Raw genomic sequence first — 114538 nt, 5'->3', positions numbered from 1 at the left:
TCCAATTCAAATATCTCTTTTTTGAGATGGATCGCCCAGAACTGCACACACTATTCAAGGAGTGGGCGTACCAGGGATTTAGATAGTGGCACTATGATATTTTCTGGTTTATGATCTATCCCTTTCCTAATGGTTCCTAACATTCTGTTCACTTTTTTGATTGGCACTACACACGGGGCAGATGTTTTCAGATAACTAGCCACTATGACTTTCTTGAGTGGTAACAGCTAATGTCAACCCCATCGTTGTGTATGTGTAGTTGGGATTATGTTTTCCAACGTGCATCACTTTGCACTGATCAACACTGAATTTCATCTGGCGTTTTGTTGCCCAGTCACTCAGTTTAGTGCGATCCCTTTGTAACTCTGCGCAGTCTACCTTGGACTTACCTATCTCGAGTAACTTTGTATTGTCTGCAAACTTTGCCACTTCATTGTTTGCTGTTCACCCCCTTTTCCAGAACATTACCCCTCTTCAGGTGGGTCTGCAAACAGATACAGATTTCAGCTGGTACCTGAGGACAGAAGTGACCCCTCCACACCAACATAATGCAATCCCAGGGGTAGGTCCGTTGTCACTTGGCGATTCTACAAAAGACGCCTGTTCCTACCCCTTCCCAGAGACAAGCAGCCCATAATTCTTCTGAATATCTACCCTCCTCCCCCAACACACAGACCTTTAACAAAAGAGGCCAGTAGCCCAGGTATTAGAGGCAAGAGTTCAGATCATGCTAAACACCTTTGCTGGGCTGTGTCAGCCTCAGAGGATTTGCGTGGGTGCCAGAGGTGTAGTGTGGGACTTGGAACAGATGCCGTCAGTAAGTCAAAAGAACAAGGCATACTTGTGGCACCTCCTCGGTTTTTTTGGTGATACAGACTATCACGGCTACCACCCTGAAACCTGTCAGTAAGTCAGACACACCACGTCAGAACTGGAGGGCCAGGCAGTCAACGGGGATAGTGGGAGCACAGGCGGGATGCACCATGAGAATCCTCATCCTCTTTGTTACTGATGATTCCTGCTAGAAAGGGGCCAGGGAGTAGTTAGGACCAGTCAGCATGGGCAGGTTCTAAGCTATATCATTGCCTCAATGGAGGACGCACCCCACCCAACGCAGCTGATGGTGTCACCTCTATAACCTAGAGCTAAGACCATGTGCGTGTCACATGTAGGATTAAAGTCTGCGTGCCCTCATCATATCCCTGAAGGGTAAGGCAGAACCACCCCCATGTTACAGATGAGTCACAGGGAGTAGAGCCCCTCACCGACCCCATATGCAGCTGGGCTGGGGTTGTTAGCACAGAGTCTGCCCCTGCAGGAGACTCAGATCCCCTAACCCACCCCCTGGGTGAAAGCAGCAAACATGGCCTATTCCTTGCTTTGGCTGTGGCAGAACATCTTCCTCTCCAACCCCATCTCCCTGGCATCTGGGCTCGTCGATCCTCCTCCTCGTGATGATTTTAACGGCACGCAGGAAAGGTAAATCCAACAGAGATGAAGCAGGGAAAGAGCAGCGATTGTGCCCTGCCGTTTCATTAATTATCTTCGGCTCTGCTCCAAAGCCCAGTGACAAGAAACCGGCTAATTCATTTCTGGCCTTTGTACGGCTCGAGTCTTAAAGCTTCAAAGAAGACAGGAAAACTGCCGAAGATCAGAGAGTGAAAAATGGAGACTTCTAGAAAGGGCTTCCACCCTGCAGTTGGAAGCTCACAAAAGGAGCTGAGGAGATGGCGACCACCCCACCGAGGACTTTGTATTATAAAATATGCATTCTAAACTCCGTGACTGTTCTCGGGATAAATTGCATTTGTCGTTTGCTAGCAAAAAAAAAAGTTTGACAGTAAATGTCTAGAAATAATATTAAGTCAGTGAGTGATTGAAACACGCTGAGATGGAATAACTTGCTATTCTGGTTCAGAATAGCATGATTCTAATAAGAAGTGCATTACAAAGATAACTCAAAGAAAGCTGTCTGCTTAATGGCTAAAGTAACCAGCCCCTAGACACATGATTTGTGAGCACCAGAAAGTGACAAGTCCCTTAAAACGTGAAATGATTTTTTAGATTAACGGGAAAACTATTGCTGAACTTTTACCCCTGTTATTTAAGTATTTGTAGCAAGTTAAAATGAGGATTCCAGATTTCTGCTATAAGACATAGCAAAATAAATGTAAACAATCAGCAGCCCATGGTTAAGTACATGTGATTTTAGTATTTTTAGGATGAAGATCTGATTTATTTTCACTGCCTGAAAAGGCCATTTTAAATTAACTTGATGCTTTTCTGTAATTAATTGTCTAAAACCTCAGACAGTAATTTTATCTCTACCGTTGGGCGTACTGTCCTATACAGTCCCACAAATTGCTGATTGGAATATAGCTCGATTGGTGTTTAACCCTAGGAGGCAGTGCTATAGTTGAGTGGCGCATAACTGGATTGCCAAGTGAAGGATCCATATTTAGGATCAATAGCCCATTCAGTGAATAGTGACTAAGCGTAATTTGATTATTATGTGATTAATTTAGGACGTAGCCATAGGATAAAGTTTAGCCCAGGGGTTAAATTTGGTGGTAATTTCACTACTGCATGATTAGATTCAAGGAATAAGAGAACAGCTCGCAATGACTGGATCATTCCTTCTTGAGAAGAGTTAACATTCTGTGTTACACTCAATCTTTTAAACTTCACGACAGTATCCTAAAAGCACCTCTGCTCTGGCTTCGCTAATTTCCCATTTTCTTTTTAAATTCTATTTTGATTAATAAAGTGGATCAAATTCCTAAGGAATCTCAAAGCCTGACTTTCGTTCCACAACCTGACGTCAAAAGAGCTCGTGACAGCCATCGTGAAGGGAGTTGGTTTATTTAATTGCTTGACTGAAATATCAAAATAGGCGGTGGGGAGAGGGAAAGCACAGAAAATGGGCGATGCAGAAGCAGAATCACAGAGATTGGGTGGAGGAATAGGGGGAAGAGGAATGACATGCGTTGGGCTGGAAGAAGGGAATGGAGGTGACTGGTGGGGAAGGGGCACTGAAGAAGGTAAAGACAATTTCAGAGCTACATACACAGTCAGATGTAATCAAACTCCTCGGCTACTGCCAGGTCTCTCGCTCTACATGACGAATTCTCTCTTCCCCAGGGCCGTGGACTGAGCAGCGAGCTCCCTCTCCTTCTGTGCTCTCCTCTTCCTCGTGTCCCTCTCCGCTCCCGGGAGAGGGGAAGCGACATGTCCAGCTCCTGGAGAGAACGGCTCTTCCCTGCTCCAGGACACCAGGAGGACGTGGAGCTGAGAGAAGGGAGCAGAGTGCGCTCGTGGGGTAGAGGCAGGTCCTTCCCAAAGGAGGCTTGGTGGGAGCCGCTCAGCTGCTGTCCTGCTTCAGTTGATGCGTCTAGGTGCTGTTGATGCAACTGGCCTTGTGTTTCCTGGGGCATGACAGTTCCCTAAAGACACCAAGTTTTAAATCCCTCCCAGCAGCACATGGTGGCTGAGAGGATGATTATTTTGGGACAGGAAGAGGCCACATCCCTCTCTCTCCAGAGTAACAGCCCTAATGTCAGCAGAGTCACTCCGGATTTACACTGGTGTGACAGAGCTGAATTGGGCTCCCCGTCTTTCACAGGGCACCAACAACTCCACTGCCGTCAGACAATGGTAGTGTCGGGGTGCATACAACTGGGAGAGGTCTTTTTGGGTTGCATTCTCTGCGGCAGGTCCATGTCGCAGCTCCCCTGAACACCGCCAGGGTCCCCTCTTGTGGGTCTTTCATGCAGCAATAAGCGCAAGGCTAAGGAGGAAATTGAGATTGTAAATGCAGACCTCAGGGGAATGAAAGGTGACTGTGGGGGAGGCCCTCTGGAACTATGTTAACTCGTTTATTTTTAAACCAATATCTTTCGGGTTGGCTGTCTCTCTTTAACGTGAGACCCAGAGCCTGCCCCGGGCTATTGCTGTCATCCCCCAAACCCACTTCCTTCACACACACACGTTCACGTATCTCAGAGTCCTGCACTTCGGACAGAAGAATCCCATGCACTGCTACAGACTAGAGACCGAGTGGCTGGGCAGCAGTGCTGCAGAAAAGGACCTAGGGGTTACAGTGGACGAGAAGCTGGATATGACTCAACAGTGTGCCCTTGTTGCCAAGAAGGCTAACGGCATTTTGGGCTGTATAGGTAGGAGCACTGCCAGCAGATCGAGGGATGTGATCATTCCCCTCTATTCAGCACTGGTGAGGCCTCAGCTGGAGTACTGTGTCCAGGTTTGGGCCCCACACTACAAGAAGGATGTGGAAAAATTGGAAAGTGTCCAGCGGAGGGCAACAAAAATGATTAGGGGGCTGGAGCACATGACTTACGAGGAGAGGCTGAGGGAACTGGGATTGTTTAGTCTGCAGAGGAGAAGAATGAGGGGGGATTTGATAGCTGCTTTCCACTACCTGAAAGGGGGTTCCAAAGAGGATGGATCTAGACTGTTCTCAGTGATAGATGATAGAACAAGGAGCAATGGTCTCAAGTTGCAGTGGGGGAGGTCTAGGTTGGATATTAGGAAACACTATTTCACTGGGAGGGTGGTGAAGCACTGGAATGGGTTCCCTAGGGAGGTGGTGGAATCTCCTTCCTTAGAGGTTTTTAAGGTCAGGCTTGACAAAGCCCTGGCTGGGATGATTTAGTTGGGGATTGGTCCTGCTTTGAGCAAGGAGTTAGACTAGATACCTCCTGAGGTCCCTTCCAACCCTGATATTCTATGATTCTATGACATGGCATCACCTTAGCTCTGCAGCCCTCAAGCTCCCTTCTCACATTCCCTGCCACTGTCTGTTGCCCTCAATTGTTCCATCTACCCCAGCTTGCCACCAGGCAGAACATTACTAATATTAGGGGGAAAGGAGTTCAGGAGAGCTGGCTGTATTTTAAAGAAGCCTTACTGAAGGTGCAGGAATGAACCATCCCGATGTGCAGAAATAATAGCAAGTATGGCAGGCGACCAGCTTGGCTTAACAGAGAAATCTTTGGTGAGCTTAAACACAAAAAGGAAGCTTACAAGAAGTGGAAACTTAGACAGATGACTAGGGAGGATATTGCTCGAGCATGCAGGGGTGTAATCAGGAAGGCCAAAGCACAATTGGAGTTGCAGCTAGCAAGGGATGTGAAGGGTAACAAGAAGGGTTTCTACAGGTATGTTAGAATGAGAAGGGATTTGATAGCTGCTTTCAACTACCTGAAGGGGGGTTCCAAAGAGGATGGAGCTCAGCTGTTCTCAGCGGTGGCAGATGACAGAACAAGGAGTAATAGTCTCAAGCTGCAGTGGGGGAGGTCTAGCTTGGATATTAGGAAAACATTTCACTAGGAGGGTGGTGAAGCACTGGAATGGGTTCCCTATGGAGGTGGTGGAATCTCCATCCTTAGAGGTTTTTAAGGCCCGGCTTGACAAAGCCCTGGCTGGGATGATTTAGCTGGTGTTGGTCCTGCCATGCGCAGGTGATTGGACTACATGACTTCCTGAGGTCTCTTCCAACCCTAATTTTCTATGAGACCTGCCCCAGCTCACCCCCTCCTGCCCTAGGACACCTTTCCCCAGCCAGACATCTGTGACCTCGAGGAAGGCTATAATGTGCATCTTTTAGCAGCTTTGGTTGTTGCAGAAGTAGAACCACAGGGATTTGGTGGGGGAAACGGGGGAAGAGGAATGACATGCATTGGGTTGGAAGAAGGGAATGGGAGGTAACTGGTGAGGAAAGGGCACTAATGAGAGTAGGGACACTTCCCTGTAACACTCATAGCCCAGGAAGTGTACTGTCTGCTCTGGAGAAGTTTTTTGTTTTGCTTCTGTGTTTATTGTGTGAATCATTTGTTCCAGATTTAGTGTTAGTAGGTTCATGAATTAACTTGTTTTAGGGGAAAGCAATGGCTTCTATGTGGTCTGTACAAACTGACATTTCAGCCTGTATACTTTTTCTTGGTATTCTGCTTGTAACTTATTGTCTTGGTAGTATTAAGCTTGGGCCACCGGATCATTTTAATTTGGCTTTGCTTGGTTGCAATTTCACTTTCTTCTTTGAACAATGCTGAAGAAGTCTTTGTAGCCTCCTACGTTCACTGATACTCCACTGTCTCTTTAGCATTCAGGTTCCTGTTTGTGTGCTGCTGCCTTTGTCTTTGCATTGGATGTTAGGCTGAGCTTTAAAAACCATTTACATTTGCTGTTTTGTACCTCATTAATGTCACAGACGTGCAAAATCTCATCTTCTGAGTCACTGCTTGCTTCCTTGATATGGTACATTTTTGTCTCTCCTCTTCTGGTCTGCAAGCTTTGGCATTATGATTTCTCTTGCCACAATTATTGCATATGACCCCACATGCTGCAGAGCCTTTTCCAGCATCATATTTCCCCTCCCCCCCCAGATTTTCCTTTGCGTTGTATCTCCTCTGCTTTGCGTTTATGCATTTGCTTTCATACGGATTTGGGGATATTTTCCCTTGTGTTTTCATGCTTTCTCTGTGCAGGTGAATTATCTCTGTGCCTGCTCCACTTATGCGCTGCATTTGGATGTGAGCTGGTTCACTAGCTTTGCACATGTCTACAGCTCTTGGTAGCATTAGCGTGGGCTCGCTGAGCATTCTCATTCAAACTCCTGCGTCTTTCGTCCCCATTACTAACCTATCACGAGTTTGTTCATCTTATGAGAGTCAATAATCACATGAGTCAGCCATTTGGCGCAGTTTGGCAATATACTCATCTATTGTTACTCCAGTTTCCTGATTACACTTGTTGAAAAGATCCCTTTCGTATCTGACATTTTCTGTGGGCTGAACACACTTTGGGCACAATTCTAGGATTGTACATGGGTCCTCCCGCTCTGCTGCTGCCATATCCAGGTGCTGTCGGCATATGCGGGGGCCTTTACCCATTGCAGCTATAGCGTGACTGCTCTTATTTTGTTTTCCTTTTCATTCAGCCCTGTTGCAATTTCATAGATTTCCTGTTGTGATCTAAAAAAGACTGTCCCATGGCTAAATGCCTCCCCGTTTGTGTCTGTCTGCTTGGGGACGGGAATCTGGGACAGCGCTGGGATTATTGTCTCTGGTTTTTTGTTTGTTTGCTTGATTTGCAATGTTCTTAGTTTCCGATTTCACATCCCTGCGGCTGCCGACTCACTTCTGATACCATGTCCTGTGCGCGAGTGCAATGTTCAGTTTGTATTCCTTCCGCCACATGCACTGTCCTCTCTCATCAAACACTTCCTGAAAGAGAAATTCCCTACCTTCCAAAACATGACATCAGGATGCCCCTAGTGGGAAGCTATGTACCGTAGCATCTCAGGTCTCTTCTCTTCAGCTATTGCTTTCCCCTATTCCTTACCTTGCCCCCACCTCCAGCTGCCACCTCTCAGGCCCCATATCTCTTCCCCGCCTTCCCAGGCCTTGCTCTTCAGCAGGGCCCTTTGAACGCTGGGAAGTAATTCCCAACTTGCCTGAAAATGCTCGGGCTGTGTCAACATGATGGGCTTGGGACCTTTAGATGTATGTGGATTTAGGGAGCTTCGCTTCCATTCTGTATGAATAGACTGAATCCAGGGATCTACAACAAATAAGTGTATTCCGTTGGAATGCAAGGATCTCGGCAGACGTGCCCTGGAAGAGAAGAGTTTGCTTCTGAGAGGCTACCTGTTTCCAGCTACATCAAGGTGTAGCAGTGTTTGCAAGGGTGGGGTATTGTCACAGCACTGGCATGGCGGCGGTTGTGTACGTGTTAGAACAGTAGCGTGGCTAGTCTGCGTGGTGCCCGTGCAGATGTTCTAGCCACTGGTAAATGGTGGCAGCCGCCTGCTCATTGGGAATGCCCTTGGGTTTGTGCTCGTGCAGAACGTTAGCAAGCCCAATGCTTCATTCACACATGTGCTGAGGAGGCAGCTGAGATCAGTGTTTCTGACGAGCAGGGTGTTAAGGGAGTGGCGGCGCATTGCCGTGGCATGGGGTACACATCCGCAGGCATGCGAGGGTGGAGAGGCTCATGTGCACAAGGAGCTCGCAGCATCACCGTGTGTTCATCTAATGCAAGAGTGCAGGAAGCATTCCAGTCACTCTGTGAGGTTTGAGTAGTTTGTGAGCACAGGGCGACATCATGTGGCCAGGCCAGGCAGTGGTTGGGAAGAAAACACAACGAAACATGTGAAGTGAGCAGATTATCTCGGTGCTTTTCTCTCATTAGGTTTTGCTGAGGTCACCTTCCACCCAGACTTGGCGTACGTGGAGAACATAGTCAGGAACAGGCTGGGTGGATGTAGCTGTTGCAGGGTGGTCGGGTTAAGAAAGCAGCATATAACACTATCTAGCTTTCATCTAGCACTTTGCCTCTCTAGATCTCAAAGCACTTTACAAAGGAGCTGTAATTATTGCTGTTGGGAAACCGAGACACGAAGAGGGGAAATGACTCGCCCGAGGTCACCCAACAGGCCTGTGACAGCGCACGTGTGGCCTTGATGCAGAGATTCTGAATAAAAGATCATCCCAAACAGAGCACTCCCCATCCACAACTGATCACGGTCAAAGGGGAAAGGACACTACTTCCTCTAACTCTCCAGATTTTGCCTGGTCATAGGGACAGGAGGCAGGGGAGGCCTTTGAATTCTGATTTGATACTAGGTTTTGTATGATCCTTTTGCTTACGCTTTCCACCTTTGCATTCCACCACTGCGGAAACATGGGGTAGAGATTGTTTCCTGCCCGCATCTCTGTGCGCGTCCTCACCAGTGTTCAGCACTGAACCATAAACTGAGGTTCAAACAACATCTATACGGTAGGAATCCCCCCAAGACAACTCCCAAAAGAGCCCGTTTCCAGCCCCGCACGGCATATTCATCTGTACAAAATGTGCAGCCTCTGGCATCTACCGTAACTGGTCAGGAAACTGTTTACCCAACTCATGAAAGTTCTCGCGATTCTGAAAATGTTTCCCATTCCACAATGGGACCAACCCAAGCTCTTTAGAAATTTTCACAAAGAAATCAGAGTGAGAGAGAGAGAGAGAGTGTGAGAGAGAGACCAGCCCTGAATAGCCAATAGCCCAATGGTTAGGGCCCTTAGCTGGGGAATGAGTGTTTCTACAAACTCTTGCTCACCAGCGTCACAACACACAAATTGTTTTCTCTGGTGTGGATCCCAGGCACGTTCCAGTTTGCAGGGCTCAATTGCATCTCCCACCCCAAATAACTATTATATCTTGTTTGGTCTACATGGCAGTGAGGGCTGCACACTAGCTGAGATCAAACCAGATCAGGTGATGTGTCAGTTTGGCAGGGGATCAGTGCTGTAGTTTGAGTCACAGGATTGCACACAAAAATATGGTTAGAATGGGAAAATTTTACCTACAGCCCCTTTTCTCCCTAGGCACAATATCTTGGGAGCCCACTGATCAAATCTGACACCAAATTTGCCATTTTCAAGACTATGCATGTGAATTTCAGAGGGCTTCGAAAATAAAAACCGGCTCTTAAACAGAAAGCTCAGTTCCACTTTAACTACAGGATGGCTAAAACACTTCCTTTCCCCCACCATTTGTCTGTCTTGCCTATTTAGATATCCAGCCCTTCAGAGCAGGAATGGCTTCTTACTGTGTGTGTACAGCCCCTAGCACCGTCATACTCAGACAGGCTCAGGAGCCGCAATGGGCTCTTTAATGTGTCTCCTGCCGTTCTTTGCAGCCAATGATATTAAAACACTGGGTGATTATTAACCAATCCACGTTATTAACCAATCAGGATGTTTTTACTATGTTATTAACCAACCACAATGGATAAAATAACACTACTTTGTCAGAATAACCGAGAAAATATATAACTAGTAAATGAAACAATGAAGTCACATGACTGTGGCTCTTTTGGGTGATGCTGATCACTAATTTGGCTCCTGAACCACTGAGCTCTGAGTATCACTGTCCTAGCACAATAAGTTGGGCCTATGGGGATACCATCAACCAGAATGTGCACGCCTGCTGCCCATGCTATCCCAGTTCTGAGGATTTCGGTCTCCAAGGCCAGGTATCTTTTATTAATTATTGAAATTCCCTTTTCAAGTATGGGATAGAAAGAGAATTTTCAGAAATGCTCAGCCTGGGCCTAATTCTTCACCGGGGCCAGTGCCTAGTACTTTTCAGCCCCCCTACCCTAATGTTATTGATAGGGAGAAAACGAAAACTCAGCAAAGAGCGACTGAGTCCTGGGGCTGTTTGCCATTCTTCCACTCTTATTGGAAGTGCTGTTTGCTGGAGATGGGTGAAGTTGTTTTGGATTTTGAAATAAAATTTTAAAAATGGGGAAAATCTTCAACAAGAATTTCACAATCTTTTTTCAACCAACCCTTGAGCTGCTGGGAAATTTAAACCAAGTAAGATGTGTGTGTGTGGGGGGGTGTTCCTATAAGATTCCACCCTCCCTTTTTTTTGACCAGCTCTATTATTTATACCCAGCACAGTGCAGCAGCTGCTGTGAGCACTGTAAACTGATTTATCAGTTTCAGAGAAACATCACTAGGTCGATTGCATGTGGGGGTGAGTATGGGTTGGAAGGGAACCTCCATGCCCAGAGCTCTCTGCAGAGCTTGTTCTGCACTGGCTGAGGTAGATTGCAAACTGTTTAGGCAGGGACCATCTTTTTGTCCTGTCTCTGTACAGTCCCTAGCACAATGAAGTCCTGTCATGACCGGGGCTCCTATGTGCTACCATAATACACCTAACAGATCATAATTGGCTTGGCTGAGGGGGAAGGTGCCGGGGCGTGAGCAATGTGTTTGGTCCACATCGGCCCCATTGCTTGGGTTTGTGTGTGTGCGGCTCCTGGCTGCTCTGCTTTATGCCAGGGGCCACAGCACAGCCATGGCATCCCAGAAACAGATGGGTGGGCAAAGGTGGCTTAAAGCCATTCCCCCGGACGGTGCCTTTCTGCGCTGCACCCCTGCGAGGCACGGCACACAATTCCAGCTCAGGATTCTTGCCCAAAGGGAATGAAAATAAACCAAGGTCTCAGGGCCCACGGGTGCCAAGGTGGCCATCGTTCCCAGATAACCGCCGTGCCCATCACTGCCTACAGGAGGGAGATCTCGCAAAGGCCCATAGACTCTCGGCTCGAGGGCTCCCCTTTTGTTTTCCTGCTGACTCGGTACTTGTAGGCGGTGGAAGGCCATTCCCTTTACAGGCTGTGTGAGTGGAGCGGGCATGTAAACGAACGCCAAGCCTGTCCTCAGAAAGCACGGAGACGAGGAAACGGTACGCCAGCGGTTTATTGGAAAGCGCCCAGCCCGTTACAATTAGTGTCCACGGCTCCAAGGTAGTGACACACGGAGAGAATCTGCATGCACCGCACTGCAGAGAGCCAGAGAGATGTCCAAGCCAAAGATATGAGACAACAGGCCTATGTGCTGTGCTAAAGAGGCACAAGGTTCAGCTGGAAAGGGCCCATTTAGGGATGGGGCCTCAGCAGAGTAGGAATACACTGGATTTCCATAAAGCACAAGGCGACTATGAAAGCAAACTACTTCCTCTGCCACTCAAGAGATGCATCCCCTAAGGAACATGCCCCGCACCCTGCAGGATCACAAAGTCTGGACCACTTTATCCCCCTGCCTGTGCTGCAAAGTGCATCTGTTACAATAAGCTGCTCGTTCTAACTGGCGTTTTCATAGAGCTCAGGCTAGCTGGGACCCCTCTCATCAGCCAGTGGACCTCTTACAGAACACTGGCCAGAGCCCCTCACCCGACCACGCCTGCAGCAGAGGGGACTATTCTTCCCTGCTGTGCTAACTTGGGGTTGAACTGCAGCCTAAGGCAGGTTCGGACCCTACCTGCTGCTCCAAGAGAGTAACACACCATGGAAGAACTTCCCCAGTGCAGCACTACCGTAAGCTGCTCCCTTCCCTAGCCTGTTGGGAACAGGGCTGGGGAGGAGAGGAAGATAGGTAGGTCTCCAACGCGACAGGATCTTGGGCTGCAAATGTGAGCTACTGCCGAGTGCTGTGACTTATGCAGAGACCGTTTTGGCCACTGGAGCAGTGCAGAACGGCAGAGCTGACACCGAGCTATCTCCCTCCCCCCACTCCACCCCGCCCCACCCCTGGGCTGTGCCTTCAGCCATGCACCTCCACCGCCCAGAATTGCACCCAGAAACTTTTAGGAAGACATAGGGTATCAGGGCCCCTGGGAAGCTGTTCCGCTGGTTAATCATTATCCATTTAATTGCCTCCACTGTTCTTAATCCACTGTTAAGAAATTACATTTTATTTCCAATTGGAACCGCACCTCCCAGACACCGGATCTTGTCATGCCTTTGTCTACGAGCTTAGAGAGACTTCTACTGTCAGAAATCTTCTCCCCACGTAGGTACTTACAGGCTGGTGATCACATCAAAACCCTGGACTCCCCTGAAACACTGGGCAAGTCTCCAAGGGCCTGATTTTTAAAAGGCCTAAAGTTCAGGTGCCTAAAGATGAAGATAGGAAGCTGGTGGGATTTTCAAAAGCACCTAGGCACCTAACTCCCCTTGACCTCCGTGCTGATCAGTTGAGATAGGGAAACACCAAATAGCACAAGACTCGCGATAAAAATCACCAGAGTTGGCAACACCGGCGTTTCTGTGGGGCAAGCGTTTTTGGGCAGGGACAAGCGTAAAGCTGAAAAATCTGTTTTCCGTCAATCATTCAAAAATGTCTGAACAGGAATTTCCTGGAACTTTCCAGCAAATATTCGCCTTTGAGCTGAGACCCAGCCAGGGGCCCAAAGAATTTCAGAAATTTCTGAGCCCAAACAATACAGGGAATTCTCTTGTGATCATAACTGTAGGGTTAGGGATCTCCCATGTGGTCCCCCCAGGGCTGCCTATGGGGACTGCTCTCCCTGCCCCAGCTCACCGCCCCATTCTGGCTTGCACGAGGGCCTGACTAGCCCTCAGCTGTCCTATGTAGTGCCTGTGCCGGGGGGGTTCTCTCCCAGGCAGCTAATAAGCTTTTATGACTCCTGCAGGCCACTACAGCTGAGTACAGAAGAGTTAGGGGACAATATTCCATACAGTCAAACACTTCACGTGATTCTGCTCCTCCCTGCCTTAACCTCTCGGGGTTTGTCTACACGACAAAAAACCACCTGCGGTTGGCCCACATCAGCTGGCTCGGGGACTCAGGCTGCGGAGCTACACATGTTCAGTGTAAACGTTCAGGCTTGGGCTGGACTCCAGTGCAAACGCCGACACGGCAATTTTATAAACCTGCAGCCCAAGTCAGCTGACGTGGGCCAAGTGCGGATGTTTTATTGCGGTGTATACCTCAGGCACGCTAAGCCCAAGCTCTAACTCTGGTTTGAGCCCCCTCTCCGTTCACACACAGATCAGTCGGACTCAGATCAGCAGGCACTCGGGCCCCAGGTCCTAGGACCCTACTAAGGGAGGTGGGTCAGAGCCCAATTCTGACGGTGACTCAGATCCAATCCCTGTCATCGTGCAGCGTGGACGCAGGTCAAGCCGCAGATCCAAGTCAGAAGGTCTGTGTTGTGCAGTATGGACGCATTGGCACGGTTGTGAGACTCAGGTCCAGCAACTGTAAACCCAGGTTTACAATGTAGTGTGGAAGCTCAAGCATGAGCTTAGAAAAACAGAGCCCAAAAGCCTGGCTACCAAAGACATACCCTCGTAGGCCAGAGCTCCCACCCGCAGCTATCCAGGTGGATGCCATGTACCTGAATGACCACGTCTCTCCTGAACTTTGCTCTAGAGTCAGGAGCATCTGAATTGATAGCGCGTGGCAATGCTGGAAGCCAGGGGTCTGTGTCTCACTACTGTTCCCTCAGGCCCTAATCCAGACAGATCTTGCCCAGTCCGAGTTTTAGTAAAGCTCTTCATTCTTTACTGAGACTCTGGATGAAGACTCCCAAGCAGATGCACAGAATGAGAAGCAGGGACGGTAAGAACGGCATTAACCTGGAGTAGGGAAGCCCAAGCCACACAAGTCTCTCTGGGCCTCAGGTCCCATCTGTAAGACAGGGACAACAGCACTGCCCAGACTGACGGGCGGGGGGGGTGAGCACAAATACATTAAATATCATGAGGTGCTCGGATGGTACAGCAATGGCAGCACTGAAGTGCCCATGAGAGACAGGCAGACCCCAATTCCAGCATGTCTAGTGCTTAACACCGATGATCGCATACAAATCATGAGCCACATTCTCAGTGGCTGCCCAATGGCTGGACTAAAACACCTCGCCAGCTTTGCATCTCCTACCCGCTTGCTAACTCCCCCAGGGAGAATCCTAGCTGAAGGGAATTCAGGCCTGCAGTTTGCTTCGATTGCTCACCTCCCTCAGGGCTCAGCAACAATAGCGTGGGCTTCTTAACACCTCTCAGGAACTGAAACCCTTGAGAACTGAAGCAGCTTTTTATTCTCAGTATGTACAAGGGCCTCCCAGTCAATCCACACTTCAGTGGATTCAGGATAAAAGCCTGCTACGGATGGGGACCGTTTGCTACCACCCATTACAGCATCTACAATGAAGCAGGGTGTCTAGGTCTCCATTGCAAACTCCACCAACTTCCCCCAGCGTGTCCCACTACATCTGCCTAGAGGCTCTGACGCTGCACTTACTCTAGAACCATCTCAGACCTCCCATCCCTTCACAAGTGACTGTGAACAGACCGGCAGGGGACTAGCAGACACTAATGAACCCTGCCAATGGGAGCGTCTGTCAGTGTCTTACAAGAATCTTCCCAGCCAGCGGTGTTGCCTTGGTTTCAGATCAGCCGGGCCTCTCCTTCCATCTCAACCTGTGGGTCGCACACTCCCGTGAAGTTTATCTCTTTGCTGCTGTTGCCGACGGCAGAGTTGAGGTCAGGACTGTGTACACCGGAGGAGGAAGAAGGGTGTTGAAAACCACCATCTATTACTGACACAGCTCTCCCACTCATGTAGATCTCCAAATATCTCAGAAGCTGCTTCGGTTTCTTTTTGGCAAATGCCTCCAGTTCTGGGAAGAGGAAGAGGGGGAAAAAATCTAGTATCATGAAAAGACATGACGCTGGGATGGAGGAGGGGCAGTCTGAGCCCCACATGTTTTCTGGGGTAACACTATTCTGGTATATTTTTAAGCTTTACCCCTAGAGTTTGGTCCAGTGTCTCCTTAGGCATGCGCTTCACTCTCAGGACAGAGCACGTAACCACAATGGCAATGAAGGGCTGGAACTTGTAGCTACAAAACCCCTTTGGAAAAATCATTTCCCCATTGTCCAAGTTTGGGGTCTCACCCAGAAACCAAATGTGATACACCCAGCTGATCATAACAGATGGGAATGCCCCGCAGCTCCAGGGAAGAGCATAGACCACATGGGTGGGGATGGGGGAGAAACCCCAATCTATTTGTGGTTACCTGAGCTTCACTTTTTGAAGATGCTTTTTCAGCCATAATAAACACATCCATTTCTCTGCTCACCAGGCAGGTTTTACCCTCTTTTTATTTTTTGCGTGCAGAGATAAATAACCCTGCTGTGCCTCTAATTTGGTTTTTACAGAAAGAAAATAGCATTGACTGTTGTGGCTAAGGCCCAATGCTACAAGTAACGCATACATAATTACATTAAAAATACATTAAAAGATTGTTATTAAGGTTGTAAAGTCAAGCACAGAAAAGTTAAGAGATGGTTGAATTATGGTTGCCCCACAACACCTTAATTCAGCCCCCTTGTGTTGTACACGCATTATGATACAATCTTTAATTACATGATCACATACTATTTCTTCCACAGGACCCTGGCCTGAATGGGTGGCTATTCAAGATTTCTTTTTAATCCCACTCAGTGAATGCCGCAGACCTAATTTGGTGCACACCATTCCAACCGTGCACGGAGCACACAATTGCTAATTTCCTCCTGGGTTTTCTTGGGTGCTCATTGCTGTAATATCTGAACATCTCACAAATATTCACCTCAGAAATGGTTGAACTATTCAAAAAAAAAATTCAGCCCAAGGCAGAAACCTAGTTTGGAAAATTTTAGCCCAAATGGTTAAAGCTTGGCAAAGTCTTAACCAAATGAAAACAGGGTCTTAGGATGGAAAGTGTTAAGCAACCTTAATAATAGGCCTCACTGCCAATTTGGCTTACAATTCAGGGTGAAACATTGAAATTTCACACTCACATAAACATATTTGGCAGAAAACCACACAAGCAAGGAAATGAGTTAACACCACACCTAAAATATATAACTTCTACTTCTTTCCCCACATATACCTTCCACTACAGCAGCCAGCTTACACCAACCTCTTAACTCTTCCCCTGGAGCTAGCAGCCAACCTCCATATTTTGCAATCATGTAACACACAGAGAGCCTTCCTTGTCTGAGCAGAGGCGCAGCATAAAGCAGGGTGCAGTGAAGTCTTAGCTTCCCTCCATAAGAAACACTACGTTTTCCAAAATGTATTCTTAAAAAGCCCTATCCCTAAAGAGCAGCCACTGTAATTACACCACACGATCAGAGGTGATTAGGTGGGGCTACAGACAATCCCATGTGGCTATTAAAATCCCAATTACCTTGGGTATAGTATCTTTTAAAGCCCAATGACTCTGAACCGAGTGTTAATGGAGACTCCATGGGTTTGAACATCATGTAAGCAATTACAATGTCAGGACACTGGTAGCTTAAGGCCCTCCCTCCTCTACCCCTAGCTTGGGTGCCGACAGGCCAGTCTCTCACAAATGGTGTATCATGGAACAAGCAGCGTTTGTCCTGCATACATTGAAGTTATTGTCCCTTGCTTAGAAAAGATGCAGGGAAACGCACCTTTCAGAACGAAGCCAGAGTCAGAAATTGTTTTCTGTTGTGTTTTCCAGATGACGTAGAGGCGCAGGGAGGTGGCCACATACAAATCATTCAGCACTGCAATGACCTGCTGTCTGCGGTTACACTCTCTGAAAGAGACAAGGACGGGAATGCTTATCTCTACCCTCTGCCTTCCCAGCAAATCCAGAGACACAAAGGGGCACGAGGTACAGAAACACCACCCCAGAGATCCACCCGACAGAGAGATTTACACCAGCCAGAGACACGTTCCTGTGAACACGGGGAGTTAACGGAGGAAACAAATTTCCTGGTACAGTGGTACAGTAGTTATGATGGCTATTGTTAAATCAGCCTAACATTTTCTGTTATAACCCCCCTTAGAACTGTTTATACCTTCAACAAAATTTCACCTTTCCAGCACAAGTTTCCCATGCTTGGACACTGCCACTGATTGATTTTTTTAAAGCTTAATTTTCAGCATCACAGGGACCACCAGACTGGATTAGACCCAAAGTCCATCTAGCCCAGTTTCCTGACATGGACAATGGCAGCACTGTGGATGCCTCGGAGGAAGGGGTAAGAACCCTGAAATAGTAGATGGGGGGATGACGTGCCCCCACATCAGGTCTCACCCTGATCTCTAACAGAGATTGGCTTAAACCCTGAAACATGAGTTTTTTTCTCCCTTCCAATACTCTTTTTGCTGCCATTAACTACTATAACTCTGAGCGCTACAGCTGTACGTGGACCACAGCTCTCTGTTGGCCTGTCCGCAATGATGCCCAGGTTCCTTTCCTTTCCAGTGAATTTAGAACTCTGCAAGGTGTCTGAATCATAGTAGAGCTGGAAGGGACCTCGAGAGGTCATCCAGCCCATCCCCCAACACTAAGGCAAGAGGAAATACATCCCTGACAGATGTTTGTCCCACCTGTTCTTAAAAATCTCCGATGACGGGGATTCTACAACGTCCCTTGATAACCTGTTCCAACGTTAACTACCCTCATAGTTAGACAGTTTTTCCTAACATCTCTCACCTAACTCTCCCTTGCTGCAGATTAAGCCCATTACTTTTTGTCCCACCTTCAGTGGACATGGAGAACAATTCAACACAGACCTCTTTATAACAGCCCTTCGTGTATTTGAAGTCTGTTCTCATGTCCCCATGCAGTTGTAGCTGGGATCATTTCACCTTGAACAGTCCCTTGAAATACGTGTTAACTACTATGCTAAACCATCTGTTCCACCTTGTATTTAGCTGTGACACTCTGAGTATATTTCCCAGACCTGAAGAAGAGCTCAAGAATGTCTCTCTCACCAACAGAAGCTGGTCCAATAAAAGGTATTACCTCACCTACCTTGTCTCTCTCATGTCCCCACTCAGTCTTCTTTTCTCAAGACTAAACAGGCAGGTTTTTAAACCTTTCCTCACAAGTCAGGGTTTCTAAACCTTTTACCATTTCTGCTGCCCTCTTCTGGACTTTCTCCAATTTGTCCACATCTTTCTTAAAGTGTGGCACCCAGAACTGGACCCAATACTCCAGCTGAGGTCTCACCAGAGCTGAGGAGACAATTACCTCCTGTTGATACACTCCAGAAGGGTATTAGCCTTTTTCACAACTCGATCACGGTGTTGGCTCATACTCAATTTGTGATCCATTACAATCCCCAGATCCTTTTCTATAGTACTCACCACCTAGCCAATTAGTCCCCATTTTGTAGCTGTGTATTTGATTTTTTCCTTCGTAAGTGCAGTACTTTCCACTTGTCTTTATTGAATTTCATCTTGTTGCTTTCAGACCAATTCCCCAATTTATTAAGGTCATTCTGTACTCTACTCCTGTCCTCCAAAGTACATGCAACCCCTCCCAACTTGATGGTGTCTGCAAATTTTAAAAGCATTTCTCTACTCCATTATCTAAGTCATTAATGAAAATGTTGAATATCGGACCCAGGACTGAACTGTGCAAAGACTCCAGTACACACGTCCTCCTAGTTTGATTGTGAACCCTTGATAACTACTCAGAGTACAGTTTTCCAACCAGTTTTGCCCCCACTGTATAGTAATTTCATTTAGATCACGTTTCCCTAGTTTGTTTACGAGAGTGTCAAGTAAGACTGTGTCAAAAGCCTTACTAAAATCAAGATACATCACATCTATTGCTTCCTCCCTATCCACTAGGCCTGTAACTCTGTCAAAGAAGGAAATCAGGTTGGTTTGGCATTATTTGTTCTTGACAAATCAACCCTGGCTACCCCTTATAACCCTATAATCCTCGAGGTGCATAACTGATAGCCTGACTTCTCTGGGACAAATAATGAAGCAGACTGGTCTGTAATTTCTCTTTGTTCCCCTTTTTAAAGACAGGTACTGTTTGCTCTTCTCCAGTCCTCTGTGACCTCACCCATTCTCCAAATGTTCTGCAAGGTAATTGCTAATGGTTCTGAGATTGCTCCAGCCAGTTCCTTATATACCCCAGGGTGAATTTCAAAGGGCCCAGCTGACTAGAATACATCTAATTTATCTGAATATTCTCTAATCCATTCTTTCCCTATTGTGGCTTGTGTTCCTTCCCCCGTGTGGTTAATATTAATTGTGTTAAGTATCTGGTCAACGACCTTTTCAGTGAAAACTGAAGCAAAATAGGCATTGAATAGCTCAGCCTTCCTGGTGTTGTCCATTATTAGCTCTCCTTCCCTGCTAAGTAGAGGGCCTACACTTTTCTTCAGCTTTCTCTTGCTCCTAAAGTATTTATAAAACTTCTTCTTATCGACTCCTATGTCCCTTGCTAGGTGTAACTCATTCTGTGGCTTAGCCTTTCTGATTTTATCCCTACCTCCAGGGTCAACTATTTCTTTGCATTTGTCAACATTGCAAATCATCTGCCATCACGGTGCCCACACACCCAACTTGGTTAAGTCCCACTGAAGTTCTCTGCAGTCCGCTCTGGACTTGACTAACCTAGATAACTAACTATACCCGAGCCTGGATATAACCCCTGTCCTGCAGTGCCCCAATTCTCCTCAGTATCAAGCCACACCAGATACTGGAACACACACTCATTTACGTAGCAGAGTGCTAAATACATATACAGCCCTACGCTAGCAACCTGTCTGAGACAGAGACATAACCAATCCTCCAGCACATATAGTACCCTTAGACATACAATCCCTTTACTTCCAGATGCACAGCTAAGTAGAAAGTCCCTGCCTGCTTTACTGGGGTACAACTCCTTCCTCTCTACCTGTGCTCACATTTCAGGCCGCCTGCACTACAAAGCAGCACGTCAAAACCAAGTGGTAATTGGGTCTCGTGGCATGGTGGTACATGAAGTGTAGATGAGCCTTTAGTAATACAGCCTGGGATCTACACACAGGGCTCTAGGGCAGAGGTGGGCAAACTACGGCCCGTGGGCCACGTCCAGCCTGCGGGACCATCCTGCCCGGCCACTGAGCTCCCGCCCGGGGAGCCTAGTCCCCGGCCCCTCCCCCGCTGTCCCTCCTCCCCCGCAGCCACGCCACCACGCAGGCCGCACTCTGGCCAGCCGCTCCTTCTGGGCAGCGTGGGGAGCGCAGCTGGCTCTGGCCGGGTGTCGCGGATGCGAGCTCCTGCTGCTGGTAAGGGGGCGGGGAGGTTGGGTAAGGGGGCAGAGGGTCCTGGGGGGCAGTCAAGGAGAAGGGAGTGGTTGGATGGGGCGGAGGTTCTGGCGGGGCGGTCAGGAGACAAGGAACAGGGAGGGTTGGGAGTGGGAGTCCCAGGGGCCTGTCAGGGGGCAGGGATGTGGATAGGGGTCGGGAGGGCAGTCAGGGGACAGGGAGCAGGGGGGTTGGATAAGGAGGTGGGATAAGGAGGGGGACAGTTGGGGCAGGGATTCCCGGGAGGAGGTGATCAGGGGACGAGGAGCAGAGGGTGGTTGGATGGGGGTGGGAATCCCGGGGGGGGGCTGTCAGGGGTCAGGGGTGTGGATAGGGGTCGGGGCAGTCAGGGGATAGGGAGGTTGGACAGGGGATGGGGGTCCCGGGAGGGGGCAGACAGGGGACAAGGAGCGAGGGGGGGCTGGGTCAGGGGTTCTGACGGGGGCAGTCAGGGGGCAGGAATTGGGAGGGGGCGAATAGGGGGCAGGGGCCAGGCTGTTTGGGGAGGCACAGCCTTCTCTATCCGGCCCACCATGCATTGCGCAACTCCAATGTGGCCCTTGGGCCAAAAAGTTTGCCCACCCCTGCTCTAGGGCCACGTTGGGCTGGGAACTCACCGAGAAAGATGTTCTTCCCTCAGGGCCTGGATCACGATGCGAGTGATATTTATAGACATGACACAGAAAGGGAAATTCTGGAAAAGAAACAGAATGAAACCAGCGATTCCACCCCCGTTCTCCCGGATAAGGCCCCTCTTCCCTCCAGCACCTGGACAATGTCCTTCCTTGGGTCTCTGTTCTAGTTAGAGATGGGCCCAGATCTAAACCCTGGATACTGTAAATTCATTGGGGCCGGGGCCACCTTTTTGTTCGGTTTGTACAGCATCTACTACAGTGGGACCCTGATCCATGACTGGGGCTCCTAGGCACTCTGGTGATATCAATAAATACAGATACAGACTCGGGTCAGAGTTTGCAGCTCAAACCCCTTTCTATTGGGCCAAACCCAATCAGCCCTGACCCTCAGTTTGGCTCCAGTTATTGAACCCACATTTTAATCTGAGGGTTTGGTTCCACCCATTCCCATTATGAAGATATCAAGTTTGGATCTGGATTAACAGATTCCTAGACCAGAAGGGACCATTGTGGTCTTCTAGACCGACCACCTGTATAATGCAGGCCATTGAATTCCCCCCCAAATAATTCCTGGAGCAGATCTTTTAGGAAAACATTCAATCCTGATTTTAAAATGGCACTGATGGAGAATCCACCACGGCCCTTGGTAAATTGTTCCAGTGGTTAGTTACTTTCCCTGTTAAAAATTAGTGCCTTATTTCCCGTCTGAATTTGTCTAGCTTCAACTTCCAGCCATTGGATCAGGTTATAGCTTTGTCTGCTTGACTGAAGAGCCTACGACCAAACAGAGCTGGGGTTTGGTTCTGGCATATGATTTGAGCCTGTCTTTGATTAAAACATCTTCTCCCTCACCAAAACAGAATAAGCAATGATGGGTGTAAAACAAGTGAATAAAATTAACACACACCATGGGGAACATTTTATAAGTGAGAATTGTTTGGCTAATGGGACTAAAGTTTGGCTAAAGGGAGGCTGTGGAATTGGCAACATCAGATTTATTCAAGGTGGAGAGTAGCCAACATCTCTCAGGGCTGTGGAAAGACAACACCATTGATCAGAAACTGGATGAAGCAGAGAATCTGGGACGTGAAAGAGTTTTCCTAGCAGCCAATTGAAGAGCAGGATTCCACGCTTACCTTTCCCTGAATTTAATAATAATAAATAAATACCAATCCAGAGTCAGAGTTGAAGGAAGGAAGGACATGCCTGTGATTCATGCTGGGACAGCTTGAAAACGTCTCGAGCTAGGGGTAATGTCCGAGAGTCCATTACAAAATACAGAATTTGCATTAACCCGAGCAATCCAGTCCCACGCAGGTCTGTCCCAGGATCCATACCTTTAATATAAAACCATACAGCCAGGTAAGCCGTGCATGTTCCTGTCCTGAATCACTCAGTATATGCTCTCCCTGTCTTATTACATGCCTGCTTTGGAGCACGATATATATTCTGACAAAACCTTTCCATTGCCAGTCCTTATGGTTGCTGAGAAAACCTCAAAAATATCAACCGAATGATGCAGTGATACCTGCCTGAATTTGCAGTCAGCCTGCAACAAGTGGTGTGAACTGTCCCATTCATCTCGTGGAATTGGCATTTTTCCCCAATCAGCCACTGAATTCTGCATTTCCACCATGGAATTCACTATTTTGCTGCAAATGGGAACCCAATATATTGTCTCCCTCATCTGCCAGGACCTGCCCGCAGCTGCTCTTGCTCTTTAGTTTTCACATCCAGGAGAAGTTAACTGGATGCCAGGGCAGGCTTCCCACACTGCTCCATGGAGCCAGGCAGTAAAGGAGTCACAACCTCCCTCCCTTTCTTACCTTTTCCCTCTCTCCTCTGTGGATCCACCATCTGCAGATCAACTTTCCCCGCCGGTGGGCTCAGGCCCAAGCATTCACCAGAATGCTTTTTAGCCACTTGATGCCTCAGAAGAGTTGCCACACCAGCTAGCAAAGGATTCTGGGACATGCCTACGGCCATTACAAGGAGGGAGTAGTGAGTCATTTGGAGACCAAATGGGGAAAAAAAGGGGTTGGTGCTTTGTTTGATTTGAGTTTTTATGATGACTAATGAGGTGATAGCAACCTACCTACCAAACAACAAAATGCAAAGAGTTTGTTTTTTAATGCTTATTTTTTAGATGATAGAATTCAGCTCTTCTCCATCCTATCTAGCCTGGAAGACTCTGGATAACTGGAGATCATTTTTTACAAAAGAATCCACTGAATTCTTCAAGCAAAAGCTTGTGAGTTTACAAATTCAGAGGACTGTTTTAGTAAACCGCAGAACGTTTGCGTGCCTGAATAAAACGTTTGGAACCTTAACTCAGCATCCACAACAGCTAAAGTCAGATTAATGCGGGTATAATAAGAGCTGAATGTTACTTTATAGTGGTGAAACGTAGGTACTGACAAAGTGTCTGGAGCAAAAGCTGCAAACATTGGAGATGAGGTGCCTGGGGCATATCCTAGGCATGGCAAGGATGGGTAGACTATGATATAATTACATCTGTAGAAGACCGAAAGTGACTACAATCATCAAAAGGTCCCAACTCCAACCAATGGGCCATCTTGCTAGAATGACCCTGTCCCAGCTGCCTAAAATTGTTCTCTTTGAAAGACTGCATGGAGAGAGTGTCATGGACATCCAAGAATATAGTCGTGCCCCAGCAGGCTCAAAACAGACACGGGCGAAAGCAGCTCATAACATCGGCCTACCCAACTGGGGCGTTGGAAAAAAGGAGACAATGATGGTCACGTAGCACTCCAAACATGACACAGAAGGGACTGGTGCTGGAGGTGAATTTTCCAGCTTGGGTAGACATGTGCACACTAGCGCTGACTGAGCTCGCACACTAAAAATAGCAGCGTAACCATGGCGGCGCAGGCAGCGAGACAGGCTAGCCGCCCTGAGTACAATCCTGAGATCCTAGGTATGTACGGGCTATCTTCCAGGCTAGATAGCCCGTCTCACTGCCCGCACTGCCACTTGTAGCATGTTAGCATGATCAACACTCGCATGCACACGTCCACCCCCGCAGGAAATTTCACCTCGAGCTGCTGTGCCGAAGACCCCTGTGTGTCACGGTGACTAGTAAAAGCTGCCAAGCCTCGTACAGACAGGGGGAGAACATTGAATGTACTCTGTCTCTCAGATGTCTTCGACATTAAGGTAGGATCTGCTGCTGACAGTCAAGTCGAAGTAACTCCATCAACCAACAAACGTGCGACATGGGAGGACAAGGTTTCAAGAAGTTTGAGGAAAACTTTCTCCTGGGAACTATGATTAGCATATGCAAATGGGCAGATATAACTACAGAAGAAACAGAAGCATCGATCCCTGTTTCTCGTCATCAATGTTCTACCTCTCTCCTGTCCACCGCTTTCCATCCTTCTTCCCAACCACAGAAAAGGACCATCTGTCATGGTCTTCCCTGCCTGTCACCCACTACCTATCTCTACTTTGGTTCAGCCAACCCTCCTTACGCTACCACCATGCTAGAGATGCAATGCTGCTTAGTCCCATCCTGTCCCATTCTCCCCTCATTCGTTCACCTACTTTCAGGTAATGGAAACTAGTCCAAGAGAACAGAAGCAGTACTGCCTAGTGGACAGAGCACTGGACAAACTCAGGAGACTTGGGTTCTAGTCCGAATTCTGCAAGTGGCCTGCAGGGTGACCATGGGCAAGTCACTGCACCAGTCTCTGCCTCAGTTTCCCCATCTGTAAAATGAGGCTAAAGATGACCTTCTTTGTAAAGCGCCTGGAGATCTCTGGATGAAAAACGCTATATGAGAGCATGCTATTATTATTGTTATGTAACCAAGGACACACAGACTGCAAGGAGTTTAAGTATAAAAACAAAAGCATATTTTATTGCAGGTGCACAAGACACAAGCTCATTTAGGGTACGCTGTATCTGCTACAACCTGTGCCAAACAACAGCATCTACACAGTACGAGGCAGCAAAGGAATTCGTGGCATCTTCTCCTTAAAACGAAAACCCCTTGGCATTTTCCCTGGTGTCACTTTATAGCACAGACTAGCAAGCAAATGTATTTACAGTATTGAACAGGCATCTGTGGCTCTGAAGGGACAACAGAATAAGCTGTCTCCATTCTCTCCTTAAACACACTTCAACCTCCACCCCCAAAAGCAGAGCACAGGGGCCAGAGGATGGATACCTCCCAAAGAATCTGAAAATTAAAAAACAAAAACAAAAAACAAGGAACATCCAAGAGCATTTTAGGCTCGTCGCATGAAAAGGAGTCCATGTCTGCCAGTAAGTCCTGGCTTGCAAAGCCAGGAAAGCAGACAAGACTAAAGAAAATTAACTGGCCACTCAAACCAATATCAGGGAGTTAATCTCTGAATACAAGACAGTGAGAATTAATTTGCTCTCAGCAAGTACAACCAATGGAATTGCTACATGCAAATTAGCTGTAGAGGAAATGTGAGGATTGGTGAGTTAGTTCTGATGTCACTTAACAGTTGCCCAAGTCATTTCCCTTAGGACACATCTACACCAAACACTTTGGCCAATGCAAGTTATGCTGGCATAAAGCTGCCAGAGTTAGTATGCTGCTTGTGCGCGTGTATACTTGACTCCTTGTGTCAGCGATGTGCGTATTCACCAGGAGTACTTGTGTCGATGCACCATGGGTAGGTATCTCAGTTTGCAAATCACCATCTTCCAGCGCACTGTCTTTTGGGGTGGCCAGGAGCAAAGAGTCAGCTTCCCAGCATGCAACATTCTTCATCCCAGAATGTCATCCATATCCCATCATTTTCATGCTTTTATAAAAAATCCCATGAACCCACATGTCTCTCCTCACTGTCTGCCATCTGTGACAGAAGCGTGGAGCCTGCACAGCTCTGCTTTATTGTCATGAGAGTTGCACGCACAGGGTACACGATCCTCTGGTATTTGCAGAGACGCAAGAACAACTGAATCAGCAGGGAATATGATGCTTTCATGGACGACAGATAGCTGTGGGACATAATGAAAGTCAGTTCAACGTGGTTCCTTTCATTCACAGAGCGGCTGTAGATGGTGGAGCGCCATTTCTGGGCTGAAAAAACGGGCACGGATTGGTGGGATCGCATCATAATGCAAGTTTTTTGATAGAATGAGTAAAGACTGCAGAACTTTTGGCTGCGAAAGGCCATATTCCTGGATCTGTGTGCCACGCTCACCCCCACCCTCCAGCACAGCGGCACCAGACTGAGCGCCGCACTGACAGCGGAGAAGCAAGTGGCAATAACACTGTGGAAACTTGCAATGCCGGATTTCCACAGGTCAGTGGGAAAATCATTCTGCAGTTGGAAAATCCACAGAGGGGCTGTTGTCATGCAACTGTGCAGGGCCATTAACTGTCTCCTGCTATGCAGGACTGTGACTCTCAGCAACATGCAGGACGTACTGGATGGATTTGTGGCAACTGAGTTCCTGAACTGCAGTGCAGCAATAGCTGGCATGCATATCCCTATTTTGGCACCAGCCCACCTTGCCACAGGGTATATCAACAGAAACGGATGGAAGGTGGATGCGGAGCAGCTGTCAGTTGAATTTCAACAGCCAGACACAAGGGCTATTAGAAGTGCTCAACGTGGAGCTATACAGATGAATAAGGCCTTGAAAGAACCCTTTGCCAGTAAGCCACAATACTGCATTGTGATGGACTGTGCTCTACTTGGCCCTGCAGTTTTGGGGCCTGTTAGGTGTACATCCATGACCAGAACACCGTTGAGGCACCCATTAATTTTGCAGTGCTTGCTATACATTTACGGTTGTTATACTGTGTGTGTCACTGATTCTATGAGTTGTGTCACACATACAAAGTAAGTGGGTGCTTTCAGTATCACTAGTCATTCTGCAGCTAATGTTGGGAATTAATAAAGATGAATTATTATCCAAAAAAAATGTAATTTTATTGAGTAACAAAACCTGTGCAAAAAAAATCTGTGCAATTTAAAAGCATGTACATTAAAACCCTAATAAATTAACAGAACAGAGCTTAACAAGGAGAAAGAACATTCCTGTCCATTTTGGCTACACATACAGCAACTGTGGCTCTCACAGGGCAGTGTATGTGAAGCTGTGGTTGTCCTTACTGTCCGTTGGCGTATAGGGGTAGGGATGCGGCCCCTGATGCCCAGTGGAACATTTTGGGGGGAGGAGAGGCCATAGGGACGTGCTAAAATGGAATTCTCCAAGGGCTGCAGAGGGAGGCGAACCCATTATTGTTGAACCTGTAGGCCCACAAGAGTCTGCAACATCTGTGTTTGCTGCCAGAGAAGCCCCATTATGTCCTGGTGCATCTCCCTCTCCTTTGCCTGCTGGGACTCCTGGACCTCTCTCCTGTCCACTTTTTCCCTCTCCTTACAGTCTGCAATATTCACCCTCCAGGCCCTCTGCTCACAGTCTGATGCAGCACTGGCTCGCAAGATCTCGCTGAACATATCATCCCGAGTCCTCTTCTTTCTCCTCATCTGCTTCAGGCGTCCTGCATGTGTGGAGGGGGAACCCCTCAAGGCCACGGCAGTGGCTATAGATAAAGCATACAGAGGTACCGTTGTTAGCATAGTCACAACGGAAAGCAAAAGTTCAGGTTCTGAACTCCTTTCCCTTGCTGCCCTAAAGTTTTAAACACAACCTGCTTATTGCAACTTCTGCTTTGGAATGCTTGTGCCCAGCGCCATTCACAGCACCAGCTGTGGTTACTATGGCCCACAAGGGGCAAGAGAAACGAGGTGAGGAGGGAATTGCTCAGTTGCATGAAACTAGGAGTACAGGGCACTGGTGCTGGATACTGGCAGCACTTTCCACAGGTGGTGATGATTGTAGCTGACATCTGACGCCTGAGGATAACAGAGGCACAGAAAACACAGCTGCTGCTGGTGTCCCAGAGCCGCCTGAGCCCATACGCCACTAGCTTGTTTACCGCAATGGTGCCTGCAGAAGTTATCGCCGATCGGCATGGGAAAGTATCCCCTGGCAGAGGAAAAAAGGCTGTCATCCTAGAAACCTTTGGGAAAGGATTGCAGATACCGCCATGAAAATGTCATCAAGATCTCTCAGGAAGATTCAACAGCCATCCCTGTGTACATGAAACAAACTGCTATGCATGGCACCCACTGCCTAACTCCACAGGGGACTGAAGAGCCGATAACGACCTCTCTCGGTTGTTCTGCTACCTCTTCTGGGATGAATAAATTAACAAAAAGTTGATAGCGATGTCCTGCTAAGTTGGGAGCACTATCGGTACATCATTGTAACGTGAAATACATTTACACACTGACCTGAAGTTCCTTCCCTGGCATTGGGTCACCCGTGCTCAAGTGCCAGGACTGACTGGACTGTGGGGGCATCTCAAAGAGGTCCTGGATTGTGGCATAGCTGGACCCTGCTGGTTGCATGTCTCCCATCCGCCTCCTCTTCTGTGCTGTTCATGGCAGGGGTCTGTGTCTCGGAATCCTCAGCGGTACCTACAGTGGTCTGTGAGGTGGTGGTGGGCTCTCCACCAAGCATGGCATGCAGCTGTTTGTAAGAGCAGCAGGTCTGTGGCTCAGCACTAGATTGACTGTTGGCCTCTCTGGCCTTCTGGTATGCCTGCCGCAGTTCCTTCACTTTCATATGGCACTGCTGCTGATCCCTGTCGTACCCCTTCTCCTGCATCCCCCGTGCAATCTGCTCGTAGATCTCCTCATTTCTACAGCTGGTCTGTAGCTGTGCTCACACAGCCTCTTCTTCCCACAGTCCCAGGAGATCCAATATCTCCTGTCTACTCCAGGCCAGAGTGTGTCTGGAGCGCATAGCCAGCATGGGTGGCTGGGCAGTTGCATACAACAATGGAGAGCTGCTAGGTGTGATTGTCACACTGGACAATCATAGAATCATAGAATATCAGGGTTGGAAGGGACCTCAGGAGGTCATCTAGTCCAACTGCCTGCTCAAAGCAGGACCAATCCCCAAACAGATTTTTGCCCCAAATCCCTAAATGGCCCCATCAAGGATTGCACTGACAACCCAGGGTTTAGCAGGCCAATGCTCCAACCACTGAGCTATCCCTTCCCGCGGAAAAAGGCATTTCAATTAAGGCGCTGGGGAAGCCAGCCCTCCGGTCTCTATGACCCCTGGCAGTTGAGTTCACAATTGTGACCAGAGCAGTGAGGGTCAAGAATTGTTGGACAGCTGCTAGAGGGTTGTTAGGTTTGACATAGGTAATGCCGTGTCTACACTCGCACTACATCGACCTCGGTTAATTGACCAGGGCTCAACACAGCTCAGGGAGGCGGTGTTACAATGGGGCGCTCGCCTCGATGGGAACCAAATTTAAGTGTAGACACATGCACAACTAGGTCGGTGCAAGGTGGCTTACATCAGCCTAACTTTGCAGCATAGACCAGCCCTCTGTCTGTCCATATTCCATATAATCATAGCAATTAGATACAACAATCATTAACAACTTTCCTTACTTACAACTTCATTTCTTCAAATGCAGGCTATGCACAAGAGTTCAACTAACTTTAACTATGTGGGGAGCTTGAAGAGTCGGTGTTATTCTGTTGTTAAACGCACTCCAGACAAAGAAAAGACTAACACATGCTACATTGCTTAAAGAATCCAGTTTTTAATAAAAGTGCAACTCTCATTAATGGATTTATTTGTAACATCTCAGAAAATCGTCTGTAGCTGAAGATAAGTGCTGTGTTTTTTAATACACAAAACAGAGGTAGAATCCTTGCTTTATATGCACACTGAAATGCAGCCTTAGCTATGGAGTTGCAACCAGTGCTAAATCAAACCTCCCGACTAAATCAAACCCTCAGAAAGGGCTTATTATTCAGAGATCACCAACAAACAAGCAGCAATGGCCAACCAGGAACACACGGTGAACCAGCAATGCCAGCAGCATCTCACTGGGCCAGCAGTCACCGGGAAATTACTAGCTATGCCAGTGGTGGCAGCAGAAACTGGTATATCAGCATCTGACTGTCCAGCTGGCTGAGACAGTGACAGATGCCAGATCAGCAGCTGCAATGAAAAGCACACAGCGTAGAGCAGCTGCAGGGGGATGGAGGTAACAAACCCAGAATCCTTTAAGTCAGTGTTGGGTCACTTCAGCCACAGGGCCGGAGTGACAGCTGGGGACCCCACCCTCAAAGTTCTGTACTACAGAGCCCACCCTCTCCTCACTGCCTCACCATACCTTGAAAGCCCAGCTCTTCCCAGTGGGTGCCGTAGCGGGGACAATCGAATCTGGAGCCTGTTAGTTTCTTGTAGATGGTCTGCAGGATCCTCATGTGCACTTTCTCATTATTATCCAAGCCACCTGTATGGAAAACACCGATCATCTCTCTGTGACACTGAACATCCCTCTTCTCTAACGCACCAACATGGAGACATGGCCAAAAAAAAAAAAAAAAAACCCTGCAGGTTAAATGGATTCACAGAAGAACTAGACATTTATGTGGCTAGCAGGAACATCCAGTTAGGAAAAAACCCAAGGAGTTCTGAAAGGGATGGAAACCTCCATGTTTTAGCGCACAAGCCAATCCTCATACTGCACAGCGTTAGAAAGAGTCTTTCCCTGTAGGTAGGTTAACAGCCTGGTGCAGGGGTTCTTTGCACCTTCCGATGACACAACTGATGCTGGACATTGAAAAAGAGAGACTGCACAATGGAGCTCCCCAGTAAGGGTAAAGAGCCTCTGTGCAGGAAACAGAACTTTCTCGGGGGCCAGCCCCAGAATTCTGCAAGAAACTAGAGACCATCCCAATCCTCCCTACCGCCCGCTCCCAGGACGAGGTGCTTTTCTTTGGCTATGCCCTCTCTAACAGGAATACAGAGCAATGTGTGTATTTAAACTAAACAAAAAAACCAACCAAAACAAGCCACTTCACTATGCACAATTCTTCCTCCCTGGGAGAGGATGAGAGAACAAAAACCGTGGGACAGATCAGTCAAGTCGCTTAATGCACTGCTGGAAGGTGCGCAGATACTTCGGTGGGGAGCGCAGTTCAAGGACCCGAATAGAATAGAATAGAATACTGGTTTGACCCAGTGAGACAGTGCTTATGGTTCTGTGACAACAGTTCATTTAACTTGATCACAGTTTGGATCATCTATGTCCCTCTATCTATGGTACTTATCTGGCCCTCACAGACGTAGTATCTGAAATCGTTATGTTCTTTAATAGCTCCATCCTCAAACAGCCCTGTGAGGTAGGGCAGTGCTATTATCCCTATTGTACAATAGGGAAGTGAGCACAGAGAGACGAAGTGACTCGCCTGAGGCCACATAGGAAGTCTGTGACGGAGCAGGGAAGTCCCAGGCTAGCACTCTAACCACTGGACCATCCTTCCTCTTAGCACATACCAGCTAGACGTATAAAGATCACAACATCTGACTTCCCTGATTCTTTTATGAAGAGAAGAGATTTCTAAACCTGCCAAGCCCCTTCAGAGACCACCCCAAATCTTCATGCAAACAATGATCTTGGGGACCCTAGTGGGGATTTGGTACCTGATAAGCCTGACATCTCCCAGCAGGAAGCAGGTGTTTCCAGGGGTCATAGTCAAACCCTATTCAATAAAGAGACCCCAATACAAACGCTGCCTCTTTTTGCAGACAGAATTTGTGACCCAGTGACTCAGAATGTCTGGTTTGATGGAGAGGGAGGATGCTAATGAGGTGTGTAAGGAACAGGGAGAGAGGGCACAAGATGGCTCCTGAAAGTCCTCAGTCCAAGGTACGCAGGCAGGAGTGCAGGGGAAGGCACTGCGCTCCAGGACACCAGCTGAGGGGAGGGGTGGATCACACTTATATTTTGATACATAATCAAAAACAATCACCCGAGAGAGGCTGATTAAACTGGCTGGGCAGAGCTCATCCTCCTCGTTAGACGGGAATACTCACACTGGGCTATCGCCAGGGCCAGATCCCGCTCGCCTTGCAGCTGCTGATGGAGCCGCGGGGGGCCGAAGAAGAAGTGAGCCATGGCAGACAGTCCTCGCCTTTGCACTGTTGGCTGGATCTTTTTCTAAGAAAAGGATGATACATAAAGAGAGGTGTCGGGGTATGTGGTGCAGTCTCCCTTGGAATCATCTGGGAGAAAACATGGCAGCAAATCTTGTTTCACAAGAGAATTTATGAATTAATTGGGTAGTGACACCAAGAGTTGAGGTTGCCTTACAGTTTCCATTACAAGACCCTGTTTTCAGTTGCCTCTGATTTTGCCAAACCTTAACCTCTCAAGATTAAATCTCCCATGCCTGGTCTTGACTTCAGACTGAAAATTTTTGCAAAGTTACAGCAAAAACATTTCAGCTGCTTCTGAAAACGAAGTTAGAAGAAAAATAGGTTGGTCAGCCAACATTAAAAAAATTCATACAACTGTTCCTTTTAGACGCTCTAGCATCTCTATGCTTCACTGGAAGGACTTGAAATTTGGCAGCATGGAAGATGTGGGGTCAGAGAGGTGCCTTTTGTCATCTCTATGAAAATTCACCAAGATTTAGGTGCATTACACACCTTTGTAAATCCCATTTGCACATGCTCAAAAGAGGTTTGTAAGACTGTCGCAGCTATGTTCTGTTGCACTGAGCATGCTCTAGCCCAGAAGTGAAGGGGCTGGACATCAATCTTCCTGGAATTGCTCCTCCCAGCTTACAGGAACTGGGGCACCAACCACCAGAAGTGAGTGAAAGGCTATTCTCTCCTGTGCTACCAGTGCTCTCCCTCTTAGCGCCCAAGCTACACAGAGGAGGAAGCAATCTGACTCGAATGCAGGGTGGTAAGGGGCAGAAATAGTAGCGGGAATAAGCTGGGAAGGATAGGACCAGAGAGAGAGAGACTGGAAGCGGAAAGGGGGGTGACTGGGTTTGGGCAGAAGACAGCATAACAGGAAACAGGAGCAAAATGGGGGAGGCTGCCTCTGGCCAGGAAACCCTGAGTTCTAACCTCAGCCCAGCCCACCCTACCCTCACTGTGTGGCCTTGCACAAGCCACTTCACCTCCCTGTGCCTCAGTAAAATACTCACCGCAGGGAAGCGTCCCAGGGACTAATGAGTTCCTGTCTGCACAGTGCTACGAACACGCATAACGCTACATTGTTCAATCCCAGTGGTTCGTACATACCCTGCACTCTGACAGGTCAGCTGTCTGGAAATACTGCAGTGCTTCATTGAAGGCAATCAGGGGCACATGACCTGCAGACGTCCCCACGAGCCCTGCAAATATGAAAGAAAATGGCCCTGCCTGGGATTCACGACAAGTCTTGTTATACTGAAAGAGGCACAGCCTGCTCCACAAAAAGCCCTGCACTCCGACCAGCTTCCCTCCCCCATCGGCGATGCTAAACTTTGCCTATTGGCCTTACAGAGATGCTGTGCTTGTGGCAGGCCAGGCCTCTTACTTTCCCACAAATTTCTCTTTTGTTTTAAGATCTTCTCCAGTCGATATTTTTTTCCACCTGCGTCCAAACTTAGACCTTCATGCGTAACAGCAGGCACACAGCTTGTAGGATGCGCTGGCCACCCCACTCAATTTGCCCACGCCACTTTGGACAAGAGATGGACACGGTCACAATTTCAGATTCTCTTTGCCAGGGCTCCTCCCCTGTTGGTTCATAAGAAGAGTGAGTGGGGAGAGTGGGAGCATGCTCAGAGCATCTGTGATATCCGTGGGACTTTGATCAGTGGTCACAGCCCGGAGTTTGGAAGATCATCGAGACACTGCTATTGGGAAACATTACACAGAAGGTGATCACATTTCGGAGGGGTGAGTTTCAGATGTTGGGCATGTCACCAAAACAGCCCCTCTCTCCTTGAGGAAAGTTTCGGCTACATGGAGGCACCTGTGCAGAGTCTGCATCAACCACACCGATTTGGTTCAAGGTCTACAGGCCGAATTCTCTGCTATGCCCAGTCAGTTATAAAATTATGTACCCCTGGATCTTTGCCCAGCCCTGGCATTGGCCCCTAAGAGACCGTCTACCAGCTGAGCATAGGCAGAACACAGCACACTCTGGCCATGCCTGCTGTCCACCTCTGTGCCAGGACTGCAAGGAGAGCGGCCTAGATCTCATGGCAAAAATAGTATGTGATCAGGTAATTGAAGTCTATGTCATCAGGCACACGCACAAGGTGGCAGAGGTAAGGTTGCATGGGCAATCTCAAATCTAGCATTTCCTAACTTTTGAGGCCTTTACTTTGCAACCTTAACATCCTTTGAATGTAGATGGTTATATGCAGTATTTATAGTGAGAAGCAAAATCCTTTAGATAACTCTGAAGTCTGAACCATCAGGTTTTGCACATTCCACACCTACGTAACAACACAATGTGACTACTGTGACCCCTGCCCTGCCGGGAGTGGGTTGCATCCCTTGTTCTGTCTGGTCTTAAATTAGACATAAAGCTCTTCAAGGCAGAGATTCTCTCTCCTACTGTGTGTGTTAGTATAGCACCTAGCACAATGCAGGGCCAAGAGAAGTGGGTCCCCACAACACCACACACTCTCCAGAGACTCTCATCCTTTTTCATCTCCCACAAACCCTCTCCAACAGACACACACCCCTGCCTTTCCCTTTCAGGCAAGCGACTATCCAAACACACGCAGGCACCTCCAGAATCCAGGCGTACACACAGACCCCTGCCCCCTCAATCCATACCCACGGAGCTTGGTACACAGGCTGCCCCTCGCACACATATGCAAGCACCCCTCCTGCCAGAGAAGGAAGAGCAGCTCCAAAGGCACCAGTGGAGTTGCACTAGCATAAAACTTGTATAAGCAAGAGGCGAATCAGGTCCTTCATCTTCACACCACACTGGGATCTTCAGAGCAAGTACAATCCGCAGTGAGTCTTCACCAGGCCAGACCTGGCAGGAAGCTGGATGGACACTGACTAGCTGCTTTACAAATGCTTCTTTGACACAGCCCTAGAGGCAGGCCTGCTAGTAGGGCTTGAGAGTAAGATTTGTGTCAGCATCAGCCAATGAGACACTCCATTGCCTAGGCCAGTCTCAGTCCCTGAGTCTCGCCGTGGTGCTTCACTGCCTCTGAAGACATCAATTCCCCAGCTCTGCAGCCTTACCACATGGCTAACACTGGCATCAGGACCCCAGACCAGTCACTATCTCTCTCTCTCTGCACTAAGATACCAAACCGTGTGCTGGTGACTGATTTAGAATAGGGGTACCATTAAAATAAACTGAAGAAAAAAAAACAAACCCAGGCCTAGAAACCAGAGCATCTAAAAATTTGTAACACGAAAAACTTTGGACTTTGAGTCAAATAAAAATCCCCCGACAAACCTGTGTTTGCACAAGATAAGAAATGTTAACATGAAAGAATCCTATTGTGCTTTCCAAGACCCGCCTCCTAAAATATTACGAGGAAGATAATAAACACACACTGATGTATAACTTCAAAATGAAGAATCGCTAATGATAAGATTAGAAAGCTTCGTTAGCTATATTTTTAGTAAACTGTAATTATAGATAGCGAATAAATATATAGATAATACACTGGCCAAGGCTCTGCCTGACATAAATGTATTTTTTGTCAATTTCTTTTTTATATAATTTGATTATTTGTTTGAAATGATATTGTTGGCAAGATAAGTAACGGTTTGTGTTGGAAGATATAAGTAAGTGATACAAACATGTACTGTTATGATAAACAAATCCTCTCTTTTCGGGAAACTTAAACAGGGGGGACCCAGGGCAAACCAACTCAGAAACTGCAAACTTAGCAGGAAAAACGTAGACATTAGGTGATTAAAGCTTGCGCATCTTGAATGTACAGGTTATGTAAAAATCAATGGGTAATGCATTGAATGCTGATTGGAGGAAAATTAGGTAATTGAGCATGTAAAAATGCGACAATACACGTGATACAAATACATGTGAAAATGGGACAAAATCTGAAGAAACGCCAGACCAGAAACTGAGGAACGAGACAGGACCAGACCAGGAGACCAGGGAATTTGATGACCATCATGGAGGAAAAGAGGACTTCTCAGTGTCCCGGAATGCGGTAACTTGAGCCCATTTACCTATATTCCGTCTTGTCTGTTATTACTTATCCGGCATAAATGTATGTCCAGACACTAAGTGACAACAATTCTATCTGAAATTGTATTAAACAAAGGCAAAACCGATTAAGCCTAAACTGGGTGGATGTGCGACTCAGTTTCCCATTCTATATTCCTGACAGTTCCCCAACTCCCTCATCATTGACAAACCATGCGTCTCCCTCTTCAGTGCCACTACGAGATTTAATTAGTACCAACTGGCAAGGATACCAGGTAAGCACCGCTGCAGTTATCTGTACCTGACTGGAGACTTTCCACGGCCTCCCATTCTTCCTGGGCTTGCAGCACCTCTGCGCTAGGATCTGGCAAAAGAGACAAGAAGAGGGTTAGCTACACTGGAACTATCAGGCCAGCTATTTGCTTTGTTTCTCCATCAGCCAGCAGATAAAAAGTGCAATAGTTCCTGTGACCTTACGCTTGGCCACCTTTGGGGTCTCATTTAATTTTCCGTTTTATCACAGACCAAGTTGGGTGCTCTCCGATATAAAGCTGAACAGCAGCAGATTCCTTGACAGCTCCCGTCCTGATTATCTGCTCCTGCCCAGAGGCCTGCAGCAAACTCACCCAGTTCCACTGAGAGGAGAGAATATCAGCAAGCATAGGAGGAGATTGTGATTAGCTCTCTCAGGGGTACTGCGGGTAAAGCCCTTTCTTCACTGCACACCTGCAAAAGGGCTAGGTACAATAGTCCGAGCCACCCCAAATGGGGCATGGAAGGAAGGGTCATGGCCCTACCAGGCAGTTCTTCTGGCCAGCCTCCACTACATCATCATGGGGGCAATGCAGTTCTGCCCCTGCCCCAACACAGGCCAGTGCCTAACAGACACAATCAGGCCCAAGGATAGTACAGGAAGTCAGGGGGAATTCCATAGAGCCTTTTCATGTCTCACTCAACAGCCTGACTTCCCCCACACCACCCCGGACACTGCAGAAGGGAAGGAAGTTCAGAGTATCACGTCTCTTCCATGAACAGGAAGAGGCCTGAACTGTGGCGGAAGAAAAACGAGAGCACAACCCCATTCACTTGATTGAGATTCCAGAGTTAAAAATGCCACTGACACAGCACCCCAGCAGAAAGGCTCGGAATCATGGCTCTGAGACATGTGCTTAGTTCATAGACAGAAAAACTGGATGTTGCTTTGGGGAGACAGGACAACAGCAGACCCACACGTTGGAGACAGAATCTCCAAGCAGGCGGACAGGACAGAAAGCCTGACCAAAGCCTTGGAGCAATGCCATGAAGGGTCCTGGACAGTCTAGCGACAATGAGGAGAAATACTTGGCCAAGAGTATCAGGATCATCACAATCCGAACTGGCTGAGTATAGCGAGATTCTGGCCAAGCCCGCCAGCAGAATAGACAGGATTCGCTCAGCAGGCAGAAAAAGCAGCGCCATGCCGTTACAGCCACTGTTGGAGCACGTCGGTCCAATCCAGAACTGGAAAGCAACAGGATATTAAGTGGAAACATTCAAATACAGCTCACCAGCTTCTGTGCGCCCATTGGGTCCCTCTGCCAGAGCCTGCAGGAGCCCATTCTGCTTCAGCACCGAGATCTACGCAGAGAGAGAATAGTCAGGGGGAACGATGCTCTTTACACCTCCTGTAGTTTTTAAAGGATTTTTTTCTAGCCCAATATGCTGAGTGGTCCCAAACAGTAGCAGCAGAGAAGTGGGGTCTTCAGCACAGAAGGGATCTTAAAGACCTATTTCCCTCCCCACACCTGAGGTCTCCCTGAAGCCATAATGACCTGTTCTCACTTTGGGAAATATCCCAGAACGCACTATTCTTGTTACGCCACAACACCACAGAAGATGTCCAAAGCCTGGAGACACACTATGTGCGGGGTGGTGTCCAGGAAAACGAGGGAACCCTTTGAAGGTTCTCTGTGGCTAGCACAGTGTGATACCCTCCCAGATCCTGCACGAGCCAAGAGACAAACTCGCAACAGCTACACAAACCCCCTGGATTGTTCCCCACGTAAAGAGCCCACAGCCACCACCCTGCTCACCCATCACAGGTTTCCCCAGCATTCCCACGCTGGAGCTGCTTGAGTTCACCCTTTCTCCTGCCATGAGACAAGCTGCACAGGGAATGGGGTAGCCAGTCAGGGAGAAATAGTCTGCCCCGCATCATAAGAAGTGTTTGTAGAGGAATGGTGTCACTGCTGGAGGAAACGGGTTAGCCCACCTAAGACAAGCTGGTAAAGGAACAGGGGAGCACCTTGGAGAGTTTGGATCTACCCCCCGTGAAAAGAGCTGTTTGAAGAACTAGGAAGGCCCTTGTTTAGGCCTCCAGAAAAGCTGACACAGAAGGGCAGGTAGGCCTATGCTAGCGTGCTTTCCGGTACAATAACTCCTCACTTAACATTGTAGTTCTGTTCCTGAAAAATGCCACTTTATGCAAAACGATGTTAAGCGAATCCAATTTACCCATAATGGGGGCGGGGGTTAGATTCCAGGGAAATTTTTTTCGCCATACAAAAGCCATTATATACATATACAGAATAAGTTTTAAACAATTATAAACAAACAGTTTAATATTGTCACAGCAATGAATGATTGCGAAGCTTGGTTGAGGTGCTGGAGTCAGAGGGAGGGATATTTCCCAGGGAATGCCTTCCTGCTAAATGATGAACTAGCACTCAGCTGAGCCCTCAACGGTTAATACGCTGTTGTTAATGTAGCCTCACACTCTACAAGGCAGCATGGACTGAGACAGGAGGGTGGAAACTCAAGAGATGCAGGGTGGTAACTGCAAACACTTTCCTGCATAAACTGAACATGATAATGAGCCCACATTACCCAGCTGGAGTGCAGCACTCCCGCCTCCTGACAGCACATGCACGGCTGCACAGGTACTGACTTTCCAAAGTGCTGGGGGGTGCATGCATCAGTGAGAGAGAGACGTGCACTGCCCCTTTAGTATGCTGATCCCACTTCCAGTATGTTGCCCTTTTAAGCAGATCAATCAGTTCAGACAGGAAGCAACAGCTTCCAGAAAGCTCCCTCCTTTCTGTCCCTGAGCTTTGTCCCCCTCCTCTGCTTTGTGGAGAGGGGGTACAAAGCGGGGCTGGGTGGCAGGAGCAGGAGGACAGCCTGATATCAGCACCCCTCTCCCCCCACATCCCCCAGCAAGCAGGAAGCTCCCAGGAGCAGCTCTAAGGGAGAGGGCAGGAGCAGCAGAGTAGTGGGGGGAGGGACAGCTGAACTGCTGCTGGGCAGCTGCCAAGCCACATACCTTACAGGGAATTTAGAGGAGCTGATGGTGGAGGCTGCCACCCCTACCCCCACCCCCGGTTCTAATCCCCACAAGGAGGGGCTGCTCTTCCAGAGAATCCTGCAAGCAGTGGACAAAGCAGGCCGCTGCCAAACAACGTTATAAGGAAGCATTGCGCAACTTTAAACAAGCTTGTTCCCTAATAGATCAGCAACCTAATGTTAACCAGGACAAGGTTAAGTGAGAAGTTAGTGTATCACATTCAAGCATGTACGCAAGAGGTTTGTGCTTTTTGACAACTGCGAGTCCCAGGCCTAACACCGGCACCATGTGCACCAGTATCATGTCACAATGAGCCACAGTATGATACTGCTGCTGGGGTTTTACCTGTGGCTATAATACATTGCAACCAAGCCTTTTACATACACTGAAAGTTAGGGAAGAGTACAGTCCATACCACTTTGTAAACGCATACACGGGGACAGTGGTGCCATGAAAGCCCCTGATGGAACACACACACACACACACACACACACAACTCTTTGTGCAATTACAATTAATTCCTAATGTTGCCCATCATGCAGATCTCTGCACATAATGTAGAGAGATGTGTCTAATGCTAGAGTTTAGTCTCATGCCGCTGAAAAGTATGAGAATATCTGAGATACGCACAGGTACGGATTTGACAGCTGGAGGAAGGAAGATACCTTGCTCTTCAGACTGGTGGGTGTCTGCGGTGCATCTGTTCATGCCCTAATGAAACAATGAAATCAAAGTCACCAGGAAACAAACCACCAGTCACTTCCTAACATAGCTCAGGTTCCTGTAATGCATGTATAATACTGACACAGTGCAAGCATCAAGTTTGGTGTTTTGGCAAATACAATCAAATGGAAAGGAAATAAGAAAAAAAACTGTTAACATGAAAAAGTCACCTCATTTTCAAAGTTTCAGTTGCTTTAACTGCTGTTTCTTCTGTTTGTGTGTTTAGTGAAAGAGTAAAAGCTAAGTAAGGAAAAGTTCAAACCACAAATAACTTTTTAAATCTGTGTTTCCCACAGTGTGGGGTGTGCATAAAGTGCAAAGGACTAGCCCAGTTTTGCTAACAGTCCTCTCATTTGTTCTTCAGAGTCTCAGCTTTCATTTAAAAAAAATATTAAGTCTCTAGTTGTTATGGTTGCAAAAAACAAAACAAAACAAAAACCTTCAAAACATGACCTATGTGTAAATAATGAGTGATACATGCCTGAGTTTGCAGAGAGAGTAAGTGTAGCTCTGAGGTGTGAATTGTCTCATTCATTCATAAAATTACTTCCAGAATTTTACTGGGCATCAGCAGGGAGTATTTTTCACTGAATTCCAAAGCAATGGATATGCTCTTATACGTTGCAATGCTCTGCCGCTGTGAGACAGGATTCTCTTTTGTAGCAGTCTTCAAGACCAAATATTTTACCCAAGTCAGCACCAGTGAATGGGAATTACATGGCACCCTCTCAAAAATAAAACCTAGGTTTACAAAACTGTGTGCTGAAGAATATGGTCATGCATCCTGGCAAATAGCTTCAGGGCTGCCTCAAGATGTTTTGTTAGAGAAAACATTAATGTTGTCACGTAGCAAATAACTTCTAAAAATCACTTAAGTAAGAACTAGTCTATGCTGCAAAAGTTTGGTAAACTGTGACTTAAATCAGCTTCCTGGGCCTATGATCTGTATTCCAGTTCACAAAACTGCCCCAACACAGGGGGGATTCCAGGACCCAGGCAAAAGACTGGGGGCACGTTAGGGGCTGGAGGAAACATGGCAGTGGCAGACCTGTAGCCAGCCAGTTCTGCAATGAGCCACTGGAGCGGCCCTCAGTGACTGCAAACCCTCAGTTTAACTGGGGAGGGGTTAGAGAGGAGCACCTGCCCCCTTAAACTTCAGCATCGCAACACAGAGCTTTACTACTTGAGCTAAGCACTAACTACTTTGGCTGGTAGCCGGACAAAGCTCTTACCCTATGTGAATCAGACATTAGAGGAGGATCCAGCATAACACACTGAAGCAATGGATTACCTATTCACACATCACCTCATTTTACAGACAACACAATCAAGGGCAAAGATATGGCAGGTGTTCTTTCTTTCTGAGGCAGTCCTGCTGAGTGAATGGGATTTGGAGCTGCCATATTTAGAGAACGAGGTTTTATTTCAAGCTTCTTCAGTCTCTCAGTAAGGTATGAGGCCACAATGAATAATAAGGATGGTGAAGGGTATACAATTATTAGCATCAGTCTGTGGAAGAAGTGAGTCTAGAACTCATGGTATCAGGTTCCCAATGCAATACACACTCTCTGGATCAGAATATTTTTGATGGGGAAAAAAGCAGCAGGTGGAAGAGCATTTTGCTTGTGTCCCCCCAGAACTTGAGCTATGTATCAACTGCAAATTCTGGGGTAGTGCATATGCAACAAGAGAGTCATAGTGCAAAAACAAGCTCTATCCACAAATGGGAAATAGTAAGTTTCAGCTAAATGAATGCACTTCTATTGGAACCACAAAGATACCTCCTCGACCCCAGTACTATCCCCAGGACAACATTCAAAGTCCAGCTGCAGAGAGCGTGAGAGCCTTCAAATAAAGGCTGTAAGAATTTGTTTTATAATGGGAAGTGTTAGACAATCTAATTACAAGGGTTGCTGCCAGCACTCCTTTTATCAAGCAAATAAAGCATCAATCCCTGCAGGTAAGATAAAGCATGTCTACACTTCAGCTGGAAGGTGCTACTCCCAGCTCAGGCAGAGGTACACGCACTAGCTAGGCTTGAGCACAGCAGCTGGCTCCAGTCACTTGCAGGGATGGGCCCTGGGCAGGAAATTCCTTTCTCCCTGGTTCGAACCCCTCAGATGGCTGGGCAGGGCCAGGGATGACGGTGAGCTTAGCCATGCTCCTCACTGCCTGAGTTCAGAGCTGCGTGTATGTCTGCCCAGGAGCTGGGAGGTGTAATTCTCAGCTCAGGTAGCCAGACACGCTAGCTGTGCTCAAGCTAGCACGCTAAAAATAGCAGTGGGGCTGCGATGTTTCAGGCTGAGTGCCTGAATACAATCCTGGCCACGGTCCTAGTTATGTACGGATGGTGGCTGGCTAGCCTGACCCCTGCATGTGCCACTGCAGGCCTGCTTCTACTTTTAGCACGCTAGCTCAAGCCCTTTGCAGCCCCAATCCCACCTCCCTTTGCAACCCCCCTTTCCCCAGCCCCTTCCCCCTTTGCAGACCCCCCCTCTCTTTGCAGACCCCCGCTCCCCCTTCGCAGACCCCTGTGACCTTTGAACCCCTCAGTCAGCCCCGCCCCCCTCCTCGCAGACCCAGGCGCTTCCCTCACCTCACTTTCTCCCCCACCTCGGCTCCTTCCACCACCAGGCGCCTGCGCGCGCTGCACGCTGGGAGTTGTGGTTCCAGGAGCCTCTCTCCCAGAAGGCCCCGCGGATCCCAGTCGAGGCGGCTGCCACCTCCCCTCCCCGACTACAATTCCCAGAAACCCCCTGCACGGCAACATCTACGGCGTCCCAGGAGGGACAATCATGGAAGAACGAAAAGGCGACGCTTCCGTCCGGAGAAGCTCTTAAAGGTACCTGCGCCCCAGCCAGGGGCCCATCTCCCGGCCACCCCCAGCCATCGAGTACAGGGGCCAGCTCGGTGCCCTGGCCCCACTGACACGTGGAGGGGGCTGCCAGGGCCCTTTGGGAGGGGGCCTTTCACCAGTTACAATCCATTTCACTCCAATGCCCTATTAACACTTGGGAGAAAGGGCTTCTTAGTGCATCGCCTTCCTTTCAACCACAATGATTTCACAAAGAAGGGACTCTTTTCTTAGCACCCTGCCCCAGCCCTCCTCCCCATGTTGTTATTTCCCTGTTATCATCGTTAATAACAACAAGCAGGACTCACCTACGTCTCCCAGGGGAACGCCAACCTTAAGCATATTCTTACCAGCAACCACACACTGCATCATAGCAACTCTAACTCAGGAACCGATCCATGCAACAAACCTCAATGCCAACTGTCCACATAGCTACACCAGCAACACCATCACAGGACCTAACCAGATCAGCTACAACACCATCGGTTCATTCACCTGCACATCCACCGATGTTATATATGCCATCATGTGCCAGCAATGCCCCTCTGCTATGTACATCGGCCAAACTGGACAGTCCCTACGTAAAAGGATAAATGGACACAAGTCAGATATTAGGAATGGCAATGTACAAAAACCTGTAGGAGAACACTTCAACCTTCCTGGCCACACAATAGCAGATTTTAAGGTAGCCATACTACAGCAAAAACACTTCAGGACCAGACTTCAAAGAGAAACTGCTGAGCTTCACTTCATTTGCAAATTTGACACCATCAGCTCAGGATTAAACAAAGACTGTGAATGGCTAGCCAGCTACAAAAGCAGTTTCTCCTCCCTTGGTGTTCACACCTCAACTGCTAGAAGAGGGCCTCACCCTCCCTGATTGAACTAACCTCGTTATCTCCAGACTGATTCTGCCCTGCATATTTACATCTGCCTCTGGACATTTCCATTACATGCGTCTGACAAAGTGGGTATTCACCCATGAAAGCTTATGCTCCAATACGTCTGTTAGTCTATAAGATGCCACAGGACTCCTTGTTGCTTTTTACAGATCCAGACTAACACAGCTACCCCTCTGATATGGGTATTTCCTCAGGGGTATTTCTTGCAGCACTCAGCAACTCCGGATCTTCTTGTACAGAGATGAAAAAATACAGGAGGTCCCTGGTAATACGGGACCGTTTGCGACCCTACTTTGAACCAAGGAGTACCGACAGATGTTTTTGATGTGGAGTCCCTTTAGCTCACATCTCTTTGGAAGTGGTTTAAACTAAACTGAAAAAAGGCACTCTTAACACCCAAAATCCACGTACACACTGGCCTAACTACACTGGTATAATTATACTGATAGACCAGGGGTCGGCAACCTTTGGGAAGTGGTATGCCAAGTCTTCACTAATTTAAGGTTTCATATGCCAGTAGAAGGTTTTGCATGCCAGACCGGGTTCCGTCCATCCAGGCTGGCAGTGGGCTGAGTGGGGCTGGTGGCCATAACCCCAGACCAGCTGCAGGCTGAGCAGCTCATCCCACTGCTAGTCTGAGATTCCATAATCCAGGCCGGCAGTGGTCTGAGCGGGGTCGGTGGCTGGGACCCCAGCTGGCAGCAGCGTGCCACTAAAAATCAGCCTGCATGCCGCCTTTGGCACACGTGCTGCAGGTTGCCAACCCCTGTGATAATACATCCATATGGAGAATTACACTGGTATAGCTACAGTGATATTATGCTGGTATCACTGTGCTGGTCAGTTTCCCCATGTAAACAAACCCTAAAAATTAACCCCAAGAGAGGGAAACTCAATAGGTGCTGAAATCTCTTTGGGGTTCTGACACAGATTCAGTTCTTGACTATGCCTTTAAGGGGAAGTTTCTGAACTAGAGTGAAGGACAGCCCACTGGAAGGAGGGGCAGGTGCTCTTATCAAAGGGCTGCCCAGCTTCCAGGGACAGTCCTGGGAGAGAAATCACAGCAGTTATGTGGCTATACTGGCTCCTGCTCGTCCTTCTGCTTCTCGTAGTACTCAGGAGGCTCCTCGGGGGCAGTAGCTCCCCCAACCCTTTCTCTGCTGACTGCAGGAGGCCACCTGCCCCCTTGGTGACTGACAAGGATGTTCGGAAAAAGGTTATCAAACAAGGTACCTGAAAGTGCTTGTGCTGGCAGCACCTGCTCCAGTCACAGCTGGAAGGGGGATGGGGGTGCTGGCATGGGTGGCAAGTTTGTAAAAAATTTGGTGGTGCCCAGAACCCGCCCCCCAACTCTGCCCCCACCTGCCTAAGGCTCTGGGAGGGGGCTCGGCGGGGGAGGTCTGGGGTGCAGATCCTGGGCTGGGGATTTGGGTGCAGGAGAGGTGCAGGCTTTGGGATGGAGTTTGGGTGCTGGGTGCAGGCTCTGGGCTGGGGCAGGGGGTGGGTGTGCAGGAGGGGGGCATAGGCAGCAGGTTATATATTTGTGCGGTGCCCGGGCTCCAGGAATATTCAGGGCCGGGTGCCCTGCTCCAGCAATAGTTGGAGCTGGGTCTCTCCCCCGGCCCTGCCTGGATCGGGCCCCGGCCCCCGCAGGTCTTCCCCCGCCGCCGCGTCCCTGCCTGGAGCAGGTCTCAGCCCCCGCCTGCCGCCGGGTCGCGTCGCGTCCCTGCCTGAGAGAAATAAGTGCGAGCCTCTCCTCTGCCTGCTCTGTGCTGCGGGAGGGCTCCCGGCAGAACCGCTGTCTGCGGCCGCAGGGTCCTAGTGCCTGCCATTCACTAATGTCAAGGCAGGCTGCCCTTACCCTGAGCCTCTCCAACACCCCACACCCTCACCCCCGGCCAGAGCCCTCATCCCCCCACATCCCAACCCTCTGCCCTAGCCCTGAGCCCCCCCACATCATGAACCCCTCATCCACAGCCCTCACCCCACAGCCCACCCCTCTTCCTTAGCCCTGAGCCCCCTCCTGCATCATGAACCCCTCATCCTCAGCCCCACAGCCCTCACCCTGCACTCCCTCCTATCCCCAAACTCCCTCCCCCTTCCCACACACTCCTTCCCAACCCCAAACTCCGTCCCAAAGCCTGCACCCTTTACCCCCTCCTGCACACCCACCCTCTGCCCCAGACCAGAGCCTGCACCCAGCACCCAAACTCCATCCCAAAGCCTGCACCCTGCACCTCTCCTGCACCCTAATCCCCAGCCCAGGATCTGCACCCCAGACCTCCCCCGCCGAGCCCCCTCCCAGAGCCTTAGGCAGGTGGGGGCGGAGTTTGGGGGGGCAGAGTTGGGGGCGGGTTCTGGGCACCACCAACATTTTTACAAACTTGCCACCCATGGGAGGGGGTGAAGGGTGCAGGCTTTGGGATGGAGTTTGGGGTTGGGAAGGGGTGTGTGGGAAGAGGGAGGGAGTTTGGGGATAGGAGGGAGTCCAGGGTGAGGGCTGTGGGGCTGAGGATGAGGGGTTCATGATGCAGGAGGGGGCTCAGGGCTAAGGAAGAGGGGTGGGCTGTGGGGTGAGGGCTGTGGATGAGGGGTTCATGATGCGGGGGGGCTCAGGGCTAGAGCAGAGGGTTGGGCTGTGGGGTTAGGGCTGTGGGGCTGGGGATGAGGGGTTCATGCTGCAGGGGGGCTCAGGGCTGGGCAGAGGATTAGGGTGTGGGGGGATGAGGGCTCTGGCCGGGGGTGAGGGTTTGGGGTATTGGAGAGGCTCAGGGTAAGGGCAACCTGCCTTGACATTAGTGAATGGCAGGCACTAGGACTCTGCAGCAGCAGACAGCAGTTCTGCCGGGAGCCCTCCGGCAGCACAGAGCAGGCAGAGGAGAGGCTCACACTTATTTCTGTCAGGCAGGGTTGGGACGCGACGCGACCCGGTGGCAGGCGGGGGCTGAGACCTGCTCCAGGCAGGGACGCGGCGGCGGGGGAAGACCTGCGGGGGCCGGGGCCCGATCCAGGCAGGGCCGGGGGAGAGACCCAGCTCCAACTATTGCTGGAGCAGGGCACCCGGCCCTGAATATTCCTGGAGCCCGGGCACTGCACACAGATATAGCCTGCTGCCTATGGGTGCTGGCAGGGCCGCCCAGAGGATTCCGGGGGCCCGGGGTCTTCGGCGGCGGGGGGCCCCGCTTCGGCGGTAAGTTGGCGGCGGGGGGTCCTTCCATTCCGGGACCCCCCGCTGCCAAATTACCGCCGAAGTGGGACCCGCCGCCGAAGTGCAGCCCCCACTGCAGGTCTTCGGGGCACTTCGGTGGCGGGTCCCGGAACGGAAGGATCCCCCCCCACCGCCAAATTACGGCCGAAGACCCGGCTGCACTCTGGCAGCGGGTCCCGCTTCGGCAGTAATTCGGCGGTGGGGGGTCCTTCTGTCCCGGAGAGGAAGGACCCCCGGCCAGCGAAGACCGGGAGCGAAGAAGCTCCGGGGGCCCGGGCCCCGCGAGAGTTTTCCGGGGCCCCCGGAGCGAGTGAAGGACCCTGCTCCAGGGGCCCCGAAAAACTCTCGTGGGGGCCCCTGCAGGGCCCAGGGCCTGGGGCAAATTGCCCCACTTGCCCCCCCTCTGGGCGGCCCTGGGTGCTGGGGAGTGTAGAGAGGGAAAGCAGCCCTTACCCTAGCAGGCAGAGGCAAGCCAAGAAAGATTGGAACTGGGATCTGTATCTTTCTGCACAGCTGGGCACTCATTAGCTGCTTTCCAGATCTCCTCCTCCACCTCCTGCACCTTTGTACACACACACGCAAACACTTCCTCCCTATACCTACTAGTGCCTGTCCACTCACACCCCTCCACTAGGGTGACCAGATGTCCCAATGTTATAGGGACAGTCCTGATTTTTGGGTCTTTTTCTTATATAGACTCCTGTTACCCCTCGCCCCCATCCCAATTTTTCACACTTGCTGTCTGGTCCCCCTACCCTCCACATCCATCAATATCTGAATGCCAGTGCCTGCATACACCCCATACCCACCAACACACACTCACCTGCCTGTACCCATATATATATGCGCACACATACACACCCTCTCTCTCTCCGTAGCCAGGAGTACTCCGTAGCCAGGCCTCCAGCCTTTCCTCTGCCTGTGGTGAAAGCACCCCCTACCCCTTTCTGCTGGCCTAATTCATCCCTTGATTGGGTAATTTGCCTGAAATTCTGGCTGCTGTTCCTCAAGTTAAGTGCATTCTCTCCCCTTTCTCTATAGTAGTCAAAGAGCTGTGACTCAGAGTTAAACCTCTATGATCCCATGCAGTGGTTCGTATAACCAACCCTCACTGCCCCCCAGGTAATGCCCATACCCTGTTAGTTACTGCTGAATCACTGGGCTGATGTGCAGCTTAATCATTCACATACATTTCACTCATGTTCCAAAGTCTCTGGAAATAAGTGTTCTGTTTGTGGAGGGTAGGCTGTAACTCTGCTCTTTGGGTCTCCCTTCACACCTGCCCACTTCCACCTTTGCCTCTGGGGCAGATTCTTAAAGCACCGAGGGGCATATTCCATCTCTGGGGGAATGCAGAGCTAGGAACAGAATCTTGCATGAACATTAACAGTGTATATTTTCACCTCTGGAAATTACACTTCTCTCTCCACATCATGGCGAAGGAAGAGATCCTGCCCCAAGCTTATCTGTTATCTTTCATCAGATCTACCAAGCATCATGTGTGCCAACATCCCAAAAAAATGTCAAGGGAGTCAGATTCCACTGCAAAATACCCCATGGCCTTGGAGATGTCCTAGGAGAAGTTGCACTGAGCTGCAACCCAAGACACCATGAGTTCTCTTCCCCTGGGTCTGCTGTTAATATTTCTTCCTAACCATTGCTATTAGTTCATAACCATTGCCAACCAAGACCTCAGACCACTACTTTAGGGGCAATAACTATCACTAATGCATCATACAGATGAGATAACTGAGAGGTTATGCAACGTCACATCAGACAGAGCTGCAACAGAACCCCCATCTCTAAAATAACAGACCCAAGTCCCCCCCCCCTCCACTTTGCCACGCTGCCTTTCAGAAGGAATGTGCCAAAGTATGTGCCTGGATGTGCGCTATCCAGCTACTGAGCACACTGCTCCCAGAGCCAGGAATCCTAATGCTCAACATTCCCTGGCTGTGTAACCCACTGACAGTGTATCAGGTCTTCCTCAGCAGCCTGCTCCACATGGAAGATACCAGCCTACTTCTGCCACCGGTTATTTGTGTAGATGACAGGTATAAATACCAAAGAGCTGGAGAAATAGTTGATTGTGTAGTATGAGGGTGGTAGGAGTATAAAGGTAAAACTGAGAAGAGAGAAAGGTCCTCCGGGAAAGGGTTTGTCAAGGGGAAATGTGAGACAAGGAGGGGGGCCAATTTTATTGGACCAATCGGACAATCCTATCGTATGGGACATTTACAGCTTGCCTGGAGAGTGTATTTAGATGATAAGCCCTTTGGCAAGGACTGTTTAGGCAGCACCCAGCACAGTGAGGACCTGAATTTCATCAGGCCTTGGGGTGCTATTGAAATATAATTATTAATGTCCTGTAGGGAACAATCCCTCACTGGTCCCTGGAGGATGGTCTGGATGCTCTTCTAGCTCTGATTCTGTCTCTGAAACTAACTGGTGAAACAGGAGGAATGTTGATCCTGAGCCTGGTTGTGAAAGGCTGATGTCACCCTGGCTTTTTCTGGGGGAAACTTGTAATGACCTTACCAGTGGGTGACAAAATTGAGCTTCTTTTGTAGCTCCACTCTCTGGAGGGTAATCTGCTGCCAGGATACATGATAGTGCCCCATCTTTTATAATGGGTTTGATCTTGCCAGCTTAGCCAGGACCATCACAAAACTATCTTACAGTCTTGCACTTTACACAGTGAATATGTAAACCAGCTCTTTTGCCAAGAGTCTCACACCCCTGTTACAAGAACACCCTTCCTCAAAACTAGAGAGTGCAGGACCTGCACAGCTGGGACTGGGCCTCCATCCTGAGAAGCAGCTTCCTTATGACCTGCCATGCACTTCCCAGTCCCAGCAGATTTGGAAAGAACAGCAGTTCCTGTACTATTTGTACTGCAGCCAGGGAATGCTAATGGGTCCGCATCGAACACGCAAGTCCTTTAGAACGTAAACAATGGCCCAATTTAGGTTTGGTCCTAGGAATGACCCGGGGAAGACAGCGGGAGAGTTCCTGACCCAGTTGTTGGAGGTGGCCACGTGTCGATGACAACTTCCTCTTTCTTCTTTAGCTTTCTCTGCTGCCAAGGTCCCCGAGAATCTGGATGCTGTTGTGATCGGAAGTGGCATTGGGGGGCTGGCCGCAGCCGTGCTCCTCTCCAAAGCTGGGAAGCGAGTGCTGGTGCTGGAGCAGCATGGGAAGGCGGGCGGCTGCTGCCACACCTTCAGCAAGAAGGGCTTTGAGTTTGATGTAGGTAAGTGTGCTCAGAAACCGGCCAGCAGGGAAATCAGATGGCACCAGTTGAGAAATGGGCCCCAGTGGAGGGGGCAGGCAGTGCCTTTCCTTGGTAGCGACCATGAATAAACAGGCCCAGGTCTTGAGAGAACTCTTCCTGAGCATTCCCAGAAGGAAGTGTGTGACAGAGCAGTCGGTCACACAGAGAGCTGGTTTGTGAAAGGGCAATATTTGATCTGTATTAAAATCCTCTCAAGCCCGAGGAGGAGTGGGAAAGGAGAAAGCAAGGAACGTGCCTATCTGCAAGAGCAGAGAGACCCACTTGGTCCAGATATGGTGCCAATAAACTTTGCAAGCTAAGAGCAGAGAATGTCTGCGCTGGGACTTCTGTGAGCATTTTGCGGCTGGAGGTCCTGCCTTGCAGAGTTTCTAAGTGCTGGACTCTTAACTTCAACTTCTATGCTCTTTGGCCCATCCATCCAGAAGTGAGTTCCCTGGCTCCCTCCTACTCACTCTAAACACGCTGTGCAAACCTGCCCTGCTAATAAGTAGGTCTGTGATTTTTAACAACCACCTCACTGGCCCCAGACTAGCATTGGCTTGTGTGTGAGTGCGTGGGATAAAGTAATCCTGCATTCTTTTTTTGCTACATAAGGGATATTAAACAGCTCAGGCCAACCAGTCGAAGGTGCTACAGAAACACTATAGGTGTTCTTACTGTTACTTTTCAAGCAAACATATTACAAATGGTGATGGGAGGAGGCAGAAACAGCACGTCGGCACTTTGGAAGGTTATTTTAATAGACGAAAACAGAGATTCTTGGACTATTCACAAATAGGTTGTAGGATTTCCCCTGCAGCGTGCCCAGAGCTATTTGAAATGTTCGCTGTTGGGGCTGACATTGTGTTGGTCAAAGGTGGCTTATATAAAGTTGGAGAAGTCTGGTGATGGGTGCGGTAGCAGCTCAGCTGGCTCTGAGCCAGAGGAGTGGCTGACAACCGGCTTCCCCGTTATAAAACTGTTCTTGACTCTTCCAAGGCTCCCTGTGGACGCATTGGCCGGTGTGCTGAAAGGTGAAGTCGGCATGAAGCTAGCCCTCCTCACAAACCAGCGCATAGCTGGACTCAGGAGGCAAATAGGTTTATGTTGCCTGGATTACACGCCTTTGAAAAATCACCCCGAGCACAGGAAGAGGCTTGTTTGCTGAGCTTCTAAAATGTTCCCTAAGGACTAGATTGAGATGGGTTGACAGGTGGCTTGTCGCTGTCCCGTCTCAAGGAGGAGCTCTGGGAAGGGATTGTGCTTTAGGGCACAATTCACCCTCCCTACTCCACTCTTACTTGTGGTGCTGGGGGGCGGGCAGGGTGGGAATACATTACTTCAGTCCAGATCCTCAAGGACTTCCAGCCGAGATCCTCTGGAGTTAGGCACCTAAATACTTTTGTGGTACCCCTTTCCAGAATGCTGCTTACTCTCTCCCGTCCCACCCTTCACCCCATTAGTCCAAGGGGGAACCAGACAGCAGCATCGGTAGGCTTCTGTTTTTCAGGGTTTATTTATAGCAATTTTTGAGTTGTGTGTGGATGCCCAAAACTCAGGGGGTTTCAGGACTTTCTCTTTGTATATACTGGGGTGGCCAAACTGAAGCTCGCAAGCCCCATGTGGCTGTTTTACAGTTAAAGTGCAGCTCGCGGAGGCCCCCTCACTGCATTCTCCACCTACCAGGCGGGTGGGGAGCTTGAGGCTTCTGCCCTGTGATGGGGCTAGGGGCTTCTGCTGAGCTGGGAGGAGTGGTCTCGGCACTTTAGCCCCACAGGACATACCTGCCACAGCTCCTATGGGGCAGAAGCCCTAAGCCCCAACAGACACCCCCAGCTCTTGAACTTCTGAAGATTATTGTATGTGGCTCAGAGGGTCAGTAGGTTTGGCCACTCCTGATAGATGCTGTAATGAGTAACGTGTATATATATTGTAATCACAGTTGCCAACTTTCACGCGGTAAATAAGCACCCCGACTTTCACAATAAGCCAAAAATCAAGCTAATCCCATTTCAAAACAAGCTGGTCCCTAAGAACCCCAACACTCTATGTGACTAGATTTCCCCCCAAACCCCCGCCGTGCAGCCTGGGACTGTGGTGGGCCTGCTGTGCACCCCTGACTCTCTCCTCCCCTTCCCCCTGCTTGCTGGGAGCCAATTTAAAAAAAAAAAGGCTACTGGCCAACAAGCAACTCACAAGCCAATTAAGCCAAAAAACAAGCCCAGTTTCTGTGGGGTTTTTCCCCGCGGGTTTGGCATGTCTGATTGTAATGAGTAATCTCTAATGTTCCCTAGTGCACTTTAATGTCGTACTCTTTCAAACAGTGGGCACCAGCAGGGTCTAGATGGTCCAATTAATTAATGCACGTTAGTGCCGTTTAGAAATCATATCCCTGTAGCCCACAGCACTGCTCTCGGTAGACCAGCCCTTAGATACTGAATGGCTCTTGGAGGTCATTGGCAACTAGTATAGCTCAGAGTAGCCCTCGTGCTGCTTAAAAAAATGCTGGGGACAGGGCTGGGGCCAAATCCCGTCCTGTGAGTGAGGAGATACAAATGGCTCTGTTGCAGCCCATTGCTCATTGGGTGCTGCTGAGAATCTGGCAGTAGGTCTACGGATTCAAGAATGAAACCGTATTCTCCGAAGCTACGTGTGTGTCTAAGGGTAAGTCTGCGCTGCAGCCGAGGGGTGTGATTGATGATACACCAACAGCTGTTGAAGCTGTGCAGCACAGACTACCTGTCCCCTCAGGCTCCTTCGCTGCTCTTAGTACGACACATGCTGCAGTCACATCTCTGGCTGGGGTTGTAGAAAAGCTTGTCTCGTATGTATTATTTGAGAACAAGTTCATGTACTTAAAAAGACTGAACTGTAGCGAATACACACATGGAGCAAGGGCAGGATCTAAATCCGCGGCCTTGCACCTGGTGTGTCATTTACACCTGCGTAGAGCAAGTGTCGAAATCTGATTTGGGGGCCTCGTACGCCCAGCTGGCACAGATGTAAATGACCTAAGGAGGTGCCCAGCAAGGATGATCAGCTTTGCAGCCTTGCTCATGGCATTTCCTTCCTTTTTAGGTGCTGACATTTGCAGTCTAAAAGGTCCTATTACCATTATATTTTTTTCCTGTGGAACTAATTGGTGTGCGCTTAAAAGGAATTGCAAATAACACGTCTCTAGTAATACCCTTTTCCATAAGGTTCCCACTGGTTTAAAATGAAAATTAGATTGGGCCCTATAACTATAAATATCTATGCTATGTAGCATGCCTTCCTGAACACACATTTTACCAGGAATTTAGGAAATAGTTTGAACTGTTTAAACAATATATATTCACCTGTCTAAACGCTACATATTTTATACGTATCCTGAAAACTATTCTTCAAAACCTAATTATATAAAGTAAGAAAGATTTCAAGATATGAACACCTGATGTTAAGGTACATTTTTATAATATGCTGGCCTTTTTTAAAATAGACAGGTATTGATGCTTGATTTCACATTCAAATTTAATTTTTTCCCGTCTAACCGTAGCTGTAGTAAGAGTATTGTTAAAATCCCTGTACAAGGTCTTCCTATTAGTTGTGAACATGCAAGTGTTTGACACGTGATTATTATGTAAGCGTTGCTTTAATACACTCCTAGATCTGGATTTTGAGAAGCCTGGATGCTCTGAGTATGGATTTTGCTGCTCTTCCTTTCCCCGCTGTTAGCTAGAAAATCGACTGACTGTGATTCAGATACTGACTTGTTTTCATGGGAGCAAACAGAATTGTGAGAAACGCAGGAAGTGCCAGAAATAATACCCAGCAGGGAATGTCTGTACTTGTCTTAGTCACACTAATGTTGGTGCTACACCTTTTTAATTCCTGGATTAAAAACATAGTTAATTGTTATTAAGGTTGAGAGTACATATAAGTCACTTAGAGGTAAAAAAACAGTAGAGATTTTGCATTTCTCTCCAAAGCTAGCATGTCAAACCCAGGGAATTCACAGGTAAGGTTAAACTTCAAAGAAATCCAGACATATTAAGGTAAGAAATGCACAGCTAAGTCACTCAAACAACCTTAACTCTGTCTTGCAGTGACGCTATGCAATAACCATACAATTGTAGATTCAGTTTCCAAGGCCAGAAGGGACCACTGTGATCATCTAGTCTGACTTCTTATATTGCGCAGGCCAGAGAATTTCCCCAAAACAATTCCAGTTTGGACTATTTTTAGAAAAATGTCCAATCTTGATTTTAAAATAGCCAGTGATGGAGAATCCAGCCCAGGCCTTAATTAGGGTTCCCAACTTTCTAAACCCACAAAACCAAACACCCCTGTCCTGCCCCTTCCTCAAGGCCCCACACTTTCCCTGAGGCCCCGGCACCCCCACTCACTCTATCCCCCCTCCCTCTGTCGCTCACTCACTCATGTTCACCAGGCTGGGTCAGGGGATTGGGGTGGTGTATTGGGGGGGGGGAAGAGGGCTTTGGCTGTGGGCTCTGGGGTGGGGCTCGGGATGAGGGGTTTGGGTGCAGGAGCGGCCTCTGGGCTGGGGAGTAGGGCTGAGGGGTTCGGAGTGTGGGAGCGGCTCTGGGCTGAGGCAGGGGCTACAGGCTCTGGGCTGGGAATGTGGGCTCTGAGGTGGGGTCAGAAATGAGGGGTTCAGGATGCAGGAGAGGGATCTAGGCTTGTGCAGGAGATTGGGTGTGGGGGTGAGGGCTCTGGGGAGGGGCCAGGGATGAGGGGTTTGGTATGTAGGAGCGGACTCTGAACTGGGGCTGGGGGTTGGGGTGCAGAGAGGGTGCAGGTTCCAGGAGGGAGTTTGGGTGTGGGACAGAGGGGCTCGGGGAGTGGGACAGGAAGGAGCTCAGGGCTGGGACAGAGATTGGGGTGTGGGCTCTGGGAGTAAGTATGGGCAGTGGTGAGCTGCAGCCGGTTCGCACCAGTTCGCGGGAACCGGTTGTTAAATTTAGAAGCCCTTTTAGAACCGGTTGTCCCGCGTCGGACAACTGGTTCTAAAAGGGCATTTAAATTTAACAAGCACTCTCTGCTGCGGCCCCAGCTTACCTCAGCTCTGCCTCCACCTCCTCCCATGAATGCTCCGCCCTGCTTCCCCTCCCCCCTGCTTCCCGCGAATCAGCTGTTCGCGCGGGAAGCCTGGGAGGACTGAGAAGCAAGCAGGCTTCCCGCTCAGGAACAGGAAGACGACGCTGAGGTAGGGGTAGAGGGAACGAGAAGGGCTGTGCTTCCCTCCCCGGCCCTGTGTCCCCGGCCGCGTCCCTCCCCGGCCCCGCGTCCCCGGCCGCGTCCGGCCCCGGCCCTCCCCAGCCGCCCGGCTCCGGCCGCGGCCCTCCCCGGCCCTGGCCGCCCAGCTCCGGCTGCACAACTCCTGCCCCGGCCCCGCATCCCCGGGCTCCCGGCTCCAGCCGCGGCCGGACTGTAGTGCCGCCAGCCACGTCCAGGCAGCGCGGTAAGGGGGCAGGGAGGGGGTGTTGGAGAGAGGGCAGGGGAGTTCGGGGGTGGGGGGGTGGATAGGGGTTGGGGTGGTCAGAGGGCAGGGAACAGGGGGATTGAATAGGGGTAAGGGTCCTGGTGGGGCAGTCAGAAAGGATCAGGGGTTGGATGGGGCAGTGGGAGGGAGGCAGGCAGGCAGGGGCAAGGATTCCAGGGACTGTCAGGGGACAGAGAGAAGGGGTGGTTGGATGGGGCAGGGGTCCTGGGGGGCCATCAGGAATGAGAGGAGGGGTTGGATGGGGTGGCAGGGGGCAGTCAGGGTACAGGGAAGGGGGTGGATGGGGCAGGGGTCCCTGGGGTGGGGAGGCATCAAGGAGCGGGGGTTGGATGGGGCAGGAGTCCCGGGGGGGGGGGCATGATTCCTCCTGTGGTGAGGAGGGAACCGGTTGTTATGATTTTGGCAGCTCATCACTGAGTATGGGTGCGGGAGGGGGCTCAGGGCTGGGGGTTGGGGCATGGGAGGGGTGAAGGGTGCGGGCTCTGGGAGGGAATCATAGAATATCAGAGTTGGAAGGGATCTCAGGTGGTCATCTAGTCCAACCTCCTGCTCAAAGCAAGACCAGTCCCCAGACAGAAGGAGTTTGGGTGCGGGAGGAGGCTCAGGGCTGGGGGTTGGGGCGTGGGAGGGGGTGAGGGGTGCTGGCTCTGCGAGGGGGATCAGGCCTGGGGCAGAGGGTTGGGGAGGGGTGCAGGCTCCAGGCCGTACTCATCTCATCCCTGCAAGCGGTGACATGTCTCTCTGGCTCCTAGGCGGAGGCACGGGCTGGCGGCTCCGCGTGCTACCTCCACCCGCAGGCACCACTCCTGCAGCTCCCATTGGCTGCAGTTCCTGGCAATTGGGAGCTGCAGAGCCAGGGCTCAGGGAGGGGCAAGGGCAGTGCATGGAGCCCCCTTGGACATCCCTTGATCTAAGAGCTGAGGGACATGTCGCCGCTTGTGGGGAACTGTGCAGAGCCAGGTAGGGAGCCTACCAGCCCTGCACCAACTGGATTCTTAACAGCCCAGTCAGCAGTGCTGACCAGAGCCACCAGGGTCCCTTTTCAACCGGGCGTTCCGGTCAAAAACCAGATGCCTGGCAACCCTACCCTTAATCAGGTTGTGTTCCTAGATTCAATTCAGCTGACACTTATTTTTTTTTAAAGACACATTAGACTTACGATTTTAACAGAGACCTCAGCAATGTGAAAGCAGAATAATTTTCCAAAGGTACGGGCTCTGATGTTGTCAGGTGTGTTGATTTATTGAGATACATGAGTATGAGGTCACCCTTCAGGTTCTGTGTGAGAGTGAGTGGGATGAAGGTGGGGTATATGCTGCTTTTAAGTAGGTGTTAGAGGTGGAAGTGGAGTGTTTATCAACAGAGTCGTAGGAGGTGTGGGGCAAGAAAAACTGGAAATCTTACCCGTACCTTCTTATTTTCATGCTTTTGAGAATTTGACTGGGTGGAGTGTGTCCTGTTGCAGCCTTCCATGTCACAAATGTATTTATTAAAAAGCCCCTCTAGCCTTTTGCATGTGGAGTAGAACCTCAGAGTTACGAACACCAGAGTTATGAACTGACTGGTGAACCACACACCTTATTAGGAACCAGAAGTACACAATCAGGCAGCAGGGACCAAAAACATAAAAAAGCAAATACAGTAGAGTAGTGTGTTAAATGGAAACTATTAAAAACTAAAAGGGAAAATTTAAAAAAAAGATTTTTCTTTTGCACAGTAAAGTTTCAAAGCTGTATTCAGTCAATGTTCAGTTGTAAACTTTTGAAAGAACAACCGTGATGTTTTGTGCAGAGTCACGAACATTTCAGAGTTCTGAACAACCTCCATTCTCAAGGTGTTCATAACTCTGAGGTTCTGCTGTATCCAGCATGTCACATAGCCACATCCCATTGCAGTCTAATCTCTGAGCCGCGGCTTTCTTGTGTAACCATTTGCTGTTGCCTTCCAGGTATTCATTACATAGGGCAGATAGGAGAGAGGTCCCTCATGCGTTTCCTTGTGGACCAGCTCACGGAAGGGCAGCTGCAGTGGTCCAAGATGCCATCTGTCTTTGATGCAGTAGTTCTGGGGGAGCCTGGAAACGGCAAAACGTATCGCCTGTACAGCGGGAAGAAGGAGTATGTCGAAGGGCTAAAGAAACAGTTTCCAGATGAAGCCGTGGCTATTGAGAAATTTGTGAGACTTGCACAGGTAACAGTGGCTTTGTCTTTACGACATTAACTCCTCCTCTCTGAGTCTCAATGGGCATCCAGCTAGAACACCACCCTGCACTTCAAACACAGGGCTACATGATTGTCCTGCTCTTCCCACTGGCATGCCGTGGTTTAGCAAGGATTGAATTTTTGGGTGTAAGACGATGACTGTCCTCAAGCTGGTACGGCCACCAGGGCTGCCTAAGGGCAAGCATGTCCAGTCGGAGGAAATGACCTCTGGGCCAAGGTGTTATCAGAGATCCCTGGGGTGTCCTGTATGTCAGAGCTGCTGGGTAACTGAGCAGCACTCCTGGCCTCTTAGTACTTTATCAGGTGACTGGCAACAGGCAGCTTGTGGGCACTCTGGGAGCACTGTGTGATCAATGTCTCTCTCCATGACGCCAAGTTCTCTGGCCCTTTGCCTTGCGATGGCAAAACTTCACTGAGCTTCTCCTCCAGCTCAGTCCCCGAAGCCATCTGTGTTTCTTCACAGCCGTTGCATTTTTCCCTTTCAGAGAGTTGCCCGAGGAAGAATGCACATGGCTATTGTGAAAATGGTACCTGTGCCCCTGGTCAAGTTCCTGAGCCGCACCGGCCTGCTGGCATGGTTCTCCCCGTTCTTGAAGATGACATCCCGAAGCTTGACAGATGTGGTCAGTGAACTCACCACAAACGAAGAGCTCAGAGCGGTATTTAGCTATATCTTTCCCACTTATGGTAGGTGACTTGTTTTTAGCAGACAGATCAGTTTTCTGGTATAAACCCTCTTCTCCGAAAATATCCTGCATGGACTGCCCTGTGGTGCATGGGAAACCTGGATCTTGTCCATTCCTTGTCCCCTTTCGCAGAAGTCCATGTTTTAGCTCTGGGGTGCTGGTCAGAGTCCAGTTCAGACCTTTACTTTCTGCAGCCCTGAGTTTTCCTTGCAGTTTCCATCAGGCACAATTTTCTTCACATCCTGTTCTGAATGCCTGTTTTTGCTTTGAGCTGCTAACCCCCGAGATGGCTGCATTTAGGTGAGTGGAACAGTTAGCTTGTATGGGGAGCTAGTAGTGAGCTTTATATTTAGGTTGCCTAACACTTTCCAGAATAAAAGACTCTTGTAAGCTCTCTTAAAGAAGTTCTGACATCTCCATTGTCTATAGCAGGCCCCTGAAATTCAGCAGGGAAAGCCCTCAGGTGAGAGAAGTGCCTTTTCTTTGTCTGGTGCAATTCCATGCAGGTTAAACTTCTGAATGCCACCATTTCCCTTCTGTCACATGTGCTCCCAAGGTAAAGTGGGCAGCCTGTCAAAATAATCAAACGTGAGCATACAGAGTTGGGCTCCTGCTCTCCCCCACACTGCACTGGGAATGTCTGGAAGCTATCACAGCAGCTGGGACAGGGCGAGGGGAGACCCTGGCTTGGTTTCCCCTTCAACCACACACATGGAACTTGTCTTCAGTGTCCCATCCTGCCTCTAGGTGCCTCACATGGGGCAGGAACTTACCCCCAACACCAGGGGAGGGGATGCCAGATTCCCCACAACCACTCCCCAGCTCCAGCTTTTGGCCCCATCAGACCATCCTCTTGTCTGGAATAACAGCTTTCTCCAGCTGTCAGTGAAGGTAGCTGAGTGGAAGCCATCCATGCTGCAGGGTTAAAGGTTCAGGGTTCAGACTCTCCTGATGATTCAGGGGTTGTCATAGTTGTACATACCAGAATTTGTATTTACTCTTTTTCCCCCCTGCTCTAAAGAAACCTAGGAAATCAAAATCTCCATCAAAATGATGTTGTTTAGTTTGCAAAGTCAAGCACTCAAAAACGCTAAAATTGAGGTTGCTGTGCAACCTTTATTCTGATCCTCATGTGTACAATCATAAGCACCAACTCCATGGGTGCTCTGAGGCTGGAGCACCCACAGGTAAAAATTGGTGGGTGTGGAGCACCTACCGGCAGCTCCCCACCCCACCCCCCCTGCCCCAGCTCACCTCCACCTCCTCCCGAGGGTGTCGCCGCGTCCTGCTTCTCCCCCCTCACTCCCTGCGCTTGGGCCACGAAACAGCTGTTTTGCGTGGCAAGCCTGGGAGGGAGATGGGAGGAGGAGGAACACAGCACGCTTGGGGAAGAGGTGGGGCCGGGATGGGGATTTGGGGAGGGATCCAATGGGGCAGGGAGGGGGCGGAATTGGGGCAGGGCCGGGAGGGCACGAGTACCCACTGGCGCCAACAAAAGTTGGCCCTTGTGCGTACAATAGATGAGACAGTCTTTAATTACATGATTAAATACTATGTTTTTCCCCCAGGATCCCTGCCTCATTCAGTGAGCAGGATAGACACACAAGGGAGCAGAATTAAGGTGGGATGGGCAACTGTAATTCTGGCATTTCCTAACACTGTAGGGCTTGACTTTGCAACCTAAACAATGCTCTTGTTTAAGGTTAGTACCAATGTGGACACAAGAACAAATGGATATAAACTGGACACTAGGAAGTTTAGACTTGAAATTGGACAAAGGTTTCTAACCATTAGAGGAGTGAAGTTCTGGAACAGCCTTCCAAGGGGAGTAGTGAGGGCAAAAGACATATCTGGCTTTAAGACTAAGCTTGATAAATTTATGGAGGGGATGGTATGATGGGATTGCCAAAATTAGGCTATTAATTTGGCAACTGATCTTTGATTATCAGCAGGTAAGTATGCCCAGTGGTCTGTGATGGGATGTTAGATGGGGTGGGATCTGAGTTACTACAGAGAATTCTCTCCCGGGTGCTGGCTGGTGAGTCTTGCCCACATGCTCAGGGTTTAACTGATCGCCATATTTGGGGTCGGGAAGGAATTTTCCTCCAGGGCAGATTGGCAGAGGGCCTGGAGGTTTTTCGCCTTCCTCTGCAGCATGGGGCACGGGTCACTTGCTGGAGGATTCTCTGCAGCTTGAGGTCTTCAAACTGAGGATTTCAATAAGTCAGACATAGGTTAGGGGTTTGTTATAGAGGTGGATGGGTGAGATTTTGTGGCCTGCGTTGTGCAGGAGGTCAGACTAGATGATCATAATGGTCCCTTCTGACCTTAAAGTCTATGAGTCTTTGAGTGTAGCATTTTAAAACATGTTTTATACCAGAGAGTTTGTAATAAGTTTTTCAGATCTACCAAGCACACGGGATTTCCAGATGAAAGGTGCTATATACACACACGTCAGAGTGCATTATCAACTACTAAAAAGTCACGTTCATTTCCAACTCCATTCAACAACAGAATCAGGACCCTATTGCGTGGGAAAAGATCAATGGAGACTAAAAACCATGTGAAACCCTATTTTTAAAGAAAAGGCAAAGACTGAGCATGTTAGGTTCCACTCCACCTCCAGCAGGGGTTGGAGAAGAGACAATGACAGCAATATACAAGTTAATGGTCGGGGTGACTCCCATACCCATGCTGGCATTTGCTGGGCTGGGTCAGACAAAAAATGTGCTAGCATGCAAATTTCCAGATGACTGCAGAATTAAAATCAGGAGAGAGCCAACTGTCAGTTCGAGTTGTGCAAGTTCCTATCCCCAGCTGCCGGCAAAATCGGTGCTCTCCAGGCATGAGTCAGGACGACCCAGCCTGACAGAAAGAGAAGCAGACCCAGCTGCCATCTGTGCACATAGATTTCTACTACCAGAGGAGCTGTGGAAATTATTAAAACTTCCGGCTCAGTATGCAAATCTGCTCTCAGACACTGGCATCCTTTAGTCAGGGATTTACAGATTTTAAAAAAATGAAAAAAACTAACAGCATTGTGATCGTCTTGTCTGATCACCTGCATATCACAGACCATAGAATTTCACCCAGTTAACTCCTGTCTTGAGCCCCATAACTCAACTACATAAGAATATCTGCCAGAAAAGCTTCCAGTCTTGATCTGAAGACTTAGAGGTGGAGAAGCCAGCATTTCCCTAGGAAATCTGTTCCACTGACTAATCACCCTCACTGTTAAAAATGTGTGTCTTCTCTCTCATTTGAATTTGTCTGGCTTTAAGTTCCAGACAAAGTTAGTCCTAGGACTCTCTCTCTCATTTCTCCAGATTTTTCTATAAAGGTTTAATTGTGTATTAGTTATAACTAGTAAAGGACAGTGTTGCCAAGTCTTGCACTGTTATCCGGAATCTTGTGATATCTGGTGGCGGTCTTAAAGCCCCAGCTCCTGGAGTCAGGTTATTAGGTAACTTAAAACATCTTAAGCCTAGCTTTCACTTAACAAAAATTGTGGGCCCCCAGTTGGGGAGAAAAACTTGAAAACATGAACCGTCTTATGGTGGCTGTGCTCTGGCTGATCAAACTGCTTGCTTTCTGATGGAGGCTATTCCTTTGTCTGGCCCTCTGTTCTCTGGAGTGCCGCAGTTCTTGACCCTCTGCTCTTCTCTGCCTAACTTTTTGACCTATTATCTCTACTCTTAGCAAGTTTACTCTGCTGGTATTAATGGGCCACACCTTTCACCCCGTCTTCCATCCCTGTCCACTCTCTGTGTGCCTCTTGGTTTGTTTCCGCTTCCTTCAGCTGTCACCAAAGCAGAATACCCCCCTTAGGAAAAAGGCACATCTTCCCCTGAGAACTGCATACCCTTTCTGAGTCTGCACCTTCCATTGGCTTCCACTGCCTGTAACCTCAGCATAATCTTTAACCCAAGACTTTCCTCCTCCTCCACCAGGGTGCATCTGAGATTGGGTCAGAGGAGATGTAGATAGAGTTGGTGTCATCTCCAAATTAGTGTGATGGTCTCCCTTAGCCTTAAAACCATAGCAGGAAAAGAGCTGTTAGAGTCATTTGTTCATTGCAGCATTGCGCCTTGCGCTGGGTTCTCCTTGCGCATGGTCTGGTTTCAACAGCGCCAACGATGGGAGACTGTTCCACAGCTTAGTACAGCTCTCTAGTCGGTTAGGCTGCCAGAGGGAGAAACGCAGCAATGAAAGAGTTCTGCGTGGGAACAATCCCTCTTCTTTGCTCTGTCTTCCAGGAGTGCTTCCAGCCAGCACCAGCTTCTCCCTACATGCCATTCTTGTGGATCACTATATGGAAGGGGCCTGGTATCCCCGAGGCGGCCCCAGTGAAATCGCCTTCCACACCATCCCGGTGATCAAGCAGGCTGGCGGGGCTGTTCTAACCAAGGCGCCGGTGCAGAGCATTTTGCTGAATGCAGACGGCAAAGCCTGTGGTGAGTGAGGCTGGGTCAAGCCTCTCCCTTTGAGCTCACGTCAGCCCATATATCAAAGAGGGACAAGGTACACTCTGCACAGATCCCAAACTGCTGAGCGTACAGAGCGTGTGTGTTTGGGGGGGGGGGGGGACACGCACACGTGAAGAGGAGCCTGCCCTGCAGAGGAGCCAATGAGTACTAGAAGGGCTGACCAGCTCCTGGAGATGGGCCAGCACATTGCAGGCAGAGCAGAGAGACTGGGGCTTTGTTCTGTTTTCAGTGCAGACGGCCAGCTGGCCACCATCTCTCCCCTCCCCTGGCACTGCCCCCTGCCTACTTCCAAGGAGCTCTGAGCCCAGCTGCGTGTAAGCTGGGCCCATGCAGGTCTCCAAGCCATCTAGGTGCTGATATGGCCCCATCGCCATGGTTTCTGAGCACCTCGCCAGTATTTAAAAATACAAATCTCAGACCCTGCGCGGGACTCTGTATTGAATGAATATGTTCAATATTCATAGCAAAGGCATTGAACTGCATATGAGAGAGATGTCGCCTAATGCACTGCTAGCTGGCACTTAGCTCTTGTGGTGATGAGGATGGTATAGAGAGCAGAGCACTGGGGCAGGGTGTTCACAGCAACCTGCATGGCTAAGCAAGTGAGCAGCACCCTGTCGGACGGAGAGTGGAATCTCGGTTACTCTGAGATGGGAATCTGGAGCCTGCTAGATCCTGTCTGCACCCCAGCACAGGCACAAAAGGAGTTGGGGGCCCCATGGAGATGCGGCTGGGCCCTGAGCTCATTTTTACCAGAAGGATGGGAGGGCAAAGCTGGAATGGCGACGGGTGTGAGGAGAAGGAGGGAGAAGTCACCAATAGACACACCTCACCCACAACGGCTCTCGATCTGAACAGTTTCCACGCTGCCAACCCCCTACCCCATTCCTTGTGACAAGTACCCCCTCCCCACTGCCTGGTCCTGGCACCTCCCCTGACAACTCCAGCCAAGGCCCTTTTCTGACAACCATCCACACAACCCAATTCCCCTCCTAGATGCCAGCTTCTCTTGTCTCCCGTCAGTGGCAAGGAAGCCAAGGTCAGCCCTGTTTTCAGAGATGCAAAACCCTCCCATTAATCTCTGAGCCTCAGTGGCCTAAGGGTTTTCTATAGCATCCACCACAGCAGTACTTTGGCATCTAGAGAATGGATCTAATACTTCCCAACCTGTGAACGCCATGGAAATGCTAGGAGTGCCATTGAAAAGCCTATAAACGCTCTTCCCAGTTATTTATGTTTTTTCCCCCACGTCCAAATGCTCCTGTGATAAGCTTCTGCCCCACACTCGATCCAGCCTCCTTCCTGCACCTGACCTGATCACACACTGTTTGTGTCTGTCACTCCAGCCCCATGAGAATAAAGGGCTCCTGCCCTGGGCTAGTGCAGAGGAAAGTGGCTCAGGGGTGGGTTATTAATTTTTTTTTTAATCTCCCCTTTTCCTTTCAGGTGTTAGCGTACAGAAAGGCCAAGATCTCGTGAACGTCTTTGCTCCTATTGTGATTTCTGACGCTGGAATATTTAACACCTATGAGCGGCTATTGCCAGCAGAGATAAGAACTTTACCTGGTAAAACACCATAAGCTTTACCGCAACACCGCTCCACTTAACAACAGGCAGCTTCTGAGATCTAACGTACTAAAAATCCTTGTTCTACTACTCTCCTCCCAAATCAGTTCCCCGCTAATACTGGACCAGAGTTTACACATGGTATTAGAGGAGGGTTGCTTGATAGCAAATCCTATAGTTAAGGATGCAAAATTGTTTCCATTACAAATGATTTTGTGAGGGGTGCGGGGAGTTTGAAGTTGTTTCTGTTTTGCAGAGTTCAAAATCACCCATTTTCCTTTTTTTCCAATTGTTTTCATCACATTTTTATCAAAACCAATTATAGAATTATTGTATCTTTGATCAACAACTGCATTTTTTTTACACTAAAGAACAAGGTTGTCAGTATGTGAAAAACTTTGAAAATGACTTCAACACATTTTGATAAAAACACTGATTTTAAAAGCATGACCCACAATTTTGCCAAGTCTTTTGGTTTTGGGGGGAAACAAGGTTATTTTTCTATTGACAAAACTTCTGTGCAAAAAATTTGAACTAGATCTTCTGGTACTTGAAGTTTTGAGGAGATTTAAGTACATGGAAAATTTCAAGGGTCTAATGCAGGGTTTCTCCAACAGGGGTCGCCGCTTGTGTACAGAAAGCCCCTGGCGGGCTGGGCTGGTGTGTTTACCTGTCCCGTCCGCAGGTCCGGTGCGGCTCTGTAGCAGGGTGGATTCCTGCTCCGGCCCTGAAGGGGTTAAAACAGCCCTGGGAAGGGGCCGAGGCAGGAGAAAACTGCTTTGAAGCTGGGCTGAATGGGAAATGGCTGCAGCTGGGCCCCACCCCAATCAGGCCCAGCTGGCCCCGATAAGAGGCCAGAAGCCAAGACAGTCTTTCTGCCTTCAGAGAGAGAAGGGCCTGGCTGTAGGGAGCTTGAGACTGGATACCTGAGTGAAGCAGGGCTGGGGAAAGGCAGAGGAGCTGGGGAGCTCCACCCTGCGGCCTAGCAAAGGGCTAACAGGTACTGGGGGTTGCAGAGGGCAGCCCAGGGGTAGGCCAAGGCAGCAGGTCCAAACCCTCCTTGCCTGTGATGAGTTGGCTGATACTGCAGTATGCCCCAGAGCGTGGGGCTAGATGATGACTGGCAGTAGCCATACACTGAGGCAAGGTGGGGATAGAGGGTGGGGGTTCCCTGAGAAGGGGAAGCCCTGAGAGAAAAGGGGTTACTGCCAGGGGGCAGCACCCCCATGTAAAAGGTCACCGGGTCCAGGGAGGGACACGGGGGCCAGAAGACGGGCAGATCACCGGCCTGCAGAGGGCGCTCCAGTGCTGGAACAGAGCTAATTCCCAGAGTCACCAGCAGGAGGCACTGCAGGGGTGAGTCCGGCCCATCTTCTGGCCCCCATGTCCCTCCCTGGACCCGGTGACCTTTTACATGGGGGTGCTGCCCCCTGGCAGTAACCCCTTTTCTCTCAGGGCTTCCCCTTCTCAGAGAACCCTCACCCTCTATCCCCACCTTGCCTCAGTGTATGGCTACTGCCAGTCATCATCTAGCCCCACGTCCTGGGGCAGACTGCAGTATCAGCCAACTCATCACAGGCAAGGAGGGTTTGGACCTGCTGCCTTGGCCTACCCCTGGGCTGCCCTCTGCAACCCCCAGTACCTGTTAGCCCTTCGCTAGGCCGCAGGCTGGAGCTCCCCAGCTCCTCTGCCTTTCCCCAGCCCTGCTTCACTCAGGTATCCAGTCTCAAGCTCCCTACAGCCAGGCCCTTCTCTCTCTGAAGGCAGAAAGAGACTGTCTTGGCTTCTGGCTTCTAGCCTCTTATAGGGGCCAGCTGGGCCTGATTGGGGTGTGGCCCAGCTGCAGCCATTTCCCATTCAGTCCAGCTTAAAGGCTGTTTTCTCCTGCCTCGGCCCCTTCCCAGGGCTGTTTTAACCCCTTCAGGGCCGGAGCAGGGATCCACCCTGCTACAGGCTCCCAATGGCCCGTGCTGCTTCCAGCAGCTCCCAAGGGACTTACTGGCTGCCACTTCCAGCAGCCCCCATTGGCCTGCAGTGGCGAACTGCAGCCAGTGGGAGCCGCGATTGGCTGGACCTGCGGACGGGGCAGGTAAACACACCAGCCCAGCCTGCCAGGGGCTTTCCCTACACAAGCGGCGACCCCTGTTTGAGAAACCCTGGTCTAATGGGAGCCAAATATTAATCAAAATTTCAAATTAGGGTCTCTGTTACTGTCCTGTAACTCAAATATTTGGACCAGATTCTTCAAACTTGACAGAAACCTTCTTCTTTGTCTCTGAGGCCAATCCCATTTGAAAAGCCAAAGTTATGGAGGAAGAGGGGAGGGTTTAAGCTGGGTGTGGAAACTGGGCTCAGTCTTCACTAGGAAGAAGCTACCACTTCTCCATGATGCAGCCATGGGGGATGGGAGGTTAATCTTCTGTTTGCTCCCCCCGTGTGCAGATATTCAGGCTCAGCTTCGCATGGTGGATCATGGCATATCAGGGTTCAGTGTCTTCATAGGACTCAACGGCTCAACGGAAGAACTGGGACTGGAAGGCACAAACTACTTCATCTACCCGCATCAGAACCTGGATGAAGCGTAAGGAGAAGCTTTGCTTCTGCAGCTCAGCATGCCCCTTCCCCAATTTACTTTATATTTGACTAGCAGGATGGTGCCTATGCATGCCCTGGCTACTGCCACAATACTGTAACCCACCTACATGTTCTGCTGGAGCAAGCGACCAAGTCCACCTAGTCCCCAGCCGTAAAATTGTCCCTCTCAACATCAGGGTGAAGCGTGATGGACAGAATTCAGAGCAAACTGTTGGGTTCTTGCCCAGGAGTCTGTCTCCAGTTCAGAAGACATGAATCTCTTCAGAGGGGCCCAGTAGAGATTCCAATAATGTCCAAGTTAGAGAAGTGCCCAGGTCCCCTGATTTATCACCTGGCTAAGTTCAGATGTGGGATGACTTGCAGGGAGAGGATAGCAACACCCCTCCAGGGAAGGTTACAGCAAGATGAGTGTCACACACATTGGAAGGTGGAGACGTTTGCCTCATGCCGGTGGAAAGGACCACGCTGGTCACCTAGTCTGACCTGTGCTGTAGGGGATCACAACAGGCACCCAGCTTCATCCAGCTCATCCTGCCCCACAGAACCTTAATGGTGACCCCAGCAGCACTGACAGTGAACTGCCTGTTCATACAAGGAGGTCACAATCTGGGTGCTGGCCAGTCAGCATCACACAGCACATTCAGTTCCCTACTCTTCCAGAGACTCCCTGGGTAATTTATTGCTCTGTGCCTCATTTCCTAACCTGCAAAATGGAGATAGCCCGACATTTGTCTTGTCTAGTTAGCAGGATAGAGACTGTCTCTTATGTGAGTATGTACAGGGCCGAGCACAATGCCCCAGGTGCTACAGTAATGCAAATAATAAATAGTAGTAATTTACTTGACACTGTCACAGATACGGTGAGGGCTCAAAATGAACCCCCAACCTGCAGAGGTTCTCATATCTTCTGAACCAGAGGCCACTCTCTCTGACCAGCAGGGGGGAAGGATAAGAGGGTAGATTCAGAAAACTAGTCACCAGATATGACAAGGAGCTCAACAGATGAATGTTTAGGAGGAAAGTATCCAGTAGAACATCCAAGGCTTATAAATATAACCCGCTCAGGTCAACCTAAGCCCTCAGTTTTCTTCTGTGCAGTTGCTGATTCTGGCATTGAGGGGATGCTGTCTGTCTTTGGATTTTGTACAGCACAACAAAGGAAGCTGATAAAACAATTGGATAAATACCAGCGAGAGAAAATCCCACAGCGTTAGTTGCTGATGGCTGATAAAGAGGGAGCACACCGCTGGCATGGAACAAAACTCTCCGCCTTCCATGCATGGCGAGGCCTTCAAGTGATGATCAGTCTGAGACCGAGCACGACAAGCTGGTTTTAGGCTCCACTTTTGCTGCAGAGGAGGAAGATGTGAATTAAACAGCAGTAGAGCCGCTGTTTGCTGGTGCCCCAACCACGCTGGGGACTGCTCTGGTGCGGCATAAAACACCCCAGAGAAGTAGTGCCAGCACAGTCACTGCAGAGATCCCAGAGCAGGGGGAAGGTGTTGGCAGCAGCCTGGTGCTGCTGAGTCTTGAATGGCCTGAGAGGTGCTGCCTGCCTGTTTCCTTGTGCACATGTACTAATCTGGTTGATTGTTAGCCAGAACTCACGGAAAGGCTTCTCTATGTCTCTCTGCAGCATGAATTGCTTCCTTACTGCCTCCAGAGAAGACGCTGCAGAGACCATTCCTATGCTCTTTGTTACATCTCCGTCCTCCAAGGACCCCACCTGGCAGGAGAGATACCCAGGTAAGGATGGTCTTTGTACCATGGCCAGAACAACTCTGCAATGGGGGTGAGCCTATTTCTAGCCCTTGTTTTCAGCCACAAGGAGGGATTTTTCTCAGACATTTGAGACAGTCTTTTCAGTCGCTTTCTAGTTTTGCAAATGCAGAATAAGTTAACTGTCTTCCATGGGCGGGGGGGCGGGGGAGCTGGTTTTCTCCATCAGAAGCTGATACTTTAGAACTTACTGCTCATATAGAGAGCAAGGGGACACGAGAAGAGACAGTTCGGCACTGCGTTGCCCTCAATTGCTCACCCCCATGGAGGTTTAACTGGAAATTAACCTGCAACAGCACAGTCAAACCCCCATGGGGTTAGAATGAATCATTAGCTGGGTGGGCTGGAATTATGGGGGTTAAATGCAAACCCCTAGCTGCTTACCCCAGCAGTGTTACTTCTGCCGCATAGGTGCTTCACACCACATTTCATTGCACCTACCTGAGCAGCATTTAGAATGGGCCATTGCTGGAGACAGGGCGTCATGCAGGTGGTCTGTTCTGCTGTGGGAATTAATAACCTCCTAAGGGGACGTTAGAAGTTAAGCTCCCAGGCAGTGGAGGCAAATGAGAGATTGGAAAGAGCCTTGTCCTTGAGGGTGGCGGGGGCTCCTGCTGGCCAAGAGGAGCTCCTCTGTCTTGGAGACACCGAGCTGAGATGGCACCAATGTCGTTGGTCCAAGCAGGCACAGAGGGTGCACCAAGAAGAATCATTTGACATTTTCTGGATACCTACAGATGAGACTCAAGACGGGTGGGTAAAAGCAGAGGAAATAATGAAGCCAAGGAGCTGAAATGTGGGAAGGCGAAGAGGCAGGGACGTCGGCACTGATGGAAGCATCAGCCCAGGCAGAGGGAGAGCTGTCTGTTAGGCGTGAGTGGAGACACAGGGCACCTGACAGCAGGAGTTACCACTTGCCATAGCTACGGTTGCCCTCCAGTGGTGACAATGCACCGAACACCTAGCGCTCTATCATTCCAGGCAAGTCGACTCTGTGCATCGTGGCATTTGCACAGTACGAATGGTTTGAAGAATGGAAAGAGGAGATGGTCCAGAAGAGGGGAGCGGAATATGAGAGCCTGAAAAACGCTATGGTAGAGTCCATTCTGAAGACAGTTTTGAAACTCTACCCTCACCTAGAGGATAAGGTAAAGAAACCTTTATTTATAACCCAATCACCATTGGTCAGCAGTGTTCCATTGTGGATAACATGGCATAAGAGTCTGTCCTACAGGAAAGGACCATGTTGGACTCAGGGGCCTCTGGATATGACCTGGGTGAGCCACCAGACTGACTTCCACACAGAGTGCAGTGGGGAGGTGGCAGATCGGGGAAACCTCCTGCAAGGAGTCAACCCCCTAGTTCCCTTGACGCAGTGCAGAGACCTCTTCAGGTCTGAGTGGCAAGAGGCCGACCAGCCAGCCACCTGTACGGAGGGGCGGGGGGGAACAAAAATCCCAGCTTCTGTATTGGAGCACAGAGGCTCTTTGCGAGCCCAGGCCAGCAACGTAGAACTCCACCCCCCAGAGCAGGGAACAGTGCGACAGCTAAAATCTACAGATGCTGTCCATTCCTGTAGCAGTTCAGTCCTGTTCCACCATGGCTGCCAAGGTCACCCCCACATAACCTTAACTCTGCCCACTGTTTGAGGTCAGTATCCCTGTGGTATTATCTGTGTGCCCCACTGTGGTGTGGATTTCAGCATTATTCCCCCATTAGGAACAGTCACCTGTTACAACACAAGTTTGTAATACTGGGAAGTAGAATATGCTACTGATATTTTTTTTTTCAGATGTGTGGCCCATTGACCTTCTTTTAAAACACATTTTTATTTATTGAGTGTGAGAGCTCTTTGAGGCAGGGACCATCTTTTGGTTCTGTGTTTGTACAGCACCTAGCACAGTGGGGTCTTGGCTCATGACTGACTCCTAGGGGTTATCACAACACAGACCCGTTTTGCAGCGTATTTATAGTGGGAGGTTTTGGTGTTTTGCACTTTTGGAAAGCAATAATTGCACAAAAAGGAATGCTTTGGCGATGTGATCCCCTGCACGCCACAGCTAGTGTATACTATGCATTGTGAACTCCAGCTGTTATGCAGAGTTGCTTTGGTGTATAAATGGTTTTAGTTTGGCAGTTGAGTCTCACTGCTATCTATGTGCCCTTAGCTGTGTGGACATGTTGATTTCTGGTATGCTTATTATGGTGTATTATCCAATAGACCAGTGCATTCTTTCTGCATGGCATTCCCCAAAGGGGATAGCTATTGTGGGAGGGATAGGCTCAGTGCTTTGAGCATTGGCCTACTAAACTCAGGGTTGTGAGTTCAATCCTTGAGGGGACCATTTAGGGATTGGGGGCAAAAATCTGTTTGGGGATTGGTCCTGCTTTGAGCAGGGGGCTGGACTAGATACCTCCTGAGGTCCCTTCCAACCCTGATATTCTATGACATTGGTGACAGTGGCTAATTAAAGCTGAATGGCTAGGAGAATGGAGAGCATACATATGGATTTATAGCTTTACATGGCCTTCCCAGGCTTGATGGGGTAGTGTTTTGAGTTGCTGTCCTTTAGCAACCTGGACTGGTTTCCCCACATGGTTTGAAGTGCCTGGGTTTTGGAAAATGTTTAAAAATCTATAGCTCTCTATTTTAAAGGCCAGAAGGGACCAGCCAATGGGGAAAAAACCCTTGGGGTCCAAAAGATTTTTTTTCTTTTTTCTAAAACTCTATTGCTCTTTCACCGTGAAAAGAAGAAAATGCAAAGCACCTGTTTGGTTTTTGTAGCCCTTAGGGAGACTGTCAGGCACCTCCCTCCCGGCCATTTCTACAGCTGCTCCAACATCTCTCCCCAAGCGGGCCTGGCATGGCAGAAACGCAGGTGCTAAGAACCCAGACTTGTCCTACAAGGTGCAATGAAAGCAGCAGCAAACATCCCAGCTCCATCCAAAACTTAGGAGAAAACCAAATCCCCAAGGAGAAACTGGGGAAGAATCAAATCAGTAGGGATGGGAAGTGCCTGATTAGATCATCCCGCGTAGCTCCTGGCTGCTGCAGCAGCCACCCCAGGAAATGCACTTTCTTGGGCAGAAGCGGCTTTTCTGCTTTCTGCAGACCTCTAGAGGCCCCCTTATCTTCATGAGCCCTGTTCAAGTCCTGTGCGCAGTACACAGTGACTGGGGGCTCCCCTAATGCCTTTCTCTTCAACAGATTGAGTGCATATCATCCGGGTCTCCGCTCACCAACCAGCACTACATAGCTTCCCCCAAAGGAGAGCTTTATGGAGCTGCCCATAGCATCTCTCGCCTGCAGGCAGAAGCTGCTGCCGCATTACGCCCTCAGACCTGTGTGCCAAACCTCTACCTGACAGGTATGTTACACTGAAGGGGTTTCTGACTGGATTGCCCCATTCCTGACTCAGTTTCCCTGACCATGGCTGTATTTTCACCTCCATCTCCCAGAACCAACCTGCTGGGCTGACTTTCAAACCGGGGAATGCCTCACCTAGCGGAGGGTGATGTTCAAAGTGTCTTCAGGGCTAGGGCGAGAGAACTGGACAATGCTGCATAAAGAAGGGATGGAAATTGAATTTCAATTATCCAGAGGCTTCCCCCGCAACTCGTAACAGCTCTCCCTACATCCCATGTAGCTGACACCACTGCGCCCCCACAAGTACTGCCAATACCCCTTCCTTCTTTCTGAATTTTTAAAACCAACCAGGAATGAAGGGGATAAAGTCCACTAGCGGAGAACCCTGAAGGGTGTGATGGTGAGGGCACAGCAGACCAGGATTTCTCTGAGAAAGGAGGGATGTCGTGTGAGCTACTGAGAGACTGGCTCCAAGACCTGAGACTTGGGGGAAGGCAAGCAAGTCAGAGCAGACAGTCTTCGGCAAGGTGGGCTGGGGTAAGGAAAGAGCAGCGCTGAGGTTAGTGCCAGGGGAGGGGGAAGGAAGAGGGGAAACAAGCAAACCAAAATCTCCGGCAAGAACCATAGCAAGTGAAGAGGGGGCTGAGCGAGGCCACCGGCCGCGGCGCTGTCTTACTGAGCCAGCAGGCAGGCAGCTCCCGTGCTGCTGCTCAGAGCTTTGCCAAGCCACAGAGCAACCCCAGCAAGGCCCTTCTGCTGCTTCTCTTCAGAGCCCCCGAGGGCCGCAGGGAAGCCATCAAGACCCCTCGTTTCATGCTGCTAAAGCTCTGAGCAGCAGAGCCTGCTGTTTAGTCAAGGGGAGGATGGCACCCAATAGAGACAAGGGCACAAGTAGAACAGACCCGCTCCCCTTGCAGCAGCAGGGAGCACTGGAGGCTCAGTCTTTCCTTCCAGCTACTAACAGCACCTAATCACCAGAGGAGATACAGGACAGCACCCGGGTAGAAATCTGGGCACCCTGCCCCTTAGCACCTGCTGGGAGCAGCAGCCCTGGACCTTGCCTTCTGCCCACCTGGCACGTTAGCGTCTCCCTCTGGTGAGTAGGTGTCTCCACTGTGAGTCTGAGCAGTTCAGTGTTGGAGGAAGTGGCTAGTGGGGGCCTCATCTTCCCTGATACCTCAGTTAAGGTGCTAGAAGAGGAGGCAGGGGAACAGTCCAAAGGCACAAATAGCAGCCAGATGCCCAGCTTCCAATGGCGAACGGGCTGCCTGGAGAGCTGCCCTAAGTGCATGTGTTTGGCTCAGCTGGGGAGCTGTGACCAGCAGGGAGCTTCCCGTGCTCATGGGACTCGGCCTGGAGGAATGCTGACGAGCACCTGCCAGGAGAGGAGCTGGCTCAGCCGTGCGGCGGGAGGGAGATGCCAGTAGCTCGGGGAAGGCCAAGGGCGCAGCAGGTTGGATACAGCAGCAACGAAGGCCGAGGCAAAAGGGTGCATGTCCTGGAGCGCTGCTCTCAGTGGGCGGCAGATAGGGCGGGAGTGTTCTGGGGAAAGGCAGAGGTCAGGCAGGACCTAGGATTGGCTGTAGCGCCTGGCTGTCAGGGTAACCCCCTGCAGGAGTGGCTGATTGCCGGGCTCTCCACCAGCCTCGCTGGGTTCAGCACAACCCCAGGCTGAGGTGCCCCCTCGGAGCGGGTCCCAGGAAAGCGGCTGTGACGGCGTGCGCTTGTCTCCTAGGGCAGGACGTATTCTTGTGTGGCTTCATGGGAGCGCTGCAAGGAGCTGTCCTGTGTGCCAGCGCTGTCCTGCAGCGCAACCTCTACATTGACATGCTGCGTCTGTGGAGAAACAGCCCAGCCAACAACTCCAAGAAGAAAGACTGAGCTCCTGGGACCCACCCAGCGCCTCTCTGCCTCGTTCCCCGTCCCCCATGGCTCTGCCCTGTGCATGTGCCCTGACCCAGGCACTTGGTAACAGCATAACTTGTAAGACTTTTTTGTTCTTAAATAAAAATTAACCATAACCCCCCCCCTACAAATTTTAAAGGCTTAACTCCGTGGATTAAGCCAGGGACGTAACTGCCACCTCGACCGTGCACAGACCCAGCTGCCGCTCCCTCCGTATCTACAAACGGCTCTCAGGTTTGCCTTGGCTGTTCGTTGCACACCTGATTCCCAAGCCCCTTGTCTCAGTCGTAGGACGCACCAGGGAGCAGAGTCCAAAACCCGCAGCATTCACCGGCTTCCGGTTTGACCTTCTCCAGAGTGGGATTTGTTCCTACGCTCATAATCAGCTGGCAAGAAATCAAAGGGCAGCAGGTTTGGATCCGGTAATGGGCCTGATGCTGAGCGCCTTGCAACATGGAGTCCTATGAAATTGGTTCTAAGATGGCCACTGCCAAATGGTGCCAGCCGTTTTATACACGGTCACAGTTCCTTCCTTTCTCACGGACTGTGGCCCCCTCCTGCCTTACTCTCTGCTGGAAAGTACTTTAAGCTACCTCAAAGGGCCTCCCTATAGCCAGGAATAGCGCTGCCAAGATGGCTATTAGCCAGGATGGGCAGGGATGGTGTTCCCAGCCTCTGTTTGCCAGAAGCTGGAATGGGCGACGGGCTGGATCACTTGATGATTCCCTGTTCTGTTCATTCCCTCTGGGGCACCTGGCAGTGGCCACTGTCAGAAGACAGGATACTGGGCTAGATGGACCTTTGGTCTGACCCAGTATGGCTGCTCTTATCAGGGGGTGGCTCTAGGAATTGCGCCGCCCCAAGCAGAGCGGCGCGCCGTGCGGGGCGCTCTGGCGGTTGCCGGTCCCGTGGCTCCGGTGGACCTCCTGCAGACGTGCCTGTGGAGGGTCCGCTGGTCCCGTGGCTCTGGTGGACCTCCCGCAGGCACGTCTGCGGATGCTCCACCGAAGCCGCGGGACCAGCGGCCCGTCCGCAGGCATGACTGCGGAAGGTCCGCCGGAGCCGCCTGCCGCCCTCCTGGCAAAATGCCACCCCAAGCGCGCACTTGGCGCGCTGGGGTCTGGAGCCGGCCCTGGCTCTTATGCCCCTTCTGAGTCACTACAGGTCTGTTACTAGTAAAGCCCTTACCTCTATTCCCCCCCTCCCCAGCCTGTGTCTGCTCCCTGCCTGCATCACAGCTCACCATGGTGCCAGAACTGGTTGGATCCTGCCACCGGAGAACTGAAGGGGTAGAGGGAGACAAAGGTTTTGTCTAAATCAGAACTGCATTGGTTCAGTTAAACTGGAGCAAAACCCCATGTGGACGCTCCCGCTCCCCATTTGATTTAATGTCCACTTAGCTAAAGTAGCTTCCCTCATTCAAAATTTTAAAACCTGATTTAGCTTAATTAATAAGTGTCTACACAGGGTTTTGCATTGGTTTAACATAGTGTCTTTTCAGGCATCTACACACAAAGTTTCAACTGGGTCCTTTAGCTTATTTGCTTAAGCCAGTGCAGACAGCTGTGTGGAGCACTTTGAACCTGGTTAGAGCAGTTTAGCTTGTCCTTGAAAATTTACACATGGGCAAGCTAAACCCATCTTACCCAGGCTTAAATCAATGTAGGAGTCTCCACATGCAAAGCTGTCTCAGGTTTCACTAGATCAGTTTAAAAACAAAAAATCACCCCTCTGCTTTGTGCATAGTCCAGGCCTTTAGTTAGCCTGTGTGACTTGGAATCTAAACAAGACCCATGTCTGTGAGATCCTGCCTTGCAGCAGAGAGGCTGCTGCCCACCACTCCTCTCATGCCCTGAAGCAAGCCCACTTCTGATTTTAATCAGGAGTCTCACTACTTGGTGCATTTCTTAAAGCCCCAGCTCCTGGAGTCATGTGATTAGGTGACACTATCAGATTTCAATTTTTTGTTTAAGTTTCTAGCTCTCCTGCTTTCACAGAAAACAACAAGCTTGAAAGTATGACCCAAGAACTCCCTGAAAGCTCAGAAAGCAAACCCAATGAACTCTAAATTTATTTTTTCTTTTAAAGCCAATCTCCTGATTTCAGAGGCCTGGCTCATGGTTTGTGTACACTTGGGGTTGGCGATAGAGAAAGAAAAGTTGAGGAGAGTAAAGAGTGAATAAAGGGGAAAGCCTGATCCCAAAATCCTCCCCACTTCCTGCCCCCAAAATCCTTTCCTCAGCCAAAGGAGTCAAACGAGATTATTTAAGTGCATCCGAAGCAGGAACCCTGTTAAAGAATTTCTGAGCCGGCTGGATCACAGGGTTTAAATAGAGCAAGGAAGAAAGATAAGGACATTGCTGACAAGCTAAATGATTTCTCTGCATCGCCGTGGCTGTTCGGGGAATACCTACCTCAGACCTGCTCTTTCTGGGTAATGAAGCCAAAGTGCAGTTAAAGCCAGAGGGCTCAGACAAGGCGGTGGTGGCACAATAAGTCACCAGGCCATTAGTTGTATAGCGCAAACAAGTCACAGGCCCGGCCCCTGTCGCTCTATACGCTCGGGAGTTCTGAGGTAGCTCAGGTGTGAGGGGGCTGAACTGCCAGCAATGATCTCACTCAGAGCAGCTACCCTACCAGAAGGCTGCAGCTGCAGGCATACAGCCTTGTGCATATGCATTATACAACCTCTAATTACACAACCACATCCTGTTCCACACCCCCTCACCTGCCTCATTCAAGTGACACGCACAACTGTAAGTCTGAAAAGACAGACGCTCCAGCACTTGGAACCATATTGATCACACATGGATCATCAGCAAGGGTGGGACCTTTAGATCCACAGCACAGACTTCTGCCCCTTGAGCTAATGGAACGGTAGCAGTAGTAGGCTGTTCTCTCACGCAGACCACCACAAAAGGGGCATGGACACACACTTTGCCAGTGGGTTTCAGTTATTTGCAAAACAGCAGAGGTGTGTTGACTCAGAAATCTTGTTCTCTTTTATATTCTGGAAGGGAGAGTTCAAGTGATTAAAGATCCATTCCCCCTCTCCCCCCTCCATACCCTCTTGAGCCAGCTCCTTTCATATCCCTACAACCCCATCCCCTTCTGTCCCTGTCACCACAGCTCCTGCCTCCATCACCACTCCTACTATCCCCTGCCCTGCCTTCCTTACCCTCTCCTCTGCACCTGTCCCCCACCTTGAAAGCAGAGAGGAGAGGAATAGAGAAGGAGGAAGCAACCAGCAGGAGCATTGACAGCACATGAACAATCTCACTGCTCTCATGCTTCAGCGGCCAGGAGCAGCAATGGCAGAGAAAGTCCGGCTCAGCCCCTGCAGCCCTGATGGTTCTCCCTTGAGGAGAAGTCTCTCTGTGGGAAATGTAATTTCCAAGGTTGAGCCTTCTCTAAGGCTCTGAGCACAAGCAAACATTTACATTCAGAGGATTAGAGCTTGGCCAAATTTAAACAGATTTCCAGAGGATGAGCAAAAGGCACCTCTCTGACCCCAGGGCCACCTCCTGCCCTAGTATCAAGTCTTGGTGCCAACACCCCATTAAGAATATGAGGTGTTCCAGCCGCACAGAGCTTGCTTCAGGCTGGCTGCAGACTCAGGCAGACTTTCCTGCTTTAGATACACTTGCTACACATTGCAGAGGAAAAGCTTGACAACGAACTTAGCCTTTTACTTAAATAAAAGGTAATAAGACACCAATGTCATCCCCTGACTCCAGGAGTTGGAGCTAGGTCTACAGCCCCATCTATGCCTTAGTCTGGCCCTGTTTTGCACATGACCTGAGCTCTGCAGGGTTGGGAGCGGACTGGGTAGGACAGCTGTGTTGGCACTGAGTCACCCCGTGAAGCAGGATATGCTTTTCTAGGAGTACTCCACCCTCACTGAGCGAGAAGATATATCGCAGGTAGAGGAAACTGAGATCACTCCTGCTGAAGCGATAGGTGCTGCCAGCCGGTCTCACCTGAGCGCTGCCAAAGGGATTTCACAGCATGTCCGTGCAGCAGAGAAAGAACAGAGCTGTCATCATTGTCAATTACGAGTTCTGCAGCAGGACTGAGCCGCTGGAATCCAGGAAAGGGGCCAAGAGAGAAGCAGACAAGCTGTTTAAAGCATTATCCAAACTCAACTATGCAGTGAAGTTGTACTATGACCAGGCAGCCAAGGAGATAGAGGAGATCTACCGGCAAGGTACGTGTCCCCTGCTTTGCTCCTGGCAGTGTGCAAAGCTGCGTGTTGGGACCAGTGGATGGACGGGGCTTGCATTACATTTGTTGCAGCTTGGAACATCAATTGTGCACAGTTGAGATTGTGTGTGTGTGTGGGAGGGGGGGAATAGACCCCCCCCCCCTTGGACTGGCATATCCCAGGCAGCACATGCCACTCACAACCCCCAACCCCCTAGGGAGGGTATATTTATAAACCCTTCCCTTGCTCGGTCCTACTCTCAGGAGAGATGTAACTGAGATGGACATCTCAGGGAGCGGGAGAGCAACCAAAGAATGAGAGGGGGAGACTCCTAAACCTCATGGCCAGAAAGGGCTATGCGGATCACCTACCCCTGGGGTGACCAGCAAGTGAGGTTGTAAACCGTGTCCCTCGAGGGTGACCGTGCTAAGGGGCAAAGGTTGAGTTTGGGGTGGAAAATGAGCTCCTAGCCGAGTCCACACAAGAGGGTTTGAATCAGCACCATTGCCACATCATTGCACCGTTTTCTCAATTACCTCCTGATGGGGCTGCAGGGAACACCTGTCCCTGCCCAGCTGGTGACCTGCAGCATCACAGCAGGGAACAGAGTAGTTCTGGCTGTTGCAATGCCCGCTTCCTTGCCAGGCTGCGCGATCCCAGGGATTGCAGAAAGGAGCATGGCTGGTTCCATCAGCACTGAAGGGAGCTCCTTGCTGAGGACAACTCCCCTCCTCATACAGCCCAAGAGGGAGAAAAAGCCGGATATAACCAACAACCGGGTACAGCTCCCTGATTCTCTGCCCCAGCCCAGCTTAGAGCAGTCTTGAGGCTGATCTAGCTTGTGCCAGCTGCTCTGGTCCCTAAAGGATCATTATATTCCATCTGGGGAGAACCTGAGTCCAGTGCATTACGGCTAATGCCCGTTCCTGCCTCTGACACACCCTTCCTCCAGGCTGAAAAGGTGCCAGCCCCAGAGTCTCACCCAGAGATTCCTGCATCGGACCCCGTCACTCAAGATAGTGCTGGGGAAGATCTTTTAGAAAAAGATGCCCAATCTTGACTGAGAAACTCCACGTGAGGGAGAACCCACCACATCCCTAGATGACACGTTCACAGAGAGGGTGCTGGGCCACTGGGACGACTTATCTCCTCTCTGAGTTTATCCAACTTCAGTGACCAACCACTGGGTCTTGCCTGGCCTTTGTATGCTAGGTTAAAGAGCCCTCTGCTATCAGGGACGGTTCCGCTGCAACGGACTGAGGAGCTCATAAAAGGGGGGGGCATACACATACCCTAAAGAGGACCCCAGCAAGTGTATTTATTTCCACAACACCCCAGGAGGCAGGGAGGTATTCTTCCCATTTTTACAGACCTCTCTGGGCCTCGGTTTCCCTAAGAGTTTTGCCCAGGGTTACACAGTGAGTCAGGGGCAGGGAATTGACCCCAGCTCCCCTATGTCCCAGGCTCGTATCTGACCCACGGGCCCATCCTTTCTCCTCGTGGGTGCCAGCCAGACATCAGGCTGCTCTAAGGAGCTGCTGCACTAATGTGTCTTTCCAGAGAGCAGGGAAGAGCATGGTGATTGCTTTGTCAGCATTCTGTCCAGCCACGGCGAGGAGGGGGCCATATACGACTGCTGGGGAGAGCTGGTCAAGCTGACAAGGATTTTCCAGATGTTATCGCCACAAAGGTGCCCAGTGCTAGCTGGAAAGCCCAAGATCTTCTTTATACAGGTAACATGGGAACCACCAGACAGGATCAGACCCAAGGTTCATCTAGCCCAGTATTCAGTCAGCGGCCAGCACCAATGCTTCAGAGAGAGGTGTAAGAGCCTCATAACAGCAGATGTGGGACCTCCACATTAGGTCTCATCTTAAGCCTGAGATTTAATATCCCTTCCAGAACTTATGTCGTTACTTAGAACAACTCTGGATATTCTTGTCAGCCATATGAATGTCCAATCCTTTTCTGAATCACGCTAAGTTCTTGGCCTCAATGACATCATGTGACAGTGAGTTCCACAGGCTAATCACATGCTGTCTAAAGTACTATTTCCCTTTCTCAGATTTGAGTTTCTCACCTTTTAATTTCATTGAATGGCCCCTTGTCCTTCTATTACAGACAGGGAGAACAGAAGCTCCCAACTGTCTCTAGACCAGAGGTTCTCACACTGCGGCGCATGGAAGTATTCAGGGGGAAAGGGGGCAGTGGGGGAGAGGGAAGCATAAGAAGCTTTAGAAGAAAAGAAAAGAAAAACCCACTTACTGAGCACATTTTACTGATTCCTCTGGACATAGCAGGTCCTCAGATGGTGCTGTGCACTTGACTCGGGATGGTACTGTGGATTTTGATGGATTTCTGATAAGCTTGCCCAGCATTATACTAAGTTGCTGTCCTCGGTACATTAATCCATTTGGTACGATGCAGTCAGTACCGGGTTTACATGCTCAGGTACATCCGCTCAAGCTGCAATCATACTCTTTTACAGCTGTGCTAAACAGGCAGAATGGAGCTGGTGGAAGAGTAATGCACCCAATTCGCAAACATTTACACAACCAGAAGTATCAAGTTCAGCTCTGATAGGGAGGGTCAGATCATTAGATAACCACACGTATTCCAACAAGCAGCCATCTGTGCAAGCGTTTGTGGCTCTGCAAGGTTCACAGATGTTACGCAGGATGGTGCTGAAAATCAGCTCCCGAAAGCGTGCAATGTATTGCACGTTCTTCATTATTTTCTTGTGCGAAGACGTCTCAGTCATCCATCCAGAAGCAGAAATGATGCCAAGTGAACAGCCACCCAATACAAATAACGAGAGACCACAGCATGATCCATCCAAACAATTCAGAGAATGTTTACACTCCATGAATGAGGGAGTCATTCATCAATGTCTCACTAACAAAGAGAGGGGCTTACATTGCACCAAGGAGTTCCTGTAGCTCCTGAGTGAATCTGGGGACTGAACATTTGAGACCGAGGCTAACGGATCACTTTGCCTCAATCTTGCCAGTCTGCCACCAGCTCCAGGATGACCCAAAGTGCTCCACAGATCACAGATATTTTGTAGCATATGTGATAGCATCACAAGTCTCAGTTCTCTGCCTAGTGGCTAAAGGCTTACACAGTCATTGCCTCACATAGGCCTCAGCAACCTGGGAACTGACACTGGTGTTTGGGCTGAGATCCCATCCTACATGCTATTTGCAACCACCTCTGTTCAAGGACTGGTGGCTGTAGCATGACCAAAAAACTTGCATTAAGAATATACTCATGTCACAGGTTTCTCCTCCTACTCCCCATAGCAATTTACACAATCCAGGCTGGGGGTAACAAACATGTGGGTTATCATGGCCACTTCCTCATTGTGGTGGAAGGGATGGGGTGTCCTAGTACCCTAGCGGATGAAGAAGGTATCGTTTTGCCAGTGATGCAACCTTACCAACTAGACTTAGTGAGCAATCAAACAGCTCCCTGAGGCCTCATGAATGGCCAATGGATGGCTTTAGTGCAGGGGTGGCCACCCTGAGCCTGAGAAGGAGCCAGAATTTAATGATTTACATTGCCAAAGAGCCACAGTAATACATCAGCAGCCCCCCAGCAGCTTCCCCCACCCACTCCCAGCGTTTCCAACCCACCAGCAGCCCAGCCAATCAGCATCTGCCCCTCCCTCCCTGCACCTCCCGATCAGCTGTTTCGTGGTGTGCAGGAGGCTCTGGGGGGGAGGAGCAAGGGCATGGCAGGCTCAGGGGAGTGGGCGGGAAGGGGGGAGTGGGGGCAGGGCCTGTGGCAGAGCCAGGGGTTGAGCAGTGAGCACCCCCCGGGCATACTGGAAAATTAGCACCTGTAGCTCCAGCCCCAGAGTCGGTGCCTAGACAAGGAGCCGCATATTAACTTCTGAAGAGCCGCATGTGGCTCCGGAACCACAGGTTGGTCCACCCATGCTTTAGTGGAAGTGTAGGACAGAGTCTTAGCTAATTCCCTAAAGCCTTCCCTACCCTTCTGACAGCATCTTTTCCATCTTACCTGAGTTCACCTGGAGCCAGGAATTCTTCATGCTGGTGCTGCTCTACAGGCATTCCAGTTTCCTGGAGATGCTTCAGGTTGCATCTGTGAACAAGGAGATAAGCAGCCAGGTGTCATTGGCATATCATTAGCAGAAGGTGTCTCCACCTGGTCTCATGTAGATATTGATGAGCAGTAATGACAGGATGGATCCTGGTGGGATGGGCTCCCCGTGACCCCTCACACTCTTTGGGTCCTGTTGGAGAGGAACGATTGGAGTGTAGAGCTGTGGCATCTACTTCAGTTAAATCACAGCAGTTACTGGGATGATTTAGTTGGGGATTGGTCGATTTAGTTGGGAATTGGTCCTGCTTTGAGCAGGGGGTTGGACTAGATATCTCCTGAGGTCCCTTCCAACCCTGATAGTCTATGATTCCATGATACTGTGCTGAAAGCAGCAGTGGGATGTAGTAGTACAAGCACAGAGAGGTCAGGCAAAGTTTTCAATAGTGTCTCAGTGCAACCTGTGACAACATCCGTTTTGAAAATAGGCCTTAGGTGACTTAGAAAATCTCACCCACAGCCTTGGTCCATTAGTGCTAGCAGGCAATCTCCCTGCTCTGCATAAACTCCCTGCTCTGCAGTCTGTTTGCCTAGGAGTTGGGAGCTGGAGACTTGGGAATAGCTGGAAGAATCTCCTGCAGAACATCGCACTATTCAGGGAGATTGTCGGGTTTTTCCACTTGGAAAGAGGCAGTGATTTCTGTTTACCTGCTAAACCTAAGGGGAAGTTTAAAGAGGCGGAAAATAATTAACCAGTTGGAATTAGTCCAGGGCCTAAGGGCTAATGTGCCAACTCTTTCCAGGGCCGCCCAGAGAATTCCGGGGGCCCGGGGTCTTTGGTGGCGGGGGGCCCCCGCTCAGGGGCGGCTCTAGACCCCAGCGCGCCAAGCAGGCGCGTGGGGTGGCCCTTTCCCTGGGGGGCGGCATTTGGCTCCGGTTGAGCTCCCGCAGGCATGCCTGCAGGAGGTCCAGCCGAGCCGCGGGACGAGCGCCCCCTCCGCAGTCATGCCTGCGGCAGGTCCACACGTCCGGGGTACCGGTGGACCTGCCGTAGGCATGACTGCGGAGGGGGCGGGAAACACTCCAGGGGCCCCGGAAAACACTCGGGGCGGCCCTGGACTCTTTCCAAAGGTTTCATGGGACCTTTCTGTGGTTCAAGACAGAAAGCCATGCTCTGAACTACAGCGCCCTCTAGTGCCAGTCAGGTGCATCCGCTCAGTAATATCCAAGAAGAGCTCCACTTTAGGGCATCCCCAATGCCCTTCCAAACAGGACTCTGGAGGAGGCGGATTTTCTGGAAGGAGGGGTGGGTCTCCCATCCACCGAGTAGCCTGAGGGAACCTTGCTTAGCTAACACATGCCCATGAGCTCAGAGACAGATTACTACAGCAGAGAGAACAGGTGCAGCATTTCAGTATATGATGTTTTCTCTCCCCAAAACACGGAGAGAAATAATCACCTCCCAGGGGGTTCCTGTAATAAGTGGCCTGGGGGGGGGGGGCATCAGGAACTAATTGCTGAGAGGAGGCACAGTGGGCCAAGGACCCCCATCCCGGGTTCAGATCCCACCCCAGGCACAAGTGAGAATCATCCTGGTGGCCAACAGCCAGGGCTGAGTCACTGCACTGTTCTGCGTGACTGGCCATCTCAGCTCGAGAGACACCCAGGCCTGGAGGAGCAAGGGGCGCAGCAGGTCCAAGCTGAGGGGCTGGGGGAGTGCTGGAGACTGCAAGGCATGATGGAGAGGCAGTAGCAGGGGGAGCTGTTCGTCCACCATTCAGCACAAACGGGGAAGACGCTTGCATAGCACTTGGCTGTAGCCTGTGTCATCTGTGACTTTCCAAGCCCTCCGGTTCCCTTGCATTTTTAAATGATGCAGCACACGCCACCTCATGGGTCAAACGGATAGGCCTGCCCGACAGCAACTCCCCAATGTAAGCCGGAGCAACGCAGGTTACCAATGCGTTCACCCCGCAATGAACAGCGCAGGTGGCATCAGAGCTGGAGTGTCTGCAGTGACTCCACTGCAGAACAGTCCCAGGAGGTGCCCGCTCCCTGCCCATGCCATTGAGAGGATTAACTGAATACATTCTTTGTTGTACAAGAAATGCCCTCGCTACGAGCTGCACCATTAAGGCCCCTGCTCAGTACTGAAAGGTCACTAACACACCCATGCCACTTGCCTGCTCCGGCTTGTGTTGAGCTGGCTTCTTGCACTGGGGTTTACCGGAAGTCAGCTTGTTAATGATGTGTTTGTTTGTACAACAACTAGCACAATAAACACCTGCTCAGAACCTCTGGGCAAGACCACAGTATTATAACCATGCATAATAACAACAGAGACTCTCCAGAAAGCGTTTGGTCACTGAAAGGGGGAGGCAATTTCAGGCTATGCAGGTTGCAGTGCACAGATTCTGCCAGCCACGTGTAAGCCTTTAGTGCTAGCAGCCAATGTCCTGTTTATTGATAGGCAGGTACCAGAGAAACAGCTGCAATGCGACCCCTGCCCCATCAAGCCCCTGCTGGGACAGGCCTCATTCCAGCCCTGGGATGCCCCTCACCTGAGACTGGCATCCTTGCTGGTAATTAGGACTCATGTTGACACACATCCCACTATATAACAAATGACACATAAGAACAGCCAGACTGAGTCAGATCAAGGGTCCATCTACCCCAGTATCCTGTCTTCCAACGGTGGCCAATGGCAGGTGCCCCAAAGCAAATAAACAGAACAGGGAATCATCAAGCAATCCATCCCCTGTCACCCATTCCCAGACACCACACACGTGTCACATAGGGGCCATGTACCCAGGGCTCACCTGGCATCAGACTCTGGTACTGCCTCAGTTTCCCTTCTTCCACAGGGAAAGGAGACCACCATGCCAGGAGCTTTGAAGTTACCCTTCCCTGGTGGGGACTGGCTTGCCAGGCCATTATACCCATCCCGGGCTTAGCAATCCATTGCCCCCGACACACACTGCAGGGGACTTCAGCCAGCTTTTTGCTTTTCACTGGTAGACAGACCCTTCCAGAGCCCCTGTAAGAACCTCACACGATCTTCCTGCGCTCTGAGGCATCTCCCTACACTTAGCCTGTGGATCTGAGTCACATGCTCCCATTATCTGCCCCTTTAACTCATTCCTTTCACCTGGGGAGGTGGGTGAAGACTGCCACAGGCCCGGAGGAGCCACAACCTCCTTTAAAGGGCTAGTTCCCTGGTAACTGGCCACCAAACAGCCATAGGGTGTGAATGAACCTCACTCACTATGGATCTGACAGATCCAGGGCAGATTCTGGCTACTCTGCAGTACAGAGTGGCCGGAAGCAGGGAGAGGATCCGGCCAGTGGTGTCTATTTTTGAGCGCTTGCAGAACAGAGCCTAGACAGAGCCAGTCTCTGCCTCAAGGAGCTTGCAATCCAGACAGCCAGGTAATAAATGTACACCACCAACTACCCCAGTGTCAGACTGGGCCTGGCCAGCTGCATGGCAGGGGTCTGCTCCAAGGAAGGCATTTTCCAAGCTGTCTCCTTTGATTATCCCCTGCCCAGATTGCTGATCTTTCCAGATTCCCCCAATCTGCCGCCAGGAAGGGTTGGTGTGTGGGTGTCTGTGCCAGCCCTGGAGAGGAAGGGAGAGACAGATGGGGCCTCTAGACCTGTGGAGAGCGGGAGATGGCTGGGGGGCTCCAGGCCTGTGGGGTGGGGAAGATGAAGGGGGGCTCCAGTCCTGGGGGGGGGAGGGGAAGATACTTAGAGGTTCCAGCCAGGCTTGTGGGGAGGGGGAGATGAAGGGGAGCTCCAGGCCTGGGGGGAGGGGGAGATGAAGGGGAGCTCCAGGCCTGGGGGGAGGGGGAGATGAAGGAGGATCAGGCCTGGGAAGATGAAGGGGGGCTCCAGCCAGGCCTGTGGGAAGGGGGAGATGAAGGAGGATCAGGCCTGTGGGGAGGGGGAGATGACGGAGAATCAGGCCTGTGGGAAGGGGGAGATGAAGGAGGGCTCCAGCTAGCCCTGTGGGGAGGGGGAGATGAAAGGGGGCTTAGGCCTGCCCCAGAGGAGGCCAGAGGGGATATCAGTGGAATAAACAGCACCCAACACAGACCTTTGCTAGCTGATTGCGGTGCTTGTGTTTCCAGGCCTGCCGTGGGAATGTGACGGATCCAGGTGTGTGGGTGGAGACGGACAGCGGCCGGCCCCCAGCAGACAGCTTCTCGCACTACCTTTCCATCCCTGACAGCACGGCCGTGATGTTCGCCTGCAGCCCAGGTGAGTGAGTGCAGAGACGGCCCCAGGACCGGAGGCCGTAAGGGGCTGTCATCCCAGGGGCGATTCTGCTCCTTCAGCTCCAATGCCCTTCTGGCCCGTCCACGCTGCGCCAGCCATCCCCTTCAGACAACGGCCGCGGAGCAGAACTGCTGCCCAACAGAGAGCCGTCTAGTCTCCAGCAACAGCCACCAGTTTGACTCTGTAGCTCTGGTGCCGGAGTCAACAGCTGCCCCCTTTCACGCTATTTTGGGAAAGAAATGTTGAATTTCTTTTCTCAGTTAAACGCGGAGGAGGTGGGGAGAATCCCACCGAAAAGGCTCATAGGGAAACAGAGTCGAGTCTCAGCCCAGGATCCTCGTGCATACGGGCTCAGGGTGATCCCCACTAGACTTGCGCACCCTGTGGCCCACAGAGTGCCCCCCCCACCATCCTGGAGATGTATCGACAAAGATACCAGCTCACTGTACAATGCTGGGCCATTCCCGCGGAGGGGGAATTGTTCAAAGAGGGGGGCCCTGATTGATGGGGGAGTCATGACACTAGCTGCACAGGCATTTTACATGCTGCTTCCCCGGCCCCAGGGCCCAGCCGGGCCCCACGCTGGCCGAGAAGGGAACAAAGTTGCTCTTGGCTTGCATTTGGGGGGGTGGGACACAGAGGCAGCGGACACAGAAAAAAGAAGAGTGACTGTTCCTTCCCTTCACACCCCTGGCTCCCATAGGGGCCCCTCAACCCAAGGCTTTCCTCAGCCAGATGGGTATAGTGTACCCCTTATCCCGATCAGTCGCTCGCCCCTGTTCCCATGCTGGCCCTGCATCCCCCACCAGGCCTCTGGAGGGGGAAGGAGGGAGACATTTTTTGATGCAGGTTAATTTAAACTGAAAACCTGCAGGTTTCCATGACACAGTGCTGGAAAGACCTGAGACGAGCCTCCAGGAAGGCTTCTCCTCTAGCACCAGGGCAACGCACCATGGCTGGCATACAGGTGCAGCCGTTTCTGCTGTAGGCTCTGCGTTTGTACAGCGCCTGGCACAATGGGGTCCTGATTCCATTCTGTAGTGTAAATGGGGCCATGGAAACAGTGGGTCAACCAGTCTCCTCCCAGCCCCCAGTACAGCAGCTGCATCAGTATTTGAATGAAGCAGCCCTCTGGGAATTTACACCCGCAAGAGACGACGTCCTTTCTCTGGTATTTTCAGGCTACAGCGCTTTCCTCAATCCGCTGGGCTCCATGTTTCTCCAGACCTTGCTGGAGTTTCTGGAAGGAGATGAGCGGCATCTTGAACTTGCACGTCTAATGACCCGCATCAGCTGGAAAGTCGCGTTTCATTGCGAAGCCAAAGGGCCACACCACGGTGACAAGGAAATGCCCTGCTTTGTCACCAACATGGTGCGAGAGGTTTACCCATTCTCCACCCAAACCACGGAGACCGGCAGACTCTGAGAACTTGGATCTCGCCGGAGGAAGCCACCAGCTGCTTTCCAACTCTTTCAGGAGTGCTGTGCATGGCCAGTGACTGCAAGGGGAATCACAGAGCGCGTGAGGGCCAGCAGCATTTCTGTCCCGCCACGACACTAGGACTTTTGTGTTGTATGAGCAAATGAAGGGCCATGCCCCTCTCCAGTGCTCTCTGAATAATAAAACTAACATTGCACTATTATTTAAAACATGTTCTAGAGACTGAGCTGTTTGATTCTGGGCCAGCTTGGAGCTGCACAATCGTTAAAGTTGCAACAGCCCATTTACAACGACATTTTCCAACCTCTAAAATCCACATTCACAATCAGAGCAGTTTGGAAATTGGTGGCCCAGTTCCAGGCCCAAAGTAGAGTAGGTGAAATAAATCTGAGTTTATCTGGTTAAGGAATTCCTTTTTTTTTTTTTTAGATGGCAAAATCTATAGGCAAGATCTACCTGAAACTTCTCCTAGCTGAATGCCTCCTTTGAACTCTAGTATCTGATACTAAGGATGATAATAAGGGCTGTGTACGGTGCTGTGATGATCCCAGTAACTCTTGGCATTCGGGAGGAGGCAGACTTAAGGGTGGGAGGCAGCGGTGTGTGTGATGTGTCACCTTTGCTCTGCATTTCCACATTTTCCAACAGGCATTTTGGGAAGTAAACTCCCATTCCAGAGGGGGTGGAGGAGCTCAGGGCTCAGCTGAGTGCCTGAACCTTAACGTTTTTGCGTGTGAGGATCAAAGACTACAGCATGTGCTGATCGGTTGTATCTGTGCCAAAACCCAAGGGCCTCTGTGCAACCCCAGTGCTACCGGTTGGGTCTGGCTCAATGTATCTCAGAAGCCCATCTGGCCCTCAGTGACTTACATTTCAGTTACCAGGGCTCCACACAAGTTCCTCATGAGGTTACTACACAGCTGAGTGAGGAAGCGGAAATTTTCTTCCTTATCTTTGAGTTGTTCTTCTCACGCTAGCTGTGCTCCACAGCCATAAATACGATTATAAAGTTTCTGGGAATAAGGCTGCCTGTCCCAGGCTCTCTTTGATTTTACACCCTAAAGCTCCCCAGAAAATTAAGCCGGCAGCTTGCAGCGGACGAGGCGATTCACAACCAAGTGTTTTTACTTGAATGTTCTGCTTCAGCTTTATTTTCCTCAGCTCAGTTGTGTGGTCAATACACAGATCAGCAGTATCCTCTGCTAGGCGAGTTGCCATCTGCTGTGACTGTGGAACACCTGATCAGCTCTTTCTGAGCTTGGCTAGTTACAGCCAAACCGGACCAAAGTGCAAATGGTTTTGTTTGCATGGGAGATAAGCGAGTTGCTAAGAGGGCTCCTGTTTAAAGTGAGTTTGCTTCTCGTTTATTGCAGGAAGCCAGTGGTTAGCTTGTGCAAATTGAAATCAAATACAAAAGCAGGTGGCAGTTTCACCCAAGCACACTGCACCCTTCATCTGATGTTCAGGAGGGTCTGAACTCTCAGTTTAGCAGGAAGGGCCACGCTGGTACATACATCCCTCTTTAGGGTGCACACCCCAAGCCTGGTTTAGATGGCACATCTTAATGGAGCCACCTAGGGGCTGCAAGGACCTGGTGGCCGCTTCCCAGGAGCCGCCGGGACCCTGCATCCCAAACCTCCTCCTGCACCCCCAACCACCTACCCCAGCCCAGAGTCCCCTCCTGCACCCAAACTCCCCCCTGGAGCCCATACTCCTGCACTCCAAACCCCTCATCTATGGCCTCACCCCAGAGCCCACACCACCAGCACTATGGGAAAGATTTCTCCACCAGATCAAAACTCGACATGAAAGGAGAGCACATTTCCACTACCATCAGTGTAGTGTGCCATCCATCAAAGCCCCTTCATTGCCAAGTCTTGTCTTGGGTGGTTCTGTTGTACACTCTGTTGAAACTAAAAGTAAATGTGTTTAAGGTAAACTCTGTCCAGCCCTGCTCTGCCCTAGCCGGGTTTATGTGTAGTTTAAATTCTAGTGCATTACTGAGCTTGTGGTAAAAAAATTGGGATTATTTGATTAAGCAGCCTAAGAGGGTGAAAGACTGGAATGTAGGGGTTAGAGCATGAAAATTTGTTGGACTGGATTTTATTTTCAACTCAGCAGATGGTTGGGATCAGCAAGACAATACTGATTTTGCACAGTGCTAGGAGACTGCAATAAATTAAACAATCCTAATAAAGTGTTCACAACCAACATCTGGTCTGTTACAGGCAGGAGGCAGATGGGGAATCCAACTGCCCTTACGGGCATCAGATCTAGCCTAGAATTCAGACAATAGAATAACCCAACCTGCGTTGCTGTTCTGAGGTTTTAAATGAGGCAGGCCGTATATAGAAGGGTGAAATTACATTTCTTTATTGTGTCCATTTATTGACTTCACCATACAGAAAAGTACAAAGGATTAGAAAATTCGGATTCTTCAAAGCGAGTCTCATTTTACCGCAGTAGAAACCAAACAACTCATGAAGTCAGCCTGGGAATGTAGCTGGCCTAGCAGAGTAATGACATTTGGAAAGAAATGTATCCAGCAGACTGTTAGTTTGAAGTTTGTGCCATCTCTGAACACAGCAGAAACGATTCGTACCTTTACCTGTTTAAGACTTGTAGAATATCTTACATAAAGTTTAATACCACAGAAATCAATGAAACATGGAGATCATTTGCAGAGATTTCATACAATTCGAGAATTATAGCAACTGTCATTAGTAATAGTACACACTCAAATTGAGAGGATAACAGGAGGGGACTATGTTTGAATCCTTCACCAATAGTCTTTCACCAATAGCTTGGAAATGTACAGAGCTGCACCACATTTGAAGAGCTGCTTCTATGGGTATGAACAACACAGTAGCTGCAGAGATCCACGTTAAGAGCGGTCATATAAATACCGACTGTTCCTGGCCACATGCGGTGTCTTTACTACCCTGTGAAGTTTGCACGTATTGTGTGCTATGCATGTCTGTTGAGCCAGCACACACGCCAGACACATGGCAAACTGCTGCTAACTGGAAAATGCTCCTACACGCAAGCTATGGACATTCTCGTTAGTCTGACAGATGCGTAGGAACTATCCCTGTATCTTAGTTCTCTTGGCACAGACCAGACTGTGTTGCTAACAGTACATAGACAGAAGGGCCCTGGCTCGCACAGGGCTCCTCATTAGCCCATGCCTGCAGGAACATTTATGAGGCTGCATTTCCAAAAGAAAACAGGAAGATTTTCAGATTAAAATAAAACAGTCAGTTGAAGAGGCTGAAGTAAGGAGGCCTCCAGATTCCATGACAAAACAAACAGGCTTGGTACAAATCCTTCCAAAATGTTTTCTGATTCAAAGGGGAACAAAGCAGGTAAAAAATAAAAACAGGAATTCCCAGGAAAGCAAGCAGGCATGGCTAAGAATTGCAACATTTATCATGTCTTCAAGTTTTTGCCTCTATCATAAAAACATGTGAAATCACAGCCTCAAATTCTGCACCCCTTAAATAAATGGGCGATAGAACACAGCATCACAGGCGTCCTGAAACATGTTGTGTCGTCTTTAAAATAAATAGCAGTTATGTTGCACACAAGTTCCCTGCCTTTGAGAAGGTGCATTTCCTTCAGAGGTTACATTCCAGGACCTGTTTATCCTCCTGAGAGCAGGATGCTCCCCCCCACCTCCCAAAAAATGGCTCCTGGGAGGATCTCTCATATCAGAGTCCAGAAAAGTCATTTCTCTTAGGGGCAGCTTCCAAATAGATTTAAACAAATATATGATTCCCCCCCACAATCAAACACGCACACACACACTTCAGCTAATGTCTTTCAGTAAAAGTAAGTTGCTTTGGTTTTCTTTTTTAAATAAGTTAAGCTCTGAATACACATCCCTCTCCCTCCTCTGTGGAAAATGAAACTGAAAATATCAGCTCTGGCTTTAATGTCCAAATGTGGAGATTTCTTAGCCCAGATGCAGTCTTAAGTATTACTGCAGTCTAGTAGTGTTGCTGCAGGTGACCAAATGCTGTAGACACCAAGGACGAAGAGATTGGGGAAGGTTTGCCTCAACCACCATTTCTGGAACATGCAAAGGGAAGTAACTCAACTACTAAACAGCAATTTGCGCAAGATGGAGGCAAGGTTCTTCCCTATGCCTCAATCAGCTGACAAGTGCATTGAAAATGAGGATGTGGTTTTTCACATCCGGGCTTCAATATGTATTCTAAGTTTCCTCCTATGCAGTTGTGTGTCACAGCAATTTTTCTGTAAAACTCAGAACCGAGAAATAAAGAAAACAGCCACAAAGAACAAGCCAGCCAGCCATCATATACAGATTTCCCAAACATTCCTTGTCTCAAACATAAAGGCCTTGGGAATATGAAAATAAAGACATGAATACATAGTGGGTCTCGTTCAATACTTTTTCCCGGCCTTGTATCAGAAATATAAGCAATATCAGTATGCATCAGTCCCTGGTTTAGGCAGACAAGGAATCTAAGAGTTCCACACCACCACTCAGGTAACAGCTCTGCATTAAGTGGCTGGTTATAAGTACGTTCAACTAAACAAAGCACAACTCAAGAGCTGAGGAAGGCCAAGGTCAAAGGGAAGAGGAGAGGGGACATCTTGTAGATGACTCTGCGGGAAGATATTGTTACACCGAATAAATCCCTTTCTGTATATTTTCAATCTGCCATCTACTTGGGAGGAAATATTTCTGCACTAGCCTAACAAGCCTCTCTCCTGGGCTCTGTGGGGGCGCTGCAGTGCACGACGGCATAACAGCACTCCCAGTTTGAGGAATGAATGACATAGGCCAGAGCCCATATTGCACAGCTCTCCACATTGTGCAAATACAATGCCTTGTAAAGACATCCATTTCATAGCCGTCTGCTTAAGGGAGCCACACTGCTGCTACACACCACAGGCATGAAATGCTGCCATCATCTGTCCAATGCACCAAGTCACCAGCCATCCTTGCCCTATTTCCACTCTCTCTCTGCACTTTGACAAAGGATAAAGAAAATGGACCTCCCAGACAAAGTGGGAATTGACACTTGTAGATTCAACTTATGCAAGTACAATTGATCTGACCTCTATCAGCAGGAGAGTCCATTCAGTCCTGAAGAGAATAGGCTATGCTGAAAATTTAGGGGTTGAAGAACAGACTTGTGGTAAGGGGGTATGTTTTCTTCCACCTGAACATTGCCATGTTCCTGTGACAGTACTATGGGGGAGGTGGCAAGGCTTACAGAGGCAAAGTTCATTAAGACTTTGCCATGGAGGCTTGGCACAGAGCTTCATACACACTCCTTGCATTCTTTCACAGCATCCACTCTCTAAATATTTCCTCATCGTTAGTGCAATCACCTGAACTCTGGGTATGACATCAGGAAAAACAGACCATCAGCAAGTCTGCTAGCGCATTTAAGGTGGACAAGCAAAATTCAAAGGGTCAGGGATTGTTGATTCCACCCACATCTCCAAAGATGTGCATTAAGAGACAATCAGCTGTTAACTTCCACCACTGTCTTCATCACAGAGAACAAACAACTGATCAAATAAGAGTCCTTGGCAAAAACATTTCTGAACTAGTGCAAACAAACATGATGTGAACTTTAGAGTCCAAATACAATGGACAGAAAGGGATAATGTTCATATGCCAGCTACAAGACCAACCAGGCTGGTTATAAAGACTGCTCCATGAATCTAGAGAAAGAGAATCAGAAGGCTCATTCAGCAGGCAGGTCTCCTAAACAGAGACCTGTGTGTCAATACAGCAGAAGGTAAAATCCATATCGTCTGGGCACAAAATTTTTTGCCACTTGTTGGGTCTTCTCTTGGCTTTCCTGACATCACAATATGAAAGCAAGAGACCAGAGCTGGAAACTAGCTCATCATCAGCCAGCTGGCAAGGGAGAAAATATTTAGAGACTGAGGAGTCAGTGTTACCAAAGTGCAGGTGCAAAACTAAAAGCACTTCTCTTCTTCCCACACTCCAAGACCTGGAGGGATTCAGAGCTGTTCTGCTGGGAATCACAGGACTTCCTTGTATCTTCATTTTCAGCGGTGCTTACCCGAGTCAGCAGTGTGGAGGAATTTCTGGGGAAAATTTAGATCTGAAGACAAAAAGGAGAGAGTTTTCAATCGTTTGTCAGAGCAGCTTTTCCGCACGCACTATTCTGAAAAGTTACTGTAAAAATGGCACCATAGGGCTCTAGATTTCTCCGCTCTCTGATTCAGTTTCAAATAAAGAGATGACTTTTCTAACTGGCAGCCCAGCAGATTCAACCTGGGTGATTTCCTTCCTGCGCATCCTCACCGGTAATAAAGATTCAACAAGCCAAATTACACCCTTGGTGATGTGTGCAACACTGAGGCACACAGGGCTGTAAGCCCACTGAGAATGACTAGAACGTAGTAAGGAATTTATTAGTGTGACAGATATGACAATATCCTGGACAATCTTAAGGAATTAAGTTCAACTTTATTGAATTAAGTATTTTAGGGGTCCATTGTGTTAAAAATGCAATTGTTTATGAGTTATTGTGGAACTGTATGCAACTTCTCTAAGAAATGTGCTTAATGAAATCCCTGGGAAGTATTAGGAACTTCAAAGGACCTTTTGTGACAATACATTTGAAGTGGATTTGCTGGGAAATACTCTTCATAGACCCTGACTGGATAACCGAGTGACTCACAGAGTGCTTGTTCTGAGCTGAAGCTATGCTGAACTGGTGACCACAAGAAAAACCTGTGTGGGGTCTGAATAGGGTGACCAGATAGCAAATGTGAAAAATCGGGACGGGGGTGGGAGGTAATAGGCGCCTATAAAAGAAAAAGCCCTTAATATCAGGACTGTCCCTATAAAATCGGGACATCTGGTCACCCTAGGTCTGAAAGACTAATCACCAACCAGAAGAAGGGGGTGATCTCTGGTAGGCTTATTAGCATGTGTGCAGGTTCTTTTATTGTTTGTAATGTTTTCTCTGTCATGCTTTTACCTTAAGAATAAAATGTGCTTGCTTAGAAACAGCTGAGTGGTAACTTATACCTTTGGCAATTACACGGTGTACCATCTCTGAAGAGAAGGCACAAAAAGCCCGCATAGACAGCCTGTCTTTTGCTGGGATTTCACAGTCCAGCCTGGGGTCTGTGCAGCCTGGAAACATCCCAGTCAGAAGGGAGACAGACGTGTGTCTCCACCCATGACAGCCAATTGCTGGGGAGCCAGGAGCCTGAGAGGGGGAGCCCTTGCTGGACAAACGAGGGGAAATAGAGGTGCGGTTGCTCTGACGTATGACAATTAGCGCTGCACAATAAGGAAGAGGTGCCAGCTGATTCTCAAAACTGCATTTGCTCCTTGTTAGCTCTGCGGTGCATCGAGCAATACCACCTTATTTGTGGCATTAAAGGCAACTGGCCTGGCTGCTAGGTGAGGGAACAGACCAACTGGGTGAAGTGACATTTTTCACTGGACTACTGTCTTTTCAAGTGTGCTTCATGCACTTTTTATGCCAGTGACACTTTTCATATTCAGGTTGTGATCTGAATATTGCAGGTTTTGAATTGGGGAAAGTTTGGGTTTGTTTGTTTTTTTTAAACCTTTGTCTCCCTTGAACCCCCACACTGGACCTACCTCCTGGCTGCAGCCCCAGGGACAAAGATCTGAGCGCTGTTTGCCAGGGATTGGCGTCTGGCAGCTATGAAAACTGAGATTGGAGCTGAATCAAATCTGCCACCTGCTGCTTCCAATTCCAGGAAGGGAGCCAGGCCTCGGCTTGCCAGGAAGCTGCTGAGGGGAAGGGAAATTGCTGGGGAGAGTGAACCAGCAAGAAAGGGGAAGCCACTTGAAGAGAGAGGACTGAAGGAGCAGGGCCCCTTTGAGTGAAGTCTCCAGCTTTTTGCCTTTCTCCTGCAGCTCTCCCATCAACCTCCCTGCTGAGACTCGGAGTATTCTGGTGAGGGCTAGAGATGGGATTACTAGGTACAAAGTTCATACATGGCATTGTTTATGAACTCACCTGCTGCCAACCAGGGTTTTCCCCAGCAGCTGCTGGCCTGAACCAGAGGCAGGGAGGCATGAGTAAGAAACTAGAGGAAAATAAGGCAGGGCAAGAATCCAAAAGGGGCATGATGTGGGAGGGGGATTTGGAGCTGTACTTCCTGGCCTCAGATTAAGGATACTCTGGGACAAGCAGAAGGGGACTGTAGAGTGCTGCAGCATCAATGGGGATGGGACAAAAGACATAGGCTGACACATGCACCAGGAGCTCGGGGGGACACATGGGGACAAAGGATACCAATGAAGAAAAGACAGACATATGGAACAAGGGTATGGAAAAAAGAGAGTGCATGATACAGAGGGACATGGGGAGAAGCAGAGAACAAGTGAACTGGAAGTGGAGACCAAGAGACAATATAAGACTGAAGAACAAGCTGCTTAGCAGCGAAGAGAACACTTGTCAGTCTACGATAAAGAATGCAGTAAAGAAGCTAGAAGAATAAACAGTTTCTGTATGATTAAAAATTTCAACTTATAACAGTGCTTTTCTTCCTTTTTTTTTTTTTAATAGCAAATGAATAACTGAAACTGACCAATCTTGCCAGAGCACTTTCAATTGCAAGAGCTGCTAGGCCATTAATTCAAGACTGAACTATAGTTGCATGCTGGTACTTCCTCATATGTCTGAGCACACTTTCTGCACTGGCCACAGAGGCTGGTATGAAGCAAAATATACAAAGTGCAACCATCAGGTTGGGGAAAAGGTTCCGCAGAGACTTCATGCAACTTATTTAATAAACCAAGTGGTGACAGTATTTGGGCCAATGTTTTCCTTATAAATGCATTTCAGAAACACTAATTCCTCTTTTATATCACCAGAGGTAGAAGTAGAATAAAGAGTCAGAATGTCAGTGAGAGCAACTTCACCTTTTCAAGAAAGGTCAATAGAAATTCAAATTTTTGACAGATTCAGGTGAGTGCAGCAAGCCACTTTGAGGCCACCTATGATAGAGTCCATAATGCAAAAGAAAACATTGTCTCAAAGATAGTCCTTTCCAAGCTTGTCTTGATCTCCTGAGTCATCACCTCTGTTTTTGGATGGGTGGATCCCCTGGAGGATCGATGCCAAGGTTAGCTGCAACATGCACAGATTCAATATAAATTTTGTTCCATTTTTCTCATAATTGTGCCAATTTAGTGAGATGCCTTCGATGTTATCTTTCAACATCAAGTGTATCATCTCAGTGCTGAAGAAGCAGGTTCTGTTCATTGATTGGGTGTAGAATTTTCAGTCAAACTGAGGCAAGTAGAATATTTAAATTTTGACATGTATTTTACTAGCCCAGCAATATCATTTCTGGTTTTGGCAGCCAGGCTTAATTCAGAGAATTTGTTCAATGCCACCTGTAAGTCTTTCAGGTTCTTGGCACACATGCAGCCTACTCTGTACCAGACATTGAATGGAGCGAATCAAACATTTTTCTTCAAAATTTCACATCGCTGTGGACTTGCACGGAACATTGTAGAATGACTGAAGACAGCCAAAGAACATACTACAATCAATGACTCCGCCGAACCAGCACCTACCAAGTTCAGCCTACGCCAGTGAGTTTCAACTTTCCAGACTACTGTACCTCCTTCAGGAGTCTGATCTGTCTTGTTGTGGCGGCAAGTTTCTCTTCTGCTTACCGCTCACTATTGCTGACTTTCTCATTTTGTCTATTAAATTTTAGTTTGCACTGACTTCACTAGTGCTTTTTATGTAGCCTGTTGTAAAACTAGGCAAATATCTAGATGAGTTGATGTACCCCCTGGAAGACCTCTGCATACCCCTGGTTGACAACCACTGGCCTATGCAATGCATATTGTGGGAAAAAATGCCTGAGGAGTATGTTGAAGCACTGCCTGAGCTCAGGAATATTTCCTGCCATATTAGCACCATTATCAAAAGCTTGTCCACAACAGCCCTGGAAATCTAATCTATGTTTGACTATAGCATTGTGAATCATTTCTGCTATTTCCTCACCAGTCTTCTTGGTAAAATCTGAAGCACAAAAAACATTCCTGAATCACAAAGTTACCAGCAGGTATTTGATGAACATATCTGATCAACAGTGTTTGTTCCTCATGTGAGGTGTCTGGAGTTACAATGGAAATTACTGAAAAGTACTTGACCTCTTTAACCTCACACCAGGATTGTTTTCATGACTTACCCTACACGTTCTTGAATATATTCCTTTTGGGTCTCAGGGGGTAAGTAGGATTGAACTCTCTGATGTTGCACCTGTGCCTTCTTCACATAGTCACCCAAAAACTGGTTATATTTGGCTAACAACTCAATAATAGCCAAGAAATTACCCTTGGATTTATCACCTAGCTTGTAACTTGTGCCACAGAAAGCTAATCCTTGTTCTCTAAGAACAACACAACATCTAAAATACGCTTCAGAACTTTCTTCCACTTTTCTTTTTTATTTCCAAAAATTGTCTCTAACAACAAGGGGAGGGTTTTATCACCTTTCAGTCTTCTTGTTTCCATCCATTTCACATAGCGTGTTCTGCATGATGCTGTTTTTTCATGGTCAGGGATTCACTTACACAGCTGGTGCCAGCTGCGATCTGCAGTCTACTCAGTTAGCATGGCTAAGCCTGGGAGAACACCCTTGAGTTGTTGCATCCAGGGGAACAGTAGACATGGAATGCAGTGAACAGCATGCTGTATCACTGCTATCCAGTCATGTCCCACTTTTTCTCCATTAGGAAGAGTGCAGGAGAGAAGTATATTGGGAAATTGTTTTCCTTTTGTATCCCTTTCTGGATGGATTTTTAATCTTCCAGTCATGAAGCACAAGTCTATCAATGCCATCCTGTTTTACAGGCCCTGCACTTGAACAAATGTTCTCAACAGAAAAATGAGATGGCTCATGTTCATCCTCCTCCTCCACTTCATCTAGGCCAGGACCTGGAGGATTGCAGTCTCTCTCTCCTTCCCCACTCCCCGGCTTCCATCCAGACATTCTAAAGTTCTTCCTGCTGCTTCTTGTTCTGCAGTTTTTCTCTGCTTTTCCTTTTTTCTGCACCTGACTCATTATACATGCTTCATATTTGACTATACGAGGGTAAGCGAAGTTCAGTGCAGTGCTAAATTTCCCTAGATCTAGGGCAGTGGTTTCCAAAAGCAGAGTGCTCGCTCTCTCTCACCTCTTCCCCTCCCCTCTTCTAACAGGAGGGGAGGGGGACAGAGGGAGCAGAATGAGCTCAGGTGCTCAGGAAAGCTCCACTCCTTCCTCCCCACTCCCCTTCTGCAGACAGGAATGGCTCTTCTGCTTCTTCCCTTCCCCTGCAGCATATGGCCAGGGAAGTGGCAGGGAGGTACAGAGCCCTTGGTGCTGCCCCTCCTTCCCCCCGCCACAGCTTGCAAGGGGGAGAGGGAACTGAAAACCCCCTCCCCAGCCTGGGAGGAGGTGAAGAACCCAAGGATCAGAAGTGAGGCTGGGGGGGAGGGGGGAGAGAACTACTGGGGGGCTGGGGGTGTGTGGAGTGGACAGAGGGATGAGGGCTGGGGGGGCAAAACTATGGGGGCGCTGAATTGATAGGAACCTACTAAATAGGTTTCAGTGCATTTCCATCTGCTGGAAAAGGTTATGACAATGGCTTCACAGCAAGGCTTAGCAGCTCCTGCCCTGCTGATCCCCATCAGCCTCCAGTGCCTTAAGGAGCCTCCAGGATCCTGTGGGTCAGATCCTCAGTTGGTGTAGACTGCTGATTTACATCAGGTGAGAAATCAGGCTCTTTGCCGTAGGGCCCACAAGACCAACCATCAGCACAGATACTTCCCTTTTCAGGGATGGCATGTTGAAAACAAAAGATAACTTAAATGGGCAGAACAAAGCCTCGTCAGACTAAGGGCAGGGCCATTACCAAAAACCTTCTCGCCAAAGCTGGCTTCCCATCAGCTTCATGACTGGCCCTGGCTTGGTGGAGTCCAGCTGCTGCACTTGCTTCTCAGCTGGCACAGCACAAAGCAACAATAGGCAGTACTGCACCTACTCCCCAAAGTTACTGGCTATTGGCAAAAGACGGCTGAGTTCATTTTCAAGCCCTGCCTATCTGATGGTTTGTTAGATCAAGACCCGATTCACTCTTACCTTTTGATCCAGTCTCTGATATTCACTGGATTTGGGCCGCCGGGGTAGTTTTGATCGTTTTCCTTCCAGAGCAAAAGCAATGATCTTTGAAGACAGAAAGAGAAGGAAATAAATCAGCAAGCAAATCCTGAGAGGTTACCACATTTTGTGGTGGTTGAAAAGAACTGATGCAGAACTACAGGCATTATATGTATCCTCTTTTCCCACTTCAGGGACAGTTAGTTCTGCTCTTGTGTTTCACTCTCCTAGCAATGAAACATCTCACCTGACCAAAGCCTATTTTCCCCAGCATTGGCAGCTCCTAGATTTCCAAATTCAGGACTGCCTAACCCACACCAGAGGTTTCGTCACTCTCCAAAGAGCCTCCCCCACATTCTTTATCTGGGTATGACGACACCATACACAATGACTCAGCAGGAGCCAGTGTTGCCAATTCTCACAAGTCTTAAGATATGTTTTTCTTTAAGCCCCCATGTCTTGTAGAGTCATATTACATGAGAATCGCAGCTTTGATTGTAATTAAAGAGCAATTTTCTAGCCATGATTGTGGTGAAAAGCTTGAAAACGTGAACCTAAAGGTTCCCACATATCAGAAAGCAAATAAGAACCCAAGATTTATTTTTTAAAATGACGACTTGAAAGTCAATCTAGTTATTTTTGAACGATTAAGACTGACAATAATGCATCTTCCATGGGGACCAACTCCATTTGTTAACGAAAGGAGTTCACAGAACACTGCCAGCCTATTAAACTAAGAGATATGTCCAGTACCACGCTGCCATATAATTCCTCTTTATTCACTACTGCCCCACTCAGCTTACACTGCTTCCCAATATGATTTACAGAAAAATGCAAAAAGGTGAACACAAGTCGCTACATTATGGAAAGTGGATCCCCTGAATAAAAAAACATGAGGTCACTTTTTAATTTGTTGTTTTGAACTTTCCACATTTTCTTAGAAGACACGTTAAATGGGATGACAGTGAGCAGTGAAGGAATGTACAAGAGCAGGGACCAGGCAAAACCCCTTTATCGTTCGTTTTCAGAATTTCTAACATTTGGGATTTAAAAAGGTATAAAATCTTTGGCTATGTCTACATTTAAAGCACTACAAAAGCAAAGCTGCAGCTGCACCCACCCCTGTAGCGCTTCAGTACAGACATTCTACAGCATCCTACCACTGTAGTCAATTCACTTTCCCAACAGGCGGTAGCTAGGTCGACAGAATTCTTCTGTCAACCTAGCACTGTCTACAATGGGGGTTAGGTCGGCTTAACTATGTCTCTCAGGGGGGTGGATTTTTCACACTCCCAAGAGACACAGCTATGCTGATGTAAGTTTTCAGGGCAGACTAGCCCTTTGCAAAGAAACTGTAATAGCGTTTTGAATGTAATTTATTTCTTGGAATTTAGAACAAAGAGAGCACCCATCCGCTACTGTAGGTGCCTTTGACGCTATTTATGACCATCACTGGCAAACCCCACAGCAAAAAGCCCCACACAACCCAATAGGCAGGATGTTCCCCACCAAAACTCCAAAACCATAATCAAGTCACCCCTTTCAGGTCTCAACCTCTTCAGCCACCCAGGAAAACAGGATACCAGACAGAGGCATGAGTGAAATACTGTAACATGTCTGGCCTCTCCTTGCTGTAAGTCAAACAGAAACTGCAAACAACCACACAGCATAAGAACATAAGAAAGGCTGTACTGGGTCAGACCAAAGGTCCATCTAGCCCAGTATCTGTCTACCGACAGTGGCCAATGCCAGGTGCCCCAGAGGGAGTGAATCTAACAGACAATGATCAAGTGATCTCTCTCCTGCCATCCATCTCCATCCTCTGACGAACAGAGGCTAGGGACACCATTCTTACCCATTCTGGCTAATAGCCATTTATGGACTTAGCCACCATGAATTTATCCAGTCCCCTTTTATCCAGTCTGACAATTTTATTCTTTACTATTGTTTCAACTAATTTGCCCGGTACCGATGTTAGACTTACCGGTCTGTAATTGCCGGGATCACCCTTAGAGCCCTTTTTAAATATTGGCGTTACATTAGCTAACTTCCAGTCATTGGGTACCGAAGCCGATTTAAAGGACAGATTACAAACCTTAGTTAATAGTTCCGCAACTTCACATTTGAGTTCTTTCAGAACTCTTGGGTGAATGCCATCTGGTCCCGGTGACTTGTTAATGTTCAGTTTATCAATTAATTCCAAAACCTCCTCTAGTGACACTTCAATCTGTGACAGTTCCTCAGATTTGTCACCTACAAAAGCCAGCTCAGGTTTGGGAATCTCCCTAACATCCTCAGCCGTGAAGACTGAAGCAAAGAATCCATTTAGTTTCTCCGCAATGACTTTATTGTCTTTAAGCGCTCCTTTTGTATTTCGATCGTCAAGGGGCCCCACTGGTTGTTTAGCAGGCTTCCTGCTTCTGATGTACTTAAAAAACATTTTGTTATTACCTTTGGAGTTTTTGGCTAGCCGTTCTTCAAACTCCTCTTTGGCTTTTCTTATTACACTCTTGCACTTAAGTTGGCAGTGTTTGTGCTCCTTTCTATTTGCCTCACTGGGATTTGACTTCCACTTTTTAAAGGAAGTCTTTTTATCTCTCACTGCTTCTTTTACATGGTTGTTAAGCCACGGTGGCTCTTTTTTAGTTCTTTTACTGTTTTTCTTAATTTGGGGTATACATTGAAGTTGGGCCTCTATTATGATGTCTTTAAAAAGGGCCCATGCAACTTGCAGGGATTTCACTTTAGTCACTGTACCTTTTAACTTTTGTCTAACTAACCCCCTCATTTTTGTATAGTTCCCCCTTTTGAAATTAAATGCCACAGTGTTGGGCAGTTGTGTTCTTCCCACCACAGCGATGTTGAATGCTATTGTATTATGGTCACTATTTCCAAGCGGTCCAACCTCTTGGACCAGCTCCTGAGCTCCACTCAGGATTAAATCTAGAGTTGCCTCTCCCCTTGTGGGTTCCCGTACCAGCTGCTCCATGAAGCAGTCATTTAAAGTATCGAGAAATTTTATCTCTGCATTTCGTCCTGAAGTGAAATGTTCCCAGTCAATATGGGGATAATTGAAATCCCCCACTATCATTGTGTTCTTAATTTTGATAGCCTCTCTAATTTCCCTTAGCATTTCATCATCACTATTACTGTCCTGGTCAGGTGGTCGATAATATATCCCTAATGTTATATTTTTACTAGAGCATGAAATTTCTATCCATAGAGACTCTATGGAACATGTGGATTCGCTTAAGATTTTTACTTCATTTGAATCTACACTTTCTTTCACATATAGTGCCACTCCTCCCCCTGCACGACCTGTTCTGTCCTTCCGATATATTTTGTACCCCGGAATGATTGTGTCCCACTGGTTGCTCTCAGTCCACCAGGTTTCTGTGATGCCTATTATATCTATATCCTCCTTTATCACAAGGCACTCTAGTTCACCCATCTTATTATTTAGACTTCTGGCATTTGTGTACAAGCACTTTAAAAACTTGTCCCTGTTTATTAGCCTGCCTTTTTCTGATGTGCCAGATTCTTTTTTATGTGACTGTTTATCATCTGATCTGGCCCTTACATTATACTTTTCAGTCCTCTGCTCCTGACTATAACCTGGAGATTCTCTATCATCAGACTCTCCCCTAAGAGAAGCCTGTGTCCGATCCACACGCTCCTCTGCAGCAGTCGGCTTTCCCCCATATGTTTTAGTGGCCTTCTGAACCAGGCCAGGAGTGTCAGGCTGGATACAGAACACTGCAGTCTGCCCTGATGGATCACTATCTCCAGTCCACACTGGAAGAGTCCCTTTCCTTACCACATTTCTCCTAGCAGGTGCTTCCTGAACCAGACTCCTCAATTTAAGGTTACTGCTTTCTGCACAGACAATAAGGAAATGCAAATAGGATTTTCTTACTAGTATTAAAGCTTTTAAAAGCCTGGGTCATATGCACATAGGAGAGAGACTGCACTGTATGGATCAAGGTGCTGCTGGCACGATAACACTCAGGAAGGTCTACTAGGTTACCTCAATGAAGAATGATCTTCAGCTAGTCTAGGCCATGTCTCTATGCCAGCCTGAAGCAACCCTAACGCATTATGAGCACTATGCATTAAACTACAGTCCAGCCTCCTAGCTGGACACTTCTCAGCATCTAAAGAAATTTAGACCGAAGAGAAAAGGAGCAGTCAACAGGAAAAAGCATCTTAACTGCTACTCCTCTCATTCCTTCCCACCCCAGTTCCACACCTGGAGATGAGCACCAGGACTAAGACCACATGGTTTTCACAAAGACTTAAGACCCTCCCCTGGGTACAACACTCTCGTTGCTCATCCCAACAGGACTTGAGGGTTGGAGAAAACCCCAACAACAGAAAACCCAAAGATAGGTCAGTGTATTGAAAAGCTTTCTTCCACCCCAGCCAGAAGCAGGGAAAGGAAGAACATGAGTAACAAAACACTTTGGAAACTTTGATGTTTTGGATCAAAAATTCAAGACCCTTCCTGGCAGTACGAGAAGGAAGCACCAATCTCCTGCTTGTGACAGCACTGGTCTAACTGCAAGGAAATGCTCTCTACGTCCCCTAGCACTGATAAAGCCCTGAAGCAGATGGGGCACACATCACATCCAGAAAAGCTCACCTTCCGCTTATTGTGATAAGCGATGTACAAAGCAGCAACGACAATGGCTGCGGTCACCAGGTAGGCAAAGAAGTGGCTACTCTCTGATTCATCTTTGGGGGCAGCAGCAGGGGCACTCTCCTTCCTCCCCTCATCAGGCTGAGCAGCTTCATTCATCTTCTCCCCACCAGTGGGGTCCACATTTTCAAGAACAGCCTCATCACTAGTGCCGTCATCTGCCTTCTCCTCCTCCGTTGGCTCCTTCTTCTCCTGCTTTGCCTCCTCCGTTGGCTCCTTCTTCTCCTGCTTTGCCTCCTCCGTTGGCTCCTTCTTCTCCTGCTTTGCCTCCTCCGTTGGCTCCTTCTTCTCCTGCTTTGCCTCCTCCGTAGGGGTATTGTTCTCCTGGCTCCCCTCAGATGGCTTTTTCGCAGCTGCCTGGCTGGTGTGGGATTCTGGAGAGCTTGTGGTTGCTGGAACTGCCAACAAAGCACACAGATTATGGCTGCTATTTGCAGCAGCCACTTGGGGCAATAACCCCACAGCGCTCCCGCTCCCCCTCCCTCGCACCCGGGGCCCCCGCGCCAGGGAAGTCAATGGGAGGTTTACCGCGGGCGCGCACCGTGCGGCAATTGGAGACCTGGATGAGACAAGGCCCAAAACCAACCCCCGGCCCCGCCACTCCACAGACCCCCCCCAGCGGAGCGGCCCCCTCCCGCCTCCCCCAGTAGCGAATGGGCCCGGGGTGTCTCACCCATAGCGGGGACCTCCTGAGTGCCGTTCTCGGGGACGCAGAGCGCCGCCGCCATCAGCGTCAGCAGCAACAACAGGAGCCGGAGAGCCCCGCGCGCCGCCGCCATGGTGACCGTGACGGTTCGTTCCGCTTCCGGGAGCTGCCAGGAAACCGAGACACCCACGTCCGGCGCCTCCCCCCAGCGCGCGCGGGACCGGGCTCTCGCGAGATTGTTCACCGGGAAAAGGAAGGGGGCTGTAGTGGGGGTGTTTGGAGGGACTAGGGGTGTTTCTGAGGGGGGCTGTAGCGGGGCTGTTTCAGGGGCAGGGCTGTAGTGGGGGTGTTTGGAGGGACTAGGGGTGTTTCTGAGGGGGCTGTAGTGGGAGTGTTTTGGGGAGCCGAGGGAGTGTTTCGAGGCGGTGCTGCACAGGTTGCTTGGGATCCTTTCTATGGTGTTGACATGCAGGTGCATGGGGCGCTGCTCACCTTTCTCTTGTGTCTCAATGGGGGTTGCTCATAGAGGGGCTTTTATGGTGTTGGCTGAGGGTTTCCAGGGGCCTGGAGCAGAGATGCTTGGGAGACGGGTGCTGGAGGGGGCATTTCAAGGTGGGCAGCTTCATGCCTGGATCTAAATACCGAGCTGCACCAACGAAGCCTGCAGGTCCCAAATGTGAGTGTCGCCGCAGCCAGGGCTGTGTCTGATGCGACAGGGGACAGGCGCCTGGCCAGTCCCAGCAGGAAGTGGGCACATTTTGCCCCCGTTGCTGTTGGAGCACATGATTGCACAGAGGAGTCTGAAAGGAGCCCAAAGTCATGGACTGAACTAACAACCTGAGGGCAGGTGCCCTCCCCCGTGGGGGATGTTGCAGAGGAAAAAAGTTATCCAAAGCACTTCCTCCTGCCCACCAGCATCACCCCTGTCTGGCCTGGGCTTAGCTTGGCCAGCTGCTCTTCATCCAAGTGCTGGTTTTGGGTAGACACCGAGGGAGCCGGGAGATGGTGCTGTTCCCATTTGACATAGAGGATATGTAGAGCTGGGGATTGTCCTTGTCCTGCTGGCATTTCAGCCCATGTTCTCCTAGCAGCTCTCCATGAACTGTGTTCGGGCATTTTTGTTCTTTCCTGCAGCCTGTCGGGGGAGGGGAGGGCAGTATTATTTGGCAATCAAGAATATCACTGTGGAGTATGGATGTATACTCGTCTATAAATGGGAGGAAACCTCCTGCCCTGAAACCTGGCAGAGAGATCCAGAATACACCTCTACCTCGATATAACGCTGTCCTTGGGAGCCAAAAAGTCTTAACGCGTTATAGGTGAAACTGCATGATATCGAACTTGCTTTGATCCAGCGGAGTGCGCAGCCGCCCCCCGAGCACTGCTTTACTGCATTAGATCTGAATTTGTGTTATATCGGGTCGCGTTATATCGCGGTAGAGGTGTACTGGCAGATGACAGGAGATAATGGATACTTTTTTTTGCTAACGTCTAATTTAGCTTCTTTAGAAAGGAAGGCTAGATAGCCACAGTTTGTGTTATTTTGGGTAGGGGCCAAACAGTGATCTGCTAAACCTACTAGTTCAGTAACCCAAAGAGCTTTCCAGGGAAAACAGGATAGCATAATTGCCTGGATAGCATAATTTTTGCCTGGTTTTCCTGTTCTTTCCCTTTTGTCTCTGATCTTTTTCAACCATCTAGTCATGTATACCAATAGATAAATATTGATGTGTCTCTATATTAATGAGTAGGAAACAGTACACAACTACACATAGCAGGAGAGTTTCCCTTTATTTTCATTAGTGTTTCACAAGGCCCGGTCAACAGACAATTTTTGTACTGGTATAACTATCAGGGGGTGATTTTTCACCGGTATAGTTATCCTGCTACAGTCCCTAGTATGGACACATATATCGGTATAAAAGTGCCTTATGGCAATACAGCTAATTTGCCTTCCCCTATAGAAAAAGCTATACCAGCATAACTTTCTACATTAGGCAGGTGGTATGCTTTAACTCTACTGGTTTAAATAAATGGGTACAGAGTTTGTGTGTAGGTAAGTTTTAAGGCATGCACCTATGGGATATTGTTAGCAGGGACACTTTTCACACTGGTCTATTCAGCAGCAGGTAACCCATTCTCTTCTCATCCCAATGCATTTGAATGATCTTAGTGCTAAGATCAACCTGAGCTATAGCCTCATGGCGAATTGGGCAGGAGGAGGCAAATTTAGAAGCCCCAAAAAAGGGAGAATATGGCAATAGTGTTATAAGGAGAAATCACTTTTGTTAATGTTAAATCCCAGGTTAAAAACCATTCTCTATTTATTGAGTGGTCAAATGCTCCATCTAATGGTTGCTATTGGCATTGCCACATTTAGTCTCGAGCACTATACGTAACCAGAAAACAGCTCCATCTTGTGGCCCCAGGCAAACTTTTTTATTTAACATGTTTATTACAGTAATGCCTAAGGGCCAACCAAGAGTGGGGCCCCGTTGTGCTAGGTGCTGTACAAACAGTGATAGTCCCTGCCCCACAGAGCTTACAGTCTAAATAGACAAGGCAGACACAGGGAGAAAATACAAGCAGAGTGAACTATGTGATGGCCGCAAATAGCATGTTAATGAGACTGCTGTTTTGAGTGGGGGGTTACTTGGGAGGGGAAGGAGGTTGAGAGGGACAGAGCTGGGGAGAAGAGGTCAGAGGGGCAGGTGAGGAGTGAAGCTTAGGTAAAGAGTCTGTGGGGAAGGGGATGCAAGAAAGTTGGCACAAACAGCCACTCAAAATGGTAGAAAGTTCTCTAGATGTCCAAAGATCCCTAGTGCCCGCAGAGAATGGTGAGTCTCCCCTGCACAGTTCTGAGTCCAGGGAGGTGCTGGGGGAGTCAGGTGCTGGAGTCAAACAGTCAGTGAGATTTAGGCCTCTATGGGCCCCCTCCTTGGCTTCAGAACCTAAACATCTACACAGCTATTTTTAGTGCCACAGTATGAGTCTGCTTCATTGGCTCTGGGATACTGCGCAGGGTTGTTTCCCCCTCCTTCCACATGTAGATGTACCCAAGTCACTTAGAGGCTTTTTAAAAAAATGTTACCAGTTTAGTTTGAGGTCTAGTTCAATCTTTTTGCATATTAATCCCCCTCACCCCCATCTTTGGTTAGCAGGGGCCACGCATTAAAAGCCATCTAACAAAATGATCTTTGCTTTGTGTTAAACTTTCTCAAACCAAATCTTGGCCTTGTTGAACTTACTGGGAATCTTGCCATTAACTTAAATGGGGTTAGACTTTCATCCTTTGATTAGGATATAAACTCCCACCAGTAGTTAGGGGGTTAAGGGGAGCTGGAGAGCTCAGTGAGTTCATCCTGTTGCACCTGGAGGAGGGGCCAGAGCCAATTTGGGATGAGACCCAGCTGGGGAGGGTTGGGACCAGAAGAGGTGGTCCAGTGGAAAAAATAGAGTGTGGGACCCTTTCCTAATGGGAAGCTATTGAAAGGGCCAGGAAAGCTGGGCTGTAAAGGAAAGGAACATTCCTGAGCAGCAGGTCCTGAAAGAAGGGCAGGACCCAGGAGAGAGATTTGAAAAGGGAGTTAAAGCCCTGAAAGAGGAATATGGTTAGAAAGCTGGGTCTTGGAAGATGGCTCTGACTAAAAGGTAAAGGAATCACAGAAGTGCCTGCAGGAAGGAGCTTGTACCAGAGGAGAGGGCAGCTGGGGAGAAGGAGACTCGCAAAGTCTCTCTTCTCCCAGGCCTGCTTTAGGAAAGAAGCCCTGAGGCTCAGGAGTAGCTGGGCGTCCTGAGAGAAACCCCTGGAAGGCAGTGCTCTGTGGAGGAGGAGGAATGCTGCGGAGCCAGGGAGGAGATTGTGCAGAGAACTGAAGGATAGAGTTTTTGTTCCTTTGAGTTTGGATATTGTTACCCCAGAAGGGGTGGACTTAAATCATGACCTGGCTGGAGGGCTGAGTTACGGGAAGAGAAACCAACGTGGGACCGCAGCAAGCATAGGCAGGGAAAGCTGCTATGCCATACCCATCCATGAGGTGGCGCACCAGTGGTGAGTACACTCCTTCACACCCTCAAAGTTAACGTGGGAACTACTTTTGTGTTCAAAGCCATACATTTGTATCCTTTCTAAAGCCTACCCACAAAAAAGTCAGATTAGCCTGCACATTGGTGGTCAAGTTGGCCCAGGATAGAGTTTCCAATACCCTGCTGATCTGTCCTACTAAATTAACTTTTAGTGAGGGGAGAGGAAGGAATTGGGAAAGGGTCGAAGGGCAGGAGGCAATGTTGAAACAGTGGATTTATTGCTGGAATGTGCCTCAAAAAGCCAAGGTCTTTTGGCTCAAACATTAACATTTTGTGACCATTTCCTCCTCTAATGCCTAGCAATCTCATGAGTCCTTCTCCAGTTTGAAGCATGTTGTGGCCTAAGATGCGTTTTTTAATTCTTTTTGCAAAAGCCTTCAGGGAGACCATAGGGCTGGTTGAATGGCTAGCAAGGTGGGTCTGCCTGGCCTTTGCTTTGGCTGGATGTTACTGTATTCAGTTAAAGGGCCCCCTGGTACTGTGGCACTGGTGCTGCCAAAAGCGTGGCCTTGGAGACTGAGTGTTGCTGATGCCACTTGGGTAGGTTGGGAGGCACCCCGTCAAGCTGTCTGGAGTGGCTCAGGAGTATGAGTACCAGCCTTGGGGCAGGCTGGAAAGAAGCAGGGTATACCACCCAATTGGTAGTGACTCCAGTTCTTCGGTGAAATCTAAGTGTGAAGGCACAACAACAGCCTTAACATGGAGTCACAGACAGTTCCCCTTGAGTACTCCAAATTCTATCTTGCCACCCAAGTAAACTTGCCTTTGTGATAGTCCCTTACACCAAAAAAATCACAATAATATCCAGGACCAGGGACTTAGCCCAGGGTCAACTACACCTTAGATCTTACACCAAAGACAATGCTTATAGCCAGTCCCATAATAAACTTAAAATTAACTGAGAAAAAAAAGTTATTTACAAGGTTAAAGCAGGTAAACATACACAGATGAGTTAAAACAACGAGGAGTACTTGTGGCACCTTAGAGACTAACATTTATTTGGGCATAAGCTTTCGTGGGCAAAAACCCACTTCAGATGCATTGAGTGGAAAATACAATAGGAAGATATATATACATAGTACAGGAAAAGATGGGAGTTGCCTTACCAATTCTAATGAGACAATTCAATTAAAGTGGGCTATTATCAACGGGGGAGAGGAGTCCGGGGCGGGGAAATCACATTTGTAGTGGTAATCAGGGTGGCCCATTTCAAACCGTTGACAAGAAGTTGTGAGTAACAATAGGGGGAAAATTAGCATGGGGAAATTAGTTTTTAGTTCTTGTAGTGACCCATCCACTCCCAGTCTTTATTCAGGCCTAATTTGATGGTGTCCAGTTTGCAAATTAATTCCAGTTCTGCAGTTTCTCATTGGAGTCTGTTTTTTAATTTTTTTTTGTTGAAGAATTGCCACTTTTAAATCTGTTATTGACTGTCCAGGGAGACTGAAGTGTTCGCCAACTGGTTTTTGAATGTTATAATTCTTGAGGTCCAATTTGTGTCCATTCTTTTGCGTAGAGTCTGTCTGGTTTGGCCAATGTACATGGCAGAGGGGCATTGCTGGCATATATCACATTAGTCTCTAATGTGCCACAAGTACTCCTTGTTGTTTTTGCTGATACGTTAACCGAGTGGAAGGTTTCCTACCACCCAGGAGAATCCTGTAGAATTAACGAGAGAAACTACGAGTAGCTAGGGAAGTGGAGGTCAGCTAAGCCGCGCTCCACTGTTCCAATGACCGACACGGGCGGTAAGAAGAAACTGAGGGGCGGATGGGTCGGCAGGGGTATATATCCAGCGCCATAGCGGCGCCACTCCAGCGGGCGCCCAGCCGACCCACTGAGTGTTGCTAGGGTAAAAATCTTCCAACGAACGTGCATGCGGCGCGCACACACCTAACTGGAATGCATATGAGCAATCCCTCGAAAAAGAACAAATGTTAGTCTTTGGTTTCAGAAGGTGGTAGAAGCTATTGTAATATGCAAGCTCTGTGTCCTTTAGGGCTAACCCACGGAGATTCCCTTGCTTTTGCTTAGAAATCTTGTCCTCTACAAGTCCAAGCAGCATAGAGATACAGTTCTTCTTGTCAAGGATTTTTATTCCCTTCCCCCAGAGTTCAAGCTGATGGGACAACTCTTCATGGGTGTGGAGGGGGCAATCAACAACGTATTTCATGGGATGGTATGATGGGATAGCCTAATTTTGGCAATTAATTGATCTTTGATTACTAGCAGTAAATATGCCCGATGGGGTGGATCTGGATTACTACAGAGAATTCTTTCCTGGTTGTCTGGCTGGTGAGTCTTGCCCACATGCTCAGGGTTTAACTGATCGCCATATTTGGGGTCGGGAAGAAATTTTCCTCCAGGGCAGATTGGCAGAGGCCTTGGGGTTTTTTTGCCTTCCTCTGCAGCGTGGAGCACAGGTCACTTATTGGAGGATTCTCTGCACCTTGAAGTCTTTAAACCATGATTTGAGGACTTCAGTGGCTCAGACATAGATTAGGGGTTTGTTGCAGGAGTGGGTGGGTGAGATTCTGCAGCCCGCGTTGTGCAGGAGGTCAGACTAGACAATCATATTGGTCCCTTCTGACCTTAAAGTCTATGACTCTAGGTGTCAATGGGCCTTCCTGTGTGCAGGACCCATAGTCATCTGTAGGAAGCCAGCCTTTACCTTAATGAGTGCTTCTTTTCCTGTTTGTAAACCTCTGTAATTGTGTAAGTCATCAAAGCACCCAGTCAGTATAACCTTACAACATGAGGTGCAGATGTTATAAGTGAGATTACTACATGGAGAATCCTACAAACATTTCGTGAAGGCTAAACACATTCTTATAAACCTATGATCTGTTTTAACCATGCTAACACACAGGTGAACCAGACTGGTTTCCAGCTATGCATTTATGAGTTGTGGGCTAGGGGCCTTAGCATGAGCTGGCACCTGGTTTGCCAGGGTCACACCCTCCTCCCCAATTTTGCTCAGACTCTTAGTAGGAGGAGCAGAAGTAGCATTTATGTGTTGAAAATTTTTCAGGGACCATTTCTGTTATGTACACATCTGTGAATCAGACCAATACACCTTCCTAGTGACCTGGCTCCTCTTTGAGAGTCAGCAGTTCTTTCTCCATAATCAAAAGGCAGAAAATTAGTTTTCCACTTTGCAGCTGATCCTAATGAATTCACACAGGAAGCCTGAGGTGCTAGAAATCTTTCAACTAAACATTGCTGAATGTGCTCCTGTCTACCCCCTTTCTCCTCCCTCCACACCCCAGATGCCCAGGTGAAGTCACACTGTGGAAACAATCAGTTATTCATAAGTTAATTCAGTGCTGAGTTTTAATTTGTTTGGTTTTCTGGTACAATGATAAAGCAATAATTTAGGTCAAAATAATTTGTCAAATCCATCCTTTCTGGTGACATACCAGAGCAAATTTCTCTGATGCTGAAGCTGCTCGAGGGCAAGAGATGCATCTTTTCCACGAACTGACAAAGATCCCCTAGCCTGTAACTGAGCACAATCATGTCCAGAGTAGAGTGTGCAAGGTGACACCAGGCCAAATCTTTGGGACCCTCCAGTGCACTTGTTTGCCTTGGGCATTTTTTTTGTCTAACATTTAATAAACAGAACTGGTGACCAGAACTGATAACATCCACTTTCATAGAAATCATAAAAGTGTGGGACTGGAAGGGGGCCTTGATAGGTCATCTTGTCCTGTCCCCTGCACAAAGCAAGATTAAGTATCACCTGGAGCAGTGGCTCTCAACCTTTCCAGACTACTTTCAGGATTCTGATTTGTCTTGCATACCCTCAAGTTTCAGCTCCCCTAAAAAATACTTGCTTACAAAAAAAATCAGACAAAAATACAAAAACGTGTTCACAGCACACTATTACTGAAAAACTGCTTTTCTTACCATATACTGTAATTATAAAATCAATTGGAATATAAATACTGTACTTACAATTCAGTGTATAGCATACAGAGCAGTATAAACAAGTCACTCTCTGTATGAAATTTTAGTTTGCACTGACTTCGCTAGTGTGTTTTATGTAATTAAACTAGGCAAATATCTAGATGAGTTGATGTACCCCTGGAAGACCTCTGCGTACCTCCAGGGGTATACGTGCCCATGGCTGAGAACCACTGACCTAGACCATCCCTGACCGAGTTTCCATGACCTGCCTAGGTAATTTGTTCCAGTGCTTAACAGCCGTTACAGTTAGGAACTTTTTCCTAATGTCTTACCTAAATCTCCCTTGCTGCAATTTAAGCCCATTGCTTCCTCTTATTCACAGAGGACAGGAGAACAGTTTATCACCCTTCTCTTTATAAGCAACATTTACTTTGAAGACAGTTATGTCCCCTGTCTTCTCTTCTCGAGCTTAACAAACCCAATTTTTGCAATTCTTTCTTCGTAGGTCATGTTTTCTGGACCTTTAATTATT

General features: G+C 49.1%; 4 protein-coding genes across 8 annotated transcripts; 2 read left to right on the top strand and 2 right to left on the bottom strand.

Moving 5' to 3' along the window:
* Nucleotides 1-3142: 3142 nt before the first annotated feature.
* On the bottom strand, nt 3143-42948 carry ELMOD3 (ELMO domain containing 3). 2 transcript variants are annotated; one of them, XM_039525669.1, is made up of 12 exons: nt 42760-42948; nt 40071-40151; nt 37666-37735; nt 36420-36482; nt 33223-33314; nt 32002-32125; nt 30293-30415; nt 22282-22412; nt 21058-21134; nt 16808-16935; nt 14734-15000; nt 3143-3787 (listed from the first exon to the last, which is right to left on the bottom strand). In XM_039525669.1, the coding sequence occupies exons 1-11, from the start codon at nt 42931-42933 to the stop codon at nt 14768-14770; spliced, it is 1296 nt and encodes a 431-aa protein (XP_039381603.1). In that variant the 5' UTR covers nt 42934-42948; the 3' UTR covers nt 3143-3787; nt 14734-14767. The 2 variants fall into 2 exon arrangements, with proteins under 2 accessions (XP_039381603.1, XP_039381602.1); XM_039525668.1 differs by lacking the exon at nt 3143-3787 and having other exon boundaries at nt 14401-15000.
* Nucleotides 42949-44932: 1984 nt separating this feature from the next.
* On the top strand, nt 44933-74666 carry RETSAT (retinol saturase). 4 transcript variants are annotated; one of them, XM_039527491.1, is made up of 11 exons: nt 44933-45148; nt 50198-50380; nt 57853-58094; nt 58612-58813; nt 63069-63266; nt 64746-64865; nt 67308-67446; nt 69097-69206; nt 70221-70387; nt 72448-72607; nt 72958-74305. In XM_039527491.1, exons 1-11 carry the CDS (start codon nt 44989-44991, stop codon nt 72993-72995), a joined length of 1719 nt encoding a protein of 572 aa, XP_039383425.1. In that variant the 5' UTR covers nt 44933-44988; the 3' UTR covers nt 72996-74305. The 4 variants fall into 4 exon arrangements, with proteins under 4 accessions (XP_039383425.1, XP_039383427.1, XP_039383424.1 ...); XM_039527490.1 differs by lacking the exon at nt 72958-74305 and adding an exon at nt 74342-74664 and having other exon boundaries at nt 44934-45148; XM_039527492.1 differs by lacking the exons at nt 44933-45148; nt 72958-74305 and adding exons at nt 49051-49181; nt 74342-74665.
* A 3588-nt stretch (nt 74667-78254) lies between these two features.
* On the top strand, nt 78255-88606 carry LOC120399323 (caspase-7-like). The gene is made up of 4 exons (XM_039527494.1): nt 78255-78718; nt 80276-80448; nt 86914-87043; nt 88243-88606. The coding sequence occupies exons 1-4, from the start codon at nt 78520-78522 to the stop codon at nt 88485-88487; spliced, it is 747 nt and encodes a 248-aa protein (XP_039383428.1). The 5' UTR covers nt 78255-78519; the 3' UTR covers nt 88488-88606.
* A 2245-nt stretch (nt 88607-90851) lies between these two features.
* Nucleotides 90852-106208, bottom strand: TGOLN2 (trans-golgi network protein 2). Its single transcript, XM_039526205.1, has 4 exons — nt 106039-106208; nt 105309-105763; nt 100649-100732; nt 90852-94615 (listed from the first exon to the last, which is right to left on the bottom strand). Exons 1-4 carry the CDS (start codon nt 106142-106144, stop codon nt 94610-94612), a joined length of 651 nt encoding a protein of 216 aa, XP_039382139.1. The 5' UTR covers nt 106145-106208; the 3' UTR covers nt 90852-94609.
* Nucleotides 106209-114538: the final 8330 nt, after the last annotated feature.

This window comes from Mauremys reevesii, linkage group 2 (genome assembly GCF_016161935.1).
Source record: "Mauremys reevesii isolate NIE-2019 linkage group 2, ASM1616193v1, whole genome shotgun sequence".
Classification (NCBI taxonomy): Eukaryota; Metazoa; Chordata; order Testudines; family Geoemydidae; genus Mauremys; species Mauremys reevesii.
Note: the sequence above shows the minus strand (reverse complement) of the source record. Positions and strands in the feature narration are given on the sequence as shown.

Coding starts and splice junctions, on each gene's coding strand:
- ELMOD3 (XM_039525669.1), bottom strand. CDS start 42,933: ATGTTGCCGTGCAGGGGGTTTCTGGGAATTGTAGTCGGGGAGGGGAGG. Junction 33,315..36,419: donor CGTGGAAAGTCTCCAGTCAG/GTACAGATAACT, acceptor TCATATTTGCAG/GGCTCGTGGGGACGTCTGCA. Junction 30,416..32,001: donor GGCCCTGGCGATAGCCCAGT/GTGAGTATTCCC, acceptor TTTTCCATACAG/GTGGCTTGGATAATAATGAG.
- RETSAT (XM_039527490.1), top strand. CDS start 44,989: ATGTGGCTATACTGGCTCCTGCTCGTCCTTCTGCTTCTCGTAGTACTC. Junction 58,814..63,068: donor CTATATCTTTCCCACTTATG/GTAGGTGACTTG, acceptor TCTGTCTTCCAG/GAGTGCTTCCAGCCAGCACC. Junction 69,207..70,220: donor CTGGCAGGAGAGATACCCAG/GTAAGGATGGTC, acceptor CTATCATTCCAG/GCAAGTCGACTCTGTGCATC.
- LOC120399323 (XM_039527494.1), top strand. CDS start 78,520: ATGTCCGTGCAGCAGAGAAAGAACAGAGCTGTCATCATTGTCAATTAC. Junction 78,719..80,275: donor AGAGGAGATCTACCGGCAAG/GTACGTGTCCCC, acceptor GTGTCTTTCCAG/AGAGCAGGGAAGAGCATGGT. Junction 87,044..88,242: donor GATGTTCGCCTGCAGCCCAG/GTGAGTGAGTGC, acceptor TGGTATTTTCAG/GCTACAGCGCTTTCCTCAAT.
- TGOLN2 (XM_039526205.1), bottom strand. CDS start 106,144: ATGGCGGCGGCGCGCGGGGCTCTCCGGCTCCTGTTGTTGCTGCTGACG. Junction 105,764..106,038: donor TCAGGAGGTCCCCGCTATGG/GTGAGACACCCC, acceptor CTTTGTTGGCAG/TTCCAGCAACCACAAGCTCT. Junction 100,733..105,308: donor CTTATCACAATAAGCGGAAG/GTGAGCTTTTCT, acceptor CTGTCTTCAAAG/ATCATTGCTTTTGCTCTGGA.